A 104,028-nucleotide genomic window follows, 5' to 3' on the forward strand; every position below is an offset into this window, starting at 1 on the left:
TTGAGTGACAATATGCAAAATATTTCAGGAGGTTGATTCGTTTGTTTCCAAGATCAGCAGATGAAAGAAGAGCAATAATTGCTGAACTTAATTGTTTGAGAAGCTCTGTAATAGTCTTCTTCCAGTTCAAGTCTTCATCAACACGTACAGCCAAAAATTTGGAGCATTCTACTCTGTTTACTGACTCCTGCTCATCTACCTCCATTCTTGGTATGATTCTATTCGTTGTACAGAAATGAATGTAGTGTTTTGTTTTTGTTTTTTTTTTCAAAAAATTAGCGAGACTCCATTTTCTGAGCACCAGTTTATAATTCTTTGGAAAATATCATTTACCATCTATTCTGTTGCTTTCTCTCTATCGGGATTTATTACAACACTAGTATTGTATGAAAAAAAGTACCTATCAATTCTGCATGTTGAATGTTAAGTGCAAGGCTGTTCACGTGTATAAGGAACAGGAGTGGATGCAAATTTAACAGTTTGAGGCTCGCATTGTGCTTTTTCACCAGTCACTAAAATTTTCTACCCTTCCGACATTGTTTGAATTATTCGGCACAACCGTTTGCATTCTGTTTGATACGCCTGATTCAAACAAGCTGTGTGTAAAGCCATTAATTCTATAGAAGCTGTGTTTATCTAACAGAGTAACATGATCTACACAATCAAACGCCTCAGAAAGATCACAAAAAACTGGCGATCTTTTATTATTTAAGGCTTGTACTAGTTGATGGATGTATAAATACCACTCTCAGTCGAATAGCCCTTCTGGAATCCAAACTCTGATATGCTAAGTAAATTGTCTCCACTTAATTGTGAGACTACCCTTGAGGGCAATAATTTTTCATTATTTTCGAAAAAGATCTCCGTAAGGAAATTTGATGATAATTATTTAAGTCTGTTGTGTCACCTTCCTTATGAAGAGGTTTCACAATTGCATATTTTAACCTGTTTGGATAAATTCCCTGCTCCAGTAACGCATTACAGATATCACTAACGAGAGTACTTATTAAGTTGGAACAAGTTTTCAGAATTATGTTTGCAATTCCATCAACACCTCATGAGCTTTTGTTTTTAGAATTTTTATACTTCTACGTATTAATTTCAGTGACGGATGTTGGTGCTACATCTAGTTGCCTAAAATTTTTGGACGGACATTTTTAATATATCCTCTTACTTCTTCAACTGAGCTGTTTAATCCCATTTGTTGTAATCACCTCGAGCTCATTCTACAGTCTGTGCAGGCTGAGAACGTGCTGGTGAGCACAGAGCTAGGACAGCTGATGGGGACGACGGCCACGAGCGTCTACAACACGTCCTACACGGCCTTCCTTGGGATCCCGTACGCGGAGCCACCCACTGGAGAGCTTCGGTTCCAGGTGAGTTCACAGCGCTGGCCCTCCAGGGCGCCTCTCATGATGTTCGTTCCTAAGCATTGTGTCTGTGTCTTTCACAATTCTAGATAGCGTGAGAAGACTTTAACGCTCAGTAGGCGATCAGTATGGAATAACTGTAAGAGAAAATTAGAGACGATTCTGATACTGCTGTTGGACTCCTGCATCAGAGGTAACGTAATCCACATGATAATACATGTGTCATTCCATCGTAACAAGTCCTCGGATTTTATTTCCACAATATTCATACACTATTGGCCATTAAAATTGCTATACCACGAAGATGACGTGCTGCAGACACGAAATTTAACCGACAGGAAGAAGACGCTGTGATATGCAAATGATTAGCTTTTCAGAGCATTCACACGAGGTTGGCGCCAGTGGCGACACCTGCAACGTGCTGACATAAGGAAAGTTTCCAACCTATTTCTCATACACAAACAGCAGTTGACCGGCGTTGCCTGCTCAAACGTTGTTGTGATGCCTCGTGTAAAGAGGAGAAATGCGTACCATCCCGTTTCCGACTTTGATAAAGGTCGGATTGTAGCCCATCGCGATTGCGGTTTATCGTATCGCGTCGTTGCTGATCGCGTTGGTCAAGATCAAATGACTGTTAGCAGAGTATGGAATCGATGGGTTGAGGAGGGTAATACGGAACGCCGTGCTGGATCCCAACGGCCTCGTATCACTAGCAGTCGAGATGACAGGCATCTTATCCGCATGGCTGTAACTGATCGTGCAGTCACGTCTCGATCCCTGAGTCAACAGATGGGGACGTTTGCAAGCCAACAACCATCTGAACGAACAGTTCGACGACGTTTGCAGCAGCATTGACTATCAGCTCGGAGACCATGGCTGCCGTTACCCTTGACGCTGCATCACAGACAGGAGCGCCTACGATGGTGTACTCAACGACGAACCTGGGTGCACGAATGGCAAAATGTCATTTTTTCGGATGAATCCAGGTTCTGTTTACAGCATCATGATGGTCGCATCCGTGTTGGGCGACATCGCGGTGAACGCACATTGGAAGCGTGTGTTCGTCATCGCCATACTGGCGTATCACCTGGCGTGTGGTATGGGGTGCCATTAGTTACACGTCTCGGTTACCTCTTGTTTGCACTGACGGCACTTTGAACAGTGGACGTTACATTTCAGATCTGTTACGACTCCTGGCTCTCCCCTTCATTCGATCCCTGCGAAACCCTACATTTTAGCAGGATAATGCACGACCGCATGTTGCAGGTCTTGTACGGGCCTTTCTGGATAGGGAATTGAAAACGTCTGGTCAATGGTGGCCGAGCAAATGACTCGTCACAATACGCTTGTCACTACTCTTGATGAACTGTGTTATCGTGTTGAAGCTGCATGGGCAGCTGTACCAGTACACGCCATCCAAGCTCTGTTTGACTCAATGTCCAGGCGCATCAAGGCCGTTATTACGGCCAGAGGTGGTTGTTCTGGGTACTGATTTCTCAGGATCTATGCACCCAAATTGCGTGAAAATGTAATCACATGTCAGTTCTAGTATAATATATTTTTCCAATGAATACCCGTTTATCATCTGCATTTCTTCTTGTGTAGCAATTTGAATGGCCAGTTGTGTAGTGTTTTTTTTTTTTTATGCTGAGAAAGACACCTCCAGGAATTCTGCACAAGGAAGCAGCGAAATGGCAACTGGGATGGGAGTGATGGTTCTTCCACTTTTCGCCCTCAGTTCTTCTGCAATTGGCCTATCAATCTGTCTGTGATTCAAAGTGCTCAATGTTGTGTCATTTGTGCCCTGCAGTGACCACCATATGGACACACGTCATATTGCGCTTCATTCACGATGCCATAGACACAGTTTTACCGCTTCATTACAGTAACTCATGTTTTAGCTCTATGGAAGTGCTGCGCATTTACTGAGATGATACTGTCATCGCTTGCCTTAGCTGTTATTTTTTGCAAGTTAAGATAATTCAGTTACGATACATATGGAGATCAAACGAAAGGAGTAATAAAAAAAGATAAACGAAATTCTTTGCGGCCTTAACGACAGTGTCAGAAGAGAGGAAATCTTGTTGGTACTGCAGACTGCAACAATAACGATATGTTGCGTTTCAATCCCACAAGGAAAGACAATATCTATGGAGAAGCAAGGAAAATGGAACCCTTTGATGAAAAAACGAAAATTCTGTCTTCGAAGGAAGATACTGTTGGAAGAAAAATTGGAACTAATTGGGCCGATTTTCAGAAGCCACTAGGTCACTTTATTTACACTGGGTATTCTGCCGCACTTTGCTCACATATGACTGATGTCATTGAACTAACGACACCTTCGGTCTTACCAGTGGCATCGTCATCATCGTCATCATCATCATCATCTTCTTCATCTTCTTCTTTTTCTTCATCATCGTGATCACTGGGAAACCATTCCCCTTCCCTCCTACCTCCAACCAACCAAAAATTTAAGATGGTGTAAGTAATTGTGTTAATGTACAATTAAAAACACTCTCCGCCTACTCCTTCTCTCTCCCCCCTATCCCCAACCAATCAACGTGTAGTATTAAAAATGAAAGAACCAATCAAAAACTGCAAGATGGTGGAAATTGCCGCATTGTGTTAGTGGGAAATTAAAAAAAAAATAAACCTGCCCTATTCCAGCCAGTCAGAGAGCTGGTTTGAAATGAGGCATAAATAACCTCCACTTGAAAGTAAAAGGTATACATTATTTAACAATGGAAAATCCAGTTTGGAACGTAACAATATTATGAAAAGAGAAGTTGATACTCACCATATAGCGGAGATGCAAAGTCGCTGATAGCCACAACAACAAAAATGTCAAAATATATTGTGACAGCCTTTTTGTGGACATCTGCGGCTTAGCATTCCGCTTTACAGTGAGCAGCAACTTTCCTTTTGCTAATATTGTTATATATACAGTATTTACCTATCTCTGGCTAATATAAAAACGATACCTAAAAATAGTGTCAAATTACATTATTTCCAAACGACATTTTTACGTACCCATCACACACACACACACGCACGCACACACACAAACACACACGCACACACACACACACACACACACACACGCACGCACGTTCTCCTCAGTGTATCTCGGCCGAGCGCCTGCACGTACCGACCACCTGCACAACAGATCTGATTGGCGGGTCCTGGACCCAGTAGGGGCCAACTTGGCGGCAAGCGGATCGCAATTTATTCTCTACCAGAGCCCTGAAATCACAGCAGGTTTCAGTGTGTGACACATCTGTTCGCTTGTCGTACCAAGGACCAATTTGGCTCACTTATATGACAGAGTGCTCAAGGATACCAAATATCAAGACTGGTAAACCAAAACCTAATAAGTGTGCCCTCGGCAAATGAGCGATCCGAGATGTTTCAAGGCGCACTGTTGGTACACTGTCAAGTCACGCTTCACCACAGGCTCCCCAGTCTAAACTATTTGCAAATGAAGTCAGTTTCAGGACAGGTCCCAAGTACCAATCACACATACCAGAGCCTCGACTAGAAGTGCTTTCCAGACAAAAGTCCCACATCTGAGAGCTACGCAACTCTCTAGAAAAAAATTCCTTTTTCCTGCAAAGTGCATGAACGACACCGCCTTCACCCCATCTTGACCCAATCACGGGACTCTAGATGCGGTACAAGAGGCGGTAAATCTCCCATCCCATACGACAGCACAAACTCATGTCGAACCAGGGCAAGAGTTAAGAAACATGCGTCTCCTAGCTATGAGGTATAATAACGATTCTGCCTCTAAACGTTTCTCGGATGGCAGAGTTTCTTATACAACCGAGGAACCGAGACGGCTGATGAAAGTGGTTCACAGGGCTATTTGCAGTATCGGCGAACACCAAAACTAGTGAATTTTTTCTACGCGTGGCTCTGCACACAATGCCTGGTTTATGACTCCACTGTGTAGACACATTCCTTCAGACTGTCACCCCCAGCCCAGACTTCGGCTGGTGACAAGGCAATTATCGCAGCATTGTTCTGCTGGAGACCAGTCTCAATGAGAGGCTCCCCTGTCTGCCCCGTACAGCTGTGGGCCTCTCCAGCAAGATTTACTGAGGGATGGGCTCGCCGCCAATTGCTCTGAACTCCCAATATGCCGTTTCTATGAGCTAAGAACCATAAAAATACCTCATGCTTTTAGCGCCCTACCAGGCTCCATCAACGTCTGCTCAGGCCGTTAACTTTCTAGAGTCTATCTCAAGGTGTGTCAGGTTGTAACAAAATCTTTAACAATTTCCCGTATACGAAAAATAGGTGAAAGAGTAACTGGTCCCCTCTCAAGGCGTCAGAGATGTGTGCAGCCGGCCGGTACACCTGAGATCTGGCAGCTCTGCACGACCTTATTGCGATGATGACAGAAGCCTCGCCCAACGACTCACTGTACTTTCGTTCACTGGCAAGTTTCCATAAACATTCTGCAAGCGCCTGTGATTATCTGTGATGCTCTGGTTTTCTGCCAAAAGAACCTGAATGACAGCTCTCTGCTTGGAGCACATTTCCATTACAGATGCCATTTTGAAGGCTATGTATAGCGCCACCCTTATCTGAAATTCAGGAAACTATAAGGAATGAAGCGGGAATATTCCACAGTGTCCCAAACAAATTTCTCATTTCTTCAACCGAAATTGGCCAAGGAAAAAAATGGTGGCATTACTTACTGAACGCCGCTCAGACTTAATGGCTAATGCTGTACTTAAGCACTAATAGTACAAAGAGAGGGTGGAAGTCATATTCTCCAGCCACCATTGACGCCAGCTACCTTATTCACTTTCTATGTGTTTTCATTCACTCCCTTAAGGAGCCTGGTTTCTAAAGTTATTTATCCAGCTTGCTGCTCTCAATTTTGACAATTCTAAAGTGCTTGCTCGTATCTTTTGGTGTACTTTCTATATGTAATTAACAATTAACGTAATCACTGGCCGTGTCCGCAAATTTTTAATGTAACTGTTTTATCCACCTGTGCCAAGGTTACTGCTACACTCCATTATTCATTTGTCAGTGTTTCTTTATAAATATCCGGAGGTATTTGTCATGTCTAAAGGTAATAAGTCTAATTTTTATTGTGACCGTTTGTTTTCATTCAGAGCTAGAAATTCCTCCTGCCGTTAGTATGTCTCTGTGAGTGATGTGGCACCCATGTGTTTCATGCTAAGTTGCCATACCCCTATTAATATTTTTTTCAAATAAGACATTTTCCTTTGTGTGGCAGTATCTTCTTTTTAAATTAATCTGCGTGATCATTTGGGTTGGGTCCTGACTCTGTTGGACATCAGACTCTCCACAACCGCTTCCATTGCCCATCTCTTCCATCGCCTCATTCCTTGTTCTGTCACTTTCTACTTCGTGTACACCTCCTTTATTGAACTTCTATCATCCCAGTCTATACCAACATGTTTTAAGATGTTCATCAGTGTACTCCAGCTGTTTCTATCGAATTCCATCCCTGGTCGACCAAATAAAGATGTACCTCCTTGCTCGTTTTTGTTATTTCCTCAGTCATCCTCACACAACCTACAGCAACTCTAGAATGAGATTTTCACTCTGCAGCGGAGTGTGCGCTGATATGAAACTTCCTGGCAGATTAAAACTGTGTGCCCGACCGAGACTCGAACTCGGGACCTTTGCCTTTCGCGGGCAAGTGCTCTACCAACTGAGCTACCGAAGCACGACTCACGTCCGGTACTCACAGCTTTACTTCTGCCAGTACCTCGTCTCCTACCTTCCAAACTTTACAGAAGCTCTCCTGCGAACCTTGCAGAACTAGCACTCCTGAAAGAAAGGATATTGCGGAGACATGGCTTAGCCACAGCCTGGGGGTTGTTTCCAGAATGAGATTTTCACTCTGCAGCGGAGTGTGCGCTGATATGAAACTTCCTGGCAGATTAAAACTGTGTGCCCGACCGAGACTCGAACTCGGGACGATGTACTTTTGGTGGGGATGGCGTTCATCCAATGGAAAAGTAGTCAGTACCAGAACCTTATGGGAAGCAAGTGGAGACAGGGACGTTTCGTGAGAAGAGCTCAAGGGAGCGATTCATGACACTTTTATGTTTGTGCTGTATGAAGACAGACTTGCCTGTGGTAATGTGCATCATTCAGCTGTATAGGTGATAGATTATGGGCAGTGAACAGTTGCTAAGAGAGTTTAACTTTTGAGGACGCTTTTCGCTTGGATCTTGAAGAGGACACTTAGATATTTGTTCTGGAAGAAGGCAGACCTGCCTGTGGTAACGTGTGACATTCGTTTCTGTTGGTGACAGACACTGGGCGGTGAACGGCGGTTACAATACTGTAACTTTTGAAGGGGCTTTATATTTCAAGAGGTCTGAATGTGCTACAGAACAGGACTAACTTTTTCTGCTTGTTTTGCGGAACTGAGGACAGACAGAGTATGAGTTAAAACCGTTTGTACCACGTTTGTCAACTTGTGAATCATGTTAACTCTCAACTGTTTTGAGCTGGCGAATATTTCGTGTATTGTCATTCGTATATCTTAAATTACAATCTACTTTAAGGATTTTGCTACCATTCTCGTGAAGCTCTCAATATAACTTTACAGCATTTGGTAAGGCTATTTTCTTTCTGTTAACTGAATATCGTAGGACCACTTCTAGTTTATTTGAGATGTTCTTTCTTGAACAAACAGTATTAAACATAATTCTCTTTCGTCTAGAAATTACATACGAAAGAATAGAAGCCTTGTTTTAAATTTATTGTTTAACTTTTATTTTGTGCATAGCCCAAGTACAGTACGAGCAATCATAGGTAAAGAAACAACTAGCATCAGGTACCGTCGCATATTCCGTCTCTAATGGCATCATTGTTCATGGGACAGTAATATTCTCTCGTCGTGGGCCAGCCTAATCAGTATTTACCATACAAAAGTACAAAAAAATTCCATTTTAAAAACACTGATAAAAAACATTTCGTACTCATGTTATTAAGTTACGTTGTGTTACGTTACGTTATGTTAACCGGGGACCTAGAAACGACGGAGAGGCTCCGTCCCCGCCGCAGCCGCAGTGGTCCGCAACCCCACGACGACTATCGCAGTCCACTTCACCCCTCCGCCGCCCCACACCGAACCCAGGGTTATTGTGCGGTTCGGCCCCCGGTGGAACCCCCCCCCCCCCCCCCCCCCCCCCCAGGGAACGTCTCACACCAGATGAGTGTAACCCCTATGTTTGCGTGGTAGAGTAATGGTGGTGTACGCGTACGTGGAGAATTTGTTTGCGCAGCAATCGCCGACATAGTGTAGCTCAGGCGGAATAAGGGGAACCATCCCACATTCGCCGAGGCAGATGGAAAACCGCCTAAAAACCATCCACAGACTGGCCGGTTCACCGGACCTTGACACAAATCAGCCGGGCGGGTTCGTGCCGGGGACCGGCGCTCCTTCCCGCCTGGAAAGCAGTGCGTTAGACCGCACGGCCAACCGGGCGGGCATGTTATTAAGTTAACTCAGTGACGGTATCCGACAGGTTTATTAATTTTCTGCCTTTCTTCGACAACTCGTAATATCATGTACAACCAAACGGAAATGAAAGCATCTTTCCACGGAATTGTTTCTTCGTATTCTCCGCAGGCTCCAGGGCCAGCAGCAGCCTGGGAGGGCGTGTTGAACGCTACGCAGTGCGGCAGCGACTGCGTGCAGAGTACGGGCACTGGCTGCGAGGACTGCCTCTACCTGAACGTGTACGTGCCGGGCACGCCGGCGGAGGCAGCGGCGCTACCTGCGCTCTTCTGGATCCACGGTGGCGGGTGCGGATCTGGCAGCGGGTCAGACCAACAGTACGGACCAGACTTCATAGTCTCCTACGGCGTCATTCTCGTCACCATCAATTACCGCCACGGGCCGCTCGGTATGTACATGAAACAAGGAGATAATTTCTCTACCCAGAAACGCTATTTTTGATATGTCGTCATTGAATACTTTTATTTTTATCTTTTCGTGTAACGCATCGCCAGGCGCGGATCATTGTGAGACAGGTATTTGAGCCAGGCCCGAATCGAAAATATGCAGACGATTAACAAACATTGCACTGGTATACCGACCAACTTGAGTGTGGCTTTTAGGCGGTTTTCCGCGCTCGTTTATGCAAATGTTGAGTTGCTCCCCAGCGTCTGCCTCAGAAAGCACTACACATTTACAGTAGAAATATGATACCATAAAGAACCAAGTTTACACCAGGGTCAGCCACGACCTGCAAAATTTAACACTTGCCCAATGTGCTGCCTGCATGTGGTCCGAGGTTCGGCCTGTCTCGGCATTATTCGGTACGTCTCGGTATTGCTATATCATTCTCGGTATGGCGCGACATTCCATTTAGCAGTCCGATTCGACACTTTCTTCCAGCACTTTGTGTGGCTTGTTTTGGTCGGCTAGATTGTCTTCAGTTTATCAGAATAGTGATGTAAATGTTATTTATCCTTCACTATTTGTTCACGGTGAAACAGGTACTTATAAAGAAAATTGTGAATTTTAACGAATTATCCAAGAGCATAAACGATATATCGTTTACAAAGATGTACGTGTGAAAGAACGCTTGCGCTATCGCTGAGGCAGAGTATGTGTAAAAAAGAGCTTATGTTAGCTAGCACAGTGGTTGCTCTGGGGTGGCAAGGGTTCCGCGTGAGATGCTCGCAGTGTCTGTTGCGATGCTATGGAGTGGGCAGTCATTAGTATTAAATATTCAGTGTAATAATTTCAGTGTTGTGTATTAATGATTTATAGAAGAATTAAGATTGAAGTAAAATTAAGGAAATGCTAGAAATACACTACTGGCCATTAAAATTGCTACACCAAGAAGAAATGCAGATGATAAACGGGTATTCATTGGACAAATATATTATACTAGAGCTGATATGTGATTACATTTTCACGCAATTTGGGTGCATAGATCCTGAGAAATCAGTACCCAGAACAACCACCTCTGGCTGTAATAACGGCCTTGATACGCCTGGGCATTGAGTCAAACAGAGCTTGGATGGCGTGTACAGGTACAGCTGCCTATGCAGCTTCAACACGATACCACAGTTCATCACGAGTAGTAACTGGCGTATTGTGACGAGCCAGTTGCTCGGCCACCATTGACCAGACGTTTTCAGTTGGTGAGAGATCTGGAGAATGTGCTGGCCAGGGCAGCAGTCGAACATTTTTTGTATCCAGAAAGGCCCGTACAGGACCTGCAACATGCGGTAGTGCATTATCCTGCTGAAATGTAGGGTTTCCCAGGGATCGGATGAAGGGGAGAGCCACGGGTCGTAACACATTTGAAATGTAACGTCCACTGTTTAAAGTGCCGTCAATGCGAACAAGAGGTGACCGAGACGTGTAACCAATGGCACCCCATACCATCAGGCCGGTTGATACGCCAGTATGGCGATGACGAATACACGCCCAATCTGCGTTCACCGCGATGTCGCCAAACACGGATGTAACCATCATGATGCTGTAAACAGAACATGGATTCATCTGAAAAAATGACCTTTTTCCATTCGTGCACCCAGGTTGGTCGTTGAGTACACCATCGCAGGCGCTCCTGTCTGTGATGCAGCGTCAATGGTAACGGCAGCCATGGTCTCCGAGCTGATAGTCCATGCTGCTGCAAACGTCGTCGAGCTGTTCGTGCAGATGGTTGTTGTCTTGCAAACGTCCCCATCTGTTGACTCAGGGATAGAGACATCGCTGCACGATCGGTTACAGCCATACGGATAAGATGCCTGTCATCTCGACTGCTAGTGATACGAGGCCGTTAGGATCCAGCACGGCGTTCGGTATTACCCTCCTGAACCCACCGATTCCATATTCTGCTAACAGTCATTGGATCTCGACCAACGCGAGCAGCAATGTCGCGATATGTTAAACTGCAATCGCGAGAGGCTACAATCCGACCTTCATCAAAGTCGGAAACGTGATGGTACGCATTTCTCCTCCATACACGAGGCATCACAACAACGTTTCACCAAGCAACACCGGTCAACTGCTGTTTGTGTATGACAAATAGGTTGGAAACTTTCCTCATGTCAGCACGTTGTAGGTGTCGCCATCGGCGCCAACCTTGTGTGAATGCTCTGAAAAGCTAATCATTTGCATTTCATAGCATCTACTTCCTGTCGGTTAAATTTCGCGTCTGTAGCACGTCATCTTCGTGGTGTAGCAATTTTAACGGCGAGTGGTGTATTATTATGGAATTCGATGAAGAATTTGTTTACATATTGTTACATCGATCTACAATAAGGCAACCAGTATTGATGTATTTATGCGCTTTTGCTGTAGAACGAATTTGAATCAGGCCAGCTTTAAATGTAACCCCAAGTTTTTTTATTGTATTTTTTGTAATGATCATTTGTTTGCGTAAATGTAATTTTTACGATATGGCTTAACAATTGCAAGTCAGTTTCACAATGTAGTAAGATTTTCAAATAAGATATTACAGTCATTCTCCCCAATCATGCGCCGCCTCTCATTTCCAAGTCGTTTTTATTTAAACAAATCCTCAACGTGTCTCAGTCAAATATCTTGCATTTTGGCTTTTGCAACTGTGATTAGTTTGATATTGCTGAGAGCAGAACAACGCGCTACCCAAGGTGACACCAGTACGAGGTAAGGAATATAATTAACACAGTTCATGGATTTTTTGCACAGGGACCACTTTTGTACTTATTTAGATTTAGAGGGCCGTAGTAAGATCGAGTAGATCTGAATGTACTTACCTCTAATTTCTCATTATCGCGCACAGGTTTTGATTATTTTGGGTTTACTGGTATTGCTTTCTTGCTAATAGACAGATTGTTTAAAACAGGCTCAGGTAAACATACAGATACGCAGTCAGCTCACCACTTGATAAAACTATTCTTTGTTAGACATAAACGTCACACCTTACTTAAGACATAAACGTTACAATGGTATAAGGAAATTCACAGTTCCAGTGGCTGTTTGTTCAAAAAGGTGGAATCTAACGATCTATCGTCGGAATCCTTTGAAAATGAATGGAATCTCATGGGAGAAGGATGAGAACTTCCAGTATCTATTACGTAGTCGCATAATCGACCTCAAATTTGCTGTGAAACGGCATGCGGAAAGAATATAAAGATTTAGTTGGCGCTGAAAGAGCTAACAGACGATTTGTGCGGGATTCATAGGTGTGCACATCAAGAAGCACTCTGTGCTAGTTATGCAGACATGGAACACTTGATGGAATTGTTGGTGTGAATAATGCGTTTTCTTACATTATCGTCAGTTTTCAAGATTTTTTGATGCTATTGAGCGAAGAGTGTGGAGACCTTATATATCACTGTAGATTCCATTTGTTAAGTCAAAGAACGTTCCTGGAACGATCTTCTATTTAAGACCCGCTATTGTTGAATTTCTGAAGGAAAAACGAAAGCAAGAGCAAAAATTAGAAGATCCGGAATGGACTGCAGACTTCATAGCACAAGCAGAGTTGTCTGCAGACTACCCTTAGTACGACATTGCAAGATGAGAAACAACTTTTTTCTGACTTCATGACGAAAGTGGATGTGTTTAAAAAGAAAATCCCATTATGAAAGGTACAACTTCTGACAAGGAACACCGTCCATTTACCTAAGTTCACTGGGGTTAAGGAAACCGCGCTATTTGAACAACATACTGTGGCGTTGAAAGAATTACAGAAATAGCTTTCTAAGCGCTTAAGGACCATTCCAGTCATACAGTTGTTTTGAGCTGTTTGTAGATCGTTTACCATTTCAGTTGAAAGCGCGTCAGTGCAGTTGCAGATGGAAATGCTCGATTTGTACCGTAACTTACGTTGGAAAGACAAATTCTTTTACGTTAAAACTGTGCGGGAGTTCTACGTTGTTTCCTGCAGGAATAGTGTCGACGTCTCCAGAATGAGGCTGCAAACGAGATGTCAGTGTTTCGATCTATATATATGCGTGAAAGGCTTTTTGCTGCTACAGAACTAAACAAGGTACCATCACGTGACAACATAATGACGAAAGTCTGCGAAACTGTCTACATCTTTCCGTCTGCCTATAGTTTGTACTAGATATAAATTTTATTAAGTCTTATACTAAACTTTGTGATCTATCTTCTTGAGAAATATGAAACAAACCAGCATGTCGCATGTGGCACTTTCACATTACACCTCTGCCCCCGCCCCCCCCCCCACCCCCACCCACCCACCGCGTCTCATGATCCTCTCCGCTCTCAGCGTGGCGTGGTGGAGGAAGAAGAGTGTACTCAGGCGTGAGAGACTGGCACGCATTCAACAGCACTCCACCTGAACAGAATTCTTGGCCATCCATTGTTTACAAGACTCAAAGGCATGTGGTCAACACAACTTCTCTCATCTGCTTCAACATCTGCATCTACATGAACATCTCTATCAACTTGGCTGCTTCGCCATTCACACCTCTAAATATCTATATTACAGCAGACCACCTAATTGTGTGTTGGATGGTATCTTTTCTACCACAAACTGAGCCCTCCAACCCTGCTCCAATCGCAAATAGCGAGTGGGAAGAACGATTGTCGGTAAGCCTCTGTATTGGCTCTAATTTCTCGAATTTCCTTCTCATGGATATTCAGAAAGACGTATGTGGTAGGGAGGGGGAGGGGCAGTAATAAGTTGTCCGACTCTTCCCAGAAAGTGCGCTATCGAAATTTCAATAGTAAATCCCTCCGTGATGCACAACGCCTCTCTTGTAATGTCTGACAATGGAGTTTCTTGAGCATCTGCGAATCGCTCTCATGTCGGCTAAACGATCCCGTCACGAAACGTGCCCCTCTTTATTCGATCTTCTCTCTCTCTTCTATCAGTCCTGCCCGGTAGCGATCCCAGATGGATGAACAATAATCAAAACTCGGTCGAACAAGCGCGTTATAAGTCGCTTCCTTCGTGGGTGAGTTATATTTCCTTAAGATTCTTCCTATGAATTTGAGTCTGGCATCTGATTTTCCCGCAATTTGTTTTATGTGATCATTGCACTTAAAGTCTTTATGGATAGTTACTCCCAAATATTTTACGGCAGATACAGTTTCCAGCGGTTTGTCATCAACAGTGTAGCTATACAGTAGTGGATTTCTTTTGTTATGTATGCGCCATATGCTGCATTTATTTACGTTCAGGGACAATTGCCAGAACCTGCGCCATTCATCAATTCTCTGCAGGTCATTCTGCAAATCGTTACTATCTTCTAGCATTGCTACTTTGTTATAGACAACCGCATCATCTGTGAACAGCCTTAGGGAGCATCCGACGCTTTCTCCTAGATTATTTACACATATTGTAAACAGTAATGGCCCTATCACACTTCTTTGGAGTACTCCGGAAATTACTTTTGCATCTGTCGATTTCGTTCCGTTAAGAGCGACGTGTTGATTTCTGTTTGCAAGTAAGGCCTGAATCTAGTCGCAAATCTGCTCTGATACTCGATAAGCTCGTATTTTATTCACTTAAAGGCAGTGCAGGACGGTGTCAAATGCCTTCCTGAAGTCAAGGAACACAGTATCAACCTGTGTCTACAGCGCTGTGGATCTCATGGAGGAACAGAGCGAGCTGAGTTTCGAAGTCTCTGTTTGCGGAATCTGTGTTGATTTTTATAGAGGAGATTTTCCTTCTCCAAGAACAGCATAATTCTTGAGAATAAAACATGTTCCATAATTCTAAAACAGCCTGCCGCCAACGATGTAGGTCTATAATGTCCTAAGGCATTGTTAAAAACGGGAATGAGCTACGCTTTCTTCCAGTCGGCAGGTACCGTTTGTTGCTCTAGGATCTGCGATGAATTACTGCAAGAAGGAAGCAAGTACTTTCGCACAATCTTTGTACAATCTTATAGGTATCTCATCTTGTCCTGACGTCTTTTCGCTACTAAGCGATTGTAGTTGTTTCCGTGATCGATTTTCAATATTTGCCCTTTCGACATTCGTACGACGGTTGAAAGGAGAGACCGTTTTACAGTTTTCCGCGTTGAAACAATTTCGGAAGACCGAATTCAATATTTCGGTCTTCTATTCGTTATCTTCCACTTCTGCGCCAGTATGGTCTGTGAGTGAATGAATAAATGATTTTGACGCACTTACTGATTTTACATACGACCAAAACGTCTTAGGGTTTTTACTCTGATGGGTTGACAAAGATTTGCTTTCAAACTCATTGAACTTTTCTCTCATTGCTCTCCTTATACTCATTTTCGCTTAGTTCAACTTCTGTTTGTGAGCTAGATTTTTACTTCTCTTGAATCTGAGATCCGCTATGGGCAGACCGTTTTGTATTATCGTGAAATAAGGGAGATGGTGCACACATATGATGCACGAATTGGGGAGGCAATGATTAAAACGAAGGCCTTTCTCGCTGCGTCAGGACCTTCTTATGAAATTTCAATCACCAAATTACACCTCAGATTGTGAAAATATTTTGTTCACGACCACCATCAAAGGGAGAAATAATCATCACAATAAAATAAGAGGAACCATAGCTCGCACGGAAAGATTCAAGTGTTCGTTTTTCCTGCGCGCTGTTCGGGAGTGAAACGGCAGAGAAGTAGCTTAAATGTGGTTCGATGAACCCTCTGCCAGACACTTAATTGTAAATTGCAGAGTAATCACGTAAACGTAGATGTAGATGATACACTGATGACCCAAAATATTATGACCACCTGCTTAATAGCTCATTTGTCTGTCTCTGGACTGAAATACATCACTGTTCTGCGTTTCAGGGATCCGACAGTTTGTTGGTAGGTTTTTGGAGGAATGTGACATTAAATGTCTAGGCACAGATCATTTAATTCGGGTAAATAACAAGCCACTGATTTGAGTTCGCGGTGATGGCGCCCGATAGAAACAAGATGGGCTGCATAGGATTTACATCAGGCGAATCCGGTAGCCGGTACGTCAACGTGACTTGACTATAATGCTCCTGAAACTACTGTAGCACGGTTCTGGCTCCGAGACACGGACAGTTGTACTGCTGAAAGATGACATCGCCGTCGGGGAAGACATCAAGCATGCAGGCGTTTCACCTTCGGTTAGTGCCACAGCCGCCACGCAAGCGCAGAAGAATGTCTCCCGCAGCATAAAACTGATCCGAACAGCCTGCGTCTGTGGCGCGCTGCACGTTGATGACGGCGTCTGCGGAAACGACCATCGACTTAGTGTAGCAAAAATGTGCTTCACCCGAAGAGCCGACACGTTTCCATTTGTCGCTGTTTGCATCCCGGTGGTCCCGCGCTCACTGCAGTCGTAATTGACGACGTCGTTGGCTCATCATGTGAACACGTACGGGTGGTGTGTTTCGGAACTCCACGTTCAACAACGTAAGATGCACGGTGTGCTCCGAAACACTTATGCGTGCACCAGCATTGTGCTCTTTCGGCAGAGATGCCGCAGATCACCCTCTATCCCACTTTAGAGAACGGACAAGCCGTGGAAGCCCGCGTTCTGTGCAGACTCATGGACGTCTAACCTTTTATTGCCTAGTGTTTGTTTCACTGTCCTTCGACCTCTTTCCGTAGATGCTCACGACAGTAGCACGTGAACATTCGACCAGATTCGCCGTTTTACTCGTTCACAGGTTCTGCGTAAAAGTACTCTGCCTTTGTCAGAAACAATTATCTTAATGGATCTCCCCATTTGCAGTCTATATCTATGCTAGGCTGATTGATCACTCGTCCGAGTCTGCTCCGCTTAAATACTTTTGTTAGCGCGTCACATGCCCGAAACGCCACCAGGAAGCATCCATCGTCGCGCTGGGCAGTGGTCATAATGTTTTGGCTGATGGGAGACAGTGCAATGAAGTCAAAAAGACAAGATGACTGTAGCTCCAACATCTCGTCCGTTTACAGCACTACACATTCCTAGACGTAAAATACGATGAAAGACAGAACCATTAATGTTTGTTTACGTTGTCCCGGCTAAAGGTTTAGGCCAAAAACATCCATGCACACTCAATATCTTATGTAATGATCTAGAAAGGAAAACAATTTTAAATGTGGTTTATTTCACACCATTGATCACGATTTAAATCAATTAAACACAATGCATATGATGATATACATACGCATTATCTAGTAGTTGCAAAGACGATTTATAAATACCGTTAGTAACAGAAATGATATAAACATACTGTAAAGACAGCTCTTGCTTTGAGAATGTGTTGTTGTTGTTGTGGTCTTCAGTCCTGAGACTGGTCTGATGCAGCTCTCCATGCTACTCTATCCTGTGCAAGATTCTTCATCTCCCAGTATCTACTGCAACCTACATCCTTCTGAATCTGCTTAGTGTATTCATCTCTTGGTCTCCCTCTACGATTTTTACCCTCCACACTGCCCTCCAATGCTAAATTTGTGATCCCTTTATGCCTCAAAACATGTCCTACCAACCGATCCCTTCTTCTGGTCAAGTTGTGCCACAAACTTCTCTTCTCCCCAATCCTATTCAATACCTCCTCATTAGTTACGTGATCTACCCACCTTATCTTCAGCATTCTTCTGTAGCCCACATTTCGAAAGCTTCTGTTCTCTTCTTGTCCAAACTAGTTATCGTCCACGTTTCACTTCCATACATGGCTACACTCCATACAAATACTTTCAGAAACGACTTCCTGACACTTAAATCTATACTCGATGTTAACAAATTCCTCTTCTTGAGAAACGCTTTCCTTGCCATTGCCAGTCTACATTTTATATCCTCTCTACTTCGACCATCATCGGTTATTTTACTCCCTAAATAGCAAAACTCCTTTACTACTTTAAGTGTCTCATTTCCTAATCTAATTCCCTCAGCATCACCCGACTTAATTTGACTACATTCCATTATCCTCGTTTTGCTTTTGTTGATGTTCATCTTATATCCTCCTTTCAAGACACTGTCCATTCCATTCAACTGCTCTTCCAAGTCCTTTGCTGTCTCTGACAGAATTACAATGTCATCGGCGAACCTCAAAGTTTTTACTTCTTCTCCATGAATTTTAATACCTACTCCGAATTTTTCTTTTGTTTCCTTTACTGCTTGCTCAATATACAGAATGAATAACATCGGGGAGAGGCTACAACCCTGCCTTACTCCTTTCCCAACCACTGCTTCCCTTTCATGCCCCTCGACTCTTATAACTGCCATCTGGTTTCTGTACAAACTGTAAGTAGCCTTTCGCTCCCTGTATTTTACCCCTGCCACCTTCAGAAATTGAAAGAGAGTATTCCAGTTAACATTGTCAAAAGCTTTCTCTAAGTCTACAAATGCTAGAAACGTAGGTTTGCCTTTCCTTAATCTTTCTTCCAAGATAAGTCGTAAGGTCAGTATTGCCTCACGTGTTCCAACATTTCTACGGAATCCCAGCTGATCTTCCCCGAGGTCGGCTTCTACCAGTTTTTCCATTCGTCTGTAAAGAATTCGCGTTAGTATTTTGCAGCTGTGACTTATTAAACTGATAGTTCGGTAATTTTCACATCTGTCAACACCTGCTTTCTTTGGGATTGGAATTATTATATTCTTCTTGAAGTCTGAGGGTATTTCGCCTGTCTCATACATCGTGCTCACCAGATGGTAGAGTTTTGTCATGACTGGCTCTCCCGAGGCCATCAGTAGTTCAAATGGAATGTTGTCTACTCCCGGGGCCTTGTTTCGACTCAGGTCTTTCAGTGCTCTGTCAAACTCTTCACGCAGTATCTTATCTCCCATTTCGTCTTCATCTACATCCTCTTCCATTTCCATAATATTGTCCTCAAGTACATCGCCCTTGTATAAACCCTCTATATACTCCTTCCACCTTTCTGCCTTCCGTTCTTTGCTTAGAACTGGGTTGCCATCTGAGCTCTTGATATTCATACAAGTGGTTCTCTTCTCTCCAAAGGTCTCTTTAATTTTCCTGTAGGCAGTATCTATCTTACCCCTAGTGAGACAAGCCTCTACATCCTTACATTTGTCCTCTAGCCATCCCTGCTTAGCCATTTTGCACTTCCTGTCGATATCATTTTTGAGACGTTTGTATTCCTTTTTGCCTGCTTCATTTACTGCATTTTTATATTTTCTCCTTTCATCAATTAAATTCAATACTTCTTCTGTTACCCAAGGATTTCTACTAGGCCTCGTCTTTTTACCTACTTGATCCTCTGCTGCCTTCACTACTTCATTCCTCAAAGCTACCCATTCTTCTGCTACTGTATTTCTTTCCCCCATTCCTGTCAATTGTTCCCTTATGCTCTCCCTGAAACTCTCTACAACCTCTGGTTCTTTCAGTTTATCCAGGTACCATCTCCTTAAATTCCCACCTTTTTGCAGTTTCTTCAGTTTCAATCTGCAGTTCATAACCAATAGATTGTGGTCAGAATCCACATCTGCCACTGGAAATGTCTTACAATTTAAAACCTGCTTCCTAAATCTCTGTCTTACCATTATATAATCTATCTGAAACCTTTTAGTATCTCCAGGATTCTTCCAGGAATACAACCTTCTTTTATGATTCTTGAACCAAGTGTTGGCTATGATTAAGTTATGCTCTGTGCAAAATTCTACAAGGCGTCTTCCTCTTTCATTCCTTCCCCCCAATCCATATTCACCTACTATGTTTCCTTCTCTCCCTTTTCCTACTGACGAATTCCAGTCACCCATGACTATTAAATTTTCGTCTTCCTTCACTACCTGAATAATTTCTTTTATCTCGTCATACATTTCATCTATTTCTTCATCATCTGCAGAGGTAGTTGGCATATAAACTTGTACTACTGTAGTAGGCATGGGCTTTGTGTCTATCTTGGCCACAATAACGCGTTCACTATGCTGTTTGTAGTAGCTAACCCGCACTCCTATTTTTTTATTCATTATTAAACCTACTCCATTACCCCTATTTGATTTTGTATTTATAACCCTGTAATCACCTGACCAAAAGTCTTGTTCCTCCTGCCACCGAACTTCACTAATTCCCACTATATCTAACTTTAACCTATCTATTTCCTTTTTTAAATTTTCTAACCTACCTGCCCGATTAAGGGATCTGACATTCCACGCTCCGATCCGTAGAACGCCAGTTTTCTTTCTCCTGATAATTTCATCCTCTTGAGTAGTCCCCGCCCGGAGATCCGAATGGGGGACTATTTTACCTCCGGAATATTTTACCCAAGAGGACGCCATCATCATTTAATCATACAGTAGAGCTGCATGTCCTCGGGAAAAATTACGGCTGTAGTTTCCCCTTGCTTTCAGCCGTTCGCAGTACCAGCACAGCAAGGCCGTTTTGGTTAATGTTACAAGGCCAGATCAGTCAATCATCCAGACTGTTGCCCCTGCAACTACTGAAAAGGCTGCTGCCCCTCTTCAGGAACCACATGTTTGTCTGGCCTCTCAACAGATACCCATCCGTTGTGGTTGCACCTACGGTACGGCCGTCTGTATCGCTGAGGCACGCAAGCCTCCCCACCAACGGCAAGGTCCATGGTTCATGGGGGGGGGGGGGGGGGGGGGCTTTGAGAATGTGAGTTCATAATAGTACATTAAATGCACTACTAGTAAAGCATGATTACAGGAACATAACGGACCGTTCGCACAGTGTAACAGCCACTCGTTGTAGGTTTCCTCAATACGGGAGATGAGGTCGTCCCTGGCAACGCTGGCCTCAAGGATCAGCAATTGGCGCTCACCTGGGTGCAGCGCAACGTCGCCAGCTTCGGAGGAGACCCCGACCTGGTGACGCCGTTTGGACAGAGTGCTGGGGGCATGGCCGTCTCCTTCCACCTGGTCTCGCCTTTGTCGGCAGGTAGCTACGCTATGTCATTTGATTTGTTTTTTATCTTTCAACGATTCAATATTCTCTATCCTCTTCAAAATTCAAATTAAAATGTTTCTACATGCTACACTTTATAACAGTCAGTATTTAAATTTCCTTGAAGATATAAGGAGATGGGGCACTACGTATGAGAAAAGTTTCCAGTTACGGTAAGTTTCCAATACAAACACGTATGTCGTCATCAGTCATTCTTCAACCATTGCAATATAAAAGCCTCTTCCAGAATGCTAAATGGTTCAAACGGCTCTATGCACTATGGGACTTAACATCTGACGTCATCGGTCCCCTAGACTTAGGACTACTTAAACCTAAGGACATCACACACATCCATTCCCGAGGCAGGATTCGAACCTGCAACCGTAGCAGCCACGTGGTTCCGGACTGAAGCGCCTACAACCACTCGGCCACGGCGGCCGGCTGCGATTAGCAATCCAGCATAAAGTTCTACAATAAATAATGGAATACATTCTTCTCTCGTCCAATTTCGGTTGAAAAAAATGCAGAATTTGTTTTGGGACATCGTGGAATATTCTCACTTCAGCTCCTACAGTTTCGTGAAGTTCCTGTAGTTGACGGTGCTGTATGTAGCCTTCAAAATGGAGTTTGTAACGGAGGAACGTTCCAAGCAGAGAGCTGTCATCGGGTTTCTTTTGGCAGAACACCAGAGCATCGCAGATATTCATCGGCACTTGTAGAATGTCTACGGAGACCCGGCATTAATAAAGCACGGTGAGTCGTTGGGTGATGCCTCTGTCGTCATCGCAACAAGGTCGCGCAGACCTGTCCGGTCTCTCGCGTGCCGGCCAGCCGCACGCACTTGTGACTCTTGCAGTGTTGAGAAGGGGGAGGGGGGGGGACACTCCCAGTCGAAGTGATCCACGGACCACAATCAAACACCTCGATGCACAAATGGACTCAAAGGTGTGTGCACGCTGGGTTCCTCGCTAACTACACACCATCCGACCTCCTCTGTTTGACCTAATAAAGGATGCTCTCCGGGAAAAGCAGTACGTGGATGATGGGGAGGTTATTTATGCAGCAAGAGTGGTACCATGTGTACGTATAAGTCCACCCAGTAAGGTGGCGTAAGGACGTCGCACTGGACGGAAATTATTTTGAAAAATAAGATTTTGTAGCCAGTATGGTACATTGAAATTCTGAATAGAACCAACCTGCTTCCAGAAAGAAAGTCTTGCATTACTTACTGAACGCCCCTAGTATTTCCCCTCCTTGCTATAGCATTCTCTTACTAAGAGCTTACACTTACGGTTTTATTGTTTGCTGGCGTCTCTCCTTCACCTTCCGTCAAGTCGACGTCAGTCTAGATTCTTGATAGCCTGGATAGCTCAGTCAGTTAGTACAATGCCAGTGAAAGACAAGGTCCTGCGTTCGAATCCCTGAGTCGCACGCAGTTATGATTTGTAAAGGGTTTCAACAGTGTTTCTTATTTCGATTATTTCAACTTTAATCGAATCATAGTTCAGTAAATCTGGTCAGTGCTCCATGACATCATACTCGTGATCGCTACGTCCTCTACCACTGACTTTCCTCTCACTAATTTACACGTGTTTTGTTCCTTTCAGTTATTCAAAACACTCGTTTCCTCTGCCCCTTTGGCGTCTCTCAGTTTATGAATGGCCTCCACAATGAATTGGAACTCCACAATGTTAAAAAGGAATCTACACACTATTTAAAGACATTCGTTTTAGGTTCATTAAAACTCTGTTCTCAAATAAGACAGGGTTTTCAAGGATAGCAGCTGGTATATACTTATGTGATTAGGAATACAACAATCAAACAAGAATTAGGGCTTAAAAAAGAATGAACAGGTCAAGGAGTATAGAAACACAGAGGTCATCTCACAAGAAAATGTGAAAATTGAATGTCTAAAATTGTAATGAATCCTCCAGCAACAGGGAAAAGGTCAATATATAGGAAGAGGAGAAGAGATCAAATAATAAGTAACCACGAACAACAGATGCACTGAGAACCAATCAGGCATATACCTGATAAACGAGGAAACAAGAAGGGATGAAGAATAAGATATTAAATTTCCCGAATGAACTCAAGCCAATTTATTCTCTTCTTTGTTTCTTTTACCGTTCATGTGCTCGATATTTTCAGTTGTTATATACAAGAATTAGAAGGATTGATCTATACCTCGTTGTTAATATTCACTCTTTTAATTTCAGATAATTAGCACACTGACGGAAAAAATCACAACATCAAAAAATAATTAATGTAGTCTAATGAAATTTCGGGAATAAATTTGTTAGGTAACATATTTAAGTGATTAACATTGCAAGTTAATGTAAGCGGAACGTAATACATTGCAAATGTGAAATGCTGGTACATAAATAACCTGTGTAACCGCCAGAATGCAAGCATGCAAACGTGTATGCGTTATGTTGCACAGGTGGCAGATGTCAGTTTGTGAGATGGAGTTCCACGCCTGCTGCACTTGGTCGACAATACTGGGACGATTAATGCTCATCAAGTTTCCTTACAATAGGAATGTGTATGCACTCAACGACTGTGATAAGACTTTCAAAATGATGGAGCACAGCAATCAGTCGTCCTCTCATTTCAGGTCTTGTTAAGCAAATCTAGATTTCGGCTAGTGCCTAGCCACTATCAATCCACTACTTCATAGTTTCAATGCATGTCCTAGTACGTCAGTCCCCTGTTGTTCGGGCTTCTGTCACAGTTCGTTCCTTCAAGATTAGTCTTTAGATATACTTGCAAACAGTTATTTCCTGTGCCGTCCGTATCCTGACAGCCACAGCTTCAAGAGGAGTTTGAAGGGACACTGGTTCACTACATACTAAGTTCAGGACATAAACATAAACTCCAAATGGTTCAAATGGCTCGGAGCACTATGGGACTCAACATCTTAGGTCATAAGTCCCCTAGAACTTAGAACTACTTAAACCTAACTAACCTAAGGACATCACACACACCCATGCCCGAGGCAGGATACGAACCTGCGACCGTAGCAGTCCCGCGGTTCCGGACTGCAGCGCCAGAACCGCTAGACCACCGCGGCCGGCCACAAACTCCACCTGACTATTATATTCGCTATGGTTCTTGTAATATCCCCTGTAGCCGAGAAGGGCAGGGGTCTGCATTGCCGGGAACCAGGTTTCCTGGAGGGCAATGCAGAAAGCAGGTGTAAGACTTAACAGTTGCCATAGCTCAGCTAGGTAATAGAAAAAACCACCGCAATTCCACTGGAGGATGACGTGATCGTGAGACTGGGAAGGCATGAAACACTCAATGAGGCAGTCTACGCCTCAGGGTCACCTGCTGCCACCAACTTATATGCTGAACATGTTATATCCATTGTGTCTGAGGGTCCGGCGAGATCTAGGTCCTCAGACGCAGAGCTTGTAGGCAGCGGTGGTGTGGGTGCCATCGCAATTCCCTTGCTCCTGGGGGTCTTCTTTCTGATTTCTCTCGCTGATCCTTGGGTTTCTCTGGCTGGGAGGGCTTCACTGATCCTGTCTCCGGGACTGAAGGTGATCGTAAAACTCTACAACCAGCTGCTTTTGGGCACTTCAGCCAGTGGCAGTTGTCATCTTTCCCACTAGCTGAAACCTGGGAAGGGAGTGACCCAAGGGACCCCTTACTAGTGAGAGGAGCTGAAGAAGACAGAGGTAGGTGGTGTGGGAGCAACATAGAGGGAAGTTTCCCCTACTACCAAGAGGGCAGATCTAGTCTTCCAGCTCTCAGAGCAGACTGGAACTCGGGAAACTGATGAGGCTACAACAGTTCTCATAGTGGCGGCAGAAGAGGAGGTCATAGCCACAGGATGTAGGCATTCAAATTTCGGTCCAGGGTCTTGAATTCCATGATTTTCCTTTCTCGCTGTAAAATCCTGCAATCTGGTGAGCAAGGGGAATGAATCCAGAATGAGATTTTCACTCTGCAGCGGAGTGTGCACTGATATGAAACTTCCTGGCAGATTAAAACTGTGTGCCGGACCGAGACTCGAACTCGGGACCTTTGCCTTTCGCGGGCAAGTGCTCTACCAACTGAGATACCCGAGCACGACTCACGCCCCATCCTCACAGCTTTACTTCTGCCAATACCTCGTCTCCTACTTGTCCGCGAAAAGCAAAGGTCCCGAGTATGAGTCTCGGTCCGGCACACAGTTTTAATCTGCCAGGAAGTTTCAAGGGGAATTATGCTTTCCGCAGTTGACACAGGCGCATGGAGTACTGGGATGGGATGGACGTGCACAATCTCGACCTGCGATGCTGTAAGTACAGCGCGAAGACATATGGCCGAACTTCCAGCATTTAAAGCACCACATTGGGGAGGGATATAGGGCTTTACATCACAGCGGTAGACCATCACCTTGACCTTCTCGGGTAATGTGTCCCCCTCAAAGCCCAAGATGAAGGCACCGATGGCAACCTGAATATTCTTCGGGCGCTGATGGATGCGCCAGACGAAATGAACTCCTCGCCGCTCTAAGCTGGCGCGCAGCTCGTCGTCAAACTGCAAAAGAAGGTCCCTATGGAATATAATATCCTGGATCATATTTAAGCTCTTATGAAGCGTAATGGTAATTGAAACATCCCTCAGCTTGTCACAAGCGAGGAAGCCGTTTTTATCAAGACTGACTCTGAACGAATTTTGGACAAGCCTTCCACCTTCCCAAACTTGTCCTCCAAATGCTCTACAAAAAACTGAGGCTTCATCGAAACAAAGGAGTCCCCATCAGTTTTCATACATATGAGGTACCGGGGCAAATAAGGTTCGCTGCCATCCTTAGCCTGGCATTCCTTTCAGGGTGTGGCCAGAGAGGGGGACGATTTAGGATCATACTTCCTTGCATTGTACTGAGACTTGGAACGCTTAGAGACTGCTGGCGTTTGATCACCAGCAAGTGATGATGTGGTACGCTTCATCGCGCGTCATACGCCCTGATGCCACCCGCTCCGACCAGGGACCCACCCCACAGGCGCCACCCAGCCACACCAAAGGCCACCTGTCAGGATGTGTATTGTCGGGAGTCCCGATGACCCAGGGTGACGGGCATCTACGCCTTGGCATATGTGGGGAGTTAACAGCGCAGGCATCAGCAAAGCGATCCCAGTGTAGTCAGGAGGCTACAACCAACAAGGTACATGGCAGCCTCACCACAGTGGACTGGCTACCATACTGGATACGAGGTGTAAAGAATTCCATGGTCCTCGTCGGCGCAGAAAACGACACTGCATAGTGGGTGAAGGAAAACGCACCCAGAAAGGTGTCCTCACTCAAGAGATGGAGGATGAGCGGGACTGCAATGCCATGACGAGAAAGTGGGCTAAAGATCTCAATGTGCGATGAACACAATGGACCTTTTAAGGCACCCTTCCCGAATTGGCTCGCTCTTCGGGGAAATTTTGAAAAATGTAGATCAAACCCTACAGGGGACCATCACATAAAGGCTGAAAGGTGTGAGACTCCTTTTAGTCGCCTCTTACGACAGGCAGGAACCCCTCAGGCCTATTCTAACCCCCGGGCCCACAGGGGTGGTGGTCATCCGGAGTATGGTCTTCTTGTGGCCATACATTCTCATGACCATCGCTGATAGCAGTCATGTTCAGAGGCTCTGCAACATCGAAGAAGGAACATCCAGCTTCACGTAGCCCCATTACACATCCCCATTCAACTTCAGTGAGGTGTTGATAGTGGTTCCTTTGTCACCTTAAAGACATTCTTGACTACCGCGACCAGTCTCAAAGGTAACCAATGTTCATGAATGTTACAGTGAGTATTTAAAGCAAACCCGATTTGCATCCTCATAGTGGCGTTTCTTGCGCCCCTCTTATGCGACTGGCGCAAAATCTGAATAGATATCATCTATCAGATCTAGAAACAGGCCTACCAAGTTTCGTTTTTGCCTCACAACTCCTTTTTGGTGCTACGATTTTTTTATCCGTCTTTCTATATCATGTTCGCGACAATGTAGTTAGTTTTCACCTCTACTCGCATTTCATTTCTTTTGAACCCATCTATTATTTATTAAAATAATTTTTTGCAGACAAACGAAACAGAAGAATGATGCCACTAATATAAAGCGATATACACTCCTGGAAATTGAAATAAGAACACCGTGAATTCATTGTCCAAGGAAGGGGAAACTTTATTGACACATTCCTGGGGTCAGATACATCACATGATCATACTGACAGAACCACAGGCACATAGACACAGGCAACAGAGCATGCACATTGTCGGCACTAGTACAGTGTATATCCACCTTTCGCAGCAATGCAGGCTGCTATTCTCCCATGGAGACGATCGTAGAGATGCTGGATGTAGTCCTGTGGAACGGCTTGCCATGCCATTTCCACCTGGCGCCTCAGTTGGACCAGCGTTCGTGCTGGACGTGGACACCGCGTGAGACGACGCTTCATCCAGTCCCAAACATGCTCAATGGAGGACAGATCCGGAGATCTTGCTGGCCAGGGTAGTTGACTTACACCTTCTAGAGCACGTTGGGTGGCACGGGATACATGCAGACGTGCATTGTCCTGTTGGAACAGCAAGTTCCCTTGCCGGTCTAGGAATGGTAGAACGATGGGTTCGATGACGGTTTGGATGTACTGTGCGCTATTCAGTGTCCCCTCGACGATCACCAGTGGTGTACGGCCAGTGTAGGAGATCGCTCCCCACACCATGATGCCGGGTGTTGGCCCTTTGTGTCTCGGTCGTATGCAGTCCTGATTGTGGCGCTCACCTGCACGGCGCCAAACACGCATACGACCATCATTGGCACCAAGGCAGAAGCGACTCTCATCGCTGAAGACGACACGTCTCCATTCGTCCCTCCATTCACGCCTGTCGCGACACCACTGGAGGCGGGCTGCACGATGTTGGGGCGTGAGCGGAAGACGGCCTAACGGTGTGCGGGACCGTAGCCCAGCTTCATGGAGACGGTTGCGAATGGTCCTCGCCGATACCCCAGGAGCAACAGTGTCCCTAATTTGATGGGAAGTGGCGGTGCGGTCCCCTACGGCACTGCGTAGGATCCTACGGTCTTGGCGTGCATCCGTGCGTCGCTGCGGTCCGGTCCCAGGTCGACGGGCACGTGCACCTTCCGCCGACCACTGGCGACAACATCGATGTACTGTGGAGACCTCACGCCCCACGTGTTGAGCAATTCGGCGGTACGTCCACCCGGCCTCCCGCATGCCCACTATACGCCCTCGCTCAAAGTCCGTCAACTGCACATACGGTTCACGTCCACGCTGTCGCGGCATGCTACCAGTGTTAAAGACTGCGATGGAGCTTCGTATGCCACGGCAAACTGGCTGACACTGACGGCGGCGGTGCACAAATGCTGCGCAGCTAGCGCCATTCGACGGCCAACACCGCGGTTCCTGGTGTGTCCGCTGTGCCGTGCGTGTGATCATTGCTTGTACAGCCCTCTCGCAGTGTCCGGAGCAAGTATGGTGGGTCTGACACATCGGTGTCAATGTGTTCTTTTTTCCATTTCCAGGAGTGTATATCAGATTCATGGAGTCGTACTCTATCGTTTCAGTATAATGTTTTAGAATCCTGTTCAAAGTAGAGGGTAAAACATTATGTAAAGTGGATTAGACTTGTGTAATGCGTTTCCAGCTATACATTAACCGCTACTCTGAGTTGGAGATGCCGAATCTCTACTAGTGGAAAAACGACGAAAAATTTGAAGAAAAGCCCACGCAAATTAATTGCACAGGTTGTACACTCCTGGAAATTGAAATAAGAACACCGTGAATTCATTGTCCCAGGAAGGGGAAACTTTATTGACACATTCCTGGGGTCAGATACATCGCATGATCACACTGACAGAACCACAGGCACATAGACACAGGCAACAGAGCATGCACAATGTCGGCACTAGTACAGTGTGTATCCACCTTTCGCAGCAATGCAGGCTGCTGTTCTCCCATGGAGACGATCGTAGAGATGCTGGATGTAGTCCTGTGGAACGGTTTGCCATGCCATTTCCACCTGGCGCCTCAGTTGGACCAGCGTTCGTGCTGGACGTGCACACCGCGTGAGACGACGCTTCATCCAGTCCCAAACATGCTCAATGGGGGACAGATCCGGAGATCTTGCTGGCCAGGGTAGTTGACTTACACCTTCTAGAGCACGTTGAGTGGCACGGGATACATGCTGACGTGCATTGTCCTGTTGGAACAGCAAGTTCCCTTGACGGTCTAGGAATGGTAGAACGATGGGTTCGATGACGGTTAGGATGTACCGTGCACTATTCAGTGTCCCCTCGACGATCACCAGTGGTGTACGGCCAGTGTAGGAGATCGCTCCCCACACCATGATGCCGGGTGTTGGCCCTGTGTGCCTCGGTCGTATGCAGTCCTGATTGTGGCGCTCACCTGCACGGCGCCAAACACGCATACGACCATCATTGGCACCAAGGCAGAAGCGACTCTCATCGCTGAAGACGACACGTCTCCATTCGTCCCTCCATTCACGCCTGTCGCGACACCACTGGAGGCGGGCTGCACGATGTTGGGGCGTGAGCGGAAGACGGCCTAACGGTGTGCGGGACCGTAGCCCAGCTTCATGGAGACGGTTGCGAATGGTCCTCGCCGATACCCCAGGAGCAACAGTGTCCCTAATTTGCTGGGAAGTGGCGGTGCGGTCCCCTACGGCACTGCGTAGGATCCTACGGTCTTAGCGTGCATCCGTGCGTCGCTGCGGTCCGGTCCCAGGTCGACCGGCACGTGCACCTTCCGCCGACCACTGGCGACAACATCGATGTACTGTGGAGACCTCACGCCCCACGTGTTGAGCAATTCGGCGGTACGTCCACCCGGCCTCCCGCATGCCCACTATACGCCCTCGCTCAAAGTCCGTCAACTGCACATACGGTTCACGTCCACGCTGTCGCGGCATGCTACCTGTGTTAAAGACTGCGATGGAGCTCTGTATGCCACGGCAAACTGGCTGACACTGACGGCGGCGGTGCACAAATGCTGCGCAGCTAGCGCCATTCGACGGCCAACACCGCGGTTCCTGGTGTGTCCGCTGTGCCGTGCGTGTGATCATTGCTTGTACAGCCCTCTCGCAGTGTCCGGAGCAAGTGTGATGGGTCTGACACACCGGTGTCAATGTGTTCTTTTTTCCATTTCCAGGCGTGTATATATTATATGATCATATTATCGCGATCATACATCTGTAGACATATTGTCTTGGTCAATAATTTCATCATGTTTCATAGCCTTCCCTGCGTATAAAACCGCCTGCAGTCGTGTCTGAAAGTGTCGGATGTCATCCTTGGAGATATGGTTGTACGCTGCTACCAACAGTTGTTGTAGATAACTAAATGATGTTGCTAGTAATGCAATGCAACTTCATAACGAACTACAGATGCTCAGTGGGGAATGAGTCGGGAAACTGCGCTATCAGAGGATCTGCTAAATACCTGGGATAGCGTGTTGGTTAAAAGGAGACATATTTGCACGGGCCTATTTCTGTTCAAAAAGCAAATCTCCTTCACGTTAGAGAAACGGAAAAAGAAAGGGCTGAACTATTGTCGGGATAGTTCCACAATATTGAGTCTTTATTCACCAAACTGCACAGGTAAACCAGGGAGGGAAAATTTTCTCCGCCTGTATTTTGCCGGATAAGGGAGGCAGGTGATACGCCTGAATATCTAAGATCAAACAACATTGTGGCTATTTCCTAGGCTTCATTCGAAATATCTTCACAATGTCTCATGGAGCGACTGCACTGACACTCTTCATTGTGACCTGTCCGTCAAACAGCAACGTTTCACTCAGATGACTCCTTGCTGGCCATGGTTTTGACCATATCCCTTTCCTCTTATCATTGTCAAACTCTCAATTAACGAGGAAACTTGCTATTGCGCGCAAAGGCGACGTAATCTGTTCCTTGGTCACTCCAACCTAACAATGCTATACGACATTAGACGTGGCTAAGGCTGTAACACGCGATGGTTTAAATAGTCATTGTGGAATTCCAACTACCCATTTACTACGAAGAGCTGCAGCTACAGCGAGAGATGTGTGGGATAAAGGATGGTAGGAGTCATCCAGAGTTAGGGACAGGATCTATTGCAAGAAATCCTTTCACTACCATTCGTCCCTTGCATAACAATTTTCGATGTCCATGATGCATCAGAACCGCCAGCGCACGCCTAAGGTTCAGTAACGGCAGCTTCAAGAAACTTCCGCATGACATAAGTTTTACAATCGATTTACTTAAAGACTAGGTGTGTAATTACACAACTAAAAAATTTAAGTGTCTATCCTTGGGTTTTAAAGTATATTTGTTTTGAGCATGTGATGGTGGAGACTAGGCATATTTTCTTTTCCACCCTTTGTACAGTTCTACTGTTAATATTTTCTTCGATTACACAAGTGTTCTGTTGTGAAATATACTAAAACCAAACTGTCTGCTGCTAACTTAATATCTTTAGCAGAAGAACTACAGTGGGTGGTCGAACGATATTTGCATATTCCGCACTAAATAGCTGTTCTGAAAGTTTCTCGATAGGCGTATTTCTTCACATTTAACCAGAGTTAGCGTTTTCAGCAATTCTGTTGCAAACTCTCGCGAGACAGACAAACATGTGACCGTTCAAGCTTTTCGTCAAGCAAGCATATATACAGGGTGAGTCACCTAACATTACCACTGGATATATTTCGTAAACCACATCAAATACTGACGAATCGATTCCACAGACCGAACGTGAGGAGAGGGGCTAGTGTAATTTGTTAATACAAACCATAAAAAAATGCACGGAAGTATGTTTTTTAACACAAACCTACGTTTTTTTTTAAATGGAACCCCGTTAGTTTTGTTAGCACATCTGAACATATAAACAAATACGTAATCAGTGCCGTTTGTTGCATTGTAAAATGTTAATTACATCCGGAGATATTGTAACCTAAACTTGACGCTTGAGTACCACTCCTCCGCTGTTCGATCGTGTGTATCGGAGAGCACCGAATTACGTAGGGATCCAAAGGGAACGGTGATGGACGTTAGGAACAGAAGAGACTGGAACAGCACATTACGTCCACATGCTAACACCTTTTTATTGGTCTTTTTCACTGACGCACATGTACACTACCATGAGGGGTGAGGGACACGTACACACGCGGTTTCCGTTTTCAATTACGGAGTGGAATAGAGTGTGTCCCGACATGTCAGGCCAATAGATGTTCAATGTGGTGGCCATCATTTGCTGCACACAATTGCAATCTCTGGCGTAATGAATGTCGTACACGCCGCAGTACATCTGCTGTAATGTCGCCGCAGGCTGCCACAATACGTTGTTTCATATCCTCTGGGGTTGTAGACACATCACGGTACACATTATCCTTTAACGTACCCCACAGAAAGAAGTCCAGAGGTGTTAGATCAGGAGAACGGGCTGGCCAATTTATGCGTCCTCCACGTCCTATGAAACGCCCGTCGAACATCCTGTCAAGGGTCAGCCTAATGTTAATTGCGGAATGTGCAGTTGCACCATCATGCTGATACCACATACGTCGACGCGTTTCCAGTGGGACATTTTCGAGCAACGTTGGCAGATCATTCTGTAGAAACGCGATGTATGTTGCAGCTGTTTGTTACAACACGCAACTGAACGTCGGAGGTTTCAAGCGTCAACTTAGGTTACAATATCTCCGGATGTAATTAACATTTTACAATGCAACAAACGGCACTGATTACGTATTTGTTTATATGTTCAGATGTGCTAACAAAACTAGCGTGGTTCCATTTAAAAAAACGAAATATATCCAGCGGTAACGTTAGGTGACTCACCCTGTATAATGTCTTCAGCCAAAGTATTTACAGCGTAGTGTGAAACTGATAAAAGTTTCTAAATATTTACTTTTTAACATATTTCACTTGTCAAGGCAGCTTTCTTATTAGCAGCTTCCAATGGTAAAAATCAAAAAACTGTGGAGATGTACAATCATCGTAGACAACTGCTACACACGGTATTATGTGCAGAGTGACATATGTATATCGCTACTTGATACTTCCCAGTAGTCTCCACTCTTCTTGCCTATGTGCACTTGCAGATGATCATAATTGACTTCGAGGCAGAATCTTCTGTCGTCAGTGAACCCAACATTATGCCAAGCTTCCCACCAGCTGTGTCTTTCATATCATAGGAAGCAATTGCACGCTGGTTCGCCGTTGACACTTCAAGTCCTACAAGCTGAAAGCTGGGTGATTCTCCAGGAGAACCATTCATCTACCCAATATCCTCAATGAAACCACACCGCACTCTAGCGGTCCAGTGTGCAATAACCACTACAGATGGGTGGAGGAGTCGTTCTTAGAGTTTGTCGGCACACTGTGGGTTCCATGGATTGCTGAGAGCTACAGGAATCCATCTGATCAGAAAATGACTGCATCAAGGTAGTCGTCCATCTGGAAAACGCTGTGTGTTAGGAAGGCCTCAGTTCAACCCCAGGACCGACAGTGCTGCATCTGGACGCTCTGAAGGGATGACGGTGGAGCAGAAACAGGCTCATGGCGAAAGCCAACACTGAAGCGGACTCTGACTCTATGACTTATCCATTATATCAGATGACATGCCCAGCCGGAATGCCAGTATTTATACGTGCCCAAGCGGGTTTGTCATAGTGTGAGTGACACAAATGTCACGTACGCTGCGTACCGGAGCCTCCCCGGCTTGGTTACACGTTGGTCACAAACTCTTAGGCGAGCACCAGCTGGTTTTATGAAAGTTGGGTGGTTATGGTATTTTTCATGCGATAAAGGTTATTTCTTATTTGGATTTAAAGTTTAAATTATTTTTGGTTACTTTTAAGTGGGTGCTGTGGTGCAGCATATTGCACCAAGCAGCTGCCTGTGGCAATGTACAGTCCTGCGTTGGCTCGCGTCGTTAATGCGTGAACCAACACAGAGGTTAAGATACCGAACTCGCGTTCAAGGGTATCTTTGGAAATCTTGGGATCGGAGAAGGCAAAAGAAACGGATATTATTACCTCGAAATTTCCCAAATAATCGGGAATGTGCTAACCGAGCGATTATTCCAGTTAGCCTGCATTTTTTTTCTTGCTCGTCCAGATGTCTTTGAGGTTACGGAACAAAACTGGAAATGAGAACGTTAATTTCGTTCAAATGTATGTGAACCTTCAGTGTTGCTAAAATTTCATCTTTGTTTTTGTTTCTAAGTTCAAGAATATTATGAGGAGTGCATAGAAATGTAAGAAAAATCTCAAAAGGGAAGAACACAAGGCGCCATTAATTTGTCGGTATTAACTAGTGTAATGTCAGCTGGTCAGGCTTAATAAATAAGCTAAGCTGTTTAAGAAACTTGGTCCTCTGAAATTTCATTTCAGAATATTGTATATATAATTGTCAGCAACATGCTGACGTATGATTGTCAATATTTTTTTTAGCAAAAACCCGATTTTGGATTAGTTATTTGTGGCTTAAGCGTTCGGACTGGTTGAAAATATTTGTAATTGTGCATATTAATGTACGGGAATTATAAGCAAGAATTCACCTAAAGTTGGGTCCTCTTTATTTAAGAAATTATTTTCATTTTGTCTATTATGTACTCTCTCTAGAAGCACTGTTAATAAAATTACTAACCACTGTATCCTGCAACTCAAAGGTTTATTTTATTTGGCTACAATTAGGAACATTGTTTTGACAATAATGCACCACTTCCGGTAGTTGATTTACTAATAACGTGTCTACAAAGAGAATTGTGCACTGAGGTGACAGAAGTCACGGGTAGCCTCCTAATATCGTCTCGGGCCTCCAGCAACTCGACCTGGTATGGACTTAACAAGTCTTTGGAAGTCCCTCTAGAAGTACTGAGCCATTCGACCTCTATAGCCGGCAATAATTCCGCAAGTGTTGCCGGTGCAGGATTTTGTACACGAACTGACTTCTCCATTACGCCCATAAATGTTCGATGGGAGCTATGTCGTGCTGTGTGGTTGGCCAAATCATTCGCTAGAACTGTCCAGAATGTTCTTCGAACCAGTCACAAACAATTGTGGTTCGATGACGCGGTGCATTGTCATCCATAAAAATTCCATCATTGTTTGGCTGCACATGGTCTCCAAGTGGCCGAACGAAAGCATTTCAGTCAATGATCGGTTCAGTTGGGCCAGAAAATCCATTCCATTCAATGTAAAAACAAAACACACCGTCAGCTTGCACAGTGCCTTGTTGACAACTTGGGTCCATGGCTTCGTAGGATCTGTGCCACACTCGGCCCCTACCATCAATCAGCTCTTTCTTGCCGAAGTCTGGGCTCGTGTGACCAGGCCGCGATTTTCCAGTCGCCTAGGGCCCAACCGATATGGTCCTGAACCCAGGAGAGGAGCTGCAGACGGTTTCGTGCTGTTAGCAGCGGTGCTCGCGTCGGTAGTCTGCTGTCATAACACATTAACGTCAAATTTCGCCGAACTGTCCTAACGGATACGTTCCTCGTACGCTAACATGCCATTGTTACTACGGTGAAAATCCCTCACCATATCAGTGATATTAATTACGATTCCTGTAGGAGAATTGGATGAGTATCACTCACTGAATGAAACGTATGCTACGTTGAAAAGTATCATCTGCCATATGTTTGACATTATTAAACAGAATACAGATGTTTCTTTAGTTAACATCGAAGTGAGAGCAATAAGCTATGAAGCAGCAGGACTAGACGTTAAGAGAACGAGTGATGCACAAACCTTTAAATATCAAACTTCGCGTTGAATAACGGAATGAAATTAGCAGTAAAATCAACGAAACCGACGATGAACAAGACAATTTAGTCACGCTTTATCAGAAGAATTGTCAACACAATAAAAATGGGTTATTTTACGATACATTTACAATGAAAAGAAGTAAATCCAGTATTTTACTTATGGCATCATACGACGTGAGCATTTAAGACGTCCACCTATTATCGTTAGCGATAGCACTGATATATCTCTTAGTGAAAGTATGCGGACTTCACATGGTGTAGCATTTTGTATTGAAAAACGGTTAGTTCGTGACAAAATGTAACGTAATATACCAGACGGGAGCAACACAAAATCACTGTTTGAACTAATTTTTTTTTCTTACGTTTTCTGGGTCATTGGTCTATGAGTGATTTGATGTGGCCCATCATGATTTCCTCACATAGCCCAGTCTTTTCATCTACGAGTATCATCTACACCCCGTCTCCACAGGTACTTTCTTTTATATTTTTCTGTATATGTATTTATCCTCCATGGCTCCCTTTAGTATTACGGAAGTTATTTCTTGATGTCTAACAAACGTTGTTTCATCCTATCGCTTCCTGCAGCAAATGCCGTTCACATATTCCTTTTCTTACAGAATCTATGTAGGATTTCTTACCTTATTAGTTCATTTAATTTTCATTATTCTCCTTTTATACTATATCTCAAACGACTGGATTATCTTCTTTTTCGGTTTTTCAACAGTCTATGACTTACTTCCATATGATGTTGTGCTCTATACCCGGATCAGAATAACGAAGTGAGTGAGTTCTAACTGTTCACAGGGCTGCAACCACAGCAACAGTCAATTAGAGAACAGGCTTGGCCGCACTTCCTGTTCAGTTCACCTTTGTCAAATCTCTCTGCTATTCCAGATAGCGACTCGCCTAATGTAGCCACTTGCGTATGACGCTCGCGGCTGTAACGTAAACAGCTGTGGTCGTTTCGTTGCGTGAAATGCTATGGGACTTAACTGCTAAGGTCATCAGTCCCTAAGCTTACACACTACTTAACCTAAATTATCCTAAGGACAAACACACACACCCACGGCCGAGGGAGGACTCGAACCTCCGCCGGGACCAGCCGCACAGTCCATGACTGCAGCGCCAGACCGCTCGGCTAATCCCGCGCGGCCGCAAGTAACAAAAGCTTCACTGTGGCAGAAATTCGAACACTGTAAGAGGAAGCAATGGTAAAAATAACACCAGAGGATTAGAATAATGTTGTACGCCACACAGAAACGGTTGTTAAAGAAGTATGGAAAAGTGAATTGAGTGTAGAGAGTGATTGAAAATATAATTATACCCATGGGCAATTCCAATGATTCGTTCACGGACTAGACCTCTGATAACGACACTGTCGAGGAAGAAAGTGATTCTTAACTATATCCGGGCCGCTGAAACATTGCACTTGACGTTTGCGTATGAAGTTGGCAGCGTAACAGTGTAACAAGCGAAGAACGAGAGGCGCTAGGCGTTCAGCGTGGCCGGCCGTAGTGGCCGAGCGGTTATAGGCGATACAGTCTGGAACCGCGCGACCGCTACGGTCACAGGTTCGAATCCTGCCTCGGGCATGGATGTGTGTGATGTCCTTAGGTTAGTTAGGTTTAAGTGGTTCTAAGTTCTAGGGGACTGATGACCACAGCAGTTACGTCCCATAGTGCTCAGAGCCATTCTTTGAACGTTCAGCGTGGGGCGCCAGCCAATCACAGCGCAGTGAGCACTGCTGTAACTCACGTGCTGTGACACCAAAGTTCCCGCGTTGCCGGCTTTGTTTAGTGAATGTGCAAACAACGTGAATTGTATGTTGTTTACCGCGTGTTTTCGTTGTACTGTGTTCTATATCGTGGTGATTTTTGTTATGTTTTGAGTTTACATACTTGGAAAATGCCACCGAAAAGACTGCGTTCACCTAGTGACAATCTTTTGCGTCGAGGGGTGCCGTTAAACTGCCAGGCACTGGAGTTACTACGTATAACTCGTGAGTTTAACGATGAGGAGAAAAACTACGTAAGGTTTCATGGACAGCCATCAATTCCTGCCAATAAAGTGGTGGAACGTACGTCGAAAACTCTTGGAATTAGTGCAAGATTCGTAGTAAGTAAGTGAGTATTACTACAAAACTTGGAAGATACTGAATTGAGCCGTAATGATTCCGAGCTGTCTGGATCAAATAATACATTTTAACGACCCCGGTAAAGAAGAAAAAGCAGCCTAGTCCTATCACAGATTTAGATTCTTTCCAAACTGATGCAATTCTCCAGCATGCTTATGCTTACTACAGCAGAAAAGAGTATCCAACTGTAGCTAAGTTATTAGTCTCTTTAAAAGAAAGTGAACTCTTCAGGGGTGGTAAAACATCACTAAAAATTGTGCTGATAAATATGGGTTTCCGTTACAAATCGCTGGACTGGCGCAAAATACTGTTGGAAAGGGCACATATTGTTACCGCTTGAAGCATTTTCTTGCACGAAATTGTGGGCAGAGACATTCATTCCACAATTTGGCTAGACGAAACGTGGGTTAATGCCGGGGAAGCTGTCAGTAAATGCTGGACGGATAACACACCCAGCAGTAGCGGCCATCAGCCGACGGTAAGAGGAGCTAGATTAATTGTGGTCCATGCAGGCTCCTCCAGTGGTTTTGTCCCCGACGCACTTTTAGTTTTCGACGATAAACAAGTGAAGGAGTATCATCCTTGGGAAATCGACAAAGGTCTCGGAGCAGGCAGATCCGGGGACGGAGCCAAGGCAGTGCTGTACCCCAAGTTGTCAAGAAGGTTTTAGGAAAGCGGAAGGAAAGAGAATGGAGCAGTTGTTCTCTTTCCTTCCGCTTTCCTAAAACCTTCTTGACAACTTGGGGTACAGCACCGCATTGGCTCCGTCCCCGGATCTGCCTGCTCCGAGACCTTTGTCGATTTCCCAAGGATGATACCCCTTCACTTGTTTATCGTCGAAAACTGGAACGTGGGAGGACCAGCACAGTTTTCTGTCAAACATAAGACTCAAGAATTTAGCGACGTCTGAAAACGGAAGGTTGACAGGACCTAGATGTAAGGAGGGCGGAAGAAACTCCTTACGTCGCCAAAAATTAACACAAACGGTCTTACTGGGAGAAAAACGGAAGCCGGTGTCGATGCTCCAAGAGTGGAGGCGATCGAGACATCCTTGAAGACGTCGTTCAAGAAGGCTGGTCCGTTGAGAGCTGTAGTAGATCGCAAAGTCGTCCACAAAGAGAGAGCCCGAGACATCAGGAAAGAGACAGTCCATAATTGGATTGATGGCAATGGAAAACAGTACAACACTCAGCACGGAGCCCTGGGGTACCCCGTTTTCTTGGGAGAAAGTACGGGAGAGATTAGTGTTCACCCGCACCCTAAATGTGCGCTCTGCCATAAATTCGCGAAGAAAAAGGGGCAGCCGACATCGAAAGCCCCAAGAGAACAGTGTGCGGAGGATACCTGTCCTCCAACAGGTATCGTATGCTCTCTCCAGATCAAAAAATATCGCTACTGTTTGGCGTTTCCGGAGAAGATTGTTCATGATGTAAGTGGAGAGAGCAACAATATGGTCAACTGCAGAACGATGCTTTCGGAATCCGCATTGGGCAGGTGTTAAAAGACTGCGGGATTCCAGCCACCAAGCTAAACGATAATTCACCATACGCTCCAAAACCTTACAGACACTACTCGTGAGAGAAATGAGGCGATAGCTAGAGGGGAGATGTTTGTCCTTTCCAGGTTTCGGAACAGGAACGACGATAACTTCCCGCCATCGTCTGGGAAAAGTACTGTCGGTCCAAATTCGATTATAAAGGCGAAGGAGGTAACGCAGACTATGGGTTGATAAATGCAGCAACATCTGGACGTGGATACCATCCGGTCCTGGGACGGAGGAGCGAGAAGAAGAGAGTGCATGTTGGAGTTCCCGCATGGAGAAAACAGTATTGTAGCTTTCGCGATTTTGAGAGGAGAAAGCAAGAGGTCGCACTTCCGCTGCACGTTTCTTCGGGAGAAACGCTGGCGGGTAATTTGAAGAGCTCGAAATCTCAGCAAAGTGCTGACCCAATGAGTTAGAAATTGCGACGGGGTCCACTAATGTATCATGCGCGACAGTGAGCCCAGAGACCGGGAAGAAACTAGGCGCGCCTGAGAACCGTCGAAGCCGACTCCAAACTTCCGAGGAGGGAGTGAAGGTGTTAAATGAGCTAATAAAGAATTTCCAGCTTGCCTTCTTGCTATCGCGGATGACACGACGGCATCGCGCTCGGAACTGCTTATAGCGGATACAGTTGGCCAAAGTAGGATGGTGGCGGAAAACGCGGAGAGCACGTCGCCGCTCATGTATTGCGTCACGGCATGCCTCGTTCCACCAAGGAACTGGGGGGCGCCGGGGCAATTCGGAGGTGCGTGGTATTGAACGTTCCGCAGCTGTAAGAATAACGTCGGTAATATGTGTGACCTCATCGTCGACGCTGGGAAAGTGACGGTCATCGAATGTCGCTAGTGACGAAAAAAGTGTCCAGTCGGCCTGGGCAAACTTCCAGCGTCTCGGGCGCATATATGGCAGTTGAGGCTGCAGTCTAAGGACACATGGAAAGTGGTCACTCGAGTGTGTATCATCAAGGGCGAACCATTCGAAGCGCCGAGCTAGCGGAACAGTACCGACCGCAAGGTCCAAATGAGATAAATTTGTCGTGGAGGCAGACAAAAATGTAGGGACCCCAGTGTTGACGCAAACTAGATCCGCTTGGTGGAAGACGTCTAGCAAGAGTGAGCCACGTGGACACGGATGTGGAGATCCCCAAAGCGGGTGGTGGGTATTGAAGTCCCCAACCAGCAAATAGGGGGGTGGAAGCTGACCAAGAAGATGAAGGAGATCAGCTCGTTCCATTGGTGTGGACGATGGAATGTATACAGTACAAAGAGAGAACGTGTATCCAGAAAGGGAAAGACGGACGGCGACAGCTTGGAAGGAAGTGTTTAAGTGGATTGGGTGATAATGGAGAGTATCATGGAGAAGAATCATGAGTCCTCCATAGGCTGGAGTGCCTTCAACAGAGGGGAGATCATATCGGACGGACTGAATATGAGGGAGAACAAAGCGGCTTTGTTTCCTGAAGACAGAAGATGACCGGCGAGTAGGATCGTAAGAGGATCGACAATTCATCCCGATTGCCTCGAATGCGGCGGATATTCCAGTGGATAATGGACATAGGGTGAACAGAAAATGGAGGAATGTGACGAAGGTTGCTGTCAACTCAACGACTGCTCAGAGCTTGCGACCGACAGCATGGAATGGCATTCAGCCGAAGGCAGAAGATCCTGATCCATAGATTGTTCAGGAGCAGCTCCCGCCACCAGCGATCGGCCGGTTGATCGGCCGCCAGCAGTGCGCCTCGGCGACACAGAAGACGGCCGAGGGCGATTTCCGCCAGGTGGTGCTGTAGATGGGACACGGGTTGGCGGAGAAGGAGATGAACTGGGTTTCTTTGTAGCCTTCTTGTAAGTATGATGTTTAGATGAAGGAGGAACTGATGGTTGTGAAGTTGGGGTACGTAAAAAATCTTCACGAGTATGCTCTTTTTTTGAAGTCTTGGTGTCTGACTTTTGGGCTCGAGATTTAGCAGAACTCGACGAAGAGTGAGCCAGAGAGTGGGCAGGCGAAAGTGGTGAGGTTGAACGGGCGATCTTTGCGCTGGCCGATCTGACGGCCGTGGCACTAAAGGTGAGGTCGCAAGTCTGCGTGGCCGCCTCCTTTGTTGGCCGAGGAGAAGCAAGGACAGTGCTGTATTTTCCTGTCTGAGGCACGGTGGGCTGTCGACTGGCGAATAATTTTCGAGCAGCAAAGGTCGACACCTTTTCCTTCACTCTGATTTCCTGGATGAGCTTTTCGTCCTTAAAAACGGGGCAATCTCGAGAGGAAACAGCGTGGTCACCCACACAGTTGATGCAGCGAGGGGATGGAGGTGGACAAGCACCCTCATGGGCATCCTTGCCACACGTAACACATTTGGCTGGAACAGGACTGGCTGGTGTGATTGAACCGCTGACACCGATAGCAACGTGTAGGGTTTGGGACGTAAGGGCGAACGGAAATTATCTCATAGCCTGCTTTGAATTTCGATGGGAGTTGAACTTTGTCAAATGTCAAGAAGACAGTGCGGGTTGGAATGATGTTCATGACAACCCTTTTCATAACTCTATGAACAGCCGTTACGCCCTGGTAAGACAGGTAGTGCTGAATTTCTTCGTCAGACAATCCATCGAGGGAGCGTGTATAAACGACTCCACACGAGGAATTTAAAGTGCGGTGCGCTTCAACCCGGACAGGGAAGGTGTGGAGCAGTGAAGTACGCAGCAATTTTTGTGCCTGGAGGGCACTGACTGTTTGTAACAACAGGGTGCCATTCCGTAATCTGGAACAAGACTTTACAGGACCTGCAATTGCGTCGACACCTTTCTGAATAATGAAAGGGTTGACGGTGGAGAAATCGTGACCTTCGTCAGACCGAGAAACAACAAGGAACTGTGGCAACGATGGAAGAACTGTCTGTCGCTGAGACTCAGTGAACTTACGCTTGTGAGCAGACATAGTGGAAGGTAAGGAAACCATTGCGGAAGAATCCCCCATGATTACCGGCGTCTCCGATGGCGCGCTCCTCCCTTGTGGGGGCCCTCTCTGAGTGCACTCCCGCCTTAGGTGATTGTTCACACCTCAGGTCACACCTCCCGACAAACGGACGGAGGGACCAATCGGCACTTTCGGAAGGTATCAGCTCGGGTAATCACCCCTCCCTGGGCCTGGCTGTTACCAGGGGGTACGTACGTGTCCTACCTGTCTGCCCGGAGCGGGGAATTACGCGTTACCCCGTCACCGGCTACGCACAAAAATGCGTGGGTTGGCCTTCAGACACGCACAGGGAGGAAGAAAGAGAAAGGGAAAAACAAAGAAAGGGAAAGGAAAGAGGAGAGGTCTCAAACGCCGCAGAGGAGAAAAGGGTAAAGAGAAGAGGTAAGGAAAAGAGAAGGACAAAGGAAGGATGAAGACATACAAGCAGAGAAGGCGAAGAATGCGGTACATTTACGAGCGTCCGTCTCCGGACGTAGGCACAAACCATACTCCCAGAGGGGGAGAAGGGGAGGAAAGAGCCAGAGGCGAGGGGAGGAGAGGCGAAGATGGGGGAGAGGGAAGGATGCGGAAAAGGAAGGTATGCAGCCCGGAAAGGAAGGAGGGCCACATTAGCTCGGGGTCCCGTGCTCGCTACGCACGTATCCACAAAAGAATTGTGGACCCCCTGGGGGGGGGGGGGGGCTGAGAGTTTTGTGACGGCCGGGTGGGTCTTCTGTCATAACGACACATTGTACCATCTTTAACCCTAGAACGGTCGGTCGAAAAACAATTTCAAGAATGATCGGGCTGGGTCTGTGGGATAATTGGGAAACATACTTCTTTCTAGTACTAAATGTAAGAAAACTGGGAGTACAAGTATTTTTGATTGAAATACGAATATAAATGAGAATAACTTATAAAACTAAGAAGCAAAAATTTTGAATTTTCATTATGCAGGGTGTTACAAAAAGTTTCAGGAAACATTCCTCACACACAAAGAAAGAAAATATGTTATGTGGACATGTGTCCAGAAACGCTTACTTTCCATGTTACAGCTCATTTTATTACTTCTCTTCAAATCACATTAATCATGGAATGGAAACACACAGCAACAGAATGTACCAGCGTGACTTCAAACACTTTGTTACAGGAAATGTTCAAAATGTCCTCCGTTAGCGAGGATACATGCATCCACCCTCCGTCACATGGAATCCCTGATGCACTGATGCAGCCCTGGAGAATGGCGTATTGTATCACAGCCGTCCACAATACGAGCACGAAGAGTCTCTACATTTGGTACCGGGGTAGCGTAGACAAGAGCTTTCAAATGCCCCCATAAATGAAAGTCAAGAGGTTGAGGTCAGGAGAGCGTGGAGCCCATGGAATTGGTCCGCCTCTACCAATCCATCGGTCACTGAATCTGTTGTTGAGAAGCGTACGAACACTTCGACGGAAATGTGCAGGAGCTCAATCGTGCATGAACCACATGTTGTGTCGTATTTGTAAAGGCACATGTTCTAGCAGCACAGGTAGAGTATCACGTATGAAATCATGATAACGTGCTCCATTGAGCGTAGGTGGAAGAACATGGGGCCCAATCAAGGCATCATCAACAATGCCTGCCCAAACGTTCACAGAAAATCTGTGTTGATGACGTGATTGCACAACTGCGTGCGGATTCTCGTCAGCCCACACATGTTGATTGTGAAAATTGTGGCGGTGAATCGAGGAAGTACAGTACATACCGACGAAACTAAAATGAGCTCTAACATGGAAATTAAGCGTTTCCGGACACATGTCCACATGACATCTTTTCTTTATTTGCGTGTGAGGAATGTTTCCTGAAAGTTTGACCGTACCTTTTTGTAACACCCTGTATAAATAGAAATTGTGAATGTAATAAATAGTTTGTGAATATCGGCCTCTAAAATCACTATTTTTCAAAACAGTCGCCACAAACCAAGCATAACCACACCTTTTATACTTTGCAAAAGTATGAAGTTTTGATTTCCTTGATCCTACGTCTACATGGATACTCTACAAATCACATTCAAGTGCCTGGCAGAGTTCATCGAACCACCTTCCAATTCTCTATTATTGCAATCTCGTATAGCGCGAGGAAAGAATGAACACCTATATCTTTCCGTACGAGCTCTGATTTCCCTTATTTTATTGTGGTGGTCGTTCCTCCCTGTGTAGGTCGGTGTCGACAAAATATTTTCGCATTCGGAGGAGAAATTTCGTAATGGGAATTTCGTGAGAAGATTCCATCGCAACGAGAAAAACCTTTTTTTTAACGATTTCCAGCCCAAATCCTGTGTCATTTCTGTGACACACTCTCCGATATTTCGCGATAATACGAAACGTGCTGCCTTTCTTTGAACTTTTTCGATGCTCTCCGTCAGTCCTATCTGGTAAGGATCCCACACCGTGCAGCAGTATTCTAAAAGAGGACGGACAAGCGTAGTGTAGGCAGTCTCCTTGGTATGTCTGTTACATTTTCTAAGTGTCCTGCCAATAAAACGCAATCTTTGGTTAGCCTTCCCCACAACATTTTCTATGTGTTCCTTCCAGTTTAAGTTGTTCTTAATTGTAATACCTAGGTATTTAGTTGAATTTACGGCTTTTAGATTTGACTGATTTATCGTGCTACCGAAGTTTAACGAATTCCTTTTAGCACTCATGTGGATGACCTCACACTTTTCGTTATTTAGGGTCAACTGCCACTTTTCGCACCATTCAGATATCTTTTCTAAATAGTTCTGCAGTTTGTTTTGATCTTCTGATAACTTTAATGGTCGATAAATGACAGCGTCATCTGCAAACAATCGAAGACAGCTGCTTAGATTGTCTCCAAAATCGTTTGTATAGATAAGGAACAGCAAAGGGTCTATAACAATACCTTGGGGAACGCCAGAAATCACTTCTGTTTTACTCGATGACTTTCCCTCAATTACTACGAACTGTGACCTCTCTGACAGGAAATCACAAATCCAGTCATAACTGAGACGATATTCCATAAGCACGCAATTTCACTACGAGCCGCTTGTGTGGTACAGTGTCAAAAGCCTTCCGGAAATCCAGCAATACGGAATAGAATTGATAACCCTTGTCAATAGCACTCCACACTTCATGTGAATAAAGAGCTAGTTGTGTTTCACAGGAACGATGTTGTCTCAACCAATGTTGACTGTGTGTCAATAGACCGTTTTCTTCGAGGTAATTCATAATGTTCGAACACAATATATGTTGTAAAATCCTGCTGCATATCGACGTTAGCGATATGCGCCAGTAATTTAGTGGATTACTCCTACTACCTTTCTTGAATATTGGTGTGATTCTTAACATCTCCCCCTTTTCCCTGGTTGTGGATCTTGAACTACTCTTTGTTCTTGGGTGCTCGGGAATTTACAGGTAAGCATGAGAATTTCGCGCTTTAGGTTCGGCTGGGTTTCACGCATTGTCGAATGTGGTGTTATGAGAGACTTGCCTTGGGTTCTGAGGCACTCTCTTCCAACTCAAACCTTATCTCTGCCTGTTCACCCAGATGACAGAGGACGTACACATTTTTTTATGATACCGGATCACTAGGAAACACTTTCAGCCGTGTTTGAGCGGTCTTTGTAGAATGGTGGTAGTATGTGATAGTTAACACTCGAAGGTGAAGCTTATGGGACCCACGTATGGGATATCAGTGTAGGTGACGATGTCGCAGTCGGTTGTTCATAACGTGCCCCTGGTGGCGCGGTGGTTTAAACCTATGTACCACTAATTGAATGGCTTCTGAGTCGTGCGCCCCGGTCAGCATTCGTTTCGTGGGATAGGGTTCTTGCTGGCCGGTAAAACCGATGCGCAGCTGGTTGCGGCGAAGCGGAATGCGGCTGCTCTTACCCAGAATGCGACGCGGTCGGCATGGAACCAGCACTTGCACCGTGTTGTGGTAGACACTGACACGTTAAGTACTTTGTGGGGCCAAGGTCCGGTTTCAGCTGTGGCGGAAATGTTTCGTAGTGTAGCCTGTTCGTCTGTAATCACAGCTGGTAGCGTTAAATGACACCCGCGTTATTGCAGACAACAGGTTTCTACAATGGGACGTTGACTGTTTTCTTTATACACTCCTGGAAATGGAAAAAAGAACACATTGACACCGGTGTGTCAGACCCACCATACTTGTTCCGGACACTGCGAGAGGGCTGTACAAGCAATGATCACACGCACGGCACAGCGGACACACCAGGAACCCCGGTGTTGGCCGTCGAATGGCGCTAGCTGCGCAGCATTTGTGCACCGCCGCCGTCAGTGTCAGCCAGTTTGCCGTGGCATACGGACCTCCATCGCAGTCTTTAACACTGTTAGCATGCCGCGACAGCGTGGACGTGAACCGTATGTGCAGTTGACGGACTTTGAGCGAGGGCGTATAGTGGGCATGCGGGAGGCCGGGTGGACGTACCGCCGAATTGCTCAACACGTGGGGCGTGAGGTCTCCACAGTACATCGATGTTGTCGCCAGTGGTCGGCGGAAGGTGCACGTGCCCGTCGACCTGGGACCGGACCGCAGCGACGCACGGATGCACGCCAAGACCGTAGGATCCTACGCAGTGCCGTAGGGGACCGCACCGCCACTTCCCAGCAAATTAGGGACACTGTTGCTCCTGGGGTATCGGCGAGGACCATTCGCAACCGTCTCCATGAAGCTGGGCTATGGTCCCGCACACCGTTAGGCCGTCTTCCGCTCACGCCCCAACATCGTGCAGCCCGCCTCCAGTGGTGTCGCGACAGGCGTGAATGGAGGGACGAATGGAGACGTGTCGTCTTCAGCGATGAGAGTCGCTTCTGCCTTGGTGCCAATGATGGTCGTATGCGTGTTTGGCGCCGTGCAGGTGAGCGCCACAATCAGGACTGCATACGACCGAGGCACACAGGGCCAACACCCGGCATCATGGTGTGGGGAGCGATCTCCTACACTGGCCGTACACCACTGGTGATCGTCGAGGGGACACTGAATAGTGCACGGTACATCCAAACCCATCGTTCTACCATTCCTAGACCGGCAAGGGAACTAGCTGTTCCAACAGGACAATGCACGTCCGCATGTATCCCGTGCCACCCAACGTGCTCTAGAAGGTGTAAGTCAACTACCCTGGCCAGCAAGATCTCCGGATCTGTCCCCCATTGAGCATGTTTGGGACTGGATGAAGCGTCGTCTCACGCGGTCTGCACGTCCAGCACGAACGCTGGTCCAACTGAGGCGCCAGGTGGAAATGGCATGGCAAGCCGTTCCACAGGACTACATCCAGCATCTCTACGATCGTCTCCATGGGAGAATAGCAGCCTGCATTGCTGCGAAAGGTGGATATACACTGTACTAGTGCCGACATTGTGCATGCTCTGTTGCCTGTGTCTATGTGCCTGTGGTTCTGTCAGTGTGATCATGTGATGTATCTGACCCCAGGAATGTGTCAATAAAGTTTCCCCTTCATGGGACAATGAATTCACGGTGTTCTTATTTCAATTTCCAGGAGTGTATTTTTTATTGTGAGAGTAACTGTTGGGTTGTCTCATCTTGGAAAACACCGACAAATAGCGTTGAACTTCTTTGAAATCCCTTTGAGTGTATTATTAGTAAGGTTTCTTTCATTTCAACAAACAAACAACAGCGCTCCTGTGTCAAAACTTTAAACCTTCCTCTATACAGTGACATAGCTGATGTGTTCCTGTCATTTATAGTTTGTAACAAAAAAAGTGAAATCTTCCTCAACACCTGCGGATACTCGCATTGTATCTCTTCCTGATGCTGGAAATTTCTTCTTTATTTTTATACTTCATTACGATAACTTTTCGAGTAATAACAAATCATTTATTACTTTTCTCTTGAGCATACTGCGCAGCCTGCTGCTGTGTTCATGAAACCTTCCTTGGATACGTTATGTGGAAGTTCTGCTTGTCCAATTGGCGTACTTTAATGAGCTCTTCATATTATAAAACAATTTACTAAAATTCGTGTATGTGACCGCAAATATCTGAACGGACATGTTTTAATGAGTCTGCACGAACTCTTGATGTTGGTAAAGTATGGTTGCGCTGCAAGACGGTTGACAAAGAACTGTTTCCAAGACGTAAAGATTGTATCTACAGGAAGAGGTTCTGGGCGGCCTTGAACTGGTCTTCAAATATCTACTACTGGGTGATAAGGAAACAATCTTCGTGCGAGTCAAGAACCTTCAGTGACTTATCGCCTTCTAACTTTCTGATGTCTCGATACGCCTCGAGTTCTGCCTCGTCTTTCTCGCTCGTCCCGGAATGAGCATTTGCACTGTAAACAAACCACTCATGAAACTGTAGTACTTGAAAGCTGCTCCCTCAAAACTCTAGTCGTGTTACACAACACGTAAATCGAGATTCCTGTTGCCATCCTCCATTTTATGGAGTAATTCCAAGCGCCTGCAACTTTCTTCCTATTATATTTAGGCTCATTCTCTAGTTACTTTGACTTCTCTATAATATGGCAAGTAGCAACGAGTGGTACATTTTGTGGAGAAACATACACAGTCTGATCAAAAGTATTCGGACTCTTAGTAGTGGACATGGGGGAGTGTGCACCCTGCGCCTTCGTAACGGCTTCACCTCCGTTGAGAACGCTGTCAATGAGGTGTCTGAATGACTAGAAAAGTTGTAGCCTATTCTCGCTCGAAAGCCGTTGGGCGTTGGAGGCTGGAGCGAATTCAACGTTCTAACTCATGCCGAGTGTCTTCCATTCGGTTCAGATCGGGAATCTGGACGGACCAAACAATTTTAGAAACGAAAACTTCCTGGCAGATTAAAACTGTGTGCCCGACCGAGACTCGAACTCGGGACCTTTGCTTTTCGCGGGCAAGTGCTCTACCATCTGAGCTACCGAAGCACGACTCACGCCCGGTCCTCACAGCTTTACTTCTGCCAGTATCTCGTCTCCTACTTTCCAAACTTTACAGAAGCTCTCCTGCGAAACTTGCAGAACTAGCACTCCTGAAAGAAAGGATACTGCGGAGACATGGCTTAGCCACAGCCTGGGGGATGTTTCCAGAATGAGATTTTCACTCTGCAGCGGAGTGTGCGCTGACATGAAACATTTTAGAAACGTTGTTGTGCACGTGTCATTGCATCACGGATATTGCAATATGACAGGGTGCATTGTCATCATGATATAACCATAGTCTCCGAATTGTTCTTCTACTGTGCGCAGTACATTACACTGAAAACTACGTTCATATCCTTCCACAGTTAACGGTTTCTTAAGCGCAATAGGGGAACCACACCCCAACAAAGAAACACACCGTCACATCGTAATACTGTACTTCATTGTTAGCACTGCACATGATAACAGGTAACGTTCTCCAGCTATCCGCCAAACCCAGCTCTTCAGTAGGGTTACCGCAAGGTATAACGTGATACACCACATAAAAGCACTCTTTTCCATTCATCCACGTACCAGTGGTGTCGCTCTTTACACCACCTCATGTGTTGCTAAGCTTGACTACAAAAATGTGGGTCTAACGAGGAGCTGCATTGTACCTCATCCTTCTTAACTCCCTACGCATAGTCATTGTTTTAACTGGACTGCTAGTATCGCTTTGGAAGTCAAGCGTGATTCCTTACTCTCGTTTCACCCTACACAATGTTCAAGGTCTCTGTCTGTCAGTATATGAGAACTACCTGGTCTTAGTATAGCGTTTCCGTTTCACAGAAACATCCCTAATAGTCGACTTGGGCAGCTTTATAAGGTTTGAAACGTACCCGATGAACCTGTTACTCAGGTGACATCCAGTAACTAGCCCACGTTCGAAGTCACGCATCTCTCCTAATCGTCCCATTCTGATGTTACTGCTTCTCTGCTGATAACACTATACTCCCGATCTCCTTTTGTATTGGCGGGTCCGTTTCTCATGACATCTAGTGGTTGGTTCCATATTACATGTGGACTTTCGAATTCTTTTGATCAGACAGTATGCGAGTAGATCCATAATTTCTGCCGAGACAGGCAGTTTAAGTGGTCGTAGTTTCTTTGATACCATACATAACAGAGAATCTGAGCTTTTCTAAACTGCCTGTAAGACAGAGCTATACAGGCATCTTACTCTTAAGAGAGGAAACTCGATAACGTTTTACAGTACACTGTCACTATAGACCTAGTATCGGGGGACACAGTGAAAAAACAAATAAGTGAGGCCAACTCTTGGCAAGACCTAGCATTATGTTCCCAGGACGTACGAGTAGCCTTGACTTCTACGTCCCTGACCAGTACCAGTGTACGGTGGGCATGTCATTTTGATTTTTGTAAGTTATCATTGTGCACGTCATAGACAGAGCAAGTTACGTTACCTTTAAATAGTCTTTGGTCTCGTTGTGGTGCCGTCTTTCCCTCTGCGCTGTGTGATATCTGCTTAGCTGAAGTGTGGCAGATGATGGACGTATTCGGTAGTGCCGTGTTGACTTGATTGTATCTATTAGATGAAAAAAGATTTACTGTAAAGGACAGCAAGGGTAAATGTGATGTATATATCGGAAGGCGTATAGAATATAAATTTTGAGTAATGTTATTATTTTTGAAGAGAAGAAGTTTGGGGTAAGAATGCAGCACTGCACAGCTACATATGATTGTCAGCTGATTAACGTGCTCAGAGCTGCGAAAGACACCACCCCACTTCCCTGAACCGTTTATTATTATATCAACTATTTAACCTGTTTGAATTTTGTAGAAATTCTATGTTAACATTGTACCCTATTTAAACGATTGTTCACTTTCTAAAGCATAATACTGTTCGGACAAATGCTGCGTGTGAAGATTATGCGAAGTTTTACTCTGTCTTTTTGAATACATGCTTCATTCTAAAATCATTATCTTGGTATATCATTTTATAGAAAAAGTTACTTTCCCCATCCCATTGTTTAAAGAAGGTTTATCATTACACGTTACCACATTGCACCGTATGGTGTACCACAGTTTGTATTTTGTTTGGAAATTTTGTGTAAAAAATAGAAATTTAGCTTAGCCGCTTCTTGCCTGCTGTTGCTGTTGTGCTTTCCAGAAATTTGCAACAATGTTGTCAAGACACGAGGTAAGTGGAAATTTTGGCTAGGGCAAGATAATTGTTTTACTTCAGTTGTGCATTTAATATGAAGAAAAGCTTTATTCACACCAGTCACAGTGCTATTCAAATTAGGTTCTGTTTGTTAAAGGGTAGCATACGAATTTAAGTTGCAAAAAAGTTTATGGAGACAGTTTTCATAGTACGTAGATTTTTTATAGATTGGGAGGTTAATTTGTGCTAAATTTCATATATTAATTTATAATAGGGGGCTTACACCAGCAGTTCCAGCTTCTTACCACTGCATCACAGGAATGAAAGAGCACGCCAACAAAGTCTGCGGCGTAGGCCAAAGGACATGTCCGCAGCCATACGCAGTGGATAACAACCTGCCTGTCAAAAACCTGAAGGTAAGTGTGAACATCTGCCAGATTTAAGCAGGCCTCGGTTTTCTGAGTCTACAGGAGCGTGCCGTGGGTGCTGCAGCGCTTCGGATACGGAGTCAGGGATTAACGTTGGAGCAGTGATCTTCATCATGTGCAGATAAAGAAATAACAAAGATGAGCCTAACACCTAACACCTAGTAGTATTTCATTATTTTTTTCACCGTTTTTTACCATGAGTTGTAACATTTTTATTAGTGTAACACCTGTTTTTAGTTAGTTACTTGCCTTTTTCAGTTTCATTCTTGTCTCCTTTTCTAGATGACTCTTTACTATTTTTTTCTTTTTAAATAATTAAATATTTTAGCGTAATGTGGTGTCGCGTTTCGGTGATGATTTATAAAAAGAAACCATTTTATTAATGAAGTTTTGATGTTAATTACAACTGTGGAACACAGCCATTAGTAGCTTCAAGGATGCAGGTCACATGCACAAGAGCTGCTAATAAATAAATAAACAATAAAATAGTAAACAATCAAAATGTAGATGTCAATGTAACAACAGTGTTACATCCTTGAATATTCTATGACAAATTAGTTGTTCCACAGGAATCCCACTCCAGCGCCAGCCCCTGTGATCTGGGAGCCGTACGACAATTCGACTCGCAGTTACATGCTGATGCAAGCCAACTTCGCACTTGCACACGACAAGGACGCAGAGCGCATGGACTTCTGGAAAGAGAACATCGCACTGCTGCCGTATACCGACGACCTGCGAGGGCAGAAAATCGAGTTTTGGGCTGCATCTGTTTTAACAAGAACAAAACTTCACTGAGGAAACGAAGCTACAAAACTAATTGAAATGAGAGTAGTATTGTGTAATCGTCACCAGGTGCATGAATTTTCACTTGCTGCACAAAACAAACGTCGCAGTGACCTCTTGTGTCCAATTTTCCACCAACACAATTACATGGCCAAGCGCACGTAACCCTGGTAGTAAGTTCATTCTCTCAGTTTGAAACCTTAATTAAACGTCTCAGAAACATTGAGCTTAACGTGTCTCGAAAGTTTCATGCTGAGACTGATATTCTTGAGGAATATGAGTTTACTTTCGACAAATGACGCTTTTTTTTTGTTTTGTTTTTGAAAGAAATTTCCGCCATTTTACTGTTAATTTTACATTGTACTGTTAATTGTTGACTATGTGACAACTGGTCTATACGACCAGAAACATGTTTTTTCGATGACGACATGTCACAGATAGGTCAGACAAATCTTAACATGTCAACATGCACTTGAGAATGACTCCAAAGGCCGAAATCATGACTGTGTAAAGTAAATAAACAATTAACAAACAAATGTAGCAAATTTCTTTCAAAAAATTCTATACGACTGTGGTCCCCCACGAAGGAAAGGTCAATGATTATTGTTTTTAAGCATCGTCTCTGAGTTATGTCGCAGCATGGGTCACGTATTTAGCATTGCGTCGCCTCTCACGTAGTCTATGTACAATATGACAACAACGCACAACTGACCCTCTCAATGCATCCACTCAGCTGCAACAGTACTGAAGTACGCGGTCACTTTATTGTAGTGTAATTATTCGATCAACTGTATTGAGATATTAGATAATGATAGAGGTAGATTAAAACTGAAGAAACTGCAAAAAAGTGGGAATTTAAGGAGATGGGACCTGGATAAACTGAAAGAACCAGAGGTTGTACAGAGTTTCAGGGAGAGCATAAGGGAACAATTGACAGGAATGGGGGAAAGAAATACAGTAGAAGAAGAATGGGTAGCTCTGAGGGATGAAGTAGTGAAGGCAGCAGAGGATCAAGTAGGTTAAAAGACGAGGGCTAGTAGAAATCCTTGGGCAACAGAAGAAATATTGAATGTAATTGATGAAAGGAGAAAATATAAAAATGCAGTAAATCAAACAGGCAAAAAGGAATACAAACGTCTCAAAAATGAGATCGACAGGAAGTGCAAAATGGATAAGCAGGGATGGCTAGAGGGCAAATGTAAGGATGTAGAGACTTATCTCACTAGGGGCAAGATAGATACTGCCTACAGGAAAATTAGAGAGACCTTTGGAGAAAAGAGAGCCACTTGCATGAATAGCAAGAGCTCAGATGGAAACCCAGTTCTAAGCAAAGAAGGGAAAGCAGAAAGGTGGAGCCGGCCGGAGTGGCCGTGCGGTTCTGGGCGCTGCAGTCCGGAGCCGAGCGACCGCTACGGTCGCAGGTTCGCATCCTGCCTCGGGCATGGATGTGTGTGATGTCCCTAGGTAAGTTCTAAGTTCTAGGCGACTGATGACCTCAGAAGTTAAGTCGCATAGTGCTCAGAACCAGAAAGGTGGAAGGAGTATATAGAGGGTCTATAGAAGGGCGATGTACTTGAGGACAATATTATAGAAATGGGAGAGGATGTAGATGAAGATGAAATGGGAGATACGATACTGCGTGAAGAGTTTGACAGAGCACTGAAAGACCTGAGTCGAAACAAGGCCCCAGGAGTAGACAACATTCCATTAGAACTACTGACGGCCTTGGGAGAGCCAGTCCTGACCATCTGGTGAGCAAGATGTATGAGACAGGTGAAACACCCTCAGACTTCAAGAAGAACATAATAATTACAATCCCAAAGAAAGCAGGTGTTGACAGATGACAAAATTACCGAACTATCTGTTTAATAAGTCACAGCTGCAAAATACTAACGCGAATTCTTTACAGACGAATGGAAAAACTGGTAGAAGCCGACCTCGGGGAAGATCAGTTTGTATTCCGTTGGAATACGTGAGGCAATACTGACCTTACGACTTATCTTAGAAGATAGATTAAGGAAAGGCAAATTTACGTTTCTAGCATTTGTAGACTTACAGAAAGCTTTTGACAATGTTGACTGGAATACTATCTTTCAAATTCTAAAGTGGCAGGGGTAAAATACAGGGAGCGAAAGGCTATTTACAATTTGTACAGAAACCAGATGGCAGTTATAAGAGTCGAGGGGCATGAAAGGGAAGCAGTGGTTGGGAAGGGAGTGAGACAGGGTTGTAGCCTCTCCCCGATGTTATTCAATCTGTATATTGAGCAAGCAGTAAAGGAAACAAAAGAAAAATTTGGTGTAGGTATTAAAACCTATGGAGAAGAAATAAAAACTTTGAGGTTTGCCGATGACATTGTAATTCTATCAGAGACAGCAAAGGACTTGGAAGAGCAGTTGAACGGAATGGACAGTGTTGAAAGGAGGGTATAAGATGAAGATCAACAAAAGCAAAACGAGGATAATGGAATGTAGTCGAATTAAGTCGGGTGATGCTGAGGGAATTAGATAAGGAAATGAGAAACCTAAAGTAGTAAAGGAGTTTTGCTATTTGGGGAGCAAAATAACTGATGATGGTCGAAGTAGAGAGGATATAAAATGTAGACTGGCACTGGCAAGGAAAGCGTTTCTGAAGAAGAAAAATTTGTTAACATCGAGTATAAATTTAAGTGTCAGGAAGTCGTTTCTGAAAGTATTTGTATGGAGCGTAGCCATGTATGGAAGTGTAACGTGGACGATAAATAGTTTAGACAAGAAGAGAGTAGAAGGTTTCGAAATGTGGTGCTACAGAAGAATGCTGAAGATTAGGTGGGTAGATCACATAACTAATGAGGAAGTATTGAATAGAATTGGGGAGAAGAGGAGTTTGTGACACAACTTGACAAGAAGTAGGGACAGGTTGGTAGGACATGTTCTGAGGCATCAGGGGATCACAAATTTAGCATTGGAGGGCAGTGTGGAGGGTAAAAATCGTAGAGGGAGACCAAGAGATGAATACACTAAGCAGATTCAGAAGGACGTAGGTTGCAGTAAGTACTGGGAGATGAAGAACCTTGCACAGGATATAGTAGCATGGAAAGCTGCATCAAACCAGTCTCAGGACTGAAGACCACAACAACAACAGTGGGGATCTACGAGCTCACCAAGAGAAATGTCAGCAGTCTGTGACGTCATGTCAGCTTATAATGACTGCGTATTTTTAAAGTAACTGACGCTAACTGATGCACTTTTTTTCTGCCGCAGCAAATAAACCTTCACTCTGTTGGTGAAGTGTACTCTGATTAACTATCAATGTCCAGTAGCTTTCCGTTCTTTCAAGTCCACTTAAGGTAACCGTACGTTCCCAAAAATTACATGAAACAAGTTCTAATCACTTTATCTCATCTGTCCCTAGACTTACCACTTAAACTAACTTATGCTAAGGACATCACGCACATCCATGCCCGAGGGAGCACTCGAAGCTCCGGCGGGAGGGGCCGCGTAATCCGTGACATTGCGCCCTAAAACGTGTAGCCACTCCGCGCGGCTGGAACATAGTAGTTGTAGTAGCTTTTATTAGGATACTGAAGATATCACGTGACCACAGTTTCAGAACGCAAAAAAACTTAATTCATAAATAGTGGAATTTAAAAACGGTAATAACATTTTAATTGTCATCTCTGAAAAATAAATTTACATAATTATATCTGTCTGTAGGCGGTCCTGGTAGGGGAACTCGATGCAAAATGTGATTGAGGTACACACCGGGACTGCTGTTTTCTAAATTTGACAGTGCTGTAGTGACGTACAAATTTATTTGACACTGTACTGCAGAAGTGCTGAATAGGTCACAAAGTAAAACGTCATCAAATTATAAATTCAGTCAGCATCTGATGACTACTAAGTGCCCTATTCAGCATTTGTGCAAAACTGTTCCAGTTACATAATATGGTCGCAGAATGGTATAGTGTCCCGTTCTGACCAGTCATTTTTTGATGCAAGTAAATATCAGCTGTATATTATTTTCCTTGCCTTTCCGGATGGCGGGTACTTATATTACAAACAGTGATAGACAGCAATGAGGTATTAAGTCAATGGAAGTGACAGTTTCAGGCGTTTCATGTTCTGAAGTGAGAGTTTTAAAAGCGTCCAAGGGTTTAACGTACCAAAATCAACGTTGGAAAGATGCGTTCGTAGATCTAAGAATAATCCCAACTACAAATTTGACAAACCGGAAAGAAAATTTAAAAATGTATGCATTGCAGAAAAAGGTGATCTGGTAGCTTACCTGTACTCTATACTCCAACAATGAAACATTTCATTGTCACATAATTCGCCTATCACATAGCAGAAAGAAATTTCATACCTCATATTTTTACTAGTTATTCTATTCCTACGTATCTATTTGCAGGCCAGATAATACATCTGGTTCACCAGAGATGTGGTTCAATGAAGTAACAGCAACAGTAACACTAACTTCGTACTAAAAATAACTGTGCCTTTTTCGAAACGAAATTGCAATATTTTCCTATTGTTCGTTATTTTTTTATGATTTCATGTTACTTAGTCTAAACGTTTCGTTAAACTACTTCATGTGATAATTTGAAGATGAAATTCCTCATCATTTCAATATTAATGCACAAAAATTGCCGTATCCCATTCTGATTCGTGGTTGGGGCAGAACAGGAAACATGCAAGCACATATTTGAAAAGATGTAAAACCTGCATGACACAGTTTTACGTGATTTTCAAGTGCGATACGTTGGGGAGTACTACAAGGTAACTTTTACACAATTTTTGTGTTTTCCTGAGTTCCTTTGTTTCACAAATATTGTTAAATATTAACTATCCCGTTCCGCCCCTAGTTCCCCTATACACTGAAATCCTCCCTCCACAAGACCATAGCACTTCGCCTCGACATCCAAAACAGAATGGAGCACCCAGGGCCGGTCCGAGAACATTTTCTACACAAGCCCCATGCCATTGGTCTGCTGCAGTTATTTCCGGTCAATCTAGATCAATTGTTCCCAACCTTGTAGTAATTTTCCCCTGAGGTGTAAAATGTAATTTTCTCATGGGTAAAAACAAAGGGATCCAATTGTGTTTCGGTTACGGAAATAATTATTTTTAAAAGATCAGTACTATTTTTGTTTTGTAAGACTGTAATACTGATTATGTGAGTTTCCAGTAATTAAACATTTTCAGATAAGAATATTAACACATTATTCAGTGTGGTGAAGGCTATGGCTTATGGAAAAAGTGTATGCACAACATCTGCCTCAGATAATTCACCTGCTACATACGTACTTTGTAACATGTACCTATGACAGTGAAGTTGATACGTATCCATCGCATGAAAATGCCTTCTCTGAATTGCAGGTAGTTCCTTTAATAGACCAGAACTTGCTTCATTATCCACTTTGAAATAATAAATGAACTAACTGACAGCACAAAATCTACACAATGCCTTTACACGGTTGCAGGGTCTACAGTGTATTATTATTATTATTATTATTACTATTATTATTACTTGCATTCGTAAGATACAAAGTATTTGTCTTCTGTTGTCTTCTAATTTCCGCCAGTTCAGAAGAAACGAGTCCAACAATCGTGTGGTTTACGAAGTGTGGCAGAGACGTTTTAACTTTGTTGATTTTAAACGGAGTTTCAGGGTGTGGATGAAGCAAATGTCTAGGGACATGACTGATGCAGAAGAAGCATATTTTGTATCAATTGTCTAACCTCAAAGTGGACACTTAGCTATATTTTCTGAGAAGGAGTTGGAAGTAGCATTCGAGGTCCACTGGGAATCGTTTCATCACTCTGTAAAAGAAAAGGATGTTAGAAATAAGCAGCATTAATTACACTGAACCACAAATTTGAAGTTAAAGTGTGTAAATGCATGATTTTGAGTTAGTTATGTTTATTTAAGTATAAAATGATGCAAAATCATCACCTTCATAAATATTTAGCTCTAGTTTTTTTAAAAAAGTAATCTACATTTTTGTATAAATAGCTCACTAACTAAATATGCATTCATGTTCCAAGATTCAGCGTAACAAATGTTAAGTGGATAATTACTTGAATTATGTTATGTGTTATGCATTGATAAATTTCAGTGCCATTCTAGAAGTACAAAAGTAAAATATTAGGAAAAAAATGAAGATAATATTACATGAATGAAAATACTTTGTAAGTCTACTTTGTACTAGAATCATGTAAAGCAGACAAGAAAAATATAAATTAACTGGTCCCAAATGTATATGAAGGATTACAAATGTTAAATGTCCATATATATATTATGTACAGTTACATATTTTGTTCAAAGATAAATTCAGAAAATGACCGTTTTCGCTTGGCTTGGTTATACACATACTCGGGAACATCCCTTGTGATTGTCCAGCAGTAATTTGCTAAAATAGCAGGGCTCCACTTTCCGGTATACTTCTTCTCAAATGAGGCAATATATTTCTGAAATCGCTCCCCATGTTCATCGCTTACTGCACCGCAATCTTTGGGGAAGAAGTCAAGATGACGATGTAAGAAGTACATTTTCAATGACATGTTGCAACAAAGTTTCTCATAAGATGACAACATATTGTCTACAATCTCCTTGCAATTTATTGCTCATTTGTTCCCTAAGAACTGTAAACATACTGTCTTAAAACATTCCCATGCATGCTTATCTTGTATGATTCCATCAAAAGTAGGGTCTCCAAAAAGCTCTCGAATCTGTGAGCCTACCAAGATGCCCTCCTTTACTTTGGCATCACTTAAGTAAGTGAATTCTTCCCATGCATGCTTATCTTGTATGATTGCATCAAAAGTATGCTCTCCATAAAGCTCTCGAATCTGTGAGCCTACCAAGATGCCCTCCTTTACTTTGGCATCACTTAAGCAAGTGACTTCTTGTCTTAAATACTTAAACGCGTCACCATCTTTGTTCACTCCCTTAATAAAGTTTTTAATGGGACCCAACTTGATGTGCAAGTGCAGGAGCAGAAGCTTCTTAGGGTCTACTAGATGTTCGCTCTTAACGTTCTTTATACCTCGTTGAAGAGGTTTTCTGGTGGGCATTCATGTTTACTGTAATGAGATGCACGAGCTCGGCTATCCCATTCACAGAGAAAGCAGCAATATTTAGTATACTTTAACTGCATGTTTTTGTAAAGCAAATGTCACTTTTCCACACACACATAGTAGCAAAATATGTGAGCACTGTTAATACAAACTCGTTGAATTTTTGTTCACCTCAATAGCAGTCAACTTGAACAACTGGTAGTTAATCTGGAAAAAAAATTATTACATGCATTAATAAAGTCACTGAAGCTGAAGAGGGAGACAAAAAGATCACTAAAATTGGTATCAAAATGTTTATATCCAAAATATTTCACACAAGTAAGACCAGGGACAATAATATAATCCACTGTTAGTCATTATTATGACTTAGACAAACCATTACAATATTTGATTTTAAACTTATCGTGAAAATCAGTATATAATTATCTCCCCATAATAAAACAGTTTAGAATGAAAACTATTGCTAATTTTGAATCGTCTTTGTGATATTCGCGATTAGTACACTAGAATTGACAGTAATTGGCTATTTTATTCAATTTACATTTTCATTGTTGCCCAGTATTATATGACTAGTGAATTAGTTCGTTGTTTAATCAGATGCCTACAAACTCTAAATATCATTTACCTTTCATCATTTTACAAATGGGCTTTCAAAGAAAGTTCTTTTTCGTACGAATGTTCAGTTAGGCCTTAATGTTGATGATTGCGGGAGAGGGGACTAGCTAAATCTAATCGCACTCCCAATCATCATGGACGAGTGCCAGGCGTATCTCTATGACATACGGGCCACAACTTTTGTTTCATTATATTTAATCGACTGACCAGTGGAAATAAAGTGTTTAGCGATAGCGGACTTATTGACTTGGAGAAGGGGAATATGCCACTGATGTTCTATAATGCGATCTTGTACAGTGCGTGTCGTTCGCCCTATGTAAGATTTACCGCCGTCGTACGAAATTCTGTAAACACCTGCGTTGCGCAACTCTGGCAGATCCTAAAAGCGCTAATATTTTCAAAGGAGGTCGAAAGATTAGTTTACTTTATGTCTTCTGAATATTCTAGCTTTATGTCTTCTTAATATTCTAGCTGAAACATCTCCAACATATGGTAGAGAAGCAGTCATTTTGAAGACTTCATTCTCTTAATTGTTCCGTATTTTGTACGTCTGTAGCGCTCTCTGTACTTGTTGAGACGAATATCCATTGTTCAAGAACAATGCTTGCAGGTGTTCCAGGTCCGTTTGTAGGCTATCGGCATCTGAAATGGTATGGGCTCGGTAGATCAAGGTCTTTAGAACGTCCATCATTTTTTCAGGATGGTGGCAATTAGTAGATTCTAAATGAAGGTCAATATGAGTGGCCTTTCGAAACACTGAATGCCCAGAGCTGCCATCGCTCTTAAACCGCACCAAGACGTCTAAAAAATGGGGGAGTTTAGTGTATTTCTCGTCAGTATTCTCTTGAAGATGGCCAGAATACTGCCCCGAAATGTCGTACCAGCAAGTTACAGATATCCGGCAGTCCTCTCGAAGTTTTATAGAACAACAAATGTTTGTGAAACGGCAAAGTAAAAATGTAAAACGTAAGACAACAATTTTAAACATAAAACAAACATAAGTAATGTAAATAATTAAATTAATAATGAATGTTTAGATATTTTAATTACATATGTTAAAAATACACTGACAGCACTTTGTGTTAAAAAAACCAGTATTCCAGAGCCTAGTTATTACACATTGATGTATGTGGCTTGAAAGCTTCTTTAATTTATCTTTAAACTTAAGTTCTCATTTTTCAGAATTAATTAATGGTGGTGGGGCATTAAAAAATTTTAAAAATTAACAGAAAAGATGATTGTACAGTTTTCAAGAACATTAATTACATATCAACTTTTATATGAAAAACATTTTTTGGATATGATTGTTTCGAAGACATTCACTCTGAACCTAATATGCCAAATTACCTTTTGGGGTGTGTTTTACCTCTTGAAATGAAATTGGACACAACAAAAAAAATAGGTATTGCATTATTTCGCCCCCTCCACACACACACACACACACACACACACACACACACAGTCGCAACAAGATAGTTTATTTACACTTGGGAATGTTTCCTTGTCAGTCAATTCTTCGTTTCCTAGGACGAACATATGAAGATATCAATGCCTGGCAGACATCTCCAAAATAACGACAAAGTGATTTTCGAGGTGGAACGTTTCGTGAGCAGCGAAGATGCAGACTTCTTCAACCAAGGTGTCCGCCAAGTCATCCATCGTTGCGAAATACGTGTCGAATTGAAGGGTGAAGGGTGTTTTTTGCGAGGTGATACTTGAAACGTTATTACTACCCCTCCTAGAGTTTTCTGCTAACACTAAACTAGCTTATAATTCTTTTTATGTTGTGGGTTTTAGTTTCTGCTTGTACCTAATGATTACTTCACCTTTCCTCCGTATGTTTCTCTTCCGAGGTGACAATGGCACGTCTCAGTTTTAAATGAATTTTTGCGCTGAAGTTGGTATTGTCACTTTTGCACTGTGTACTGCCCTCAATTCATTCGGCATATACATTACAGTCATAATATTTATGCATGACATATCATTCTCTCATTTCAAAGAAAAGCTAATTCCCTCCGAAACGTTGTTTGTTATTTCCTGTCGAGAATGTTACCGTGTATGTGTTCAAATTTTTTAGTGTTGTTCCGTTATTCAACACAGCCAATGTTTTGGTTAGAGGTCGAATACTTTTGGTGTGTAAAAAACTCGTGGACTTTGTCTTTCTCGCAGGTGGCATCTCATTGATCTATATCCGCTTCATGTTACCGTTATCATTCTATATCGAACTTTCCAGATAAGCATCGCCCGCAGTGAACAGCAAATGGCGGTCACTGTCTAAATGTCAAGTAGTTTCCTTGTACTGCTTCCCCCAGGCCAGTGAAGTGTTGCCCAATTTACAGTATCTAGGCCATTAAGAAATTGTCTTAAAAACTTTTTGTTAGTTTACTTAGATAATTACCGAACAATGCCCACGGGCATTACTGGGAAGTGTGTAAGATGACCTCGGTTTGAGGAAGGCCGGCATGTACCAAATGCCCACGGGCATTACTGGGAAATGAAAGATCACCTCGGTTTGAGGAAGGCCGGCATATACCAAATTTCCTGTGAGTGTGGGAAGGCTTATATCGGACAAACGGTACGCGCCATCGAAGATCGTTGCGGAGAACATCAAAGGCACATCCGACTGAAATATCCAAATAAGTCGGCGGTAGCAGAGTACTGTTTGTCCGTGAAACACGAGATGGATTATGAGCGTACCAAGATCCTGTCTCAGACCTCTAAATATTGGGACATCGATATAAGGGAAGCTATCGAAATTCGCACCAGGGAAGATCTTATCCACCGAGATTGCGGCTACAATCTCAGCAAGGCTTGGGACCCGGCATTGAATGTAATTAAGAAGACTCTCAGCAAGAAGTACGAACTGGCCACCAGGGCGGATGTCGCAAGCACATCGACGCTACGACAGATTCCGACGCCCACGTCTTCGCGACCGCCGGCGCGCGGGCGCGGACGGCGAAGAGAGCGGCCCGCGGGGGAAGGGGATTTAAATCGGCCGCCCGCCCTCAGGAGCTCAGTTCGTCAGCGCACCTGACGATGGCGACATGTCTGATCGCCGAAATATTGTGCCCGTTGGACGCTATGAACCGGCAGTATACCCGTGGACTGTTCGAGCAGCAAATATGCCGGGAGAAACTGAAGAATCACATATGAATAGTGATAGAAGCCGCCACGGCTCATAGACGTCCATTCCCTAGTTCTCATCGTTTATAAGCAGGACATCATTTTGTCCCATGACAATAACCTATCACGTAATAAAGGTATCCATTACGTAGCATGCATCTGTCTGCTAACAGCGCAGTCCACAAATGTAACCGATCCTCTCAAGTTCATGTATGGCAGCTTCCCGATGGAGTGCACAAACGATAAATAGCAACGCCTTCAAGAAACCGGCGATCTTCGTCCACGAGTCTCCACAAACAGAGGACGTAATACTTGACATCGTTCACCAGTCACCAGTGCAAAGTACCCTTGATATTTCAAGGCAGCTCCAGATATCTCAGAGGTCAGTAGTTGAAGTGTTGCAAAATCAAGGACTGCATCCGTATCATTACGCATTAACTCAACACCAGCAGCCGGAAGACCGCATTCAGCGAGCACAGTTTTATGCATGGCTTTTGTATCAAGGTAACGAATATTTTATAAATAACGTGATATGGACTGAGGGATCTAGTTCCACTCGTGAAGATATTTTTAGCCTCCACAACAGCCATTGTTGGTAGGAACGCAACCCATACGTCACCTGTGAATGTGGCTTTCAGGAACCTTAGGCGTAAACCTGTGGGTTGGAGCCGTGCGAGGAATGTTTTTGGCACCTTACCTATTGTCAGACATTTTGAATGATCCCTTGCACTGTATATTTATTTGCAACACGTTACATAGCGCATTTTCAAAGTTCCACTTGGTGTTCGACGACGGTTATTGTTTCAGCATGATGGTTCACCGCCACACTTTCAAATGAAAGTGCGTAACTATTTAAATGAAGCGTTTTCAGGAAAATGGATTGGCCGTGGAGGTCCAATGTTCTGGCCTCCAAGTTTCACAGATGTTAATCCATGAGAGTTTTATCTGTAGAGACACTTGAAGCAACGAGTTTATAGTACTCAACCCATGTGGATGTACACCTAATAGCTCGCGAACACGTTGCTTCGGCAATGGTGGGTGTAGGTGTGTTGTGAACCATAGAGAAAAGTATGATACAGCATGTGACGAAGTGTTTGCAAATCCAAGATGGGCGCTCTGAACATCTTGTCCAAAGTAAACGTCGCTCATATCTGTAGGAGCTGTGCTAAGATAATCATGGATGCCAAACGTACAGAATGGAATTATCGTGTGTAACGCGATGTGCAATCTAGTGTAGCCCACCTGTTGTGTTTTTTCCTAACACAGACATGTAGGCTGCTCTTCATGACAGGCATGCCTATTGTTGGAGTTGTGGCTGCTCTGCGTGGTAGGCATGTTGTGTTGAAGTAGTATCAGCTTGTTTTATCAGCCTGCTTCGCATGGTAGTCTGTATGTCAGGAGAAAAATTGTCTTTAAATCTCTGCTGTGTGACCTGTCCTGTATGTTAGGTAGGTTATGGAAGTAGTATTGGACTGCTTTACTGACTGTATTTCAGGGACTACATGTGTCGATGAGCATAACTGGGGACAGGTTGAGAAGGATAGAGTCGGGTATGGAAAGAGCAGGAAGAAGGAGGAGCAAATGGAAGGAGATAGGGGGGGGGGGGGGAGGGAAGACATGTGAGGCTCGTGGAAGGTGCAGAGGGGTAGAAGCAAAGTGGAAATGGAAGAGGGGAGGTGGCTATGGAAAGAGAGAATGGAGAGGCAGATTTGGTCAGAGGAATGGAGAGGAAGATATGGTCAGAGAGAAGCAGTGAGCGAAAAGACAAAGAGCACAGGAGGAGGAGATGAAGGGACAGAGAGGGTGAAGAATAGGAGATATACAGATAGAGGTGGAGGATGAGGCAGATAGAGACAGGGAGGAACAGATGGATACAGAGAGGAGGAGGAGGAGGAGGAGGAGGAGGTGTGTTCCAGATATGTGTCGACTGCATATGTTGGTGAAGCCATGGCGGGAAGGGCCGTATATACCATACAAAATGCAACCTGTATGACTAGGATCTCCTCCAAAACCGGTGGCTCGAAATAAATCAAATTTAACACATGAACAGCAAACTTTTTGAGTACCAGCACTGTGGAGCATATAACATCCTAGCTCCAGTGGGAACAGAGATTCTGGCAAAAACGTGGTGCCACATATGGTGCCCTGCACAATAGATCTGCTTAATTTACACGTTTTATGAGGGCAACATATACAGGTGGCTACGTCTGGGGAAAGGCTGGATATAGGAGGGTATGGACAGAGAGAGATGGGGCAGGAGGTGATAACCAGATAAGAGGTATCAAAGAGAAAAGGGACAAATGGAGAGGGAGGAGGAGATTGGCAGAATGAAGTGGATACATATATGGGGGGAGGGAGGGAGGAGTAGATGGACAAAGAGGGAGCAGGAGAAGATGGGGGAAGATAGGATGTGGAGATAGGCAGACAGAGGGGGGGGGGAGCAGAGACATAGGGAGGGGGAGAATGAGATGTGCAGTGAGAGGGGGTGAAAGTGATGCCTGAGCATAGGGAGGAGAAAGAGAAAAGGGGATGAGGAGGGATGGACAGAGGGGTGGAGGAGGAGATTTATAGAGAAGGGGAGGAGAAGATCATCAGATAAGGGAAGGAGGAAATGTTCAGAGGGAGGGGGAAGAGAAGATTGACAGTGTAGTGGGGAGGCCGCTTAGGAGTTATTGGAGGCTTTAGGAACTGGAGAGCCATAGTGACAGGTGGAAAAGGAAGAGGGGAAGGAGGTGATGGACAGAGAGAAGAGGGACGAGGAGATGGACAGAGAGAGGGAGAGAAGGAGATGAAAAGAGAAAGGGTAAGGAGAAGTTGGACAGATGAATTGGGGAAGAAATGGAGAGGGAGATGGAAGAATTAGACAGAGAAAGGAAGGGGTAGATGTCTGCAGTATGATGAGAGAGACAGGTGGTTGGGGAGCTGTCTGTATTATGAGCCTACAGACAGAGAGTGGTGGGGAAAGAGATGGACAGAGAGGGAAGTGGAGGAAATGGTCAAAGAGATAGGGACCAGAAGATTTGTGCAATGCTACCTCAGGGATAATAGACGTACTGATAATGGTTTTGGTGTTGTCTGCTAAGAGATAGCGTAGTGGCATAGCTACCAGAGCGCCAACTGTGTCTACCCTTGGCTACCTCTTCATTGGTAATGCTCACGGCTAGAAGGGTCAGTGTGATACAGATGTGTGAAGCAAGCAGACAACCATGCTACTGAGATGCACTCGTACTTCCTACAGCCAAGAGAGCCGGTTTGAAAGAGGTCAAACTGTGGCCTTCCAAGTGGCAGGACAGTTCATTTGAAGAATTGCCACATAAGTTGGATGTGCTGTGTCAGCTGTACAACGATGCTGGTATCAGCTGTCACATGAACATTCTGAACATACTCACATCAGTAGAAAAGACCCTGGACGTCCAGCCAGCACAGACGCCTCCCAGGATCGTTGTATCGTAAGGGCAACAGTCGCAGATGGCACAGCTATTGCAGCACATATAAGAGGGCGTGTTATCCCAGACGTGTCAACACGAAATCTTGCGAACCAGTTACCAGCAGTAGGACTATGGGCACGCACAGCTCTAGCCTGTATTCCACTCCTCCCACAGCATCGACGTGCGTGGCTTGACTGGTACTGTCAGAGGATCGTTTGGAAAATGTAACTGCGCGCCATGTCTTTACCGATGAAAGAAGATTCTTCCCACATGCAGGTGATGGCAGTTTGCATGTACGACGTAGACCTGGTTGACACTGTCTCACAGAATGCATTCGTCCAAGACAGTGGCCCCACCTGAGGCCTCATGGTCTGTGGTGTGAGAAGCTACAACCCTCTTTCACCTTTATTGTTTCCTGGAGGGGACGCTATGCAGCGCTCGGTATGTGCAGAATGTTGTTAGCCCCATTGTTTTGCCATTCTGGCAACAGGAATGTGGTGTGTTGTTCTAACAGGATAACGCTCGCCCACATACTAATGGTGAAACTCAACATGCTCTGTAAGACGTGCAGAAACTTCCCTGGTCTGCATGATCTCTGGAATGATCTCCAATTGTGCATGTGTGGGATATGATGGCATTAGAAATGATTCATGTCACTTGTCAACCAACAACCCTTACAGAACTGTGTGAGCAGTTTGAAACATTATGGACCTACCTTGTCGATCTATTTTGCATGGACTATATGTGCGGATGGGCACAGATAGGGGAAGTTTTCCATGGATAGAGGAGTGGATTTACAGGGGATGGGTGGGGGGGGGAGAGGGCAAAGGGGATGAGCAGAGAGATGGGCAGTAGTGTATGGACAGATAGAGGGGAGAAGGAGGAGAGAGACATATAGAGGGTGCAGGAGCTTCTAGATGAAGATGGAGAGAGGAGAATATGAGCAGAGAGGAGGAGGTGGAAAGAGTGGGGGGAAAGGTGGTTGTGGGTCAGAGAGGGAGAGGAGGAGGATATGGTCAGAAGGAACAGAGAATCAAATACATTTGTGTATGCAATACGTGTCACATACGCACATGACGTGTTTCTCTCAGTGTTCACTTGTATTAACAGTTGTGACATTTAGTCCGTCAAGTATATAAATATATTGCAGATTAGCTGTTGTAGATAGGGCTGAAAGATGGAAGAGCGTTGGAAATATCGGAAGTAAATCTTTGATATTAACATAACCCAAATTAAGCGTTTAAAACTAGAACCTGCTAGACTCTAGACGCGATGGAACTCATAAATGTGCGTTGTACCTATGAATTTTGTTGTAGCATTCGCTCCCTTTTAGTTTTCACAGTAAATCTTCAGGGCCATGAATTAGAAACGTGTCTACAAATAATTCACTTAGATAAAGGAGAAGTTTACTTCCAATCAACTCCGTCGTGGAGGATGCTGTAGGTAGGTGGATTCGGACAAAACGAGGAACTGAGTTGTGCTCGACGTGAATCTGAGCCTGTATGTCATTTGCACAGTCTAACCTGAGACGAAAAAGCTCTAAGGGCTTTATATTTAACTGGTGCTTTCCTGGACTGCCGAACGTGGACCAGAAATGTAATCTAAAGGAACGCCTATTTCTTCAGGCACTTCTGTAATATCTCAGTTTCAAAATGAGCGAAAATAATTTTCTTTCAGTCCTACAGAATGTACAAGCAAAGACAGTATAGCCCTCTTCACAGTCTGAAGGAAGTGCAATTCATGGGAAAAACTGACAATTTAGGACAGATCTTGTGTCTCAGTAGTGCTCTTTGCAAATAGGTAGCAAAATTCTTATGGTCGTCACAATGTGGTTCAAATGGTTCAAATGGCTCTGAGCACTATGGGACTTAACTTCTGAGTTCATCAGTCCCCTAGAACTTAGAACTACTTAAACCTAACTAACCTAAGGACATCACACACATACATGCCCGAGGCAGGATTCGGACTTGCGACCGTAGCGGTCGCGCGGTTCCAGACTGTAGCGCCCAGAACCATCACAATGTGATTAAGCTTTTTGCATCCTCAGACAAGCATTAGAGTCAGAACCTTGCTTAGCCCCAACAAAACCACGTGTCTCAGTACAGCATCTGGACACTCTTGTCCTACCATGAACAAGATTTTTGCAGACAGTCCATTGGATACACTGGACTCAGTCCTACAGAATTACATGCAAACAGGAAAAGAGGACGTGGCGATTGTCTATGCGAGTTATATACATATATATCTATGGTTTGAAATTTCAATCTTGTGACAGCCTATAAACCCCTGTTGGTATTCTCCAGGTCTCATTCTTGTTTACTGGATATGGAAGCTCTGCTTACATTGAGGTGCTCTGCTTTCATCAGAAAATGACTATAATATTGAGTACAAACTTACCAGCCACCACACCAAGGCAGACACACTGTTTAGGCTTCTGGCTGGCCCAGACCTCAGTTTGGACCAACAAGAGGCCATGGGTTTAAAAATCGACATGAGGCCAGACCCTACACCAAAAGAATTTCACATTACTACATCCACAATTGTAACAGAGTCAAAGAAACACACCAAGCTTCGATAAGCCTTGAAACGGATGAAGTTATGGTGGCTGGACCTCACAGCAATATGCCCCAGTCCGACATAAAATGGCTATTTTTTTTTCGGAGCCATAGACAGTGTGATACAACTTGGCACAGGAAAAGAGTCTCATGGTTGGTCATTTTAGCTAATCACCACATTCAGATGTTTTTCTTGTTATATGTAGGGCTTATGGCACTTCCAATCAGGAGATTCTCACACAACATGATATAAATTAGCCAGCAATAGATAAGCCTGCTCATGTTCGACTGTACTCCTCAGCAAGCTTATCCTCCAAAACTCTTCTGTCCATGACCTCAACCCATTGCTAGTCCTTATTTGAACAGTGTGTGGAATGTAGTAGCGAATTCGTAAATTTCTTTATGTGATACTGATGTGTTCGATAGTGGTGGAGACCATAATAAATGTTGTGACTTGGCAAGACAGCCAAGTCACTATGCGAGGATGCCGAAAAGCACGCGTTAAGCTCACGCAGACTGGCGTGAGGTCTGGAACAGTAAAGTAGTTGAGTCTAGTAAGAAAAGAACGTAGTTGCTGGAATACTTAACTTTAACCCATAATTGGTGTACATCGCTCTTGATGATACATAAGTGCAATCTCAATATTAACTGTTAATGGCGCCTTGCTAGGTCGTAGCAAATGACGTAGCTGAAGGCGATGCTAACTATCGGTTCGGCAAATGAGAGCGTATTTGTCAGTGTAGCTTCGCTAGCAAAGTCGGCTGTACAACTGGGGCGAGTGCTAGGACGTCTCTCTAGGCCTGCCGTGTGGCGGCGCTCGGTCTGCAATCACTGACAGTGGCGACACGTGGGTCCGTCGTATACTAGCGGACCGCGGCCGATTTAAACGCTACCACCTAGCAAGTGTGGTGTCTGGCGGTGACACCACAATAAAGACATTAACTCAAGTTCTCGACGGCGAAGTTCTTCCAAAGTCCGCTGTAACAGAAATTGGTTCTCAGTTCACATTCTTCCCCTTTTCAGAATTTTCGGATGCATGGAATCCAGCACCTGCTCACTTCCACTCACAATCCAGTGAGTGGGCAGGGCAGATAGCCTACAACTTTAAGGAGAAAAATGAAGGCTGCGATCCAGTCTACATTCACAGATGACACTTTAACAATATTTTTAAGCACTTGTAGTGCGACGCTGGTAGTTGTGAAAAGCCCACTGAAGAAAGTGCATTACAGATGGATGACAGCACCAAGGGCGAGAACAGCCAGGTCTTTGTGTCCACATGGCTCCACAGTGTGGAAAAAACATTCAGCGAACATCCATCGTGGACGCCTGTAACATAACCAGAGCCCTGAGATACCGTCTGTAATACATGTATATGCGCATCTGTCAATGGTAGTCACCTAGGACCTCAGATTCATCATAATCTATAATCATATAACCTGGTCCACGTAAAGCTCATCCACTATTCCCACTGTTTTCCCCTCACCAGCCATAGTAGCGGCAGTGACAACTTCACAGCAACCAGTACTTTTGATTGTTACCTCTCTGTGCGTCATTCATGAGAACCATAGAATCGACACCCCACCACTCCCAGCGACGCCATCATAGGGTGGTGAGAGGCTTGCACCGAGACCACCGCTTTATACAGTGGTCACATCCCCTGGAGCCACTTAGAGTGGCAATGCGCGAACCATTGCTCCCTGAATCGGCATTAGAAGTTTGGTATAGAGAAGCTCCAGCAACACGGTGCACTCCACTAACAATCAGTCCTTGCTATTGACTGAATTCATTTGTACAGTGATGAGATGAAGAGACAAGGAGGGAGATGGTTGAATCTGTCCTGGGTAGCAGGGATTATACATTGAAGCAGATGGGTGGAGAAATCGCCTTGTACGCCGGTGACACTGCGCTGTTGAAGCGATGTCCCAACCTAAATTTCATTACAAGGCACCTTCAGACACATTTAGACAAAATCACTATTATTACTCTGTGTGGAAGGTGACTGTCTCTACAGGAGCCTAAGCTGTTTAAACTTCAATTCACAGTTGGTTACAGACTTGATGTGTGTGACTCTGTCAGATACCTTCGTCTTACCATCAGCAAGAGACTGACTTGGAGGTCGCACATAACCTGCGTGTCGTGGCCTGTACCTGCTCTTAAAGAACGATGCACTATCAGACAATGTGCATTACAGATGGATGACAGCACCATGGGCGAGAACAGCCAGGTCTTTGTGTCCACGGCATTTTTGTGGTGCTACACTCACTGGTAGAGTGACAGGAAATTCAAAAACCCAAGATGGAGGGAAGTTTAAAAATTCAAGATGTTGATTTTGGGAAATTAAAAAAGAATGCAAGATAGTGGAAAATTTTTAAAAAATATTCAATAATTCAAAAAATTCAAGAAGAAAACAAGATGCCAGAAATAGCCCCGTTGTTTTATGTAACTCCTTTCCTCCAACCCTTTTTTCCCGCTCCTCTCCCCTTCTGCTCCCTCTCCTCCGATCACATGCCACTATTTACAGTGCTTTAAAATAAAACAGCTTATTCCAGTGTAGCTCCAAAACTAAAGTCACGGCTGTGTTCAAAGATATCTAAACGATCTAAATTTTTGGGCCATGTTCAAAAGTATTTAGCCAAAAATAAAGCTGCAATTTTCAGTATTTCAAAACTTAAAATACGTCAGCAACAAACACACACACACACACACATTATGTGTGTGCTATAAACTTTCAGGTTAATCAGCACTGTCGAGCAAGCAAAGTTTGATCTCTGTATCATATGTGGCGTGAGGCACAACAGGTCCTCAAACTCACTATTACGTACCTCTAAATTCTTCTATGGAGTTTGTCAAATGTCCAAATTTTAATTCAACAGCTAAAATATCTACAAAAATGTATCAACTGTAAAAAATTCAATTTTTATTTCAAGTGTTACAATGTTACTTTCTACACAGATATTAACATCAAATTAGTGCCTAAAACATGATTTTGAACTCTCAAATTAAGTGCCCCAATGCCATAGCTATGTCTAAACACATCTGGCTAAAAAATTACATCCCAAACAGGCAGTTGACACTCTTAGCAATGCCTAAAGAAAGTAATGTAGCAAAACGAACCTTACCAAGCAGAAAGTACACGTTGAGTAAAATACTAAGCTAAGCAGACAAGCACACAAAGAAATAGGACTCTAAATCATTAGCAGTTACCGGAAGAATGTAATTAATTACACTCACAATAAATCCCCAAATAAAACATTACCTCATTTAAATTGTTTTATGATGTTTGTCAGGTGTGGCAGTGGTATCATCACATATAAAATACGGAAATGGTGTTAGTATTTCAGCCTTAAGGTACGTTATTAGTGGTAGTGGTTCACACAACTAATCATCACTTGTAGTTTTTACAGGTTTTTCGGTAATGTTTCGCCTTAGCAAGCACCATTTTATAGGGTATGAAGATAATGCATCATGTTGTACGCTGCAAAACATAACCGATGCTATTAACGGTCTAATACTGATTTCTTATTTGTACTTGATCCAAGCCTACTAGAGGTTATATTTCAAATGGCTCTGAGCAATAGGGGACTTAACGTCTGTGGTCATCAGTCCCCTAGAACTTAGAACTACTTACACCTAACTAACCTAAGGACATCACACACATCCATGCCCGAGGCAAGTTTTGAACCTGCGACCGTAGCGGTCAGGCGGTTCCAGACTGAGGCGCCTAGAACTGCACGGCCACACCGCCCGGCTTAGAGGTTATGTCCAAGACAAATTTTACAGTAATGCTGCAATATTTACCAACTGGAACTGTGGTGCCAGTGCACTCAAATTGTATTGCAAATAATTAGCTACTACACTGATCAGCCAGGACATTATGACCACCGACCTACTATGATATAAATCCTTATCGGCAATAGCAGCGTCACTTGGCGAGGAATAACTGCCAATCAGACACATGACAATGCATGCAATATCAATGAGTGTGCTGTCCGTGTGTAGAATGGGGAATGTGCATGATCTTTCTGAGTTAGACTAAGGGCAGATTGTGATGGCCTAGAGGCTCGGCACAAGCATTTCGGAAACCACACGGCTTGTCTGGTGCTCGAGAAATGCCGTGGCTATTGTCTTCAACAGGTGGCGAACCAAGGTGAAACCACATCCAAATGTCGTAGTATTCGTCGAGCACTCCTCATTACAGATGTCGAATGTCGCAGGCTGAGCAGACTGGTAAAACAGAAGAGGTGGATAACTATGGTGGAAATAACATCAGACTTTAATACTGGGCAGAGTTCTCCTCACGATGGTCGTCTGGAGCCGACGACCCATGCATGTGCCAATGTTGACACAACGACAGCGGCCACTACGACCTGAAATGGACACATGACCATCGACACTGAATGTTGGCGCAGTGTCTGAGCGTTGCATGGTCAGATGAATGCCGATGAGAGGGCGCGAATCCGTCGCCTTCTGGGGGACTGTTCCTTGACACCTCTACTGTGGGACGTCGACAAGATGGTGGAGACTTCATTACGCTCTGGGGACATTCACATCGGCATCCATGGGTCTAGTGGAGCTCTTTCAAGGCGCCATGACGGCCAAGGAATATCGCACACCAGTTGCGGTATAGTACACCTTCATGACGATCATGTTTCCCGATGACATTGGCGTTTCTCACGAGATAACGCGCCATGCCATAAGGCCAGGAGTGTGATCGGGTGTATCGAGGAACATGGTGGCGAGTTCCAGAGTTCCATTTGATATGCCGAGCTCAAAATCGCCAGATGTGATACTGATCGAACACATCTGGGATGTGATTGAAAGTCGCATCAGAATTCATCACCCACCTCCCCGGAATTCACGGGAATTAGATAACTTGTGGGTGCAGATATGGTGCTAACTCCCTCCAGAGACCTTCCAAGGCCTCATTGATCCCATGTCACACCGTGTCGCCACTTTTATACTTGCCAGAGGTGGTCATACTGGCTATTAGGTAGGCAGTCATAATGTTCTGCCTGATTAATGTAAAATTACACTAAAATTCGTAACAAAATACATGATGCAAAAAACACACACTCATATCTCACTTAGCCACAAGGCAAAAAAACTAATCAAACACCATTTTAAGAAGAAAGGAAAACGGTGTTTTGACAAGAACTTTATTATTTTGAATCACATACACTCCATATTTTCGCAGTATGTGGGCATAATTTTGTAGTGCTCCAAATAGGAACTGAAAACACACATGACCAAAGAGAGCAAGAGAGAGACGAAATATGGTGAAACATAATGGTGGAACAAAATAGAGGGGCGTCTCAAAAATACAGTCTTTATCACTGTAATGAAATTATTTATCATAGTAAGTAATTGATACTGACTGCAAACAAACACACACACACACACACATACACACACACACACACACACTCGCACGCACACACAGACACAGACACAGACACACAGACACACACACACACACATACACAGGTTACTTGTCATAATATGCCAGTATAATTACAAAGCTATGGCATGAATGAGAATTCAAACTTTACAACAAAATAAAATTGCATTACTGCTCAAAATATGTAATATTTCAAGTACAAAACACAATCTACTAATGTGAGAAGTTAATAGTTCTGTAAGGTTAAAAAAATGGACATTGGTTATTGGTTGCATATTGTAACTGCTGATAATGTTAATGAGTGAAGCAGCACTTGTTGACTATAGAAGTTCGACTGTCGTACCACACATTGCAAGACGTTTAAGTGAAATGCAGCCACACCTGAACAGTGTCTGCTACTTCGGTCACTTATCAGCATCACTAAAATAAATTAAAGGTTATTACTTTAGTGAACTTCAAACTTTGTATCTTACATTAAAGCAGATATTAAATTTACCAAAATACATAAAAATTGGTTCTATAACATGGCAAAACATACATGAGTACTGCAACTGATCTAACTTAGAGTGTGGAGAGCACTTGTTGACAAGAATTACCTAATTAAACAATGTTATTCCCATGTATAAATTCATAAAAAAGATTCATCTCTAAAACTGACCCTAAAGTCAGCCAAACATTATAGTGACCCTGTTACCACAGAATATTACCTCATAAGATATCAATGAAGGAAATTTGAAAAATTCATTAACTTACTGACTTCTGTATCCTCAAAGTTACCAGTTATTCTTATGACAAAAGTAACTGAAGCTAAATATTTTAGCAAGTGTACTATATTGCTTTTCCAGTTTAAGACTTTTTTTGCATTCGCATCTACATACAATTTTCTAATTTTCTACCCATTTTATTATTTCTTGATGATGTACTGTGTTAATGCGATGTGGATTTTTGTACAGTACAAACTTGATGAATCGCGTTTTTTTTCTTTTCGAACATTAAAGATACTACTATTGTGGAAAACCATAGTTACTTCATTTACTGATATTATTTACTCCCTTGTTTGGCTTCGCAACAATGTTTGTGTATCTTCAGACAGGATTAATTGTGCCTCCTGATTCCAACAAAATGGCAGATCATTAACATAAAGCAACAATAGTAGCAGGCCCTGTTGCTATTACTCATACTGCCTACGGCAACTTTCTCATCCCGTCACTTAAATAAGACATCTACTGAACCACATATGATAAAAATTTAAGGGGGAAGTAGTGGATTTGAAACCAGAAAATCTATTTTTCTAAAATATTATTCTCTTAATCTACAGAGTTTGATCAATGTTGTATGTGTATTTTATCATGATAGCAGCGTTAGCAGAGCCTTTAAAATATCGAACTGTATAAATATGCACTCGCAGCCACTCCCACCTTTCTGACATTTGGGAAACCGCTTGCATCAGGAGAATTTTTGTGAGTGTAAAGAGTGTTTTCTTTCGATATCTCTGGCTGACATATATAACTTTGACTGACTTCTATATCGTTGGCTGACAAGTTTCATCCATGTGATTTATTTATTTTGTAACAATACTAACACATATTAGTACATGGAAGATTGAATTAGCAAATCTCTATGGGGAAGTGTAGATATGTGTGTAATGGGTGGTGGAAAAACTATGTTTAGGAAACGTAAGTTTCATGGAAGGCGGATTACGAAGAAAAAAGAGGAAGCAGCTAGAAATGAAGAATGTAAATTCGATGCTTCAGCATCGAAAATTGCAATAGAAGTAATGTACACTTGCATGAGTGTTGTTGATGTGGATGTCACTGGATTCAGGATTATTGATTTACAGCTTCTCTGCCGTGCTATAAAGCTTTTGTGTTCAAGTGTTAGCTGTAAAAATACAGACTACATGACTGCTGTTGAAGAAAAAAGATTGCTCATAGCCAGTGATTTTAATTTGTAAATCATGTGGCTACGAATTTTCATTCACCTCCTCCAAAAAACTGCCACTGGTACCTATGAAAGCAATTTTAGTTTTGGATATAATCTGAGATGCCTTGGACAGGGTAGAGAAGGAGACAATTTATTGTGTGGTTTCCTGAGAAAAACTCCACCTTGTACAATGTTTGAAAAAATAAATGTGATACTGCTGAGGTTTCAATGAAAAAAGCACTGGAAAAACTGGTGGAAATAAACCAAAAAGAAATAGATGCTGTGGTAGACATTCTTGACAGTGAACATCTTACAGATGTTACTGACCAGTGTGTTTCTGTAGATGGGGCCTGGATGAAAAGAGGTCACACATCCCTACATGATGGTGCATCTGTAAGTGGGATTGACTCAGGTAAAGTTTTAGATGTCGAAATTACGTTTAAATACTGCCACCAATGTGAAACAAGAAATAGTCTGACAATGAAGACAATGAGAAACTGTGGCAAGAAAAGCATGCAGTAGCATGCTCTAAAAATTATAGTGGTTCTGGTGGGAGCAGTGAGGCCCTTGCAGTTGAGACGATTTTCTCCAGCTCCGAGGGCCAGTATGGTGTTAGATATACTAAATACTTTGTTGATGGAGACTTCTCTTTGTTCAAAACTGTGACAGATAAAAACCAACAATCCTACAGTAGAAAAATTTGTGTGTGTTGGCCACGTCTAAAAGATACTTGGTGGTAGGCTTCATCGCTTGCTGAAGGAAAAGAAACGTCAAGTGCTTGAGCATGGAAAATCACTAGAAGGAAAACGCAGGCGTACTCTGAAAGAAATTGCTTATCTTCAGTTAGTTTATGGGAGAGCTATCAGGAAAAATAAACAATTTAAAGGTAATGAGACGTACTGTGTGGGCAATTTTTTCCATAAGCTATCCACTGCACCAACACCAATGCATAATCTGTGTCCAAAAGAAGATTGGTGTAATACAGCAGAAGAAATGAGACTTATTCACGTAAACACTCATTACCATAATGTGTCATAAATGCAATGAAGCCCACATTCAGGTTTCTTACAAACACTAATTTACTGGGAGATTGTCTTCATGGAAAGGCACAAGATGAGAATGAAAGCCTCATTAATTTAATTTCGATTAGATGGTGAAAAAGGACGTTCGGTGGACTTGAAGTACTCAAAATAGGTGTTCATGATACTGTTTTAAGTTTTAATTATGGAAATAATATAAGTGCTGAACAGGGTTGGTACAGATACAGGTGTGTTTACAACAAAAGCAGGGTCAAGAAAGCTGACAGATCACTCTCCTACCTACAAATACAGGTGAGGTAGATTCGAAGGGGAGAGAAGAGAAACCTGGAAGATGAGGAGTACCAACATCGAGAATTTTACAGTTGATGTAAGCTTATTACACATGGAAGTATGAGATGAAAATCTTTGAACCAAATTTTCTCAGTTTTACACTTTTTGCTTAGTTAGAAACGTTTTCACAAAAGGAATTTTCGCTAAGGCTATGAAATTTTCAGGAGTTATTCTAAATATGGTGCTGTCTCATTGGAACTAAAAAATACCAGATCCTGCGATTTCCTCCTGATTTTTATAGGCTTGTATGCAGAAAAAACATTAACAAAGATAGCTGTAATGATTTTTTAAATGAATGTTTACATTTTTGGTTCCATCTGCTCTTAACTTCCCTAAAGGAGTATTATTATTGACACAATAAAATGTCTTTGATTGGTGAAATCTTATCATTTAAAGAGTTTACTAAGTACTCAGTAAATGCATAAATACCTGGCTTAGTAGAATGGCAGTTTTGAAATCCAAACTGGTTGACTATGTATCTATTTACTAGACAGGTGAGTAACAACCTTGTGGTACTTCAAGGTCCCAAAATTATTAGAAAATGATGTAAGAAGTGACACTGGGTGGTGGCTATTGTCATCTGTAGGGTCACCCATTTTATAGGCTTAAGAATGGCATACTCCAGTCTTAGCAGGAAAACACCTTGTATGAATGAGCCACTACATAATTGACTGAGAATACTACATATTATAGGCCCACAGCTTTTTAGTGTCTTATTGAATATAATATCCATCCTCTATAAAGTTTTACTTTTGTAGAGTCGTGCTGAGCTTCTACATTTCAGATGAGGACATGATATTAATTTTTATTTCAGGAAATACTCTCTGCATTTCCAGTACACTATTTTGATTTCTCTTCTGTTTGCACAATTTTTTCAGAAATTTTGAAAAGTACTTATTAAAGATATCTGCTACACATGAACTGTCTTTTACAATGTTCCAATTCTCTTTAATAGAAACAGTGCCATCTTCTGTGGCTCCTATCCTTGTCCCCTTTTGACAATATTGCATATTGATTTTATTTTGTTATCTGATTTATCAGTTTCAGACAAGACTGATTTATTTACAACTTCCTTAATACACTCCTGGAAATTGAAATAAGAACACCGTGAATTCATTGTCCCAGGAAGGGGAAACTTTATTGACACATTCCTGGGGTCAGATATATCACATGATCACACTGACAGACCCACAGGCACATAGACACAGGCAACAGAGCATGCACAATGTCGGCACTAGTACAGTGTATATCCACCTTTCGCAGCAACGCAGGCTGCTATTCTCCCATGGAGACTATCGTAGAGATGCTGGATGTAGTCCTGTGGAACGGCTTGCCACGCCATTTCCACCTGGCGCCTCAGTTGGACCAGCGTTCGTGCTGGACGTGCAGACCGCGTGAGACGACGCTTCATCCAGTCCCAAACATGCTCAATGGGGGACAGATCCGGAGATCTTGCTGGCCAGGGTAGTTGACTTACACCTTCTAGAGCACGTTGGGTGGCACGGGATACATGCGGACGTGCATTGTCCTGTTGGAACAGCACGTTCCCTTGCCGGTCTAGGAATGGTAGAACGATGGGTTCGATGACAGTTTGGATGTACCGTGCACTATTCAGTGTCCCCTCGACGATCACCAGTGGTGTACGGCCAGTGTAGAAGATCGCTCCCCACACCATGATGCCGGGTGTTGGCCCTGTGTGCCTCGGTCGTATGCAGTCCTGATTGTGGCGCTCACCTGCACGGCGCCAAACACGCATACGACCATCATTGGCACCAAGGCAGAAGCGACTCTCATCGCTGAAGACGACACGTCTCAATTCGTCCCTCCATTCATGCCTGTCGCGACACCACTGGAGGCGGGCTGCACGATGTTGGGGCGTGAGCGGAAGACGGCCTAACGGTGTGCGGGACCGTAGCCCACCATCGTGGAGACGGTTGCGAATGGTCCTCGCCGATACCCCAGGAGCAACAGTGTCCCTAATTTGCTGGGAAGTGGCGGTGCGGTCCCCTACGGCACTGCGTAGGATCCTACGGTCTTGGCGTGCATCCGTGCGTCGCTGCGGTCCGGTCCCAGGTCGACGGGCACGTGCACCTTCCGCCGACCACTGGCGACAACATCGATGTACTGTGGAGACCTCACGCCCCACGTGTTGAGCAATTCGGCGGTACGTCCACCCGGTCTCCCGCATGCCCACTATACGCCCTCGCTCAAAGTCCGTCAACTGCACATACGGTTCACGTCCACGCTGTCGCGGCATGCTACCAGTGTTAAAGACTGCGATGGAGCTCCGTATGCCACGGCAAACTGGCTGACACTGACGGCGGCGGTGCACAAATGCTGCGCAGCTAGCGCCATTCGACGGCCAACACCGCGGTTCCTGGTGTGTCCGCTGTGCCGTGCGTGTGATCATTGCTTGTACAGCCCTCTCGCAGTGTCCGGAGCAAGTATGGTGGGTCTGACACACCGGTGTCAATGTGTTCTTTTTTCCATTTCCAGGAGTGTACATTAGAGTGTAGCTTACAGTAGAAAGGATCCTGTCTATTTTGTACAAGTCCTTTGCTCCATTGTGAAGTGACTGATACCTGTAGTGATCCAAGGTTTCCTCAATGACACATCGGAAAACTGCTTTCTTAAGTGGATACAAACTTATTAACAAATAAGCTGAATTTATAGTTGGAAACTAGGTTGATTGTAAACATGATCCCATGTCGACATATTTAAGCTTTCTTTAAAATTTTCAGTAGTTTTGTCAATAATCAGTCTCACTGTTTTCTTACAATGTTTCCATATTGTATATAGGACTATGTTATATAATGTTACTAACTGTTAATCGTGTGATCTGACAATCTGTTTACCACTGGACAGGCATGTGGCTCTTTAACGTTCCTTTGTTGAGTGAATACACTATCTCTAAGGCCACTACTGTACTGAGCAACTCGTGTAGCGACATTAATAACTGACACCAAATTATAAGTAGTTAAAAGCACCTCTAAATTATTTTTCCTGTCAGAGACCTTGAAGAAATTTACATTAAAATCCCCACAAATTAACAACCCTTCCTACTGCATGAAAGGGAGTACAATAATTCATAATACTTTTTCATGAAAATTTTCCAAATACCCAGTTGAGCAATCCTAGCCATACTAGTGGATAAAACTTAAGAAAGCTCATTTCTGTTGTGGAAGGACTGTGTGCTCCCTGCCGCCGTTGGATAAGCAGCTGCAGCAGCAAGTCGTATACTCCTAGCTCACTCATTTGTTACATAGTTTAATTCTTAATTTCTTTGCGTGTTTTTGGTACTTGCATTGTTTAATTCATAAATTTCGGGCGTATTCTAGTATTCGCGAGTTGTAGCATCGCGTTTTAGTATCCGAATAGTGTAAAATCGCGTAGTCTCCTTCCGCCGCCGAGCAGTGTGTCAGAAGTGCGCAAGTAGCAGCATTACTGCATTTACTAGGCAATCTTGTATTTTAATAACCGTTTAAATTTTGTGTCGATTTGTTTGCGCTCTCTGTAGATTAGTTCAGACGTTCTTTGCACAACAGTTTTTAGCATGGATAGGGACTGCAACTGCTGTGTTCGGATGCAGGCTGAGTTGGCATCCCTTCGCTACCAGCTTCAGGCAGTGTTGGCTTCGGTCACACAGCTTGAGGCTGTTGCCAATGGGCATCACTGTGGGGGTCCGGATGGGGGTTTGTCGGAGACGGCCAGCTCGTCCCACGCATCCCCTGATCGGACTACGACTGTGGTTGCCCGGGATACTGCCCCTATGGTAGAGTGGGAGGTCGTCTCAAGGTGTGGCAGGGGGCGAAAGACATTCCAGAGGGCTGAACGGAAGGCCTCTCCAGTTTGTCTGACGAACCAGTTTCAGGCTCTGTCTCAGGCTGATACTGATCTTCGGTCTGACATGGCTGCTTGTCCTGTTCCAGAGGTTGCCCCTCAGTCTGCAAGATCCGGGCGGTCGCAGAGGGTGGGCTTACTGGTAGTTGGGAGCTCCAACGTCAGGCGCGTAATGGGGCCCCTTAGGGATATGGCAGCAAGAGAGGGGAAGAAAACCAATGTGCACTCCGTGTGCATACCGGGGGGAGTCATTCCAGATGTGGAAAGGGTCCTTCCGGATGCCATGAAGGGTACAGGGTGCACCCATCTGCAGGTGGTCGCTCATGTCGGCACCAATGATGTGTGTCGCTATGGATCGGAGGAAATCCTCTCTGGCTTCCGGCGGCTATCTGATTTGGTGAAGACTGCCAGTCTCGCTAGCGGGATGAAAGCAGAGCTCACCATCTGCAGCATCGTCGACAGGACTGACTGCGGACCTTTGGTACAGAGCCGAGTGGAGGGTCTGAATCAGAGGCTGAGACGGTTCTGCGAGCGTGTGGGCTGCAGATTCCTCGACTTGCGCCATAGGGTGGTGGGGTTTCGGGTTCCGCTGGATAGGTCAGGAGTCTACTACACGCAACAAGCGGCTACACGGGTAGCAGGGGTTGTGTGGCGTGGGCTGGGCGGTTTTTTAGGTTAGATGGCCTTGGGCAAGTACAGAAAGGGCAACAGCCTCAACGGGTGCGGGACAAAGTCAGGACATGCGGGGACCAAGCAGCAATCGGTATTGTAATTGTAAACTGTCGAAGCTGAGTTGGTAAAGTACCGGAACTTCAAGCGCTGATAGAAAGCACCGAAGCTGAAATCGTTATAAGTACAGAAAGCTGGCTGAAGCCAGAGATAAATTCTGCCGAAATTTTTACAAAGGTACAGACGGTGTTTAGAAAGGATAGATTGCATGCAACCGGTGGTGGAGTGTTCGTCGCTGTTAGTAGTAGTTTATCCTGTAGTGAAGTAGAAGTGGATAGTTCCTGTGAATTATTACGGGTGGAAGTTACACTCAACAACCGAGCTAGGTTAATAATTGGCTCCTTTTACCAACCTCCCGACTCAGCAGCATTAGTGGCAGAACAACTGAGGGAAAATTTGGAATACATTTCACATAAATTTTCTCAGCATGTTATAGTCTTAGGTGGAGATTTCAATTTACCGGATATAGACTGGGACATTCAGATGTTTAGGACGGGTGGTAGGAACAGAGCATCGAGTGACATTATACTGAGTGCCTTATCCGAAAATTACCTCGAGCAATTAAACAGAGAACCGACTCGTGGAGATAACATATTGGACCTACTGATAACAAACAGACCCGAACTTTTGACTCTGTAAGCGCAGAACAGGGAATCAGTGATCATAAGGCCGTTGCAGCATCCCTGAATATGGAAGTTAATAGGAATATAAAAAAAGGGAGGAAGGTTTATCTGTTTAGCAAGAGTAATAGAAGGCAGATTTCAGACTACCTAACAGATCAAAACGAAAATTTCTGTTCCGACACTGACAATGTTGAGTGTTTATGGAAAAAGTTCAAGGCAATCGTAAAATGCGTTTTAGACAGGTACGTGCCGAGTAAAACTGTGAGGGACGGGAAAACCCACCGTGGATCAACAACAAAGTTAGGAAACTACTGCGAAAGCAAAGAGAGATTCACTCCAAGTTTAAACGCAGCCAAAACCTCTCAGACAAACAGAAGCTAAACGATGTCAAAGTTAGCGCAAGGAGGGCTGTGCGTGAAGCGTTCAGTGAATTCGAAAGTAAAATTCTATGTACCGACTTGACAGAAAATCCTAGGACTTACGTTAAATCAGTAAGTGGCTCGAAACAGCATATCCAGACAGTCCGGGATGATGAAGGCATTGAAACAGAGGATGACACGCGTAAAGCTGAAATACTAAACACCTTTTTCCAAAGCTGTTTCACAGAGGAAGACCGCACTGCAGTTCCTTCTCTAAATCCTCGCACAAACGAAAAAATGGCTGACATTGAAATAAGTGTCCAAGGAATAGAAAAGCAACTGGAATCACTCAACAGAGGAAAGTCCACTGGACCTGACGGGATACCAATTCGATTCTACACAGAGTACGCGAAATAACTTGCCCTCTTCTAACAGCCGTGCACCGCAAGTCTCTAGAGGAACGGAAGGTTCCAAATGATTGGAAAAGAGCACAGGTAGTCCCAGTCTTCAAGAAGGGTCGTCGAGCAGATGCGCAAAACTATTGACCTATATCTCTGACGTCGATCTGTTGTAGAATTTTAGAACATGTTTTTTGCTCGAGTATCATGACGCTTTTGGAAACCCAGAATCTACTCTGTAGGAATCAACATGGATTCCGGAAACAGCTATCGTGTGAGACCCAACTCGCTTTATTTGTTCATGAGACCCAGAAAATATTACATACAGGCTCCCAGGTAGATGCTATTTTCCTTGACTTCCGGAAGGTGTTCGATACAGTTCCTCACTGTCGCCTGATAAACAAAGTAAGAACCTACGGAATATCAGACCAGCTGTGTGGCTGGATTGAAGAGTTTTTAGCAAACAGAACACAGCATGTTGTTATCAATGGAGAGACGTCTACAGACGTTAAAGTAACCTCTCGCGTGCCACAGGGTAGTGTTATGGGACCATTGCTTTTCACAATATACACTCCTGGAAATTGAAATAAGAACACCGTGAATTCATTGTCCCAGGAAGGGGAAACTTTATTGACACATTCCTGGGGTCAGATACATCACATGATCACACTGACAGAACCACAGGCACATAGACACAGGCAACAGAGCATGCACAATGTCGGCACTAGTACAGCGTATATCCACCTTTCGCAGCAATGCAGGCTGCTATTCTCCCATGGAGACGATCGTAGAGATGCTGGATGTAGTCCTGTGGAACGGCTTGCCACGCCATTTCCACCTGGCGCCTCAGTTGGACCAGCGTTCGTGCTGGACGTGCAGACCGCGTGACGTGCATTGTCCTGTTGGAACAGCAAGTTCCCTTGCCGGTCTAGGAATGGTAGAACGATGGGTTCGATGACGGTTTGGATGTACCGTGCACTATTCAGTGTCCCCTCGACGATCACCAGTGGTGTACGGCCAGTGTAGGAGATCGCTCCCCACACCATGATGCCGGATGTTGGCCCTGTGTGCCTCGGTCGTATGCAGTCCTGATTGTGGCGCTCACCTGCACGGCGCCAAACACGCATACGACCATCATTGGCACCAAGGCAGAAGCGACTCTCGTCGCTGAAGACGACACGTCTCCATTCGTCCCTCCATTCACGCCTGTCGCGACACCACTGGAGGCGGGCTGCACGATGTTGGGGCGTGAGCGGAAGACGGCCTAACGGTGTGCGGGACCGTAGCCCAGCTTCATGGAGACGGTTGCGAATGGTCCTCGCCGATACCCCAGGAGCAACAGTGTCCCTAATTTGCTGGGAAGTGGCGGTGCGGTCCCCTGCGGCACTGCGTAGGATCCTACGGTCTTGGCGTGCATCCGTGCGTCGCTGCGGTCCGGTCCCAGGTCGACGGGCACGTGCACCTTCCGCCGACCACTGGCGACAACATCGATGTACTGTGGAGACCTCACGCCCCACGTGTTGAGCAATTCGGCGGTACGTCCACCCGGCCTCCCGCAGGCCCACTATACGCCCTCGCTCAAAGTCCGTCAACTGCACATACGGTTCACGTCCACGCTGTCGCGGCATGCTACCAGTGTTAAAGACTGCGATGGAGCTCCGTATGCCACGGCAAACTGGCTGACACTGACGGCGGCTGTGCACAAATGCTGCGCAGCTAGCGCCATTCGACGGCCAACACCGCGGTTCCTGGTGTGTCCGCTGTGCCGTGCGTGTGATCATTGCTTGTACAGCCCTCTCGCAGTGTCCGGAGCAAGTATGGTGGGTCTGACACACCGGTGTCAATATTTTCTTTTTTCCATTTCCAGGAGTGTATATAAATGACCTAGTAGATAGTGTCGGAAGTTCCATGCGACTTTTCGCGGATGATGCTGTAATATACAGAGAAGTCGCAGCATTAGAAAATTGTAGCGAAATGCAGCGGATAGGCACTTGGTGCAGGGAGTGGCAACTGACCCTTAAAATAGACAAATGTAATGTATTACGAATACATAGAAAGAAGGATCCTTTATTGTATGATTATATGATAGCAGAACAAACACTGGTAGCAGTCACTTCTGTAAAATATCTGGGACTATGCGTGCGGAACGATTTGAAGTGGAATGATCATATAAAATTAAATGTTGGTAAGGCGGGTACCAGGTTGAGATTCATTGGGAGAATCCTTAGAAAATGTAGTCCATCAACAAAGGAGGTGGCTTACAAAACACTCGTTCGACTTATACTTAAGTATTGCGCATCAGTGTGGGATCCGTACCAGATCGGGTTGACGGAGGAGATAGAGAATATCCAAAGAAGAGCGGCGCGTTTCGTCACAGGGCTATTTGGTAACCGTGATAGCGTTACGGAGATGTTTAACAAACTCAAGTGGCAAACTCTGCAAGAGAGGTGCTCTGCATCGCGGTGTAGCTTGCTCGCCAGGTTTCGAGAGGGTGCGTTTCTGGATGAGGTATCGAATATATTGCTTCCCCCTACTTATACCTCCCGAGGAGATCACGAATGTAAAATTAGAGAGATTAGAGCGCTCACGGAGGCTTTCCGGCAGTCGTTCTTCCCGCGAACCATACGCGACTGGAACAGGAAAGGGAGGTAATGACAGTGGCACGCAAAGTGCCCTCAGCCACACACCGTTGGGTGGCTTGCGGAGTATAAATGTAGATGTAGATGTAGACACAAATGCAGAGGAACTACATTTATTCAACAATAAATTATCAACAAATAACTCTCTGAGTAGTTTACAAAATTTCGAACTGACAGCAACGTTGGCACTCAATGAACGGCATAGCCTCCAAATAAACAGCACCTATGATTTTGCTTACTGCTACCTTCAAAGAATATATTAACACATTTCGTTTACAGGCAAAATGTAAAACACACACATAAAAAATTACAAAAATCTCTGGAAATATTGTTCAACAAAATTAAAAGGAAAGCTGCTTGACATTTATGAAGCCAGTCTTGGGGTTAAAATAAAATTAAAGTAGTTGAGTTTAGGAAACAGTAATAAAACTTAATATTCACTGAAAGGCTATGGCCTGGGGTGTCAAACAAAAATTTTAACAGAAAATACACTTTAACTTGCCGTCGAGTTTTAACGCTTGCAACTTATGTGTACCCAAATTCTGTTCAATACAATCAGTTGAAAAGAACTACAGGCCATTGTAAGCTACCTGTAACGTTTCGTAACTTGGTTCAAGCATCGTAAACATTAAAATTCAAAATGAACTACAGAAAGTTTAGCAGTACTAAAATAAGTGGACCAGCACAATCAGAAAATTTTTGAACAAACACACAATTAATTTTAAAGAATATAATCTCGATTCTTAAAACTAACAAAAGTTTAGGGCCAGTCAAATTCAGGATTATCAAAGCCCATATACACATCTGAACATGCAGATCACAAATGAACCTTTTGTCCTAATGCCAGTGAGAAACAGTTCTCATGCAAATGTGACGCTCACCGTGCATTGAAGTTTTGTTTTGTACTCCCAGTCATTGGCCTGTGCACTAGACCACGGGAGGCCGCTTCTTTATAAGCCTGTGGATGGTATGAGTCACTAGGAAACACACTATCAGTTGTTGTACGTTTTCTATAGACGGTAAATACGTGCTTACTACCCTGCTTCTTGATGTTCAGATCGAGAAACTATACTTTCAATTTCCTGCTCCATGGTCAACTTAGTTTCGCTACGGCCATCGTTGACGTTTTTACCATTTCAACAAGATCTTCATCTGAAGTGTCAGCAAGCAACGAAGTATGGTTTACATAACGTTCACAACAAACGTGCGAAAGACAACGATACGAGATTTCTTATTGACTTTGTAGAATTATTTCACAACAGAAACGTGATTATAACTTTTTAATATTTCTTTGACGGAACAGCTAGAGGCTGCCGATTGTAGTTTTAGGAAATGAGGAAAATCAGGAGACTAATAGAACAGCATTATGGTGAAGCCAATAGTTGCAGTTACACAGTAATGCAGAGGACTTGTAAGTTTACGACAAGCTCCAGACCTCTGCAGAAGCGTCAACGTGACACTCTTGGAGCCCACAGCAGAGCATTAGGTTGTGACCTGGTGCAATGTACGGTGTGTGACTGAACGGTCACTGACGGATGTGGATGATTTTAATGTAAGACGAGGATCCACAGTCCAAAGTGCTTTTGTTCATTTATTTGATCTTTTACCCCCCTGATATTCTGATGAAGCAACCTGATTATATTGTTTCTTCTATCATTATGAGATGAACTAGGAGCCACGGTCAGTTTAATTTCCTTTAGTGCTGTCTGTCTGAATTCTACATTTGCCCAGCCGCTAGTGTCTCACCTGACCATTATAACCACAGGAATTTGCCTTTGTGTGCTGGTGCACCCCCCCCCCCCCCCTTTATGTTTCCGGCTAATAGATGGGCTAACTTGTCCTTACCCCTACCATTCAAGTGAATGCCACAAGCACAGTATATCCCCATCTTCCTATAACCACTACTACAAGAGCACCAATATAAGATTTATCATCCATCTGAAGCATCACACTCAGCTCCATGTTTACGTGCTTTACAGCAGAGGTAACCCAGGGGCGGTCCTGTGCCACAGAATCTCCACAAAACCCATCCTTGTGTGCTCAGTAGCTGCGTCCATTATGTCCAGATTACCCCTGGTGTTGTATTTTTCGTTTTTAGCCAGGCCATTCCCAGCTCCCCAACTATCAACAACTGATCTTCATTGTTAAAATCCTAACACATTTGTTCTACGTCTTCTGCTACCTGGCTAACACTTGCATTTGGTTTCACAAAACTTATGATATGCTGTGCCTAGTTTTTCCTGCAGCCCTTGCTTTCATCCTATCATGAGCGCTACCTGTTAGCAAAAATCTTGTTTTCCTGTTCAGTTTTTCACACCACTTATCAGTAAATTTCTTAAGATTGCCGCACGGGGTAGCCGCGCGGTCTAGGGGCACGTTATCACCGTCCGCGCGGCTGCCCCCGTCGGAGATTCGAGTCCTTTCTCTGGCATGGGTGTGTGTGTCGTCCTTAGCATAAATTAGTTTAAGTTAGAGTAAATAGTGTATAAGCTTAGGGACCGATGACCTCAGCAGTTTGGTCACATAAGACCTTACCACAATTTTTTTTCTTTGTTCTGTTGCACACTACCTTTCTCGAAATCTGTATATGGCACTTCCTTCTCTAGTTCTGGCAGAAACCAAAATCTATTGCTCCACTGCATTCCGAATTTGCTAACAAAACTTTCCCTTGTTCGTCCTTTTCTTGCTGTCTTTTCCCAGTAGCCCTTTTTCCCCCTTCAGCTGTTGTAATTTAGTTTTCGTGATTTCAAACTGTGCCTGAATGGTACAAGTCTTCACTTTCTATTGCTTGATTTTCCAGCCTTCTGAAATAATCTACGATTCCACGGAAAGACCCCACCGATCACACAATTCTCTTCACCACTGCAGTCGCCCCAATGAAACCACAACCTACAATTTTCGCGAAACACTCTGTGTTTAACTAATCTGCTACAACATCCACATGGCTGATAGATTCTAATGGTATATAATATGAAACAAATGAAAACGAAATTTAGGTTACTCTTTTTGAACCATTCTCCCACGACTAAAATTACAACAATGGGCGTAATAAGAAAAATAAACTTTTTAACTATTTACCTTATTTCACATGACACTAACGTTTACAGTGTAATGTAATTAAGTACATCCTCCCTCTAGCTGGTAGTGACACAGCGTCCTTATTCCTTTCTACTTTCGCCTGCTTCGCATAGTATTTTAGCTAACAAGTATATTCTGCTTGGTCAGGTTCGTTCTGCTGCATTGCTTCATTTAGTGATGGTTAAAAATGTGAAATGCCTGTTTAGATTGTTATTTCTAGCCAGATGTTCTTAGGCATAAAAATTGCGCTGACACTTCTACTTTGAGATTTCGGAATCATGTTTCAGGCCACGTTTGACGAATATATATATATATATATATATATATATATATATATATATATATATATATATATATATATTGTGTGTGTGCAAGCACTCAAGGAAAATGCAATTGACACTTCACGTACACATTCCATTTTTTGTGTTGCTGGCATATTTTTGGAGATATTTTAGGCACTGAACTAACAACGTGACATTAGACAAGAGTCATAGAACGATTTAGATGTGAAAATAATTAATTTGAGTGTTCATTAGACATTACGCCATATGTTGCTTTTGTGGTCTTCAGTCCAGAGACTGCTTTGATGCAGCTCTCCATGCTACACCCACACCATCCTGTGCAAGCTTCTTCATCTCCCAGTACCTACTGCAACCTACATCCTTCTGAATCTGCATTCCGAATTCATCTCTTGGTCTCCCTCTAAGATAGACCCTGCACGCTGCCCTCCAGTACTAAATTGGTGATCCCTTGATGCCTCAGAACATATCCTACCAACCGACCCCTTCTTCTAGTCACGTTGTGCCACAAATTTCTCTTCTCCCAATTCATATTCAGTACCTCCTCATTAGTTATGTGATCTACCCATCTAATCTTCAGCATTCTTCCGTAGCACCACATTTCGAAACCTTCTACTCTCTTCTTGTCTAAACTATTTATCGTCCACGTTACACTTCCATACATGGCTACGCTCCATACAAATACTTTCAGAAACGACTTCCTGACACTTAAATCTATACTCGATGTTAACAAATTTCTCTTCTTTAGTTACTCTTTCCTTGCCATTGCCAGTCTACATTTTACATCCTTTCTTCTTCGACCATCATCAGTTATTTTGCTCCCCAAATAGCAAAACTCCTTTACTACTTTAAGTTTCTCATTTCCTAATCTAATTCTCTCAGCATCACCCGACTTAATTCGACTACATTCCATTATCCTCGTTTTGCTTTTGTTGATTTTCATATTATACCCTCCTTTCAAGACACTGTTCATTCCGTTCAACTGCTCTTCCAAGTCCTTTGCTGTCTCTGACAGAATTACAATGTCATCGGCAAACCTCAAAGTTTTTATTTCTTCTCCATGGGTTTTAATACCTACACCAAATTTTTCTTTTGTTTCCTTTACTGCTTGCTCAATATACAGATTGAATAACATCGGGGAGAGGCTACAACCCTGTCTCACTCCCTTCCCAACCACTGCTTCCCTTTCATGCCCCTCGACTCTTATAACTGCCATCTGGTTCCTGTACAAATTGTAAATAGCCCTTCGCTCCCTGTATTTTACCCCTGCCACCTTTAGAATTTGAAAGAGAGTATTCCAGTCAACATTGTCAAAAGCTTTCTGTGAGTCTACAAATGCTAGAAACGTAAATTTGCCTTTCCTTAATCTATCTTCTAAGATAAGTCGTAAGGTCAGTATTGCCTCACGTGTTCCAACGGAATCCAAACTGATCTTCCCCGAGGTCGGCTTCTGCCAGTTTTTCCATTCGTCTGTAAAGAATTCGCGTTAGTATTTTGCAGCTGTGACTTATTAAACTGATAGTTCGGTGATTTTCGCATCTGTCAACACCTGCTTTCTTTGGGATTGGAATTACTATATTATTCTTGAAGTCTGAGTTTATTTCGCCTGTCTCATACATCTTGCCCACCAGACGGTAGAATTTGCTCAGAGCTGGCTCTCCCAAGGCTATCAGTAGTTCTAATGGAATGTTGTCTACTACCGGGACCTTGTTTCGATTCAGATCTTTCAGTGCTCTGTGAAACTCTTCACGCAGTATCATATCTCCCATTTCATCTTCATCTACGTCCTCTTCCATTTCCATAATATTGTCCTCAAGTACATCGCCCTTATATAGACTCTCTATATACTCCTTCCAGCTTCCTGCTTTCCCTTCCTTGCTTAGAACTAGGTTTCCATCTGAGCTCTTGATATTCATGCAGGTGGTTCTCTTTCCGCCAAAGGTTTCTTTAGTTTTCCTGTAGGCAGTATCTATCTTACCCTTAGTGATATATGCCTGCACATCCTTACGTTTGTCGTCTAGCCAGTATTGCTCTACCTGCCCGATTAAAGGATCTGACATTCCACACTCCTATCCGTAGAACGCCAGTTTTGTTTCTCCTGACCACGACGTCCTCCTGAGTAGTCCCCGCCCAGCGATACGAATGGGGGACTATTTTATCTACGAAATATTTTACCCAAAAGAACGTCATCATCATTCAACCATACAGTAAAGATGCGCGCCATTTATAAGGTGCAAAATTTTATACAGTCATTTGTATCACAAAACCTCTGCCATATCCGTGGTTGTCATAATCACTTGTACTTGACGATCCCTACAAAAGCTTCTTGCTGTCAATGAATTATCTCATTTGGATGTAAATATAACTCGATGTCAGTATAAGTAATCCTAGTAGAGGACTACATGAGCTTCATAATTTAACCCTCGCCTCCCACTGCCCGTTTGTCTTGCTTTTGCACAGGAAACGTCAGTTCTGTATGATGTTCGCTATCCTGAACTATAACAATACATGACATCAAGGAATGAAACAAAGTAAACAAGTTTCAGTACACCGCTAGTGTTTACTATGAACAAAAATAACGTATAATTTGCGTCACACTCATAGGCAACTCTTTGTTTGATAGTATGTGCCAGCAACAGATAAATCGTCTGATTTAAGAGGGTTTGAAGCTGTGTTTGTTGTGATGGGTTCGTGGCTGAGAACAAATACCACGTGAGGGCCAAGGTATGTACTCATATTTTGCCATTGTTAGTGTCTATCAAAACTGATAAACTGTGAACGGCAAAAGGTAGGTATTTACGTCGCATTCTAAGACGTAGACATGGTTGGTTTCCTGTGCAGTGAAGCAGAATAGGTAACAACGTGTGGTGTACGACCTGGCAAATTGAGTACGAAAACTGGCGAATCGTGCTTATATTGTCACTGGTCAGAGATTTTGTCAGTTAGGGATAGTCATTGGCCGATGGGACAATGCAGCGAGACTTCCAAATCACATGAATCACGTGTCAGATTAGATTAGATTAGATTAGTTTCTCGTTCCATAGACCCGTGCTGAGGAGACCATCGTGGATGTGGAACATGTCATTTTTTTAAGCTGAAATAACAATACTAATAGTATGAATATATACAATACATCATTTGTTTGTATTAAAAAATTTGTCAATGGAGTAGGAGTTGGCCACTAGTAAGTCTTTCAGGCTCCTTTTAAACTGATCTTTATTTGTAACTAAATTTTTTATGTTTGCTGGCAAATTATTGAAAATGAGTGTTCCTGAGTAGTGGACCCCTTTTTGAACTAAAGTAAATGCTTTTAAGTCCTTGTGCAGATCATTTTTGTTCCTGGTATTGTATGTATGAACTGAGTTGTTTGTTGGAGTTCTATTATTTAGGACAAATTTCATTAAGGAATAAATATACTGAGAGGCAGTAGTTAGTATACCCAGTTCCTTGAAGAGGTTTCTACATGGTGTCCGTGAATTTACTCCACAAATAATACGTATTACACGCTTTTGGACTCTGAAAACTTTTGTTTGACTTCAAGAGTTACCCCAAAATATTATACCATATGACATTCTGGAATGAAAGTAGGCAAAGTATGCAAGCTTTTTTATTTTTATGTCGCCTATGTCAGCTAACACTCGAATTGAAAATACAGATTTGTTAAGGCGTTTCTGCAGTTCTGTGATGTGCTCCTCCCAACTGAATTTATTATCAAGTTGTAATCCCAGGAATTTGAGACTGTCAACCTCTTCTATCTGCTCTTCTTCATACTTTATGCATGTGCTGGGTGGAAACCTCTTACAGGTTCTGAAGTGCATATAGTGTGTCTTTTCGAAGTTTAAAGTCAGTGAGTTGGTTTTAAATCATTTATTACACGTTAGTGATCGTATCAATGTACACCTACTTGACGCAGTGTGACATCTACGTTACAGGACTATCATTTTTTTCTTTATTCTGTTGGGTGCATTATCAGAAATGCCTTAAAAGCAGTAGATATACACTCCTGGAAATGGAAAAAAGAACACATTGACACCGGTGTGTCAGACCCACCATACTTGCTCCGGACACTGCGAGAGGGCTGTACAAGCAATGATCACACGCACGGCACAGCGGACACACCAGGAACCGCGGTGTTGGCCGTCGAATGGCGCTAGCTGCGCAGCATTTGTGCACCGCCGCCGTCAGTGTCAGCCAGTTTGCCGTGGCATACGGAGCTCCATCGCAGTCTTTAACACTGGTAGCATGCCGCGACAGCGTGGGCGTGAACCGTATGTGCAGTTGACGGACTTTGAGCGAGGGCGTATAGTGGGCATGCGGGAGGCCGGGTGGACGTACCGCTGAATTGCTCAACACGTGGGGCGTGAGGTCTCCACAGTACATCGATGTTGTCGCCAGTGGTCGGCGGAAGGTGCACGTGCCCGTCGACCTGGGACCGGACCGCAGCGACGCACGGATGCACGCCAAGACCGTAGGATCCTACGCAGTGCCGTAGGGGACCGCACCGCCACTTCCCAGCAAATTAGGGACACTGTTGCTCCTGGGGTATCGGCGAGGACCATTCGCAACCGTCTCCATGAAGCTGGGCTACGGTCCCGCACACCGTTAGGCCGTCTTCCGCTCACGCCCCAACATCGTGCAGCCCGCCTCCAGTGGTGTCGCGACAGGCGTGAATGGAGGGACGAATGGAGACGTGTCGTCTTCAGCGATGAGAGTCGCTTCTGCCTTGGTGCCAACGATGGTCGTATGCGTGTTTGGCGCCGTGCAGGTGAGCGCCACAATCAGGACTGCATACGACCGAGGCACACAGGGCCAACACCCAGCATCATGGTGTGGGGAGCGATCTCCTACACTGGCCGTACACCACTGGTGATCGTCGAGGGGACACTGAATAGTGCACGGTACATCCAAACCGTCATCGAACCCATCGTTCTACCATTCCTAGACCGGCAAGGGAACTTGCTGTTCCAACAGGACAATGCACGTCCGCATGTATCCCGTGCCACCCAACGTGCTCTAGAAGGTGTAAGTCAACTACCCTGGCCAGCAAGATCTCCGGATCTGTCCCCCATTGAGCATGTTTGGGACTGGATGAAGCGTCGTCTCACGCAGTCTGCACGTCCAGCACGAACGCTGGTCCAACTGAGGCGCCAGGTGGAAATGGCATGGCAAGCCGTTCCACAGGACTACATCCAGCATCTCTACGATCGTCTCCATGGGAGAATAGCAGCCTGCATTGCTGCGAAAGGTGGATATACACTGTACTAGTGCCGACATTGTGCATGCTCTGTTGCCTGTGTCTATGTGCCTGTGGTTCTGTCAGTGTGATCATGTGATGTATCTGACCCCAGGAATGTGTCAATAAAGTTTCCCCTTCCTGGGACAATGAATTCACGGTGTTCTTATTTCAATTTCCAGGAGTGTACACTAGTGTTATTAAAGAACAGTAGTAGGGCGGCTTATTAAGGCACATATGACTAGACTTGTGAGTAATATGCTCAAGAGAGGCATTGTGTTTTCAAGACATGTAGTGCCCAAGCGAATGCAACCGTAATTCCTCACCAGTTACCATTTGTGACACTAGCTCTGTGCTAAAAAAACATCACCAGATTAGCGCTCACTGAAAATAACTGTCCTTAGAAAATTGAGATTGATATTTGCAAATGACTACAGTCGTTTTACTATAAGATGCTGCAAATTGCGACACTTAGTAGAGTGTTCACATGGTGGATCACTCTCGAGCTACTTTGATGGTGTAGGGAAGTTAATTTCTCTTCCGTGATACATATTAAACACCATAAAGAGTAATTTCATTCAACGTGACTCAAGGACATACGTTCAGTACAATGATGCATATGAGAAGATCGTTTGATTTCTATGTAAGTTGTTGTGAATATGGTGCACATTAAAATCCTGAACTGAGAAGTACGCTTATAGAAACAACAGAGATCGATTGCCTTAACGGGAGAGCAAACTGATAAACATCATACGTTCTTTAGTTGTTGTCCATTAATAGGTATAAAACTTACTTGGAGTGAGTAAGAGTCATTGAAATGAATACTAAATCCATTTAATGTAATTTCTCATAGCACATGAATTTTCTGAGTTATTAAATAAAAATGAAGCGCATTTTCCATCGCATATTTTACTATATGCGCAAACTAGTTCGACTTTCGGCGCGTCGGCTGGTGGGAGCACATTTACAATCGCTCCCATCAGCACCAAGCCGATTGTCAACGTAGTTTGCGTGTGTAGTAATGCGACCTGTATGCCATAAAAATTCAAGTGATATTTGAGAGATATGTGGGGGGCGATCTTTTTTCTGGCGATTTGCAGTGCCTCCTCGTGAACCACCTAAACCAAACGTTCCTCCAAGGCGCCAGATGTACCTGATGAACACCAACATAATATCCCTACGATATTCGGAAAAGTTCGTAATGAAACCATATACGAGAGAGTCGTGAAAAGTGCTACCACCAAATTTTTTATGTGAGAACTCACATCTTTTTAAATAAAATTAGCTTTATTGACAAGCTACATTTTTGTTCTTCATGTCTAGAAATTTATTTCTCAACATAGTCGCCTTGCCGACGAACACATTTCTCCGAACGAGAAATCTGATACCGTCACCATAGAACCATAATTTATGGAGCTATAGCCTCGCCTCTGCTTGTACTGCTTCATCGCTATCAAAATCCTTTTAAATTTTGTAAACATATGAAAATCGTATGGAGCGAAGTCGAGATTTATCAAGGATGATCGATGAGAATGAACCCACGGAAACGGATTGTTGCAGGTGTCGCAGCGCTCGTATGTGGTCTCGCATTCTCATGCTCCATGTTCGGACGAAGACTTTGAATTTGTGCTTTCAGTATTCTGAGGGGTCTATTTCTCACGACCGACATAGTCACGTTACATACAATCATGATACACGCTACTGTTCGGAACCCGCTACCGGCACGAGGGTTGAAACTCGCGTCGGCGAAGCGGAAGAGTCGACCGTGTAGGGGAACATGGTATAAAGTGGTCAAAGCGGAAAAAGTGGCGATCGCATAGTTCATGTTTTTAACAGAGCTGCTGTCTGCCGAGAAGAGATCGGACTAGTTCTAATCTACACCGTCATTGTTATCAGTGAGTTTTTAGGGGAAGCTTGTTCCGTTATTTTTTAGTAAAATTTTTTCTGATTTTCAGTCGTTTGATGTAAGTCATTTGTACTATTCTTGTTACCTCAGTTATTCGCAAGGTAATAGTTTTGTACAATATCTAAGGTAATAATTTTGTACAGTATCAATCTTTGGACAACGTCTTTTGGCTCACAAATGTAGTTCCTTGTGGCATTTTTTTCGGTTTGATAATACCAAATGTGAGTCATTAATACTGACATGGCGTCCAATCGGAAAAAGTGGCTTCGCTACTAGTTAGGAAAAATGTACGGGTTGTCCACTTTTTGCAACAGTTCATTTTTTATCTGTTTACTCTAGAAAGAGACAGTTACTTCCATACATCACGCATAACGTTAGACTATTAGCCATCATTCTATTCCTTTGTGATGATTTAGGATTAAGTAACTAACGCTATGTGAGCCCATCTCTCTTCTGTTATGTATAGACTAATACTAGAATCCGCTTCAAAACAGTCTGCTGCAGCCACTTGATATTATTCCAGAAACTAGAACATCGAGATGCCTAGAAAATCAGAAAATATGTCCAGAAATCAGAGCTACAAACGTGGGACCTTGAAGCGATGGAAAGTGTGATTGACGCGGTAAAGAATTCTACTGTAGCTAGGGTTGCCAGATGAAATTGACAAAATTACGGAATGTTACCTGGCGGAAGGCCTTGTTTACTTGCCGGCAGGAGTGGTTCTAGGCGCTACCGTCTGGAACCGCGCGACCGCTACAGTCGCAGGTTCGAATCCTGCCTCGGGCATGGATGTGTGTGATGTGTGTGATGAGGTTTAAGTAGCTCTAAGTTCTAGGGGACTGATGACCACAGAAGTTAAGTCCCACAGTGCTCAGAGCCATTTGAACCAACTTGCTTGCCTGAAGGTGAAAACAACAAAACACTTTTAAAAAATATTAAAAACTTTATTGATTATGATAGTTAAACGTTTCAACATTTTGTTTTAATTTTAACTTTTTGTAAAGGTCATTAAATATTGCAAACTTCAAATTACAACGAATGTGTAATTCTGGTTTTACTATATCGACAGTCAGTTTGTTTCTAACGGCAGACCATAAATGATTGTTCCTTTTGATAATGTCTTTATGCTAGGCGTTTCTTTTCCCTTTTAAAACATTTGCAAGAAAACGAGTTTGTTTATGTAGAAACTTGATTTGGTATTTGTGCCAAAGTTTTTATCTTTTGGCACAGGATCTCTTCGTATTAACTGTCTAAATTAGGGATATGAATGGAATTCTAAAAATACCAAACCCCTTATACTTCGCTGCCGAACACTGAACAGGGGGCTGAAATGCCGAACTGTTCGGTAAAAAACCGAAGACCTTGGCGTCCCAGACCGCAGCAAAGCAACTTCGTGCTCCATGTAATAGACTGAAAAGAAAAGTGCTACGATAAAACAAGGATACAGTAGGTGGTAATAACATTATGTGACGTTTACGGAGTGTATTCAATATGGGATAAGAGCAAGAAACCCTTGATTTCGTTTTAGAAACGGAAATCGATTTTATGGATTTACGGTGAACGATGTATGGAGATTAACGATCCAATTGGTAGCGTGGAAGAAAACATTACATCTTTTTAACAAACAGTCGCAGATGACAGGCAAATATAGCACCCCAATTTGGAAGCTTACCTCAGTGAGCAGAGGACATGCTTTTAACAAAGTCAACGTTCTTAAAACATTACAAGAAAAGCAATTGCATCCTACTTGTCATATTTATAACGTGGATGAAATAGTTGACAGTTCAGGGCAAGAACAGCAAATTGTTTACACTTAATGCAAGACGACAAGCCGGCATCGTTACTCCATTTGATGGATGGTTGCTGTCCACTTTCGTAGTATGTATGTCACCTCTGGCCACTTTACCCGGTTAGATTGGAAAAAGTGGACTCCATGTAAGGCTTCAGAAAAATGCATCTACACTCATGCCCATAAATTAAGGATAACTGCAGAATGTGGTGTTGTGGTGTCACACAACATGACACGACACAAAACTGGCGCTAATAGCATAGGCACATAGGGAACACACACGACACAATCTGTAAGTCCACGTTATTGGTGATAAGTTGAGAAAACCGCCCCGAAATACATGTGCTACGAAAAGCCACTGCTTCCTGCACATGTACCCCGACATCTGTATGGGATATGATCACCATGCACACGTACACAGACCGCACAACGGGTTGGCACACTCTGGATCAGGTGGTCGAGCAGCTGCTGGGGTATAGCCTCCCATTCTTGCAGCAGTGCCTGTCGGAGCTGATGAAGTGTCATAGGCGTTTGAAGACGTGCAGCGATACGTCGACCGAGAGCATCCCAGACGTGATCGATGGGGTTTAGATCTGGAGAACAGGCAGGCCACTCCATTCACCTGATATCTTCTGTTTCAACGTACTCCTCCACGATGGCAGCTCTGTGGGGCCATGCGTTATCATCCATCAGGAGGAAGGCGGACACACTGGTGCAAAATGACGTCCCGATGCACCTGACCTGTTAAAGTTCCTCTGCCAAAGACACGCAGGGGTGTACGTGCACCATTCATAATCCCACCCCACACCATCAAACCACGACCTCCATACAGGTCGCTTTCCATTTTTATTTAACGGTAAGGATGATGTCTTCCTTCCCTGGAGTATGGACCTTGCCGTTTATGGGGTGGCATGCCTGCTCCAGCGATACAGGTAGCCATACTGCAGGTGCAATCACGAAGGAGGAGTATCTGTAGAGGTAAAATAAAATGTGGTTCCTGGAAAGGTGCAGTAGGTTTTTCAGTAGTTGCAGAGGTAACAGTCTGGATGATTGACTGCAATGGTCTTGTAACATTAACCAAAACGGGCTTGCTCTGCTGGCACAAAGAAGGGCAGAAAGCAAGGGGAAGCTGCAGCCGTAATTTTTCCCGAGTGCATGCAGCTCTACTTAAGGGTTAAATGATAACTGAATCGTCTGTGATGAAAAATATTCAGTAGGTAAAATAGCGCCCCATTCGGCTCTATGGGCGGGAACTACTAGGGAGGATGTCATCAGGACGAACAGAACTTGTGTTCTACGGATCGGAGGGTGGAATGTTAGATCCCTTAATAGCGCAGGTAGGTTAGAAAATTGACAAAGGGAAATCGATAGGTGGAAGTTAGATACAGTGGGAATTAGTGAAGTTCGGTGGCGGGAGAAATAGGACTTCTGATCAGATGAATAATGGTTTACAAACACAAAATTAAATAGGAATAAAGCAGGAGCAGGTCTAATAATGAATAAGGAAACAGAAATTTGTGTAGTCTACTATGAACAGCATAATGAACGCACTATAGTAGCCAAGACATGCACGAAGCCAACAACCACTACAGAAGTACAAATGTATATGACAACTAGCTCCGCAGATGAAGAGATTGAAGAAATATATAATGAGATAAAAGAAATTATTCAGATAGTTAAGGGAGACGAAAATTTAATTGTGATTTTGGACTGAAACTCGATAGTAGGAGAAGGAAGAGAATAATAATCGTAAGTGAATATGGAATAAAAGAGGAAGCCGCCTGGTTGAATTTTGCCCAGAGCGTAATTTAATCATGGCTAACACTTGATTTAAATATAATGGAATAATGAGACCTGGAAACAACGGAAGGCTTCAGACTGATTATATATGGGTAAAACAGAGATTTCGGAACCAAATTTTAAATCGTGTGAGGTTTCCATGGGCAGAAATGGACTCTAGCCACAGTTTATTGGTTATGAATTGGCAAAGTAATCAATAGAAGACAAGTGGGTAGCTTTAAGAGATTTCATAGTGAAGACAGAAGAGGATCAAACAAGTAAAAAGACAAGGCATAGTAGAAATCACTGGATGCCACAGGATATACTGAATGTAACTGGTGAAAGGACACAGGCGAAAGGGAATACAAACGTCTAAAAAATTGGATTGATACGAAGTGCAAAATTGCTAGGCAGGAATGGCTAGAGGACAAATGTAAAGGGCTTAGAATCGTATTTCGCCACGTAGATCCTGCCTACAGGAAAATTAAAGAGGCCTTTGGAGAAGAGAGAAGCAGTTGTATGAATATCAAGAGCTCAGATTGAAAACCAGTCCTAAGCGAATAAGGGAAAGTTGCAAGGTGGAAGGAGTTTACAGAGGGTCAAAACAAGGGAAATGAAGGCAATACTATAGAAACGGAAGAGGACATAGAAGAAGATGAGTGAAAGATATGATTCTACGAGAAGAATTTGGCAGAGTACTGAACGACTTAAATCGAAAAAAGGCCCTACAGTAGACAGCATTCCGTCAGAACTACTGATAGCCCTGGAGAGCCACTCATGACAAAACTCTTCCATCTGGTGTGCAAGATGTATGAGAGAGGCGAAACACCCTCAGACTTCAGAAAGAATGTAATAATTCCAATTACACAGAAAGCAGTTGCTGACAAGTGGGAATATTACCGAACCATCAGTTTAATAAGTCACGGTTGAAAAAATATCAGCACGAATTTTTTAAAGAAGAATGGAAAATCTGGTAGAACCGACCTTGGGAAGATTAGTATTGATTTCGGAGAAATGTATGAGGAACAAGTGAGGCAATACTAACTCTGCCACTTATCCTGGAAGATAGGTTAAGGAAACGCAAACCTACGTTTATAGCTTTTATAGACTTAGAGAAAGTTTTTGACAATGCTGACTGGAATACTCTCTTTGAAATTCTGAAGGTAGCGGGAGGAAAATACAGGGACCGACAGGCTATTTATAACTTGTACAGAAATCAGACAGCAGTTATAAGAGTCGAGGGGCACGAAGGATTGGTTGAGAAGTGAGTGAGAGAGGGTTTTAGCCTGCCCTGATGCTATTCAACCTGTACATTAAGCAAGCAGTAAAGGAAACCAACGAAAAATTTGGAATAGGAACTAAAGGTTCAGAGCCTAGAAATAAAAACTTTTAGGTTTGCCGATGACGTGGTAATTCTGGCAGAGGCACCTAAAGACTTGGAAGTGCAGATGAAGGGAATGGACAGTCTCTTGAAAGGATGTAAGATGAACTTCAACAAAAACAAAAGAAGTAAATGGAATGTAGCCTAATGAAATCAAATGATGCAAATGAGACACTTAAAATAGTAGATGAGTTTTGTTACCTGGTCAGCAGAATAACTGACGACGGCCGAAGCAGAGAGTCGAGAAAATGTAGAATGGTAATGGCAAGAAGAGCGTTTCTGCAGAAACGAAATTTGTTAACATCGAATACAGATTTAAGAGTCAGGAAGTCTTTTCTGAAAGTATTTGTCAGGAGTGTAGCCACATATTGAAGCGAAACATGGATGATAAACAGTTTGGGCAAGATGAAAATAGAAGGTTTTGAAATGTGGAAGAATGCTGAAGATCAGGTGGGTAGATCACGTAACTAGTGAGGTGTTACTGAATAGAACTGCGAAGAAAAGAAATTTGTGTCACAGCCTGACTATAAGAAGGGCTCGGTTGATAGGACATATTCTGAGACATCAAGGGGGTGGTGGTGGGGGGGAGGGGGTTAAAATTGTAGAGGGCCACCAAGTGATGAATACATCAAGCAGATGAAGAGGCTTGCACAGGATAGAGTAACATGAAGACCCTAACAACAGCAACACAAGGATGATGTGAAAGAAATTGAATACCGTAGACCGAAAAATGTTACACTTTATGTTTATCGACAAACAACAACAAAACAGCACAGTCGTTATCTTTCACATCTACATTTATAGCTTGAAATATTGTATTTTCACACCACCACAACTCGTCACGTAAAACGCTGATTTGAGTAACGAGAGAGGCCAAGAGCCCCATTTATATGTCAATGTATAATATTTAACTACGCACTGTAATTATGTATTTTGACGATTTACAAGGAGAAATGAATCCAGCGTCACTGGCGCGCCTAAGAGACTGTAGACTAATTCAGCGCGCATGTAAAAACATCGATATTAAAGACAGACTCTGAAGACATTTGAATATTACAAAAAACAAGCGAGCAACCCATCGTCCACTGCCGGACGATATCACTCTCTTTTTATCTCATGTACAATACGGATGCACCATCACATAGGCGTCATTATTAGACTTGTAATTTGTTAAACCCAAAAGATAAATACTGTCATTTTGTTGCATGTGGGACTAGCATGTGTGAAAAACGCAGAGTGGTTAATGAATGGACATTTCTACGTTATTTATAAACTTCTCAAACCACTCAAGCCCTGTCATTGTTATTGAGTCCAAGTTCGTAATTATAGTGTCAATTACTCTAAATTTGTGTTTGCTTAATCTTTTACTTTCTATGTCCCAAGTTTTTTACAGAGCCAACCGTGTCCGGCGTGTCATTGTGTGGACAGAACAGTTCACGCCGACGTTAACATACTACTTATGTTCTCCCCTTGTAATATTCTTCAAAATCATTTTCAGTTCGAGTGACGTCCGGGAATTTCTTAGCAAATTTCACTTCTCCAACCGCACATCGCTCGCACAAAGCCTCACTGTTCCACAATGCTACGCTGCACTTTCTGAACGGGAAAGCGAGCCACGCAAGTATATGTAGCTTCCTCTTCTCGATCTGATGCTTAATAATAATAATATTTCCTTACATCAGAAGTTT

At 43.9% G+C, this 104,028-nt stretch overlaps 1 protein-coding gene across 1 annotated transcript; it reads left to right on the forward strand.

The window, feature by feature from the left end:
• Positions 1–1,248: 1,248 nt before the first annotated feature.
• Positions 1,249–52,855, forward strand: LOC126176374 (venom carboxylesterase-6-like). The gene is made up of 5 exons (XM_049923530.1): positions 1,249–1,376; positions 9,001–9,277; positions 20,966–21,151; positions 51,925–52,022; positions 52,604–52,855. The coding sequence occupies exons 1-5, from the start codon at positions 1,281–1,283 to the stop codon at positions 52,853–52,855; spliced, it is 909 nt and encodes a 302-aa protein (XP_049779487.1). The 5' UTR covers positions 1,249–1,280.
• The last annotated feature ends 51,173 nt before the right edge of the window (positions 52,856–104,028 follow it).

This window comes from Schistocerca cancellata, chromosome 3 (genome assembly GCF_023864275.1).
Source record: "Schistocerca cancellata isolate TAMUIC-IGC-003103 chromosome 3, iqSchCanc2.1, whole genome shotgun sequence".
Lineage (NCBI taxonomy): Eukaryota > Metazoa > Arthropoda > Insecta > Orthoptera > Acrididae > Schistocerca > Schistocerca cancellata.

What these genes read in the sequence shown, in the direction of transcription:
- LOC126176374 (XM_049923530.1), top strand. Translation starts at nt 1,281, where the DNA reads ATGGGGACGACGGCCACGAGCGTCTACAACACGTCCTACACGGCCTTC. An exon ending in TTACCGCCACGGGCCGCTCG is followed by an intron (nt 9,278 to 20,965) that starts GTATGTACATGA and finishes CACTCGTTGTAG; the next exon opens with GTTTCCTCAATACGGGAGAT. An exon ending in GGTCTCGCCTTTGTCGGCAG is followed by an intron (nt 21,152 to 51,924) that starts GTAGCTACGCTA and finishes ACTGCATCACAG; the next exon opens with GAATGAAAGAGCACGCCAAC.